At 45.2% G+C, this 122,257-nt stretch overlaps 2 protein-coding genes across 3 annotated transcripts; one reads left to right on the forward strand and one right to left on the reverse strand.

Annotated features, from left to right (window-relative positions):
* Positions 1-37,996: 37,996 nt before the first annotated feature.
* Positions 37,997-43,889, forward strand: LOC121570697 (UPF0764 protein C16orf89 homolog). The gene is made up of 7 exons (XM_041882170.2): positions 37,997-38,463; positions 39,040-39,192; positions 42,159-42,309; positions 42,635-42,752; positions 42,900-43,062; positions 43,217-43,357; positions 43,551-43,889. The coding sequence occupies exons 1-7, from the start codon at positions 38,289-38,291 to the stop codon at positions 43,658-43,660; spliced, it is 1,011 nt and encodes a 336-aa protein (XP_041738104.1). The 5' UTR covers positions 37,997-38,288; the 3' UTR covers positions 43,661-43,889.
* Positions 43,890-55,363: 11,474 nt separating this feature from the next.
* On the reverse strand, positions 55,364-110,121 carry LOC121570698 (tetratricopeptide repeat protein 30A). 2 transcript variants are annotated; one of them, XM_041882172.2, is made up of 19 exons: positions 109,902-110,121; positions 107,310-107,375; positions 106,304-106,513; positions 100,722-100,778; positions 100,330-100,465; positions 100,095-100,199; positions 99,684-99,812; positions 98,640-98,689; positions 98,103-98,255; positions 88,334-88,399; positions 88,043-88,096; positions 72,404-72,469; positions 65,958-66,028; positions 62,189-62,399; positions 61,411-61,482; positions 61,228-61,331; positions 58,477-58,555; positions 56,255-56,384; positions 55,364-56,001 (listed from the first exon to the last, which is right to left on the reverse strand). In XM_041882172.2, the coding sequence occupies exons 1-19, from the start codon at positions 109,953-109,955 to the stop codon at positions 55,865-55,867; spliced, it is 1,950 nt and encodes a 649-aa protein (XP_041738106.1). In that variant the 5' UTR covers positions 109,956-110,121; the 3' UTR covers positions 55,364-55,864. The 2 variants fall into 2 exon arrangements, with proteins under 2 accessions (XP_041738106.1, XP_041738105.1); XM_041882171.2 differs by having other exon boundaries at positions 65,958-66,034; positions 109,902-110,120.
* Positions 110,122-122,257: the final 12,136 nt, after the last annotated feature.

A 122,257-nucleotide genomic window follows, 5' to 3' on the forward strand; every position in this document is an offset into this window, starting at 1 on the left:
CATGTCTGTAGGTATGTCTCCACATCCTGTCATGTCATGTAGATATGTCTCCACATCCTGTCATGCCATGTAGATATGTCTCCACATCCTGTCATGTCTGTAGGTATGTCTCCACATCCTGTCATGTCATGTAGGTATGTCTCCACATCCTGTCATGTCATGTAGGTATGTCTCCACATCCTGTCATGTCTGTAGGTATGTCTCCACATCATGTCATGTCTGTAGATGTCTCCACATCCTGTCATGTCTGTAGTATGTCTCCACATCCTGTCATGTCTGTAGATATGTATCCACATCCTGTCATGTCTGTAGGTATGTCTCCACATCCTGTCATGTCTGTAGGTATGTCTCCACATCCTGTCATGTCTGTAGGTATGTCTCCACATCCTGTCATGTCTGTAGGTATGTCTCCACATCCTGTCATGTCTGTAGGTATGTCTCCACATCCTGTCATGTCTGTAGGTATGTCTCCACATCCTGTCATGTCTGTAGGTATGTCTCCACATCCTGTCATGTCTGTAGGTATGTCTCCACATCCTGTCATGTCTGTAGGTATGTCTCCCACATCCTGTCATGTCTGTAGGTATGTCTCCACATCCTGTCATGTCTGTAGGTATGTCTCCACATCCTGTCATGTCTGTAGATATGTCTCCACATCCTGTCATGTCTGTAGGTATGTCTCCACATCCTGTCATGTCTGTAGATATGTCTCCATATCCTGTCATGTCTGTAGGTATGTCTCCACATCCTGTCATGTCTGTAGGTATATCTCCACATCCTGTCATGTCTGTAGGTATGTCTCCACATCCTGTCATGTCTGTAGGTATGTCTCACATCCCGTCATGTCTGTAGGTATGTCTCCACATCCCGTCATGTCTGTAGATATGTCTCCACATCCCGTCATGTCTGTAGATATGTCTCCACATCCCGTCATGTCTGTAGGTATGTCTCCACATCCTGTCATGTCTGTAGGTATGTCTCCACATCCTGTCATGTCTGTAGGTATGTCTCCACATCCTGTCATGTCTGTAGGTATGTCTCCACATCCTGTCATGTCTGTAGGTATGTCTCCACATCCTGTCATGTCTGTAGGTATGTCTCCACATCCTGTCATGTCTGTAGGTATGTCTCCACATCCTGTCATGTCTGTAGGTATGTATCCACATCCTGTCATGTCTGTAGGTATGTCTCCACATCCTGTCATGTCTGTAGATATGTCTCCACATCCTGTCATGTCTGTAGATATGTCTTCACATCCTGTCATGTCTGTAGGTATGTCTCCACATCCTGTCATGTCTGTAGGTATGTCTCCACATCCTGTCATGTCTGTAGATATGTCTCCAAATCCTGTCATGTCATGTAGATATGTCTCCACATCCTGTCATGTCTGTAGGTATGTTTCCACATCCTGTCATGTCATGTATATATGTCTCCACATCCTGTCATGTCTGTAGGTATGTCTCCACATCCTGTCATGTCATGTGGGTATGTCTCCACATCCTGTCATGTCTATAGGTATGTCTCCACATCCTGTCATGTCTGTAGATATGTCTCTACATCCTGTCATGTCTGTAGATATGTCTCCACATCCTGTCATGTCTGTAGGTATGTCTCCACATCCTGTCATGTCTGTAGGTATGTCTCCACATCCTGTCATGTCTGTAGATATGTCTCCACATCCTGTCATGTCTGTAGATATGTCTCCACATCCTGTCATGTCATGTAGATATGTCTCCACATCCTGTCATGTCATGTAGATATGTCTCCACATCCTGTCATGTCTGTAGATATGTCTCCACATCCTGTCATGTCATGTAGGTATGTCTCCACATCCTGTCATGTCTGTAGGTATGTCTCCACATCCTGTCATGTCTGTAGGTATGTCTCCACATCCTGTCATGTCTGTAGATGTGTCCACATCCTGTCATGTCTGTAGGTATGTCTCCACATCCTGTCATGTCTGTAGGTATGTCTCCACATCCTGTCATGTCTGTAGATATGTCTCCACATCCTGTCATGTCTGTAGGTATGTCTCCACATCCTGTCATGTCATGTAGATATGTCTCCACATCCTGTCATGTCTGTAGGTATGTCTCCACATCCTGTCATGTCTGTAGGTATGTCTCCACATCCTGTCATGTCTGTAGGTATGTCTCCACATCCTGTCATGTCTGTAGGTATGTCTCCACATCCTGTCATGTCTGTAGATATGTCTCCACATCCTGTCATGTCTGTAGGTATGTCTCCACATCCTGTCATGTCTGTAGGTATGTCTCCACATCCTGTCATGTCTGTAGATATGTCTCCACATCCTGTCATGTCATGTAGATATGTCTCCACATCCTGTCATGTCTGTAGGTATGTCTCCACATCCTGTCATGTCATGTAGATATGTCTCCACATCCTGTCATGTCTGTAGGTATGTCTCCACATCCTGTCATGTCATGTAGGTATGTCTCCACATCCTGTCATGTCTGTAGGTATGTCTCCACATCCTGTCATGTCTGTAGGTATGTCTCCACATCCTGTCATGTCTGTAGGTATGTCTCCACATCCTGTCATGTCTGTAGGTATGTCTCCACATCCTGTCATGTCTGTAGATATGTCTCCACATCCTGTCATGTCTGTAGATATGTCTCCACATCCTGTCATGTCTGTAGGTATGTCTCCACATCCTGTCATGTCATGTAGATATGTCTCCACATCCTGTCATGTCTGTAGGTATGTCTCCACATCCTGTCATGTCATGTAGGTATGTCTCCACATCCTGTCATGTCTGTAGGTATGTCTCCACATCCTGTCATGTCTGTAGGTATGTCTCCACATCCTGTCATGTCTGTAGGTATGTCTCCACATCCTGTCATGTCTGTAGATGTCTCCACATCCTGTCATGTCTGTAGATATGTCTCCACATCCTGTCATGTCTGTAGATATGTCTCCACATCCTGTCATGTCATGTAGGTATGTCTCCACATCCTGTCATGTCTGTAGGTATGTCTCCACATCCTGTCATGTCATGTAGATATGTCTCCACATCCTGTCATGTCTGTAGGTATGTCTCCACATCCTGTCATGTCATGTAGATATGTCTCCACATCCTGTCATGTCTGTAGGTATGTCTCCACATCCTGTCATGTCTGTAGATATGTCTCTACATCCTGTCATGTCTGTAGATATGTCTCCACATCCTGTCATGTCTGTAGGTATGTCTCCACATCCTGTCATGTCTGTAGGTATGTCTCCACATCCTGTCATGTCTGTAGGTATGTCTCCACATCCTGTCATGTCATGTAGATATGTCTCCGCATCCTGTCATGTCATGTAGATATGTCTCCACATCCTGTCATGTCATGTAGGTATGTCTCCACATCCTGTCATGTCTGTAGGTATGTCTCCACATCCTGTCATGTCTGTAGGTATGTCTCCACATCCTGTCATGTCTGTAGGTATGTCTCCACATCCTGTCATGTCTATAGGTATGTCTCCACATCCTGTCATGTCTGTAGATGTCTCCACATCATGTCATGTCTGTAGTATGTCTCCACATCCTGTCATGTCTGTAGATATGTCTCCACATCCTGTCATGTCTGTAGATATGTCTCCACATCCTGTCATGTCTGTAGGTATGTCTCCCACATCCTGTCATGTCTGTAGGTATGTCTCCACATCCTGTCATGTCATGTAGATATGTCTCCACATCCTGTCATGCCATGTAGATATGTCTCCACATCCTGTCATGTCATGTAGGTATGTCTCCACATCCTGTCATGTCATGTAGGTATGTCTCCACATCCTGTCATGTCATGTAGGTATGTCTCCACATCCTGTCATGTCTGTAGGTATGTCTCCACATCCTGTCATGTCTGTAGATGTCTCCACATCCTGTCATGTCTGTAGATGTCTCCACATCCTGTCATGTCTGTAGATATGTCTCCACATCCTGTCATGTCTGTAGGTATGTCTCCACATCCTGTCATGTCATGTAGATATGTCTCCACATCCTGTCATGTCATGTAGGTATGTCTCCACATCCTGTCATGTCTGTAGGTATGTCTCCACATCCTGTCATGTCTGTAGGTATGTCTCCACATCCTGTCATGTCTGTAGGTATGTCTCCACATCCTGTCATGTCTGTAGGTATGTCTCCACATCCTGTCATGTCTGTAGGTATGTCTCCACATCCTGTCATGTCTGTAGGTATGTCTCCACATCCTGTCATGTATGTAGGTATGTCTCCACATCCTGTCATGTCTGTAGGTATGTCTCCACATCCTGTCATGTCTGTAGGTATGTCTCCACATCCTGTCATGTCTGTAGGTATGTCTCCACATCCTGTCATGTCTGTAGATATGTCTCCACATCCTGTCATGTCTGTAGGTATGTCTCCACATCCTGTCATGTCTGTAGGTATGTCTCCACATCCTGTCATGTCTGTAGGTATGTCTCCACATCCTGTCATGTCTGTAGGTATGTCTCCACATCCTGTCATGTCTGTAGGTATGTCTCCACATCCCGTCATGTCTGTAGATATGTCTCCACATCCTGTCATGTCTGTAGATATGTCTCCACATCCCGTCATGTCTGTAGGTATGTCTCCACATCCTGTCATGTCTGTAGGTATGTCTCCACATCCTTTCATGTCTGTAGGTATGTCTCCACATCCTGTCATGTCTGTAGGTATGTCTCCACATCCTGTCATGTCTGTAGGTATGTCTCCACATCCTGTCATGTCTGTAGGTATGTCTCCACATCCTGTCATGTCTGTAGGTATGTCTCCACATCCTGTCATGTCTGTAGGTATGTATCCACATCCTGTCATGTCTGTAGGTATGTCTCCACATCCTGTCATGTCTGTAGATATGTCTCCACATCCTGTCATGTCTGTAGATATGTCTTCACATCCTGTCATGTCTGTAGGTATGTCTCCACATCCTGTCATGTCTGTAGGTATGTCTCCACATCCTGTCATGTCTGTAGGTATGTCTCCACATCCTGTCATGTCATGTAGATATGTCTCCACATCCTGTCATGTCTGTAGGTATGTCTCCACATCCTGTCATGTCATGTAGTATATGTCTCCACATCCTGTCATGTCTGTAGGTATGTCTCCACATCCTGTCATGTCATGTAGGTATGTCTCCACATCCTGTCATGTCTATAGGTATGTCTCCACATCCTGTCATGTCTGTAGGTATGTCTCTACATCCTGTCATGTCTGTAGATATGTCTCCACATCCTGTCATGTCTGTAGGTATGTCTCCACATCCTGTCATGTCTGTAGGTATGTCTCCACATCCTGTCATGTCTGTAGGTATGTCTCCACATCCTGTCATGTCATGTAGATATGTCTCCGCATCCTGTCATGTCATGTAGGTATGTCTCCACATCCTGTCATGTCATGTAGATATGTCTCCACATCCTGTCATGTCTGTAGGTATGTTTCCACATCCTGTCATGTCATGTAGGTATGTCTCCACATCCTGTCATGTCTGTAGGTATGTCTCCACATCCTGTCATGTCTGTAGGTATGTCTCCACATCCTGTCATGTCTGTAGATGTGTCCACATCCTGTCATGTCTGTAGATGTCTCCACATCCTGTCATGTCTGTAGTATGTCTCCACATTCTGTCATGTCTGTAGATATGTCTCCACATCCTGTCATGTCTGTAGGTATGTCTCCACATCCTGTCATGTCATGTAGATATGTCTCCACATCCCGTCATGTCTGTAGGAATGTCTCCACATCCTGTCATGTCTGTAGGTATGTCTCCACATCCTGTCATGTCTGTAGGTATGTCTCCACATCCTGTCATGTCTGTAGATATGTCTCTACATCCTGTCATGTCTGTAGATATGTCTCCACATCCTGTCATGTCTGTAGGTATGTCTCCACATCCTGTCATGTCTGTAGGTATGTCTCCACATCCTGTCATGTCTGTAGATATGTCTCCACATCCTGTCATGTCATGTAGATATGTCTCCACATCCTGTCATGTCTGTAGGTATGTCTCCACATCCTGTCATGTCATGTATATATGTCTCCACATCCTGTCATGTCTGTAGGTATGTCTCCACATCCTGTCATGTCATGTAGGTATGTCTCCACATCCTGTCATGTCTGTAGGATGTCTCCACATCCTGTCATGTCTGTAGATATGTCTCCACATCATGTCATGTCTGTAGGATGTCTCCACATCCTGTCATGTCTGTAGATATGTCTCCACATCCTGTCATGTCTGTAGGTATGTCTCCACATCCTGTCATGTCATGTAGATATGTCTCCACATCCTGTCATGTCTGTAGGTATGTCTCCACATCCTGTCATGTCATGTATATATGTCTCCACATCCTGTCATGTCTGTAGGTATGTCTCCACATCCTGTCATGTCATGTAGGTATGTCTCCACATCCTGTCATGTCTGTAGGATGTCTCCACATCCTGTCATGTCTGTAGGTATGTCTCCACATCCTGTCATGTCTGTAGTATGTCTCCACATCCTGTCATGTCTGTAGATGTCTCCACATCCTGTCATGTCTGTAGATATGTCTCCACATCCTGTCATGTCTGTAGATATGTCTCCACATCCTGTCATGTCATGTAGGTATGTCTCCACATCCTGTCATGTCTGTAGGTATGTCTCCACATCCTGTCATGTCATGTATATATGTCTCCACATCCTGTCATGTCGGTTGTAGGTATGTCTCCACATCCTGTCATGTCTATAGGATGTCTCCACATCCTGTCATGTCTGTAGATATGTCTCTACATCCTGTCATGTCTGTAGATATGTCTCCACATCCTGTCATGTCTGTAGGTATGTCTCCACATCCTGTCATGTCTGTAGGTATGTCTCCACATCCTGTCATGTCTGTAGATATGTCTCCACATCCTGTCATGTCATGTAGGTATGTCTCCACATCCTGTCATGTCTGTAGGTATGTCTCCACATCCTGTCATGTCATGTAGGTATGTCTCCACATCCTGTCATGTCTGTAGATATGTCTCCACATCCTGTCATGTCTGTAGGTATGTCTCCACATCCTGTCATGTCTGTAGGTATGTCTCCACATCCTGTCATGTCTGTAGGTATGTCTCCACATCCTGTCATGTCTGTAGGTATGTCTCCACATCCTGTCATGTCTGTAGGATGTCTCCACATCCTGTCATGTCTGTAGATATGTCTCCACATCCTGTCATGTCTGTAGGTATGTCTCCACATCCTGTCATGTCTGTAGGTATGTCTCCACATCCTGTCATGTCATGTAGGTATGTCTCCACATCCTGTCATGTCTGTAGGTATGTCTCCACATCCTGTCATGTCTGTAGGTATGTCTCCACATCCTGTCATGTCTGTAGGTATGTCTCCACATCCTGTCATGTCTGTAGATATGTCTCTACATCCTGTCATGTCTGTAGATATGTCTCCACATCCTGTCATGTCTGTAGGTATGTCTCCACATCCTGTCATGTCTGTAGGTATGTCTCCACATCCTGTCATGTCTGTAGGTATGTCTCCACATCCTGTCATGTCATGTAGATATGTCTCCACATCCTGTCATGTCTGTAGGTATGTCTCCACATCCTGTCATGTCATGTAGATATGTCTCCACATCCTGTCATGTCTGTAGGTATGTCTCCACATCCTGTCATGTCATGTAGGTATGTCTCCACATCCTGTCATGTCTGTAGGTATGTCTCCATATCCTGTCATGTCTGTAGGTATGTCTCCACATCATGTCATGTCTGTAGATGTCTCCACATCCTGTCATGTCTGTAGATATGTCTCCACATCCTGTCATGTCTGTAGGTATGTCTCCACATCCTGTCATGTCATGTAGATATGTCTCCACATCCTGTCATGTCTGTAGGTATGTCTCCACATCCTGTCATGTCATGTAGATATGTCTCCACATCCTGTCATGTCTGTAGGTATGTCTCCACATCCTGTCATGTCTGTAGGTATGTCTCCACATCCTGTCATGTCTGTAGGTATGTCTCCACATCCTGTCATGTCTGTAGGTATGTCTCCACATCCTGTCATGTCTGTAGGTATGTCTCCACATCCTGTCATGTCTGTAGATATGTCTCCACATCCTGTCATGTCTGTAGGTATGTCTCCACATCCTGTCATGTCATGTAGATATGTCTCCACATCCTGTCATGTCTGTAGGTATGTTTCCACATCCTGTCATGTCATGTAGATATGTCTCCACATCCTGTCATGTCTGTAGGTATGTCTCCACATCCTGTCATGTCATGTAGGTATGTCTCCACATCCTGTCATGTCTGTAGGTATGTCTCCACATCCTGTCATGTCTGTAGATATGTCTCTACATCCTGTCATGTCTGTAGGTATGTCTCCACATCCTGTCATGTCTGTAGGTATGTCTCCACATCCTGTCATGTCTGTAGGTATGTCTCCACATCCTGTCATGTCTGTAGATATGTCTCCACATCCTGTCATGTCATGTAGATATGTCTCCGCATCCTGTCATGTCATGTAGGTATGTCTCCACATCCTGTCATGTCATGTAGATATGTCTCCACATCCTGTCATGTCTGTAGATATGTTTCCACATCCTGTCATGTCATGTAGGTATGTCTCCACATCCTGTCATGTCTGTAGGTATGTCTCCACATCCTGTCATGTCATGTAGGTATGTCTCCACATCCTGTCATGTCTGTAGGTATGTCTCCACATCCTGTCATGTCTGTAGGATGTCTCCACATCCTGTCATGTCTGTAGGTATGTCTCCACATCCTGTCATGTCTGTAGGTATGTCTCCACATCCTGTCATGTCTGTAGGTATGTCTCCACATCCTGTCATGTCATGTAGGTATGTCTCCACATCCGTCATGTCTGTAGGTATGTCTCCACATCCTGTCATGTCTGTAGGTATGTCTCCACATCCTGTCATGTCTGTAGGTATGTCTCCACATCCTGTCATGTCTGTAGATATGTCTCCACATCCTGTCATGTCTGTAGGTATGTCTCCACATCCTGTCATGTCTGTAGGTATGTCTCCACATCCTGTCATGTCTGTAGGTATGTCTCCACATCCTGTCATGTCTGTAGGTATGTCTCCACATCCTGTCATGTCATGTAGGTATGTCTCCACATCCTGTCATGTCTGTAGGTATGTCTCCACATCCTGTCATGTCATGTAGATATGTCTCCACATCCTGTCATGTCTGTAGGTATGTCTCCACATCCTGTCATGTCATGTAGGTATGTCTCCACATCCTGTCATGTCTATAGTATGTCTCCACATCCTGTCATGTCTGTAGATATGTCTCCACATCATGTCATGTCTGTAGGTATGTCTCCACATCCTGTCATGTCTGTAGGTATGTCTCCACATCCTGTCATGTCTGTAGATATGTCTCCACATCCTGTCATGTCATGTAGATATGTCTCCACATCCTGTCATGTCTGTAGGTATGTCTCCACATCCTGTCATGTCATGTATATATGTCTCCACATCCTGTCATGTCTGTAGGTATGTCTCCACATCCTGTCATGTCATGTAGGTATGTCTCCACATCCTGTCATGTCTGTAGATGTCTCCACATCCTGTCATGTCATGTAGGTATGTCTCCACATCCTGTCATGTCTGTAGATGTCTCCACATCCTGTCATGTCTGTAGATGTCTCCACATCCTGTCATGTCTGTAGATATGTCTCCACATCCTGTCATGTCTGTAGGTATGTCTCCACATCCTGTCATGTCATGTAGATATGTCTCCACATCCTGTCATGTCATGTAGATATGTCTCCACATCCTGTCATGTCTGTAGGTATGTCTCCACATCCTGTCATGTCTGTAGGTATGTCTCCACATCCTGTCATGTCTGTAGGTATGTCTCCACATCCTGTCATGTCTGTAGGTATGTCTCCACATCCTGTCATGTCTGTAGGTATGTCTCCACATCCGTCATGTCTGTAGATATGTCTCCACATCCCGTCATGTCTGTAGATATGTCTCCACATCCCGTCATGTCTGTAGGTATGTCTCCACATCCTGTCATGTCTGTAGGTATGTCTCCACATCCTGTCATGTCTGTAGGTATGTCTCCACATCCTGTCATGTCTGTAGGTATGTCTCCACATCCTGTCATGTCTGTAGGTATGTCTCCACATCCTGTCATGTCTGTAGGTATGTCTCCACATCCTGTCATGTCTGTAGGTATGTCTCCACATCCTGTCATGTCTGTAGGTATGTCTCCACATCCTGTCATGTCTGTAGGTATGTCTCCACATCCTGTCATGTCTGTAGTATGTCTCCACATCCTGTCATGTATGTAGGTATGTCTCCACATCCTGTCATGTCTGTAGGTATGTCTCCACATCCTGTCATGTCTGTAGATATGTCTCCACATCCTGTCATGTCTGTAGATATGTCTCCACATCCTGTCATGTCATGTAGATATGTCTCCACATCCTGTCATGTCTGTAGGTATGTCTCCACATCCTGTCATGTCATGTATATATGTCTCCACATCCTGTCATGTCTGTAGGTATGTCTCCACATCCTGTCATGTCATGTAGGTATGTCTCCACATCCTGTCATGTCTGTAGATGTCTCCACATCCTGCCATGTCTGTAGATATGTCTCTACATCCTGTCATGTCTGTGGATATGTCTCCACATCCTGTCATGTCTGTAGGTATGTCTCCACATCCTGTCATGTCTGTAGGTATGTCTCCACATCCTGTCATGTCTGTAGATATGTCTCCACATCCTGTCATGTCATGTAGGTATGTCTCCGCATCCTGTCATGTCATGTAGATATGTCTCCACATCCTGTCATGTCATGTAGATATGTCTCCACATCCTGTCATGTATGTAGATATGTCTCCACATCCTGTCATGTCATGTAGGTATGTCTCCACATCCTGTCATGTCTGTAGGTATGTCTCCACATCCTGTCATGTCTGTAGGTATGTCTCCACATCCTGTCATGTCTGTAGATGTGTCCACATCCTGTCATGTCTGTAGATATGTCTCCACATCCCGTCATGTCTGTAGGTATGTCTCCACATCCTGTCATGTCTGTAGGTATGTCTCCACATCCTGTCATGTCTGTAGGTATGTCTCCACATCCTGTCATGTCATGTAGATATGTCTCCACATCCCTGTCATGTCTGTAGGAATGTCTCCACATCCTGTCATGTCTGTAGGTATGTCTCCACATCCTGTCATGTCTGTAGGTATGTCTCCACATCCTGTCATGTCTGTAGATATGTCTCTACATCCTGTCATGTCTGTAGATATGTCTCCACATCCTGTCATGTCTGTAGGTATGTCTCCACATCCTGTCATGTCTGTAGGTATGTCTCCACATCCTGTCATGTCTGTAGGTATGTCTCCACATCCTGTCATGTCATGTAGATATGTCTCCACATCCTGTCATGTCTGTAGGTATGTTTCCACATCCTGTCATGTCATGTATGTATGTCTCCACATCCTGTCATGTCTGTAGGTATGTCTCCACATCCTGTCATGTCATGTAGGTATGTCTCCACATCCTGTCATGTCTGTAGATGTCTCCACATCCTGTCATGTCTGTAGATGTCTCCACATCATGTCATGTCTGTGGATGTCTCCACATCCTGTCATGTCTGTAGATATGTCTCCACATCCTGTCATGTCTGTAGATATGTCTCCACATCCTGTCATGTCATGTAGATATGTCTCCACATCCTGTCATGTCTGTAGGTATGTCTCCACATCCTGTCATGTCATGTATATATGTCTCCACATCCTGTCATGTCTGTAGGTATGTCTCCACATCCTGTCATTTCATGTAGGTATGTCTCCACATCCTGTCATGTCTGTAGATGTCTCCACATCCTGTCATGTATGTAGGTATGTCTCCACATCCTGTCATGTCTGTAGATGTCTCCACATCCTGTCATGTCTGTAGATGTCTCCACATCCTGTCATGTCTGTAGATATGTCTCCACATCCTGTCATGTCTGTAGGTATGTCTCCACATCCTGTCATGTCATGTAGATATGTCTCCACATCCTGTCATGTCATGTAGATATGTCTCCACATCCTGTCATGTCTGTAGGTATGTCTCCACATCCTGTCATGTCTGTAGGTATGTCTCCACATCCTGTCATGTCTGTAGGTATGTCTCCACATCCTGTCATGTCTGTAGGTATGTCTCCACATCCCGTCATGTCTGTAGTTATGTCTCCACATCCCGTCATGTCTGTAGGTATGTCTCCACATCCCGTCATGTCTGTAGTTATGTCTCCACATCCCGTCATGTCTGTAGGTATGTCTCCACATCCTGTCATGTCTGTAGGTATGTCTCCACATCCTGTCATGTCTGTAGGTATGTCTCCACATCCTGTCATGTCTGTAGGTATGTCTCCACATCCTGTCATGTCTGTAGGTATGTCTCCACATCCTGTCATGTCTGTAGGTATGTCTCCACATCCTGTCATGTCTGTAGGTATGTCTCCACATCCTGTCATGTCTGTAGGTATGTCTCCACATCCTGTCATGTCATGTAGGTATGTCTCCACACCCTGTCATGTCTGTAGATGTCTCCACATCCTGTCATGTCTGTAGATGTCTCCACATCCTGTCATGTCTGTAGATATGTCTCCACATCCTGTCATGTCTGTAGGTATGTCTCCACATCCTGTCATGTCTGTAGATATGTCTCCACATCCTGTCATGTCATGTAGATATGTCTCCACATCCTGTCATGTCTGTAGGTATGTCTCCACATCCTGTCATGTCATGTATATATGTCTCCACATCCTGTCATGTCTGTAGGTATGTCTCCACATCCTGTCATTTCATGTAGGTATGTCTCCACATCCTGTCATGTCTGTAGATGTCTCCACATCCTGTCATGTCTGTAGGTATGTCTCCACATCCTGTCATGTCTGTAGATGTCTCCACATCCTGTCATGTCTGTAGTATGTCTCCACATCCTGTCATGTCTGTAGATATGTCTCCACATCCTGTCATGTCTGTAGGTATGTCTCCACATCCTGTCATGTCATGTAGATATGTCTCCACATCCTGTCATGTCATGTAGATATGTCTCCACATCCTGTCATGTCTGTAGGTATGTCTCCACATCCTGTCATGTCTGTAGGTATGTCTCCACATCCTGTCATGTCTGTAGGTATGTCTCCACATCCTGTCATGTCTGTAGGTATGTCTCCACATCCTGTCATGTCTGTAGGTATGTCTCCACATCCGTCATGTCTGTAGGTATGTCTCCACATCCCGTCATGTCTGTAGGTATGTCTCCACATCCGTCATGTCTGTAGGTATGTCTCCACATCCTGTCATGTCTGTAGGTATGTCTCCACATCCTGTCATGTCTGTAGGTATGTCTCCACATCCTGTCATGTCTGTAGGTATGTCTCCACATCCTGTCATGTCTGTAGGTATGTCTCCACATCCTGTCATGTCTGTAGGTATGTCTCCACATCCTGTCATGTCTGTAGGTATGTCTCCACATCCTGTCATGTCTGTAGGTATGTCTCCACATCCTGTCATGTCTGTAGGTATGTCTCCACATCCTGTCATGTCTGTAGATATGTCTCCACATCCTCTCATGTCTGTAGGTATGTCTCCACATCCTGTCATGTCTGTAGATATGTCTTCACATCCTGTCATGTCATGTAGATATGTCTCCACATCCTGTCATGCCTGTAGGTATGTCTCCACATCCTGTCATGTCATGTAGATATGTCTCCGCATCCTGTCATGTCATGTAGATATGTCTCCACATCCTGTCATGTCATGTAGATATGTCTCCACATCCTGTCATGTCTGTAGATATGTTTCCACATCCTGTCATGTCATGTAGGTATGTCTCCACATCCTGTCATGTCTGTAGGTATGTCTCCACATCCTGTCATGTCTGTAGGTATGTCTCCACATCCTGTCATGTCTGTAGATGTCTCCACATCCTGTCATGTCTGTAGATGTCTCCACATCCTGTCATGTCTGTAGATGTCTCCACATCCTGTCATGTCTGTAGATATGTCTCCACATCCTGTCATGTCTGTAGGTATGTCTCCACATCCTGTCATGTCTGTAGGTATGTCTCCACATCCTGTCATGTCTGTAGGTATGTCTCCACATCCTGTCATGTCTGTAGGTATGTCTCCACATCCTGTCATGTCTGTAGGTATGTCTCCACATCCTGTCATGTCTGTAGTATGTCTCCACATCTTGTCATGTCTGTAGATATGTCTCCACATCCTGTCATGTCTGTAGATATGTCTCCACATCCTGTCATGTCTGTAGGTATGTCTCCACATCCTGTCATGTCTGTAGGTATGTCTCCACATCCTGTCATGTCATGTAGATATGTCTCCACATCCTGTCATGTCATGTAGATATGTCTCCACATCCTGTCATGTCATGTAGGTATGTCTCCACATCCTGTCATGTCTGTAGGTATGTCTCCACATCCTGTCATGTCTGTAGGATGTCTCCACATCCTGTCATGTCTGTAGGTATGTCTCCACATCCTGTCATGTCTGTAGATGTCTCCACATCCTGTCATGTCTGTAGGTATGTCTCCACATCCTGTCATGTCTGTAGGTATGTCTCCACATCCTGTCATGTCTGTAGGTATGTCTCCACATCCTGTCATGTCTGTAGGTATGTCTCCACATCCTGTCATGTCTGTAGGTATGTCTCCACATCCTGTCATGTCTGTAGGTATGTCTCCACATCCTGTCATGTCTGTAGATATGTCTCCACATCCTGTCATGTCATGTAGATATGTCTCCGCATCCTGTCATGTCATGTAGATATGTCTCCACATCCTGTCATGTCATGTAGATATGTCTCCACATCCTGTCATGTCTGTAGGTATGTCTCCACATCCTGTCATGTCATGTAGGTATGTCTCCACATCCTGTCATGTCTGTAGGTATGTCTCCACATCCTGTCATGTCTGTAGGTATGTCTCCACATCCTGTCATGTCTGTAGATGTGTCCACATCCTGTCATGTCTGTAGATATGTCTCCACATCCCGTCATGTCTGTAGGTATGTCTCCACATCCTGTCATGTCTGTAGGTATGTCTCCACATCCTGTCATGTCTGTAGGTATGTCTCCACATCCTGTCATGTCATGTAGATATGTCTCCACATCCCTGTCATGTCTGTAGGAATGTCTCCACATCCTGTCATGTCTGTAGGTATGTCTCCACATCCTGTCATGTCTGTAGGTATGTCTCCACATCCTGTCATGTCTGTAGATATGTCTCCACATCCTGTCATGTCTGTAGGTATGTCTCCACATCCTGTCATGTCTGTAGGTATGTCTCCACATCCTGTCATGTCTGTAGGTATGTCTCCACATCCTGTCATGTCTGTAGGTATGTCTCCACATCCTGTCATGTCATGTAGATATGTCTCCGCATCCTGTCATGTCATGTAGATATGTCTCCACATCCTGTCATGTCATGTAGATATGTCTCCACATCCTGTCATGTCTGTAGATATGTTTCCACATCCTGTCATGTCATGTAGGTATGTCTCCACATCCTGTCATGTCTGTAGGTATGTCTCCACATCCTGTCATGTCTGTAGGTATGTCTCCACATCCTGTCATGTCTGTAGATGTGTCCACATCCTGTCATGTCTGTAGATGTCTCCACATCCTGTCATGTCTGTAGATGTCTCCACATTCTGTCATGTCTGTAGATATGTCTCCACATCCTGTCATGTCTGTAGGTATGTCTCCACATCCTGTCATGTCATGTAGATATGTCTCCACATCCTGTCATGTCTGTAGGAATGTCTCCACATCCTGTCATGTCTGTAGGTATGTCTCCACATCCTGTCATGTCTGTAGGTATGTCTCCACATCCTGTCATGTCTGTAGATATGTCTCTACATCCTGTCATGTCTGTAGATATGTCTCCACATCCTGTCATGTCTGTAGGTATGTCTCCACATCCTGTCATGTCTGTAGGTATGTCTCCACATCCTGTCATGTCTGTAGATATGTCTCCACATCCTGTCATGTCATGTAGATATGTCTCCACATCCTGTCATGTCTGTAGGTATGTTTCCACATCCTGTCATGTCATGTATATATGTCTCCACATCCTGTCATGTCTGTAGGTATGTCTCCACATCCTGTCATGTCATGTAGGTATGTCTCCACATCCTGTCATGTCTGTAGATGTCTCCACATCCTGTCATGTCTGTAGTATGTCTCCACATCATGTCATGTCTGTGGATGTCTCCACATCCTGTCATGTCTGTAGATATGTCTCCACATCCTGTCATGTCTGTAGATATGTCTCCACATCCTGTCATGTCATGTAGATATGTCTCCACATCCTGTCATGTCTGTAGGTATGTCTCCACATCCTGTCATGTCATGTATATATGTCTCCACATCCTGTCATGTCTGTAGGTATGTCTCCACATCCTGTCATGTCATGTAGGTATGTCTCCACATCCTGTCATGTCTGTAGATGTCTCCACATCCTGTCATGTATGTAGGTATGTCTCCACATCCTGTCATGTCTGTAGATGTCTCCACATCCTGTCATGTCTGTAGATGTCTCCACATCCTGTCATGTCTGTAGATATGTCTCCACATCCTGTCATGTCTGTAGGTATGTCTCCACATCCTGTCATGTCATGTAGATATGTCTCCACATCCTGTCATGTCATGTAGATATGTCTCCACATCCTGTCATGTCTGTAGGTATGTCTCCACATCCTGTCATGTCTGTAGGTATATCTCCACATCCTGTCATGTCTGTAGGTATGTCTCCACATCCTGTCATGTCTGTAGGTATGTCTCCACATCCCGTCATGTCTGTAGGTATGTCTCCACATCCCGTCATGTCTGTAGATATGTCTCCACATCCCGTCATGTCTGTAGATATGTCTCCACATCCCGTCATGTCTGTAGGTATGTCTCCACATCCTGTCATGTCTGTAGGTATGTCTCCACATCCTTTCATGTCTGTAGGTATGTCTCCACATCCTGTCATGTCTGTAGGTATGTCTCCACATCCTGTCATGTCTGTAGGTATGTCTCCACATCCTGTCATGTCTGTAGGTATGTCTCCACATCCTGTCATGTCTGTAGGTATGTCTCCACATCCTGTCATGTCTGTAGGTATGTCTCCACATCCTGTCATGTCATGTAGGTATGTCTCCACATCCTGTCATGTCTATAGGTATGTCTCCACATCCTGTCATGTCTGTAGTATGTCTCCACATCATGTCATGTCTGTAGGATGTCTCCACATCCTGTCATGTCTGTAGATATGTCTCCACATCCTGTCATGTCATGTAGATATGTCTCCACATCCTGTCATGTCTGTAGGTATGTCTCCACATCCTGTCATGTCATGTATATATGTCTCCACATCCTGTCATGTCATGTATATATGTCTCCACATCCTGTCATGTCTGTAGGTATGTCTCCACATCCTGTCATTTCATGTAGGTATGTCTCCACATCCTGTCATGTCTGTAGATGTCTCCACATCCTGTCATGTATGTAGGTATGTCTCCACATCCTGTCATGTCTGTAGATGTCTCCCACATCCTGTCATGTCTGTAGATGTCTCCACATCCTGTCATGTCTGTAGATATGTCTCCACATCCTGTCATGTCTGTAGGTATGTCTCCACATCCTGTCATGTCATGTAGATATGTCTCCACATCCTGTCATGTCATGTAGATATGTCTCCACATCCTGTCATGTCTGTAGGTATGTCTCCACATCCTGTCATGTCTGTAGGTATGTCTCCACATCCTGTCATGTCTGTAGGTATGTCTCCACATCCTGTCATGTCTGTAGGTATGTCTCCACATCCCGTCATGTCTGTAGGTATGTCTCCACATCCCGTCATGTCTGTAGATATGTCTCCACATCCCGTCATGTCTGTAGGTATGTCTCCACATCCCGTCATGTCTGTAGGTATGTCTCCACATCCTGTCATGTCTGTAGGTATGTCTCCACATCCTGTCATGTCTGTAGGTATGTCTCCACATCCTGTCATGTCTGTAGGTATGTCTCCACATCCTGTCATGTCTGTAGGTATGTCTCCACATCCTGTCATGTCTGTAGGTATGTCTCCACATCCTGTCATGTCTGTAGGTATGTCTCCACATCCTGTCATGTCTGTAGGTATGTCTCCACATCCTGTCATGTCTGTAGGTATGTCTCCACATCCTGTCATGTCTGTAGATATGTCTCCACATCCTCTCATGTCTGTAGGTATGTCTCCACATCCTGTCATGTCTGTAGATATGTCTTCACATCCTGTCATGTCATGTAGATATGTCTCCACATCCTGTCATGCCTGTAGGTATGTCTCCACATCCTGTCATGTCATGTAGATATGTCTCCGCATCCTGTCATGTCATGTAGATATGTCTCCACATCCTGTCATGTCATGTAGATATGTCTCCACATCCTGTCATGTCTGTAGATATGTTTCCACATCCTGTCATGTCATGTAGGTATGTCTCCACATCCTGTCATGTCTGTAGGTATGTCTCCACATCCTGTCATGTCTGTAGGTATGTCTTCACATCCTGTCATGTCTGTAGATGTCTCCACATCCTGTCATGTCTGTAGATGTCTCCACATCCTGTCATGTCTGTAGATGTCTCCACATTCTGTCATGTCTGTAGATATGTCTCCACATCCTGTCATGTCTGTAGGTATGTCTCCACATCCTGTCATGTCTGTAGGTATGTCTCCACATCCTGTCATGTCTGTAGATATGTCTCTACATCCTGTCATGTCTGTAGATATGTCTCCACATCCTGTCATGTCTGTAGGTATGTCTCCACATCCTGTCATGTCTGTAGATGTCTCCACATCTTGTCATGTCTGTAGATATGTCTCCACATCCTGTCATGTCTGTAGATATGTCTCCACATCCTGTCATGTCATGTAGATATGTCTCCACATCCTGTCATGTCTGTAGGTATGTCTCCACATCCTGTCATGTCATGTAGATATGTCTCCACATCCTGTCATGCCATGTAGATATGTCTCCACATCCTGTCATGTCATGTAGGTATGTCTCCACATCCTGTCATGTCATGTAGGTATGTCTCCACATCCTGTCATGTCTGTAGGATGTCTCCACATCATGTCATGTCTGTAGATGTCTCCACATCCTGTCATGTCTGTAGATGTCTCCACATCCTGTCATGTCTGTAGATATGTCTCCACATCCTGTCATGTCTGTAGGTATGTCTCCACATCCTGTCATGTCTGTAGGTATGTCTCCACATCCTGTCCTGTCTGTAGGTATGTCTCCACATCCTGTCATGTCTGTAGGTATGTCTCCACATCCTGTCATGTCTGTAGGTATGTCTCCACATCCTGTCATGTCTGTAGATATGTCTCCACCTCCTGTCATGTCATGTAGATATGTCTCCGCATCCTGTCATGTCATGTAGATATGTCTCCGCATCCTGTCATGTCATGTAGATATGTCTCCACATCCTGTCATGTCTGTAGATATGTTTCCACATCCTGTCATGTCATGTAGGTATGTCTCCACATCCTGTCATGTCTGTAGGTATGTCTCCACATCCTGTCATGTCTGTAGGTATGTCTCCACATCCTGTCATGTCTGTAGATGTGTCCACATCCTGTCATGTCTGTAGATGTCTCCACATCCTGTCATGTCTGTAGATGTCTCCACATCCTGTCATGTCTGTAGGTATGTCTCCACATCCTGTCATGTCTGTAGGTATGTCTCCACATCCTGTCATGTCATGTAGATATGTCTCCACATCCCGTCATGTCTGTAGGAATGTCTCCACATCCTGTCATGTCTGTAGGTATGTCTCCACATCCTGTCATGTCTGTAGGTATGTCTCCACATCCTGTCATGTCTGTAGATATGTCTCTACATCCTGTCATGTCTGTAGATATGTCTCCACATCCTGTCATGTCTGTAGGTATGTCTCCACATCCTGTCATGTCTGTAGGTATGTCTCCACATCCTGTCATGTCTGTAGATATGTCTCCACATCCTGTCATGTCATGTAGATATGTCTCCACATCCTGTCATGTCTGTAGGTATGTTTCCACATCCTGTCATGTCATGTATATATGTCTCCACATCCTGTCATGTCTGTAGGTATGTCTCCACATCCTGTCATGTCATGTAGGTATGTCTCCACATCCTGTCATGTCTATAGATGTCTCCACATCCTGTCATGTCTGTAGATGTCTCCACATCATGTCATGTCTGTGGATGTCTCCACATCCTGTCATGTCTGTAGATATGTCTCCACATCCTGTCATGTCTGTAGATATGTCTCCACATCCTGTCATGTCATGTAGATATGTCTCCACATCCTGTCATGTCTGTAGGTATGTCTCCACATCCTGTCATGTCATGTATATATGTCTCCACATCCTGTCATGTCTGTAGGTATGTCTCCACATCCTGTCATGTCATGTAGGTATGTCTCCACATCCTGTCATGTCTGTAGATGTCTCCACATCCTGTCATGTCTGTAGGTATGTCTCCACATCCTGTCATGTCTGTAGGATGTCTCCACATCCTGTCATGTCTGTAGATGTCTCCACATCCTGTCATGTCTGTAGATATGTCTCCACATCCTGTCATGTCTGTAGGTATGTCTCCACATCCTGTCATGTCATGTAGATATGTCTCCACATCCTGTCATGTCATGTAGATATGTCTCCACATCCTGTCATGTCTGTAGGTATGTCTCCACATCCTGTCATGTCTGTAGGTATATCTCCACATCCTGTCATGTCTGTAGGTATGTCTCCACATCCTGTCATGTCTGTAGGTATGTCTCCACATCCTGTCATGTCTGTAGGTATGTCTCCACATCCTGTCATGTCTGTAGGTATGTCTCCACATCCTGTCACGTCATGTAGATATGTCTCCACATCCTGTCATGTCTGTAGGTATGTCTCCACATCCTGTCATGTCATGTATATATGTCTCCACATCCTGTCATGTCTGTAGGTATGTCTCCACATCCTGTCATGTCATGTAGGTATGTCTCCACATCCTGTCATGTCTATAGATGTCTCCACATCCTGTCATGTCTGTAGATGTCTCCACATCATGTCATGTCTGTGGATGTCTCCACTTCCTGTCATGTCATGTAGATATGTCTCCACATCCTGTCATGTCTGTAGATATGTCTCCACATCCTGTCATGTCATGTAGATATGTCTCCACATCCTGTCATGTCTGTAGGTATGTCTCCACATCCTGTCATGTCATGTATATATGTCTCCACATCCTGTCATGTCTGTAGGTATGTCTCCACATCCTGTCATTTCATGTAGGTATGTCTCCACATCCTGTCATGTCTGTAGATGTCTCCACATCCTGTCATGTATGTAGGTATGTCTCCACATCCTGTCATGTCTGTAGATGTCTCCACATCCTGTCATGTCTGTAGATGTTCTCCACATCCTGTCATGTCTGTAGATATGTCTCCCACATCCTGTCATGTCTGTAGATATGTCTCCACATCCTGTCATGTCATGTAGATATGTCTCCACATCCTGTCATGTCTGTAGGTATGTTTCCACATCCTGTCATGTCATGTATATATGTCTCCACATCCTGTCATGTCTGTAGGTATGTCTCCACATCCTGTCATGTCATGTAGGTATGTCTCCACATCCTGTCATGTCTATAGATGTCTCCACATCCTGTCATGTCTGTAGATATGTCTCTACATCCTGTCATGTCTGTAGATATGTCTCCACATCCTGTCATGTCTGTAGGTATGTCTCCACATCCTGTCATGTCTGTAGGTATGTCTCCACATCCTGTCATGTCTGTAGATATGTCTCCACATCCTGTCATGTCATGTAGATATGTCTCCGCATCCTGTCATGTCATGTAGATATGTCTCCACATCCTGTCATGTCATGTAGATATGTCTCCACATCCTGTCATGTCTGTAGATATGTTTCCACATCCTGTCATGTCATGTAGGTATGTCTCCACATCCTGTCATGTCTGTAGGTATGTCTCCACATCCTGTCATGTCTGTAGGTATGTCTCCACATCCTGTCATGTCTGTAGATGTGTCCACATCCTGTCATGTCTGTAGATGTCTCCACATCCTGTCATGTCTGTAGGTATGTCTCCACATTCTGTCATGTCTGTAGATATGTCTCCACATCCTGTCATGTCTGTAGGTATGTCTCCACATCCTGTCATGTCATGTAGATATGTCTCCACATCCCGTCATGTCTGTAGGAATGTCTCCACATCCTGTCATGTCTGTAGGTATGTCTCCACATCCTGTCATGTCTGTAGGTATGTCTCCACATCCTGTCATGTCTGTAGATATGTCTCTACATCCTGTCATGTCTGTAGATATGTCTCCACATCCTGTCATGTCTGTAGGTATGTCTCCACATCCTGTCATGTCTGTAGGTATGTCTCCACATCCTGTCATGTCTGTAGATATGTCTCCACATCCTGTCATGTCATGTAGATATGTCTCCACATCCTGTCATGTCTGTAGGTATGTTTCCACATCCTGTCATGTCATGTATATATGTCTCCACATCCTGTCATGTCTGTAGGTATGTCTCCACATCCTGTCATGTCATGTAGGTATGTCTCCACATCCTGTCATGTCTATAGATGTCTCCACATCCTGTCATGTCTGTAGATGTCTCCACATCATGTCATGTCTGTGGATGTCTCCACATCCTGTCATGTCTGTAGATATGTCTCCACATCCTGTCATGTCTGTAGGTATGTCTCCACATCCTGTCATGTCATGTAGATATGTCTCCACATCCTGTCATGTCTGTAGGTATGTCTCCACATCCTGTCATGTCATGTATATATGTCTCCACATCCTGTCATGTCTGTAGGTATGTCTCCACATCCTGTCATTTCATGTAGGTATGTCTCCACATCCTGTCATGTCTGTAGATGTCTCCACATCCTGTCATGTATGTAGGTATGTCTCCACATCCTGTCATGTCTGTAGATGTCTCCACATCCTGTCATGTCTGTAGATGTCTCCACATCCTGTCATGTCTGTAGATATGTCTCCACATCCTGTCATGTCTGTAGGTATGTCTCCACATCCTGTCATGTCATGTAGATATGTCTCCACATCCTGTCATGTCATGTAGATATGTCTCCACATCCTGTCATGTCTGTAGGTATGTCTCCACATCCTGTCATGTCTGTAGGTATATCTCCACATCCTGTCATGTCTGTAGGTATGTCTCCACATCCTGTCATGTCTGTAGGTATGTCTCCACATCCCGTCATGTCTGTAGGTATGTCTCCACATCCCGTCATGTCTGTAGATATGTCTCCACATCCCGTCATGTCTGTAGATATGTCTCCACATCCCGTCATGTCTGTAGGTATGTCTCCACATCCTGTCATGTCTGTAGGTATGTCTCCACATCCTTTCATGTCTGTAGGTATGTCTCCACATCCTGTCATGTCTGTAGGTATGTCTCCCACATCCTGTCATGTCTGTAGGTATGTCTCCACATCCTGTCATGTCTGTAGGTATGTCTCCACATCCTGTCATGTCTGTAGGTATGTCTCCACATCCTGTCATGTCTGTAGGTATGTATCCACATCCTGTCATGTCTGTAGGTATGTCTCCACATCCTGTCATGTCTGTAGGTATGTCTCCACATCCTGTCATGTCTGTAGATATGTCTCCACATCCTCTCATGTCTGTAGGTATGTCTCCACATCCTGTCATGTCTGTAGATATGTCTTCACATCCTGTCATGTCATGTAGATATGTCTCCACATCCTGTCATGCCTGTAGGTATGTCTCCACATCCTGTCATGTCATGTAGATATGTCTCCGCATCCTGTCATGTCATGTAGATATGTCTCCACATCCTGTCATGTCATGTAGATATGTCTCCACATCCTGTCATGTCTGTAGGTATGTCTCCACATCCTGTCATGTCATGTAGGTATGTCTCCACATCCTGTCATGTCTGTAGATATGTCTCCACATCCTCTCATGTCTGTAGGTATGTCTCCACATCCTGTCATGTCTGTAGATATGTCTTCACATCCTGTCATGTCATGTAGATATGTCTCCACATCCTGTCATGTCTGTAGGTATGTCTCCACATCCTGTCATGTCTGTAGATATGTCTCCACATCCTGTCATGTCATGTAGATATGTCTCCACATCCTGTCATGTCTGTAGGTATGTTTCCACATCCTGTCATGTCATGTATATATGTCTCCACATCCTGTCATGTCTGTAGGTATGTCTCCACATCCTGTCATGTCATGTAGGTATGTCTCCACATCCTGTCATGTCTATAGATGTCTCCACATCCTGTCATGTCTGTAGATGTCTCCACATCCTGTCATGTCTGTAGATGTCTCCACATCTTGTCATGTCTGTAGATATGTCTCCACATCCTGTCATGTCTGTAGATATGTCTCCACATCCTGTCATGTCATGTAGATATGTCTCCACATCCTGTCATGTCTGTAGGTATGTCTCCACATCCTGTCATGTCATGTAGATATGTCTCCACATCCTGTCATGCCATGTAGATATGTCTCCACATCCTGTCATGTCATGTAGGTATGTCTCCACATCCTGTCATGTCATGTAGGTATGTCTCCACATCCTGTCATGTCTGTAGATGTCTCCACATCATGTCATGTCTGTAGATGTCTCCACATCCTGTCATGTCTGTAGATGTCTCCACATCCTGTCATGTCTGTAGATATGTCTCCACATCCTGTCATGTCTGTAGGTATGTCTCCACATCCTGTCATGTCTGTAGGTATGTCTCCACATCCTGTCATGTCTGTAGGTATGTCTCCACATCCTGTCATGTCTGTAGGTATGTCTCCACATCCTGTCATGTCTGTAGGTATGTCTCCACATCCTGTCATGTCTGTAGGTATGTCTCCACATCCTGTCATGTCTGTAGGTATGTCTCCACATCCTGTCATGTCTGTAGGTATGTCTCCACATCCTGTCATGTCTGTAGGTATGTCTCCACATCCTGTCATGTCTGTAGATATGTCTCCACATCCTGTCATGTCTGTAGATTTGTCTCCACATCCTGTCATGTCTGTAGTTATGTCTCCACATCTTGTCATGTCTGTAGATATGGCTACTTCCAGTCCCAAGTCCATCGCCCACCCTCCCCTTGGTCCTAACCCAGATATGTAAAGTGGAAGCAATACGGCGGAAGGTTTGACACTACACTGCTGATACCTGTCCAGACCCTTAAGACATGTTAACATCAAGGGTTTAGTTATGGCTAACTAGGTATATAGCCAAGGGGAACCGATGAGGATGACAGGGATAGATTCAGACTCCCCACTTTGCATCTATCTGTCCGTCCATCCGTCTGTCCGTCTGTACCTGTTTGTCCGTCCGTCCGTCTGTCTGTACGTCTATCTATCTATCTATCTATCCATCTATCTACGGATGGATGGATGGATGGATGGATGGATTGACAGACTGATGTTGAATGTAAAACAGTCCTTACTTGATGTTCCAGTTGTTCTGAAGGTCTTCCTTCATAGCGTTGGTGACACAAAGGTTATGGATAGAGAATCGCCCAAACAACTGCTCATACCTGCCAGAGACAAGGCAAGGGACAAGAACATGGTTCGTAGACGGGACAGGGGACAAGAACATGGGTCGTAGACGGGGCAGGGGACAATAACATGGGTCGTAGACGGGGCAGGGGACAAGAACATGGGTCGTAGACTGGACAGGGGACAAGAACATGGGTCGTAGACGGGCAGGGGACAGGAACAAGCGTTTCTTGATGGACAGTATTGTAGACATTTTTGCAAATGTATAAAATAAAATAAAACTGAAATATGACATTTACATTAGTGTATAGACCCTTTACTCAGTACTTTGTTGAAGCACCTTTGGCAGCGATTACAGCCTCTGATCTTTTTGGGTATGACGCTACAAGCTTGGCACACCTGTATTTGGGGAGTTTCTCACATTCTTCTCTGCAGATCCTCTCAAACTCTGTCAGGTTGGATGGGGAGCGTTGCTGCACAGCTATTTTCAGGTCTCTCCAGAGATCTTCGATCGGGTTCAAGTCCGGGCTCTGGCTGGGCCACTCAAGGACATTCAGAGACTTGTCCCAAAGCCACTCCTGCATTGTCTTGGCTGTGTACTTAGGATCGTTGTCCTGTTGGAAGGTGACCCTTCGCCCCAGTCTGAGGTCCTAAGCGCTCTGGAGCAGGTTTTCATCAAGGATCTCTTTGTACTTTGCTCCATTCATCTTTCCCTCGATCCTGACTAGTCTCCCAGTCCCTGCCGCTGAAAAACATCCCCACAGCATGATGCTGCCACCACCATTCTTCACCGTAGGGCTGGTGCCAGGTTTCCTCCAGACGTGACGCTTGGCATTCAGGCCAAAGAGTTTAATCTTGGTTTCATCAGACAGGAAATGTTGTTTCTCATGGTCTGAGAGTCTTTAGGTTCCTTTTGGCAAACTCCAAGCAGGCTGTCATGTGCCTTTTACTGAGGAGTGGCTTCCGTCTGGCCTGATTGGTGGAGTGCTGCAGAGATGTTCGTCCTTCTGGAAGGTTCTCGCATCTCCACAGAGGAACTCTGGAGCTCAGAGTGACCATCGGGTTCTTGGTCACCTCCCTGACCAACGCCCTTCTCCCCCGATTGCTCAGTTTGGCCTGGTGGCCAGCTCTAGGAAGGGTCTTGGTGGTTCCAAACTTCTTCCGTTTAAGAATGATGGAGGCCACTGTGTTCTTGGGGATCTTCAATGCTGCAGACATTTTTTGGTACCCTTCCCCAGATCTGTGCTTTGACACAATCCTGTCTCGGAGCTCTACGGACAATTCCTTCAACCTCATGGCTTGGTTTTTGCTCTGACATGCACTGTCAACTGTGGGACCTTATATAGACAGGTGTGTGCCTTTCCAAATCATGTCCAATCAATTTAATTTAGCACAGGTGGACTCCAATCAAGTTGTAGAAACATCTCAAGGATGAATAATGGAAACAGGATGCACCTGAGCTCAATTTCTCATAGCAAAATTGTCTGAATACTTATGTAAATAAGGTATCTGTTTTTATGTTTTATACATTTGAAAAAATTTCAAGAAAACTGTTTTCGCTTTGTCATTATGGGGTATTGTGTGTAGATTGATGAAGAAAATGTTTTATTTCATCCATTTTAGAATAAGGCTGTAATGTAACAACATTTGGAAAAAGGGATGGGGACTGAATACATTCCGAATGCACTGTATATAGGGGACAGGGATCCATTTGGGACTCAGCCATGGTGACGTTACTGACCACTGTGCCAGCCTGACGATGGGGTGGTCCGGGCCGTGTGAGAGGGCCATGATGGTGTAGCCGTAGTTGTGCCAGTCAATGATGAACCTGGTTCCTCTCAGACCACACACCAGCCATGTCACCACTATACCGGGCAGTCCTGGAGGGTTCTGGGGGAGGAGGTCAATAACACACCAGCCATGTCAACACTATACTGGGCAGTCCTGGAGGGTTCTGGGGGAGGAGGTCAATAACACACCAGCCATGTCAACAATATACTGGGCAGTCCTGGAGGGTTCTGGGGGAGGAGGTCAATAACACCAGCCATGTCACCACTATACTGGGCAGTCCTGGAGGGTTCTGGGGGAGGAGGTCAATAACACCAGCAATGTCACCACTATACTGGGCAGTCCTGGAGGGTTCTGGGGGAGGAGGTCAATAACACACCAGCCATGTCAACAATATACTGGGCAGTCCTGGAGGGTTCTGGGGGAGGAGGTCAATAACACCAGCAATGTCACCACTATACTGGGCAGTCCTGGAGGGTTCTGGGGGAGGAGGCAAGTACAACTGAACAGAATAGAATAAGAATAGCAGTATAATACACTGCTCAAAAAAATAAAGGGAACACTTAAACAACACAATGTAACTCCAAGTCAATCACACTTCTGTGAAATCAAACTGTCCACTTAGGAAGCAACACTGATTGACAATACATTTCACATGCTGTTGTGCAAATGGAATAGACAACAGGTGGAAATTATTAGCAAGACACCCCCAATAAAGAAGTGGTTCTGCAGGTGGTGACCACAGACCACTTCTCAGTTCCTATGCTTCCTGGCTGATGTTTTGGTCACTTTTGAATGCTGGCGGTGCTTTCACTCTAGTGGTAGCATGAGACGGAGTCTACAACCCACACAAGTGGCTCAGGTAGTGCAGCTCATCCAGAATGGCACAATAATGCGAGCTGTGGCAAGAAGGTTTGCTGTGTCTGTCAGCGTAGTGTCCAGAGCATGGAGGCGCTACCAGGAGACAGGCCAGTATATCAGGAGACGTGGAGGAGGCCGTAGGAGGGCAACAACCCAGCAGCAGGACCGCTACCTCCGCCTTTGTGCAAGGAGGTGCACTGCCAGAGCCCTGCAAAATGACCTCCAGCAGGCCACAAATGTGCCTGTGTCTACTCAAACGGTCAGAAACAGACTCCATGAGGGTGGTATGAGGGCCCGACGCCCACAGGTGGGGGTTGTGCTTACAGCCCAACACCGTGCAGGACGATTGGCATTTGCCAGAGAACACCAAGATTGGAAAATTCGCCACTGGCGCCCTGTGCTCTTCACAGATGAAAGCAGGTTCACACTGAGCACATGTGACAGACGTGACCGAGTCTGGAGACGCCGTGGAGAACGTTCTGCTGCCTGCAACATCCTCCAGCATGACCGGTTTGGCGGTGGGTCAGTCATGGTGTGGGGTAGCATTTCTTTGGGGGGCCGCACAGCCCTCCATGTGCTCGCCAGAGGTAGCCTGACTGCCATTAGGTACCAAGATGAGATCCTCAGACCCCTTGTGAGACCATATGCTGGTGCGGTTGGCCCTGGGTTCCTCCTAATGCAAGACAATGCTAGACCTCATGTGGCTGGAGTGTGTCAGCAGTTCCTGCAAGAGGAAGGCATTGATGCTATGGACTGGCCCGCCCGTTCTCCAGACCTGAATCCAATTGAGCACATCTGGGACATCATGTCTCGCTCCATCCACCAACGCCACGTTGCACCACAGACTGTCCAGGAGTTGGCGGATGCTTTAGTCCAGGTCTGGGAGGAGATCCCTCAGGAGACCATCCGCCACCTCATCAGGAGCATGCCCAGGCGTTGTAGGGAGGTCATACAGGCACGTGGATGCCACACACACTACTGAGCCTCATTTTGACTTGTTTTAAGGACATTACATCAAAGTTGGATCAGCCTGTGGTGTGGTTTTCCACTTTAATTTTGAGGGTGACTCCAAATCCAGACCTCCATGGGTTGATAAATTTGATTTCCATTGATAATTTTTGTGTGGGATAGAACAGAATAGAACAGAATTTATAGAATAGAATGTCAGGTCAGGTCCTTAATAAACACAATTAAAACCAACATTAAATTCAACCTTTACTAAAGCAAGACACATAAACAGCATCCTACCAGTTGTTTTTTGGGGGGAAATCACAGCAGTATCTGTAGATGTCTCATGTCACATAAACAGCATCCTACCAGTTGTTTTTTGGGGGGAAATCACAGCAGTATCTGTAGATGTCTCATGACACATAAACAGCATCCTACCAGTTGTTTTCGGGGGGAATAACAGCAGTATCTGTAGATGTCTCATGACACATAAACAGCATCCTACCAGTTGTTTTGGGGGGGGAAATCACAGCAGTATCTGTAGATGTCTCATGACACATGACATAACAGGTTATAGAACCGAATAGAACCGAATAAAACAGAATAGAATAAATGAAAGTTCACAGGTTGTTCTGCAAGTTATTCCAGTCAATAAGTAGGAACGTTTACAGCATGTTTATTGTATTGTAGTAGAAATACCTGCATGAGAATATGGGAGTGGACGTCAGTCTTCAACAACACCAGGAGAAGCTGCAGGGACTGGAGAATCACCTTGGTAACATAGCTCACCATCCTAGGACCCACTGGAAACAGACAGACAGATGGATTTTTAGTATGTCTCAGTGCTCTGGTAGTGGCCCTCAGAACCAGACCTGGGCTATATTATGGGATAGACTCAAGACCTAACTACTGTTATACAACGGGTGATTAGTAATTCTCATTGTTAGAGTCTATCCTGCCCATAATATACAGTACCAGTCAAAAGTTTTAGAACACCTACTCATTCCAGCGTTTCTCTTTATTTTTACTATTTTCTACATTGTAGAATAATAGTGAAGACATCAAAACTATGAAATAACACATATGGAATCATGTAGTAACCAAAAAAGTGATAAACAAATCTAAATATATTTGAGATTTGAGATTCTTCAAATAGCCACCCTTTGCCTTGATGACAGCTTTGCACACTCTTGGCATTCTCTCAACCAATTTCATGAGGTAGTCACCTGGAATGCATTTCAATTAACATGTGTGCCTTCTTAAAAAGTTAATTTGTGGAATTTCTTTCTTTCTTAATGCGTTTGAGCCAATCAGTTGTGTTGTGACAAGGTAGGGTGGTATACAGAAGATAACCGGCAGGTAGCTTAGTGGGTAAGAGCGTTGTGCCAGTAACCGAAGGTCGCTGGTTCTAATCCCCGAGCCGACTAGGTGAAATATCTGTCGATGTGCCCTTGAGCAAGGCACTTAACCCTAATTGCTCCTGTAAGTCGCTCTGGATAAGAGCGTCTGCTAAATGACCAAAAAAAAAAAAAAAAAAACCTATTTGGTAAAAGACCAAGTCCATATTATGGCAAGAACAGCTCAAATAAGCAAAGAGAAACGACAGTCCATCATTACTTTAAGACATGAAGGTCAGTCAATACGGAACATTTCAATAACTTTTAAAGTTTCTTCAAGTGCAGTCGCAAAAACCATCAAGTGCTATGAGGAAACTGGCTCTCATGAGGACCGACACAGGAATGGAATACCAATAGTTACCTCTGCTGCAGAGGATAAGGTCATTAGAGTTACCAGCCTCAGAAATTGCAACCCAAATAAATGCTTCACAGAGTTCAAGTAACAGACACATCTCAACATCAACTGTTCAGAGGAGACTGCGTGAATCAGGCCTTCATGGTCAAATTGCTGCAAAGAAACCACTACTAAAGGACATCAATAAGAAGAAGAGACTTGCTTGTGCCAAGAAACACGAGCAATGGACATTAGACTGGTGGAAATGTGTCCTTTGGTCTGGAGTCAAAATTTGAGATTTTTGGTTCCAATCGCCGTGTCTTTGTGAGACGTGTGGGTGAACGGATGATCTCTGCATGTGTGGTTCCCACCGTAAAGCATGGAGGAGGAGGTGTGATGGTGTGGGGGTGCTTTGCTGGTGACACTGTCTGTGATTTATTTAGAATTCAAGGCACACTTAACCAGCATGGCTACCACAGCATTCTGCAGCGATACGCCATCCCATCTGGTTTGGGCTTAGTGGGACTATCATTTGTTTTTCAACAGGACAATGACCCAACACACCTCCAGGCTGTGTAAGGGCTATTTTACCAAGAAGGAGAGTGATGGAGTGCTGCATCAGATGACCTGGCATCCACAATCCCCCGACCTCAACCAAATTGAGATGGTTTGGGATGAGTCGGACCGCAGGGTGAAGGAAAAGCAGCCAACAAGTGCTCGGCATATGTGGGAACTCCTTCAAGACTGTTGGAAAAGCATTCCAGGTGAAGCTGGTTGAGAGAATGCCAAGAGTGTGCAAAGCTGTCATCAAGGCAAATGGTGGCTATTTTAAGAATCTCAAATATAAAATATATTTTAATTTATTTAACACTTTTTTGGTTACTACATGATTCCAAATGTGTTATTTCAAAGTTTTTATGTCTTCACTATTATTCTACAATGTAGAAAATAGTAAAAATAAAGAAAAACCCTTGAATGAGTAGGTGTTCTAAAACTTTTGAACGGTAATGTATATGATAATATTGCATAAATAAACATTTGGTAATATGGCATAAATATATGGTAATATGGCATAAATTAATATACGGTAATGGTAAATGCTGTAAACATAGTCCCAGATCAGTTCCAGTACCTTGGAGTCCTTTAACTTCCGCGATTGGGATGATTGTGATCCTCTCATCTCCAATCACATCCTGATGAGGCTTGGTACCTGACAATAATCACAACATGTTGTCACAGTTGAGAAGAATAGTCAGAAGAGCTAGAGTTGGCAAGAGCACAAACAGATCTGGGACCAGGCCAGCAGGGAATTCAAGGGAATTCGGGACATGGGTGACTAGCTAACGTTAGCTTGGCTCTCTGTGTGTTCGTGCCGTGGGAGGAGGGGTTAGTCGTTGGCAGAGAGCAATGGCTAGCTAGTATGCTAACTATTCTAGCTAACTAACTGGCTGAATAAGTTGACGACGTACTCACTCAAACTGTCAAAACCACCCCAAAACGTTACACAACGTTAGACATGGACACGAATGATCTGCTTGGCGTGTTAACACACTGGTGGTTTGTTGTAACCGAGTATTGGTGCTAAACCGTGTTATTGGAGGCTGGCATGCTAGTTGGCTTTGGCGTCATATGATTCGGTGTACCAAGTTAGCTAGCTGAATAAACTAAGTTAGAGTCTATTCCTAGAAACATTGAACCGCTGTAGTTTACAACAATTATAATTTCTAAAGTGGAAGTTGGGAGAGTTTTATTTGAGTGTTTCAGTGAAACGTAAGTGAGGGAGGCCCCACTCTCTCGCTTTCCCAGATGTTTAGTTCATTTCATTCCGATCTCCTTTGCATTATTGTAGCCTTTCTCTGTAGCCTGTCAACTATGTGTCTGTCTATCCCTGTTCTCTCCTCTCTGCACAGGCCATACAAACACTTCACACCACGTGGCTGTTGCCACTCTAATCTGGTGTTCCCTGCGCGCACGACCCACGTGGAGTTCCAGGTCTCTGGCAGCCTCTGGAACTGCCGTTCTGCAGCCAACAAGGCAGAGTTCATCTCAGCCTATGCTACCCTCCAGTCCCTCGACTTCTTGGCGCTGACGGAAACATGGATTACCACAGAAACCACTGCTCTTTCCTCGTCTAACCATGTGTTCTCGCATACCCGAGAGCATCTGGTCAGCGCAGCGGTGGCACAGGAATCCTCATCTCTCCAAAGTGGACATTCTCTCTTTTTCCCCTGACCCATCTGTCTATCTCCTCATTTGAATTCCATGCTGTCACAGTCATTAGCCCATTCAAGCTTAACATCCTTGTCATTTATTGCCCTCCAGGTTCCCTTGGAGAGTTCATCAATGAGCTTGACGCCTTGATTAGTTCCTTTCCTGAGGATGGCTCACCCCTCACAGTTCTGGGTGACTTTAACCTCCCTATGTCTGCCTTTGACTCATTTCTCTCTGCCTCCTTCTTTCCACTCCTTTCCTCTTTTGACCTCACCCTCCCCCCCCCCCCACTCACTCACAAGGCAGGCAATACGCTTGACCTCATCTTTACTAGATGCTGTTCTTCTACTAATCTCACTGCAACTCCCCTCCAAGTCTCCGACCACTACTTTGTGTCCTTTTCTCTCTCGCTCTCCTCCAACACTACTCACTCTGCCCCTACTCAGATGGTAATGTGCCGTCGCAACCTTCGCTCTCTCTCTCCCGCTACTCTCTCCTCTTCCATCCTATCATCTCTTCCCTCTGCTAAATCCTTCTCCCTCCGATCTCCTAATTCTGCCTCCTCAACCCTCCTCTCCTCCCTTTCTGCATCTTTTGACTCTATGTCCCCTATCCTCCCGGCCGGCTCGGTCCTCCCCTCCTGCTCCGTTGCTTGACGACTCATTGCGAGCTCACAGAAGAGGGCTCCGGGCAGCCGAGCGGAAATGGAGGAAAACTAGACTCCCTGCAGACCTGTCAAATTTTCACTCCCTCCTCTCTACATTCTATTCCTCTGTTTCCGCTGCTAAAGCCACTTTCTACCACTAAATTTCAAGCCTCTGCCTCTAACCCTAGGAAGCTCTTTGCCACCTTCTCCTCCCTGCTGAATCCTCCTCCTCCTCCCTCCTCCCTCTCTGTGGATGACTTCGTCAACCATTTTGAAAAGAAGGTTGACGACATCCGATCCTCATTTATTAAGTCAAATGACACCGCTGGTCCTGCTCACACTGCCCTACCCTATGCTTTGACTTCTTTCTCCCCTCTCTCGCCAGATGAAATCTTGCGACTTGTGACGGCCGGCCGCCCAACAACCTGCCCGCTTGACCCTATCCCCTCCTCTCTTCTCCAGACCATTTCCGGAGACCTTCTCCCTTACCTCACCTCGCTCATCAACTCATCCTTGACTGCTGGCCATGTCCCTTCCGTCTTCAAGAGAGCGAGAGTTGCACCCCTCCTCAAAAAACCTACACTCGATCCCTCCGATGTCAACAACTACAGACCAGTATCCCTTCTTTCTTTTCTCTCCAAAACTCTTGAGCGTGCCGTCTCTAGCCAATTCTCCTGCTATCTCTCTCAGAATGACCTTCTTGATCCAAACCAGTCAGGTTTCAAGACTGGTCATTCAACTGAGACTGCTCTTCTCTGTGTCACGGAGGCTCTCCGCACTGCTAAAGCTAACTCTCTCTCCTCTGCTCTTATCCTTCTAGACCTATCCACTGCCTTTGATACTGTGAACCATCAGATCCTCCTCTCCACCCTCTTCGAGTTGGGCATCTCCGGCGCTGCTCACTCTTGGATTGCGTCCTACCTAACAGGTCGCTCCTACCAGGTGGCGTGGCGAGAATCTGTCTCCGCACCATGTGCTCTCACCACTGGTGTCCCCCAGGGCTCAGTTCTAGGCCCTCTCCTATTCTCTCTATACACCAAGTCACTTGGCTCTGTCATATCCTCACATGGTCTCTCCTATCATTGCTACGCAGACGACACACAATTAATTTTCTCCTTTCCCCCTTCTGATAACCAGGTGGTGAATCGCATCTCTGCATGTCTGGCAGACATATCAGTGTGGATGTCGGATCACCACCTCAAGCTGAACCTCGGCAAGACGGAGCTGCTCTTCCTCCCTGGGAAGGACTGCCCGCTCCATGATCACGCCATCACGGTTGACAACTCCATTGTGTCCTCCTCCCAGAGTGCAAAGAGCCTTGGCGTGACCCTGGCCAACACCCTGTCGTTCTCTGCTAACATCAAAGCGGTGACCCGATCCTGCAGGTTCATGCTCTACAACATTCGCAGAGTACGACCCTACCTTACACAGAAAGCAGCACAGGTCCTAATCCAGGCACTTGTCATCTCCTGTCTGGATTACTGCAACTCGCTGTTGGCTGGGCTCCCTGCCTGTGCCATTAAACCCCTACAACTTATCCAGAACGCCGCAGCCCGTCTGGTGTTCGACCTTCCCAAGTTCTCTCATGTCACCCCGCTCCTCCGCACACTCCACTGGCTTCCAGTTGAGGCTCGCATCTACTACAAGACCATGGTGCTTGCCTACGGAGCTGTGAGGGGAACGGCACCTCCTTACCTTCAGGCTCTGATCAGACTCTACACCCAAACGAGGGCACTACGTTCATCCACCTCTGGCCTGCTAGCTTCCCTACCTCTACAGAAGCACAGTTCCCGCTCAGCCCAGTCAAAGCTATTTGCTGCTCTGGCACCCCAATGGTGGAACAAGCTCCCCCACGACACCAGGACAGCGGAGTCACCTGACCACCTTCCGGAGACACTTGAAACCCTACCTCTTTAAGGAATACCTGGAATAGTATAAAGTAACCCTTCTACCCCCCCTCCCCCACCCCCCCATAAAAAAGAAGAAGAAAAAAGTGGTTGTCCCACTTGCTATCATAAGTTGAATGCACCAATTTGTAAGTCGCTCTGGATAAGAGCGTCTGCTAAATGATGTAAATGTAAATGTAATGAAAGTATAGAGCCATGTTTATTTGTACTTATAAACTGGGTGGTTCTAGCCCTGAATGCTGATTGGCTGACAGCCGTGGGACATCACACCGTATACCACGGGTATGACAAAACGTTTATGTTTACTGCTCTAGGGGGTTTGTGGTATATGGCCAATATACAACAGCTAAGAGCTGTGTCCAGGCACTCTGCGATGCCTCGTGCATGAGAACAGCCCTTAGCCGTGGTATAATGGCCATATACCACACCTCCTCGTGTCTTATTGCTTAAATATAACACAATCGACTGGGATTTAAAGGGCACGTGCACCTTGGGTGTACTCATTAGTCCCAAAGAAAATTCACCTAAAACGAGTCTCTATTGGATCAATTCAGCTACGTCGCTCCCCGTTTTGTTCCGTTTGCTTCCATTTAATAAATGTTTTTCCATAGAATTTTATTTTACATTCTGCGACTAGTGCTGCCTTCAAAACAACTGGGAACTCGAAACTGGGAATCTCCGATTTCCGACTTCAGTGTGTTCAAGACAACTTGGAACTTGTAAAAAAACGACCTCTGACTGGTACAATTCTATTGTTAAATGCAAAGAGGAACAATGTGTACATATTGAAGAAGCTATTACTTAAATACTGGAAATCAAATGATATTCCAACTTTAAGTGAATGGAAGAATCAAATGCTTTATTATTTAAATATTGAAAAAATCTGGCTACAGATAGAAACAACATAACACAATCTGAAGCCATATTGGACAGAGGCTTGCAAGCATTGGAAACAACCAATGGATGAAACCAATGGCTATTGATTATGAGAATAAATAAGAAACAATATAATAAATAAATAAAATATTGAACAAATATGGATAAGTAGTGATAGGGTGGCAACATGTGGGTGTAATTAATGTTTGTCCAGTTTTATGTTTTTTTTTCCTTTACTAATCTTTTTCTGTTTTGACTGTTGTGCAATAAGTCCTTGCCTAGTCATGTCGAGTCTTCTGGATCTATGTATGTCTAAATGTTTAATTTAATTGTAGGAAAATGAAATAAAATCATTAACAAAAAAACAAAACCGTTTTGCAATAGAATCGGCTTAACGAATACGCTCCTGTTTGTTAGAGTGGCTGGACCTGACCACTGGACACAGATTGATACAACAATGTTACAATGTACACGCTTAGCATTAAATGTGCTGTATAGAACCAAAAAGGCTGCTTCAGCTGTCCCCACAGGAGAACCCTTTGAAGAACTGTTTTTTTCCCCAGGTAGAACCCTATTGGGTTCCATGTAGAACCCAAAAGAGTTCTACCTGGAACCAAAAAGAGTTCTACCTGGAACCAAAAAGGGTTCTACCTGGAACCAAATAGGGTTCTCCTATTGGGGACAGTCGAAGAACCTGTTTGAATACCTTTGTTCTAAGAGTGTAGCCTACCTGTGATGATTAATTGTTGTAACTACAGAGATTCTATTAAACTACCGGTACTATGTCATTATATGACTGTACCTACAGAGATTCTATTAAACTACCGGTACTATATGATTATATGACTGTAACCACAGAGATTCTATTAAACTACCGGTACTATGTCATTATATGACTGTAACCACAGATATTCTATTAAACTACGGGTACTATGTAATTATATGACTGTAACTACAGAGATTCTATTAAACTACCGGTACTATGTCATTATATGACTGTAACCACAGAGATTCTATTAAACTACCGGTACTATATAATTATATGACTGTAACCATAGAGATTCTATTAAACTACCGGTACTATGTCATTATATGACTGTAACCACATAGATTCTATTAAACTACGGGTACTATGTAATTATATGACTGTAACTACCGGTACTATGTCATTATATGACCTTAACTACAGAGATTCTATTAAACTACTGGTACTATATAATTATATGACTGTAACTATATGTAGATCTAACCCATAGACATTATCTATCCATTCCCCCTATCTGGTTTCTTGGTGCAGGCAAGGCTATAAATTGGCCAAAATAACTGTCTTGGCTTATATTATGAATGCATGCACCCCTCTACTCTGTCATCAAAATTATGAGATTTATAAAAACATTAATTTGATCCAACACGTCTGATGAGTGTCTACCAAAAGACTCTTGTCCTTGACTCTCTCTCTCTCTCTCTCTCTTTTCTCTTCTTCAAATTCCTTGAAGAAACCATTTCCATATCGACGAAATGCAACTACCACACATTTTATTAGCCTAATTAAATAAAATGTAATTCTCAGCTTCTCAAGCGATCGATCCACGTGATAGCCAGTTTTCGCCAAACAACCGCTCACTCACGCACTTTCCGATTCCCATACCAGTTTGAGGGAAAAGTGCGTCCACTTCCTTCAGATATATGCGCTGCGTCAACCGTTTGGGGTTTAGACTTGTAGTAGCCTATATCAGAACATGGCTAGGTTTGTAGTGGTCCTGTTCTTTGTCCTGGTTTTCTCCGCCACAACTGCGGCGCATGAGGAGGTCATTGATGTGATTCTAGCCAGCCTCGCCAAAAGCGCATCGTTCCTGGAGCAGGAGCACCGCAACATCAACCTAGACGGAGTGGTCGGGTACATCATCCTGCAGGGTGAGTAGTATATTAGCGTCATTAATATCACTGCCAGTAGGATCATTCTATATGGAAAGAAAATAACAGAAAGGCCTGCACACTGTAGCATGCACTGTTTAGCATATATCCTCCCAATTACCGTGACAACGTTTCGATCCACAAGGATCTTCTTCAGGTCCAACGGAATAGACAACCCAAATATCTGAGTAAATACATGTCGAGGAAAAATGTATTATTTTGATGCATGTCTGGACATTAAATTGTAGTCTATCTATGTGGCTGTTGTGTTAGGCTAGTGCTGGCTCAGGAAGTCAGAATGCACCAATTGCCTCCCGTTCCGCTATTGCGGTGTCCCGCATAACAAGGCACAGTTTTTCCAGGCTGTCTGATTGAAATAAAACAGTAGAATATGTGATTTGTCGATATGGAATACAAACCTTTATGGTTTATCAAGGTTTGTTATTGTTCTTGTGTGTGTGTCAACATTGCAGATAGGAGAGGCAAATATGACTTAATAATTTTTAAGAAGCCATTTAGGATTACAAATGTATTTTGAAAACATCTCTTTCCATGTCCTTGTTGTCCGGGCCCCAGCGGAGTTGAAGGAAGCAGTAAGAACTTGGCCTCACACTGACCCTCTGAGCTGGTCTCAGCGCACCGCTACCGTTACCCTGGTCAAGAGGTTGGACCAGAGCCTGGCCAAGGCTGTCACTGAGCTGGAGAAGACTGACCCCAAATACTACAGAGGTAAATAGTACTACACCTCTCTTTCTCTAAATTCAATTCAATTCAATTCATTTCAATTCAAGGGGCTTTATTGGCCTGGGAAACAAATGTTAACATTGCCAAAGCAAGTGAAATGGATAATACACAAAAGTGAACTAAACAATAAAACATTTACAGGAAACATTACACTCACAAAAGTTCCAAAAGAATAAAGACATTTCAAGTGGCATATTATGTCTAAATACAGTGTTGTAACGATGTGCAAATAGTTAAAGTACAAAAGGGAAAATACATAAACATAAATATGGGTTGAATTTACAATGGTGTTTGTTCTTCACTGGTTGCCCTTTTCTTGTGGCAACAGGTCACAAATGTTGCTGCTGTGATGGCACACTGTGGTATTTCACCCAATAGATATGGGAGTTTATCAAAGTTGGATTTGTTTTCAAATTCTTTGTGGATCTCTGTAATCTGAGGGAAGTATGTGTCTCTAATATGGTCATACATTTGGCAGGAGGTTAGGAAGTGCAGCTCAGTTTCCACCTCATTTTGTGGGCAGTGTGCACATAGCCTGTCTTCTCTTGAGAGCCAGGTCTGCCTACGGCGGCCTTTCTCAATAGCAAGGCTATGCTCAATGAGTCTGTACATAGTCAAAGCTTTCCTTCATTTTGCATCAGTCACAGTGGTCAGATATTCTGCCACTGTGTACTCTCTGTTAAGGGCCAAATAGCATTCTAGTTTGCGCTGTTTTTTTGTTAATTATTTCCAATGTGTCAAGTAATTATATTTTTGTTTTCTCATGATTTGGTTGGGTCTATTATTTGTGTTGCTGTCCTGGGGCTCTGTGAGGTCTGTTTGTGTTTGTGAACAGAGCCCCAGGACCAGCTTGCTTAGGGGAGGGACTCTTCTCCAGGTTCATCTCTCTGTAGGTGATGGCTTTGTTATGGAAGGTTTGGGAATCGCTTCCTTTTAAGTGGTTATAGAATTTAACGGCTCTTTTCTGGATTTAGATCATTAGCGGGTATCGGTCTAATTCTGCTCTGCATGCATTATTTGATGTTTTACGTTGCACACTGAGGATATTTTTGCAGAATTCTGCATGCAGTCTCAATTTGGTGTTTGTCCCATTTTGTGAATTCTTGGTTGGTGAGCGGACCCCAGACCTCACAACCATAAAGGGCAATGGATTCTATAACTGATTCAAGTATTTTTTGCCAGATCCTAAATTGGTACAGTGCCTTGGGAAAGTATTCAGACCCTTTGACCTTTTCCACATTTTGTTACGATACAGCCTTATTCTGAAATTGATTAAATATATATTTTTCCTCATCAGTCTACACACAATACCCCATGATGACAAAGCAAAAACAGGTTTTTAGAAATGTTTGCTAATTTATTAAAAATAAAAAACAGAAATATCACATTTACATAAGTATTCAGACCCTTTACTCAGTACTTTGTTGAAGCACCTTTGACAGTGATTACAGCCTCAAGTCTTCTTGGGTATGACGCTACAAGCTTGGCACACCTGTATTTGGGGAGTTTCTCCCATTCTTCTCTGCAGATCCTCTCAAGGTCTGTCAGGTTGGATGGGGAGTGTTGCTGCGCAGCTATTTTCAGGTCTCTCCAGAGATGTTCGATTGGGTTCAAGTCCGGGCTCTGGCTGGGCCACTCAAGGACATTCCGAAGCCACTCCTGCGTTGTCTTGGCTGTGTGCTTAGGGTCGTTGTCCTGTTGGAAAGTGAACCGTCGCCCCAGTCTGAGGTAGTGAGCACTCTGGAGCAGGTTTTCATCAAGGACCTCGCTGTACTTTGCTCAGTTCATCTTTGCCTCGATCCTGACTAGTCTCCCAGTCCCTGCCGCTGAAAAACATCCCCACAGCATGATGCTGCCACCACCATGCTTCACCGTAGGGATGGTGCCAGGTTTCCTCCAGACGTGATGCTTGGAATTCATGCCAAAAAGTTTCATCAGACCAGAGAATGTTGTTTCTCATGGTCAGAGTCTTTAGGTGCCTTTTGGCAAACTCCAAGGGGGCTGTCATGTGCCTTTTACTGAGGAGTAGCTTCCGTCTGGCCACTCTACCATAAAGGCCTGATTGGTGGAGTGCTGCAGAGATGGTTGTCCTTCTGGAAGGTTCTCCCATCTCCACAGAGGAAGTCTAGAGCTCTGTCAGAGTCACCATCGGGTTCATGGTCACCTCCCTGACCAAGGCCCTTCTCCCCCGATTGCTCAGTTTGGCTGGGCAGCCACCTCTAGGAAGAGTCTTGGTGATTCCAAACTTCATCCATTTAAGAATGATGGAGGCCACTGTGTTCTTGGGGATCTTCAATGCTGCAGACATTTTTTGGTACCCTTCCCCAGATCTGTGCTTCGACACAATCCTGTCTCTGAGCTCTACGGACAATTCCTTCAAGGCTTGGTTTGTGCTGTGACATGCACTGTCAACTGTGGGACCTTATATAGACAGGTGTGTGCCTTTCCAAATCATGTCCAATCAATTGAATTTACCACAGGTGGACTCCAATCAAGTTGTAGAAACATCTCAAGGATAATCAATGGAAACAGGATGCACCTGAGATACATTTTTAGTCTTTTAGTCTCAAGGCACTGTATGTCGAATTTTATATTCCTTTTGATGGCATAGAAGGCCCTTCTTGCCTTGTCTCTCAGATCATTCACAGCTTTGTGGAAGTTACCTGTGGCGCTGATATTTAGGCCGAGGTACGTATAGTGTTTTGTGTGCTCTAGGGCAACGGTGTCTAGGTGGAATTTGTATTCATGGTCCTGGCAACTGGACCTTTTTTGGAACACCATTATTTTTGTTTTACTGAGATTTACTGTCAGGGCCCAGGTCTGACAGAATCTGTGCAGAAGATCTAGGTGCTGCTGTAGGCCCTCCTTGGTTGGTGACAGAAGCACCAGATCATCAGCAAACAGTAGACATTTGACTTCAGATTCTAGTAGGGTCTCTCTCTCTCCCGTAGAGTTTGAGCCTCTGTTGACCTGGACCTTCTGGTCGGTACCTCATGAGTGGAGCTCCACAGATCCCTCTCTGGTCTATTCCTCTGTCCGCACCATGGAGTGTTACGATGAGACACAGAGCGACAAGTGTATGACCTTGCTACTGGGAACATGGTAAGCACACACACCACGCTTTTGAGCGGTAATGCCTCACTAAATCTCATGTATTTCAATGTGGTAGTAGGAGTGTCATATAACCCAGAAGGCCTACAGCTTCCGTTGGCCAGTTTGCTAATACATTATTTATATATGTGTGTACGTGCCTGTGTATGTGTGTACGTGCCTGTGTGTGTGTGTGTGTACGTGCCTGTGTGTGTGTGTACGTGCCTGTGTGTGTGTGTACGTGCCTGTGTGTGTGGACGTGCCTGTGTGTGTGTACGTGCCTGATCGTGTGTGCGCGTGCATGCATGTTATATGTGTGTGTGTGATGGTTAGTCAGGAAGAACAACGGGACTCCTTGCATCGTGACCAAGTCGTGTCGTGACACCATGACGAGGTTTGGATGTCCTCACTACTCCCTCTCTCACCAGCTGCTTTACTTCATGGTGGGAGCCAATGTGAGACCACACCCACAACCACACAACTTTCTATGCTCCACTCCTGTCTTCTCCAATTTCCCTCCCTCCCTAATCCCCTCCTCCCTCCCTCCCTCTCTCTCTCTTCCTCCTTCCCTGCCACCCTCTCTCCCTGCCACCCTCCTCCAGAGAGGTTGTTCTGCCATGTTGAAGGGGGACATGCGTACGTCGCGTGCTAACCTAACAGAGAGGCAGTACCAGAGGATATTCTGCTCCAACATGCTGAAGGGAAACATGGACATCATACAGAAGGACTTCACCGGGGAGACCCAGGACCTCTTCAACGAAAACAGTCAGTCTCAAATGACACCCGATTCTGCTTTTAGAAAACAATTCAATCTATAGATGCGCTTTTTAAAAAACCATAACATGTAAAGCCTTTATAAGCTGTAGTGTTTCAAATGAGACCATGGTTTAACTTTCTGTAACTTCCTCCCTGTCCAAAGTAATGCTGTGTGGATTGGCTGGTTTCTCTGACTTCCTCAAAGTTGATTGGCTGCAGCACATTCTGAGGCTGCAGGACCAGGAAGTGGGATGTTTTACACAGCCCCACAGAAGAGTGAAGAGGAGAGAGAGAATGTTGAAGGGTGTGTGTCAAGAATATCCCTGGCATTATGCATGCCCATACGCACGCATACACACAGAGAGAAACATCACATACAGAGAGAGAAACAGCACACACACACACACACACACACACAGACACAGACACAGACAAACAGAAACCAGCTTCAATAAGCTTTTACTGTTCTATCTTCTCCTCCTCCCTCCTCCCTCCAGATGGTTGTGCCAGTCACATAACAGGCGTGTCGGTGAGCGCTCTGGGAGGATACCTCAACTACTACCTGACAGAGCAGGACATCACCAAGAGACCACTCACCTGGATGTGAACCCCTCAAACCCGTAGGGCTCTGGTCAAAAGTAGTGCAGCATGTAGGGCAGTGTTTCTCCAACCTCTCCTGGGGACCACCAGCCGTTCCATGGATTTGATCTATTCCACAGCAGCACCAGTGGTGTAAACTACTTAAGTATTACTTTAAAGTAATACTTTTGGGGGGAATCTATACTTTACTATTTATATTTTTGACAACTTTTACTTTACTACATTCCTAAAGAAAATAATGTACTTTATACTCCATACATTTTCCCTAACACCCAAATGTACTCATTACATTTTGAATGTTTAGCAGGACAGGAAAATGGCCCAATTCACACACTTATCAAGAGAACATCCCTGGTCATCCCTACTGCCTCTGATCTGGCGGACTCACTAAACACAAATGCTTCATTTGTAAATTATGTCTGAGTGTTGGAGTGTGCCCTTGGCTATCCGTAAAAAAAAAAAAAAAACACATTGTGCCGTCTGGTTTTCTTAATATTACTTTTGATACCTAAGTATATTTAAAACCAAATAATGTAAGACTTTTACTCAAGTAGTATTTTACTCAAGTAGTATTTTACTGGGTGATTTTCACTTGAGTGATTTTCTATTAAAGGTATCTTTACTTTTACTGAAGTATAATAATTGGGTACTTTTTCTACCACTGGCTAGCACACCTGATTCAACTTGTCAACTAATCATCAAGCCCTTGACTACTTGAATCAGGTGAGTTAGTTCAGGGCTACAGCAACATTATGTCAGGTCTGGGGGTCCCTGAGAAGTGGTTTAAGAAGCCCTGACGTAGGGAATAGGACCCTTTGGGACGAATCCCAGGGCCACACAGAGCATCAGGGTCTCATTTAGAAAACGTTTGTAGTTCACACTGATTTCTTCATATATTGTGTGTATGATGAAATCCACAGATTCACAATGCAATTTATAAATCTTAAACTTGAAATGAAAATATGCAATTTACATAGATTTTGTATGCCATTTGTTTTGTGATTTATAAATGAAATGTGCTTATTTATTTGTGACCAACACAGCTTTATTAATTTGTGGAGACATTGTATTTAAACAGAATTTCCTCCTATTTTAAGAAATGATAGTATGCAGAAATGAAGTATAACAACTAAGAACATTTGAAAAGTGAGGCCCCTAGGCCTATGTTCATCTGACTGTTGTTGTGACGTGACTTACTTTAATGTATGACTGTTATTTATCGATTCACCTATCTATGTTTAATTGTCACTTGATTAAATTAATCATGTAACAATTAACTCATTAGGAATTTGGGGCAGCACGGAATAAGTTGTTTAACGAGTTACCATCTCCCGAATTAAACTCTTAGAAGATATATGTTATATATCGATAAGTCACTTATTAAATAATTACCTCTTATCAGTCTCATTCTGAACGTCGCATAATCCTTGAACCTGCAAGAACCCTAACCTTATTGATGAATCAGCAATACACAAATTGGCTTAATTATTTATTTACTAACTAACTAAATAATAACACAATACAAACAAACACACACACACAGGTTATTGATTACTAACGTAATACAATGAAAACAGGTCCCTAGTGGACTGGACTAACAATAGCATGAATGCTTGGGTAGTGGAGGAGTCAGAATGGAAGGGAGAGACAGAGATTCAAACTATTGTGGTTACTTTGGAAACTACATTCACAGAAATACAAATGCTTAAAACCCCACCCAACATGTATTTACGTGTAGCTGTCCTCGATAGTTGAGTTGATGATGTAGAACTCTGGGTTGCCCACCAGAGATCCCAATGTCCTTGGCAGAGTTTCTGGTCGTAATGCTGGTTAGAATGGATACTTCAGGATGTACCAGCTTTTGTCGGAGAGGGATTGTCCTTCCCACTTCGTGTCTTTAGTGAAAGTTCTCTAGACGACTATACATGCCAGCTGCAGACTGAGATGATAAGGTCTAGTGCATTGTCTTCTTCTTCACCTCATGTAGAGGTTGAGAGTTTCAGAGTTTCTCCATTTCAAACGTGTGGACTAATGTCTCACGTTTTCTGGTCTTTCTAGTCTAACCATTTTGTAACGTGTAGCTTCAGCTTCACGCTTCTTGGTCTTGTAGAGTGTCAACCATTGTGGGGCTTACTGGTCTGGTAGAAATTCAACCATTTGCAATGTTTGGCTCATGCTTCACGTCTGCTGGTCTGTAGCGTTTCAACCATTTTAAGCCATGGGGCTTGCTGGTCTGATAGAAATTCAACAATTTTCAACGTTTGGCTCACGCTTCACGTCTGCTGGTCTGAGGTGAATTTCGTCACAAGGCACTCGGGGTAAAAGGGGCGTTCCATCATGTTTGTGCTCATCTGGGCGTGGCCACTGACTGAGAACAAATGAATATGGAAAACAATCATCTCATCTAGAATGCTAAAATCACATTGTTATCTTCACAAAAGTATTATTATACTTAATCATTCGTTTTATACAACAATTAGATACAAACCTCATAACTGGGAAGTGTACCCCCCCCCAGAGATACAGTTATGTTGTTCCACTGTCTTTAATGACATCACAACATAGTAACGAATTTGACATGATTGTTCTTTAAGTCCCCACCAACCATTTCCTACATTATTTTAAGTAGGAATATTGTTTCATTATCCACGTTTGGATGTTGGAGTCTTGGCGGGAAGATTTCCTTTGTTATCAAGGAAATTCCCTCTCCCAATACTGCATGGCACGGAAAATAACGTTTCTGCAAGGAATTTACGACCGGTCATAAAACTGGCCCCTAGGAAAGGGGGTGTTCAATCCTTTGCCTAGCAGGAATCTTTGATCCTCAGCCCATGAGGGCAAGTCATGACACTGTTGACTAGCTAGGGGATAGATAGGACCCTTTCTATTGTAGCAGACTGTTGACTAGCTAGGGGATATATAGGTCCCTTTCTATTGCAGCAGACTGTTGACTAGCTAGGGGATATATAGGTCCCTTTCTTTTGCAGCAGACTGTTGACTAGCTAGGGGATAGATAGGTCCCTTTCTATTGTAGCAAACTGTTGACTAGCTAGGGGATAGATAGGTCCCTTTCTATTGCATCAGACTGTTGACTAGCTAGGGGATAGATAGGTCCCTTTCTATTGCAGGATAAATGTAAAACAGGAGTAAACGGTTGCAAAACGTTTTTCTACAGTCGGTGACTAATGAGTTCACCTCTGGAGACTCTCAACCAGGGAGAGGGATGCAGAACATGTGACGATCAAGGCAGTGTCGTTGTGTTAAATAGGTTCAGGAAAAATCAGACATCCCTGACTGAACACACACCTGATGAGTCAAATACTTTAATAGTATTTCAGGTGCCCTTGATTTAGCTTGGAATAGTAGCTCATTCCATTGGTTGCATTGTACCGGGCAAACTAATCAAGCTGTATGTGAAAATATTTGATGAATGTATTTGTCTGTTACCCAGAGATACTTCACATTCTGGTTGCGTCCCAAATGTCACCCTGTTCCCTACTTTTTTTTTTACAAGAGCCCTATGGGCACTTTATAGGTAAAAGGGGATGCAGCCTCTGAGCTAACAATACCTGCATGACCAGTATGCTAATGTTGAATTGTTTCATGGCCCCGTCCATCGTCCCTTTGATGCGGTGAAGTTGTCCTGTCCCCTTAGCAGAAAAACACCCCCAAAGCATAATGTTTCCACCTCCATGTTTGACGGTGAGGATGGTGTTCTTGGGGTCATAGGCAGCATTCCTCCTCCTCCAAAAGCGGCGAGTTGAGTTGATGCCAAAGAGCTCCATTTTGGTCTCATCTGACCACATCACTTTCACCCAGTTCTCCTCTGAATCATTCAGATGTTCATTGGAAAACTTCAGACGGGCATGTATATGTGCTTTTCTGAGCAGGGGGACCTTGCGGGCACTGCAGGATTTCAGTCCTTCACGGCATAGTGTGTTACCAATTGTTTTCTTGGTGACTATGGTCCCAGCTGCCTTGAGATCATTGACAAGATCCTCCCGTGTAGTTCTGGGCTGATTCCTCACCGTTCTCATGATCATTGCAACTCCACGAGGTGAGATCTTGCATGGAGCCCCAGGCCGAGGGAGATTGACAGTTATTTTGCGTTTCTTCCATTTGCGAATAATCGCACCAACTGTTCTCACCTTCTCACCAAGCTGCTTGGCGATGATCTTGTAGCCCATTCTAGCCTTGTGTAGGTCTACAATCTTGTCCCTGACATCCTTGGAGAGCTCTTTGGTCTTGGCCATGGTGGAGAGTTTGGAATCTTGATTGATTGATTGCTTCTGTGGACAGGTGTCTTTTATACAGGTAACAAGCTGAGATTAGGAGCACTCCCTTTAAGAGTGTGCTCCTAATCTCAGCTCGTTACCTGTATAAAAGACACCTGGGAGCCAGAAATCTTTCTGATTGAGAGGGGGTCAAATACTTATTTCCCTCATTAAAATGCAAATCAATTTATAACATTTTTGACATGCGTTTTTCTGGATTTTGTTGTTGTTATTCTGTCTCTCACTGTTCAAATAAACCTACCATTACAATTATAGACTGATCATTTCTTTGTCAGTGGGCAAACGTACAAAATCAGCAGGGGATCAAATACTTTTTTCCCTCACTGTATGTGCTTTCTTGAGCAGGGGGACCTTAAGTGCGCTGCAGGATTTCAGTCCTTCACGGCGTAGTGTGTTACCAATAGTTTTCTTGGTGACTATGGTCCCAGCTGCTTTGAGATCATTGACAAGATCCTCCCGTGTAGTTCTGGGCTGATTCCTCACCGTTCTCATGATCATTGCAACTCCACGAGGTGAGATCTTGCATGGAGTCCCATGCCGAGGGAGATTGACAGGTCTTTTGTGTTTCTTCCATTTGCGAATAATCGCACCAACTGTTGTCGCCTTCTCACCAAGCTGCTTGCCGATGGTCTTGTAGCCCATTCCAGCCTCGTGTAGGTCTACAATCTTGTCCCTGACATCCTTGGAGAGCTCTTTGGTCTTGGCCATGGTGGAGAGTTTGGAATCTGATTGATTGATTGCTTCTGTAGACGGGTGTCTTCAAGAGTGTGCTCCTAATCTCAGCTCGTTACCTGTATAAAAGACACCTGGGAGCCAGAAATCTTTCTGATTTAGAGGGGGTAAAATACTTATTGCCCTCATTAAAATGCAAATCAATTTATAACATTTTTGACATGCGTTTTTCTGGATTTTTTTGTTGTTATTCTGTCTCTCACTGTTCAAATAAACCTACCATTCAAATTATAGACTGATCATTTCTTTGTTAGTGGGCAAACATACAAAATCAGCAAGGGATCAAATACTTTTTCCCCCTCACTGTATATCCTTTACTGTGCACTACTTTTGACCGGAGCCCAGGACAAGGCCTTTCTCCTCGGGACATGGCCTTTCTCCTCGGGACATGGCCTTTCTCCTCGGGACATGGCCTTTCTCCTCGGGACATGGCCTTTCTCCTCGGGACATGGCCTTTCTCCTCGGGACATGGCCTTTCTCCTCTCGACATGGCCTTTCTTCTCGGGACAAGGCCTTTCTCCTCGGGACAAGGCCTTTCTCCTCGGGACAAGGCCTTTCTCCTCGGGACAAGGCCTTTCTCCTCAGGAGGTTACAGCGTGTACAGAGACAGGGAGCAGGCAGACCTAGACCAGGTTAGGACTATCACCCCGTAGGACTCTGGTCTAAAGTAGTGCACTATAAAGGGAATAGGGTGTCATGTTGATTTTAGTCATTTAGCAGAAGCTCTTATCCAGAGCGACTTACAGTTAGTGAGTGCATACATTTTTCATACTGGCCCCCCGTGGGAATCGAACACACAACCCTGGCGTTGCAAGCGCCATGCTCTACCAACTGAGCTACAGGAGGCGTCATGTGAGATGCAGAAAAGTGTTTGGGGTTGTAGTATAAGCATATGGCCATACTCACCCCTGAAGAGACAACAAGCACAAATATATATACAGTGGGGAAAAAAAGTATTTAGTCAGCCACCAATTGTGCAAGTTCTCCCACTTAAAAAGATGATAGAGGCCTGTAATTTTCATCATAGGTACACGTCAACTATGACAGACAAATTGAGGAAAAAAAAATCAAGAAAATCACATTGTAGGATTTTTAATGAATTTATTTGCAAATTATGGTGGAAAATAAGTATTTGGTCACCTACAAACAAGCAAGATTTCTGGCTCTCACAGACCTGTAACTTCTTCTTTAAGAGGCTCCTCTGTCCTCCACTCGTTACCTGTATTAATGGCACCTGTTTGAACTTGTTATCAGTATAAAAGACACCTGTCCACAACCTCAAACAGTCACACTCCAAACTCCACTATGGCCAAGACCAAAGAGCTGTCAAAGGACACCAGAAACAAAATTGTAGACCTGCACCAGGCTGGGAAGACTGAATCTGCAATCGGAAAGCAGCTTGGTTTGAAGAAATCAACTGTGGGAGCAATTATTAGGAAATGGAAGACATACAAGACCACTGATAATCTCCCTCGATCTGGGGCTCCACGCAAGATCTCACCCCGTGGGGTCAAAATGATCACAAGAACGGTGAGCAAAAATCCCAGTACCACACGGGGGGACCTAGTGAATGACCTGCAGAGAGCTGGGACCAAAGTAACAAAGCCTACCATCAGTAACACACTACGCCGCCAGGGACTCAAATCCTGCAGTGCCAGACGTGTCCCCCTGCTTAAGCCAGTACATGTCCAGGCCCATCTGAAGTTTGCTAGAGTGCATTTGGATGATCCAGAAGAGGATTGGGAGAATGTCATATGGTCAGATGAAACCAAAATAGAACTTTTGGTAAAAACTCAACTCGTCGTGTTTGGAGGACAAAGAATGCTGAGTTGCATCCAAAGAACACCATACCTACTGTGAAGCATGGGGGTGGAAACATCATGCTTTGGGGCTGTTTTTCTGCAAAGGGACCAAGACGACTGATCCGTGTAAAGGAAAGAATGAATGGGGCCATGTATCGTGAGATTTTGAGTGAAAACCTCCTTCCATCAGCAAGGGCATTGAAGATGAAACGTGGCTGGGTCTTTCAGCATGACAATGATCCCAAACACAGCGCCCGGGCAACGAAGGAGTGGCTTCGTAAGAAGCATTTCAAGGTCCTGGAGTGGCCTAGCCAGTCTCCAGATCTCAACCCCATAGAAAATCTTTGGAGGGGAGTTGAAAGTCCGTGTTGCCCAGCGACAGCCCCAAAACATCACTGCTCTAGAGGAGATCTGCATGGAGGAATGGGCCAAAATACCAGCAACAGTGTGTGAAAACCTTGTGAAGACTTACAGAAAACGTTTGACATGTGTCATTGCCAACAAAGGGTATATAACAAAGTATTGAGAAACTTTTGTTATTGACCAAATACTTATTTTCTACCATAATTTGCAAATAAATTCATAAAAAATCCTACAATGTGATTTTCTGGATTTTTTTTCTCATTTTGTCTGTCATAGCTGACGTGTACCTATGATGAAAATTACAGGCCTCTCTCATCTTTTTAAGTGGGAGAACTTGCACAATTGGTGGCTGACTAAATACTTTTTTCCCCCACTGTGTGTGTGTATATATATATACACTGAACAAAAATATAAACGCAACATTTAAAATGTTGGTACCATGTTTCATGAGCTGAAATAAAATATCCCCGGAATTTTCCATATGCACAAAAAGCTTCTTTCTCTCAAATTTTGTGCACAATTTTTTTTTACATCCCTGTTAGTGAGCATTTCTCCTTTGCCAAGATAATCCATCCACCTGACAGGTGTGGCATATCAAGAAGCTGATTAAACAGCATGATCATTACACAGGTGCACCTTGTGCTGGGGACAATAAAAGGTCACTCTAAAATGTGCAGTTTTGTCACACAACACAATGCCACAAATGTCTCATGTTTTGAGGGAGCGTGCAATTGGCATGCTGACTGCAGGAATGTACACCAGAGCTGTTGCCAGAGATTTGAATGTTGCTTTCTCTACCATAAGCCGCCTCCAATGTTGTTTTAGAGAATTTGGCAGCACGTCCAACCGGCCTCAAAACCACAGACCACGTGTAACCACGCCAGCCCAGGACCTCCACATCCGACTTCTTCACCTGCGGAATCGTCTGAGACCAGCCACCTGATGAAACTGTAGGTTTGCACAACCAAATCATTTCTGCACAAACAGTCAGAAACCGTCTCAGGGAAGTTCATCTGCGTGCTCGTCGTCCTCACCAGGGTCTTGACCTGACTGCAGTTTGGCGTCGTAACTGACTTCAGTGGGCAAATGCTCACCTTCGATGGCCACTGGCACGCTGGAGAAGTGTGCTCTTCACGGATTAATCCAGATTTCAACTATACCGGGCAGATGGCAGACGGTGTAGTGTGGGCGAGCGGTTTGCTGATGTCAATGTTGTGAACAGAGTGCCCCATGGTGGCGGTGGGGTTATGGTATGGGCAGGCATAAGCTACGGACAAAGAACATACCGTAATTTTCAGACTATAAGCCGCGCCTTTTTTCCCAATTTTTCGACCCTGCGGCTTATATAACGGTGCGGCTAATCTATGGATTTTTACAGCTAACGGCCACTAGAAGACCTCCTAAATCTATGTATTTTACAGGTTACAGTCCACCAACTTTAACTCTATGGGCTCTATGACCGGTCCGCGCCCCCCACCTTTAAGCGGCGGGCTCCAGCAGGAAAAGCTGGAGGCCGGAAAAGAGTGAGACAGGTAGCGCGCAAAAGTAAAAGTGGAACCGAGAGTGGTACGAGAGACAGAACGAGAGCAAGACAGACAGACATTACGAGATCGAGACAGTTTGTCTCTTTCCCGACAATCCCCTCTGTGCACGAACCCTTACATATGGTAATTAAACATTAAAACACCTGCGGCTTATAGTCCAGTGCGGCTTATATATGTACACATCATTCAATATCATTCAATTTAGCTGCTGCGGCTTATACTCCGGTGCGCCTTATAGTGCGGAAAATACGGTAATTGCATTTTATCAATGGCAATTTGAATGCACAGAGATACCGTGACGTGATCCTGAGGCCCATTGTCGTGCCATTCATCCGCCGCCATCACCTCATGTTTCAGCATGATAATGCAAGGCCTCATATCACAACATTCCACAGGCCACAATCAACAGCCTGATCAACTCTATGTGATGGAGATGTGTCGCGCAGATACTGACTGATCCACGCGCCTACCTAAAAAAAAAAAAAAGGTATCTGTGACCAACAGATGCATATCTGTATTCCCAGTCATGTGAAATCCATAGATCAGGGCCTAATGAATTTATTTCAATTGACTGATTTCCTTATATGAACTGTAACTCAGTAAAATCTTTTACAGTTTTTTACGATTGCTTACACACTAAAATTTTACTTTTCCCACAATTAGCAAAACCTTACACTCAAGGAGCAAAACACAAGGCTAGATTTGCACAACTGTAAGCACATTGTCAGCGTCACACTATTTGCAAAACATTACACACAGTGATTTGCAAAACACTAGTATACATCAGACACAGAAATATATCATGTCACTTCCTTGCAATTCTAAAGCACTGACTGTCAAATTACCACACCTATGAGCCAATCTGTTAAACACAGCCATCAGGTGCACAAACACATGATTGCTAAATTGTAGACACACCAATCAGGTTTAAGCACTATAAAAATGTAGCAGGTAGGTTCAACTGCCTTCAACCAAAATGGAAGGAGTCAGAAGAAGAGTGAGGGTGAGAGGAGGAGTACACAGAGGAGGAGAAGGAGGTAGAGGAAGAGGCAGAGCCAGAGGTCGAGGAAGAACTGAAGCAGGAGGAGAACGTGCACAAAGAAGAAGAGGACCAAACTTATTAAATGACATTCGTGCAACACTAGTGGACCATTTTGTGAACCACGGATTGACGCTGAGGGAGGCTGGACTGAGAGTTCAGCCAAATCTTAGCAGATATACAGTGGCATCTGTCATAAGGACTTTTCGACAGGAAAACGGGTAAAAGAAGATCTGTCTACAGTTACAGTAATCAGCCGCTTATTGTACGCACCATATCAGCACTTGTGATACCCCTTCCTGTGACATTGTACAGTAAGTTACATGTATTATTCTCTACATAGGATTGAGGGTCGGGAACGACAAGGAGGAAGGGGGCCCATATTCACGCAAGAACAAGAGAGAGAGATAATAAACATGGTTTTGGCCAATAATGCTATCAGGCTCAGAGAACTACAAGCCAACATTATCGGTGACCATGCATTTTCAATAATGTCCATCAGGTCTCTCAGTCAACACTGGCACGCATCCTGAAAAGACATCAGGTTCAAATGAAACAACTTTATCGAGTGCCTTTTGAGCAGAATTCAGAGAGGGTCAAACGGCTGCGGCATGAGTATGTGGAGGTTTGTATTGTTCACTTTAGCACTGTGATGTTGCATACTGCACACATTACTTTTTTACATTGACTGTATACTAGACTTATCCTGAACTACACAATCTTGTCTTTCACTGTATTTCAGAGAGTTTTGCAGATGGATGCTGAGGAAATCCTGCATGAATTCATATATATTGATGAGGCAGGGTTCAACCTCACAAAAGCAAGAAGGAGAGGCAGAAATATCATTGGCCACAGGGCTATAATCAATGTCCCAGGGCAACGTGGGGGTAACATCACCCTTTGTGCTGCCATTTCACAGCATGGGGTTCTCCTCCGTCATGCCAAAATGGGCCCTTACAACACACCTCATATTCTCGCATTTTTGGACCGATTGCACCACATCGTCACAGCAGGTTATGAAATGCACCAGATGCAATACACTGTCATCTGGGACAATGTGTCATTCCACCGCTCTGCTTTGGTCCAGAACTGGTTTCAACACCATCCACAGTTGACAGTACTATACCTTCCACCATACTCTCAGTTTCTAAACCCTATCGAAGAGTTTTTCTCTGCATGGCGGTGGAAGGTTTACGATCTCCAGCCCCAGGCTCAGGTACCCCTCATTCAGCCCATGGAGGACGCCTGTGACCAAGTCGACGCCGCAGCTGTGCAAGGATGGATTCGACATTCAAGATGGTTCTTCCCGCGTTGTCTTGCTAATGAGGATATTGCTTGTGATGTTGATGAAATTCTCTGGCCAGATCCAGCTAGGCGAAGAGATAATGTATAGTATGTTTGTTGTTGTTGTTATTTACTGTAATTGTAACCTGTACTGGATACAGTATTTTACGTTTGTCTGTTGTTTGCTGAGCTAACAGTGTTATGCACACTACTGTAGTAGCATGAAAACTGGGACATGTTTTGTTGTGATTCTCCATGTTGACATGTTGACTGATTTGGGTATATGGAGAGAAATAAATGATATTTTCCTCAGTCTGCAGCATTGGTCTTGTGTAGTGTTTGTATAGTTGCACTTTCTCTGTGTACTTCATTTACAGCACTCTAATCACTGAGAATTAGACTTGCTAAAAGTGTTTTAGGTTAGCAACAGCAGTGTGTAACTGGTTCAAAAAGATTGAAGTCATATGAAATGTGTGTATTTCGTATGGTAACAAAATATTGTTTTTATGAAGTCGTGTATAGTTTTGACAAAAGTGTTCCATTTTGCAAATGATCTGAAGTGTTGTGCTACTTTGGTGTAGGGTTGTGCTAATTGTGTGTAGTGTTTTGACAAACCGGGCCCTGTTTTCAAAATTATGCTTAAACAATTGAAAAAAACTGTAAATAGTTGCATCTTGCGTTTATATTTTTGTTTAGTGTAATAATAATAATAATATATGTAGAAAGGTGTTTTTCTCAGTCTGTCAACAGTTCTCTGGGCCCAACTAAACTAAAGATGGTCAAATTGATGAGGCCCCATGGGTTCTCCCACTATGTGAGTGTGTGTGTGTGGCTGTGAGTGTGTGTGTGTGTGAGAGACGAGGAGTGAGTCTAGAATATGCTCAACAGCATCAGAACAACAGCTTGTAACTTTCATCTGATGCAGTGGGCAGTACTATAATAACTAATGTGATGTGGTCCATGTTGATAGATTTGAACTGATGGGGCAGTACTATAATAACTAATGTGATGTGGTCCATGTTGATAGATTTGAACTGGTGGGGGAGTAAAAAAGGTTTTAAAAGTCTTTAGTGTACACTACTGGTTACGTCCGATGACATCACTGGGTTCCGTGCGATGACATCACAGGCTCTGTTCTGTTCTAGTATGACATCACTGGTTCCATCCGATGACCTCGTAGAAGAGTGCTTTGAGCAGGCGAGACTCGTAGGTGACGGTGTTCTTTCCTATGTGCATCCTGTCCTCCTCCAGTGGCTGTTCTATCATGGCTGGCTCTGTCTTACCATACACTACAGGGAGAGAGGGAGGGGGGGAGAGAGAGGGAGGGGGGAGAGAGGGGAGGAGAGGGAGGAAGGGGAGAGAGAGGGGGGAGAGAGGAGGGAGAGGGAGAGGGGAGAGAGGAAAGAGGGGAGGAGAGGGAGAGAGGGGAGAGGGAGGGAGAGACGAACGGTGGGTAAGAACGTGGGAGGGTAATTGGTGTGTTTAAACTTGTGTGTGTGTGTGTGTGTGTGTGTGTGTGTGTGTGTGTGTGTGTGTCCTTACCTTCGCAGTGCTCCAGGAACTGAATACACTCCTGAACAACTGAGTCCCTGATCATGATCATGTGTTTGGCCATGTTTTCCAGCAGAGACAGGAAACAGCGCTTAGCATAGAACCAGGTGTCTGTTCCCAGCTACACACACAGGAGGAGAACCATGAGAGGAGGATAGGGTAGGGGTGCCAAACTCCCATAAGCAAACCAAAAATGCACAGGTTTTCCTGAAATCCTGGTTAGACGATTTGGGATTTCCTTCTTAAAATCACTCCTGATTCTGGGAATCATCCAACCAGGATTTCTGGAAATGTTGGGAAAGTTACCGGAATTTTTTATTTTTTATTTCACCTTTATTTAACCAGGTAAGCCAGTTGAGAACAAGTTCTCATTTACAACTGCGACCTGGCCAAGATAAAGCAAAGCAGTGCGATAAAAACAACACAGAGTTACATATGGGGTAAAAAACATAAAGTCAAAAATACAACAGAAAATATATATACAGTGTGTGCAAATGTAGCAAGTTATGGAGGTAAGGCAATAAATAGGATATAGTGAAAAATAATTACAATAGTATTAACACTGGAATGCTAGATGTGCAAGAGATTATGTGCAAATAGAGATACTGGGGTGCAAAAGAGCAAAATAAATAACAATATAGGGATGAGGTAGTTGGGTGGGCTAATTTCAGATGGGCTGTGTACAGGTGCAGTGATTGGTAAGGTGCTCTGACAACTGATGCTTAAAGTTAGTGAGGGAGATAAGAGTCTCCAGCTTCAGAGATTTTTGCAATTCGTTCCAGTCATTGGCAGCAGAGAACTGGAAGGAATGGCGGCCAAAGGAGGTGTTGGCTTTGGGAATGACCAGTGAGATATACCTGCTGGAGCGCATACTACGGGTGGGTGCTGCTATGGTGACCAATGAGCTAAGATAAGGCGGGATTTGCCTAGCAGTGATTTATAGATGGCCTGGAGCCAGTGGGTTTGACGACGAACATGTAGTAAGGACCAGCCAACAAGAGCGTACAGGTCACAGTGGTGGGTAGTGTATGGGGCTTTGGAGACAAAACGGATGGCACTGTGATAGACTACATCCAATTTGCTGAGTAGAGTGTTGGAGGCTATTTTGTAAATGACATCGCCGAAGTCAAGGATCGGTAGGATAGTCAGTTTTACGAGGGCATGTTTGGCAGCATGAGTGAAGGAGGCTTTGTTGCGAAATAGGAAGCCGATTCTAGATTTAACTTTGGATTGGAGATTCTTTATGCGAGTCTGGAAGGAGAGTTTACAGTCTAACCAGACACCTAGGTATTTGTAGTTGTCCACATACTCTAGGTCAGACCCGTCGAGAGTGGTGATTCTAGGCGGGTGCCAGCAGCGTTCGATTGAAAAGCATGCATTTAGTTTTACTAGTGTTTAAGAGCAGTTGGAGGCTACTGAAGGAGTGTTGTATGGCATTGAAGCTCGTTTGGAGGTTTGTTAACACAGTGTCCAATAAAGGGCCAGATGTATACAAAATGGTGTCGTCTGCGTAGAGGTGGATCTGAGAGTCACCAGCAGCAAGAGCGACATCATTGATATACACGGAGAAAAGTGTCGGCCCAAGAATTGAACCCTGTGGCACCCCCATAGAGACTGCCATAGGTCCAGACAACAGGCCCTCCGATTTGACACACTGAACTCTATCTGAGAAGTAGTTGGTGAACCAGGCGAGGCAGTCATTTGAGAAACCAAGGCTATTTAGTCTGCCAATAAGAATGCGGTGGTTGACAGAGTCGAAAGCCTTGGCCAGGTCGATGAAGACGGCTGCACAGTACTGTGTATTATCAATCGCGGTTATAATATCGTTTAGGACCTTGAGCGTGGCTGAAGTGCAGTGGCTGAAGTTTAGCTCGGTGTGTGGTTCATAGAGTTCTAGGAATGACAACAACACTCCTACAGAGACACTCTGTGTGTGTTCAGCCGGGCTGAGTGAGCGGACACTGGTGCTGAACTCTGGGTTATGTTTCGGTTGGCCGATATCTAAACATAGATCAAACACTCTGGACGTGTGTCCCAAATGGCACCCTGTTCCCTATATAGTGCACTACTTTTAAACAGAGTAGTGCACTATATAGGGGATAGGGTGTCATTTGGGACGCGGCCCCAACATGTATGTCAGGGGTGAGTTGTTGGAAGTGGTAGAAACATTCAAAAACGATCCAGAACAGCCAGATAGAAAAAAGATGTCCGACCTTCTTGTTGTACGGTTCCAGACTCTTGATGACACGGGTGATACCGAAGTCGTAGTTCCCCTTAGCACAGTACAGGGTCCTGGAAGAGAGATATAAACACTATTAACACAGTATAGGGTCCTGGAAGAGAGATATAAACACTATTAACACAGTGCAGGGTCCTGGAAGACATATATAAACACTATTAACACAGTATAGTCCTGGAAGAGAGATATAAACACTATTAACACAGTACAGGGTCCTGGAAGAGAGATATAAACACTATTAACACAGTACAGGGTCCTGGAAGCGACATATAAACACTATTAACACAGTCCAGGGTCCTGGAAGAGACATAGACATAAACACTATTAACACAGTACAGGATCCTGGAAGAGATAAACACTATTAACACAGTACAGGGTCCTGGAAGCGACATATAAACACTATTAACACAGTCCAGGGTCCTGGAAGAGAGATAAACACTAACACAGTACAGGGTCCTGGAAGAGAGATATAAACACTATTAACACAGTACAGGGTCCTGGAAGAGACAAACACTATTAACACAGTACAGGGTCCTGGAAGAGACATATAAACACTATTAACACAGTACATGGTCCTGGAAGAGACATATAAACACTATTAACACCGTACAGGGTCCTGGAAGAGACATAAACACGATTAACACAGTACAGGGTCCTGGAAGAGAGATAAACACTATTAACACAGTACAGGGTCCTGGAAGAGAGATAAACACTAACACAGTACAGGGTCCTGGAAGAGAGATATAAACACTATTAACACAGTACAGGGTCCTGGAAGAGAGATAAACACTAACACAGTACAGGGTCCTGGAAGAGACAAACACTATTAACACAGTACAGGGTCCTGGAAGAGACAAACACTATTAACACAGTGCAGGGTCCTGGAAGAGATATAAAAACACTATTAACACAGTATAAGGTCCTGGAAGAGAGATATAAACACCATTAACACAGTGCAGGGTCCTGGAAGAGATATATAAACACTATTAACACAGTATAGGGTCCTGGAAGAGAGATAAACACTAACACAGTACAGGGTCCTGGAAGAGACAAACACTATTAACACAGTACAGGGTCCTGGAAGAGACAAACACTATTAACACAGTACAGGGTCCTGGAAGAGACATATAAACACTATTAACACAGTACAGGGTCCTGGAAGAGAGATATAAACACCATTAACACAGTGCAGGGTCCTGGAAGAGATATGTAAACACTATTAACACAGTATAGGGTCCTGGAAATAGAGATATAAACACTATTAACACAGTACAGGGTCCTGGAAGAGACAAACACTATTAACACAGTACAGGGTCCTGGAAGAAACATATAAACACTATTAACACAGTACAGGGTCCTGGAAGAGAGATAAACACTAACACAGTACAGGGTCCTGGAAGAGAGATATAAACACTATTAACACAGTGCAGGGTCCTGGAAGAGATATATAAACACTATTAACACAGTATAGGGTCCTGGAAGAGAGATATAAACACTATTAACACAGTACAGGGTCCTGGAAGAGACAAACACTATTAACACAGTACAGGGTCCTGGAAGAAACATATAAACACTATTAACACAGTACAGGGTCCTGGAAGAGAGATAAACACTAACACAGTACAGGGTCCTGGAAGAGAGATAAACACTAACACAGTACAGGGTCCAGGAAGAGGGATATAAACACTATTAACACAGTACAGGGTCCTGGAAGAGACATATAAACACTATTAACACAGTACATAGTCCTGGAAGAGAGATATAAACACTATTAACACAGTGCAGGGTCCTGGAAGAGATATATAAACACAATTAACACAGTATAGGGTCCTGGAAGAGAGATATAAACACTATTAACACAGTACAGGGTCTTGGAAGAGACAAACACTATTAACACAGTACAGGGTCCTGGAAGAAACATATAAACACTATTAACACAGTACAGGGTCCTGGAAGAGGGATAAACACTAGCACAGTACAGGGTCCTGGAAGAGAGATATAAACACTATTAACACATTACAGGGTCCTGGAAGAGACAAACACTATTAACACAGTACAGGGTCCTGGAAGAGAGATATAAACACTATTAACACAGTGCAGGGTCCTGGAAGAGATATATAAACACTATTAACACAGTATAGGGTCATGGAGGAGAGATATAAACACTATTAACACAGTACAGGGTCCTGGAAGAGACAAACACTATTAACACAGTACAGGGTCCTGGAAGAGATATATAAACACTATTAACACCGTACAGGGTCCTGGAAGAGACATTAACACTATTAACACAGTCCAGGGTCCTGGAAGAGAGATATAAACACTATTAACACAGTACAGGGTCCTGGAAGAGAGATAAACACTAACACAGTACAGGGTCCTGGAAGAGAGAGATATAAACACTATTAACACAGTACAGGGTCCTGGAAGATATATATAAACACTATTAACACCGTACAGGGTCCTGGAAGAGAGATAGAAACACTATTCATTAACACACTGTAGTAACACTGTACCTGTGATGTAGTGTTAAAACAATAGGTGGGTAAACTCTGATCACTCTACACAGTGAGTGAAGTAAAGCTCTCTACACTTTCAATGCATTTTGCCCCAAAGCTCCCTACACTTTCAATGCATTTTGCCCCAAAAGGTGGGTAAACAGCGTTTCCGTAAGTTCACCCTCCACTACAACGCTGAACGCCTTTACCATGTAAATACAACTCACCCTATAACCAGGTTGACTATACAGAGGTGGAAGACTTTCTTATCGGGGTCGTCGTAGGAGAGCTCCTCTTCCTCTTTTTCTATCTTCCTCATCAGTTCTTCAGCCTGAGGAGAACAGCGTTACAAGAACACTGGTGGGCTCAGATGTTACACTGTGCTTTATACTTCACACACTCACTCCTACCTCTTCGTTCTGGCTGGTCATGATATAGGACACACACAGGTTAGCCAGTACAGCGGCACTGACATTCAGGATCTAGACACAGAGAGAGAGAGAGAGAGAGAGAGAGAGAGAGAGAGAGAGAGAGAGAGAGAGAGAGAGAGAGAGAGAGAGAGAGAGAGAGAGAGAGAGAGAGAGAGAGAGAGACAGATCAGTCAGAGATCAGTCAGAGATCAGTCAGAAGAACACTTTGGGAGAAGGGCAGACCTGCGTTGGTAAAACTGTGGATATTCAACACTTCATCACTCCAGAAACACTAAAGTATCATGCAGAGATGAGACACAGCAATCAGAGAGTCCCCAATGGCACCCTATTCCCTACATAGTGCACTACCTTTGACCAGAGTGCTATGGGCAATGGGCAAAAGTAGTGCACTTTGTAGGGAATATGGTGCCATTTGGGACTTAGCCCAGGTGTGAGACTGACCACTGCATTCAGAGTCACTGCCCTCTGCCACCAGTGGTGAGACTGGGGTACAGGGGCGTGGGTGTGTGTGTGTGTGTTACCGAGGGTTTACGTTGGCAGGGACACTCCTGTATGTTACACTGTTCCAGCTATGTAGCCAGCAGGGGGAATGGAAACAGAGACATGTTTCATTTCAACACCTCCTATTCTCCTGTAGTCTATACGGCTATGGTCAACAGTAGTCCACTACAGGGGATTTCTGAACAGAACCATCTAAGGCGGGCCGTGCACATTCAAATGGTATTGTATGTGATCCCTCCCTCTCTAGTTAACTCACGTTGTCGTAGTGTTTCTTAACGATGGGTTCGTAGAAGCCAATGGCCTCCTTGTACTTGTTCTCCTGCATGAAGAGCACGTGAGCCACGTTGAGCTTCCAGGTGTCGTGTTCGTTACAGAACTCCACCGACTTACGGAAGATCTTCTCAACCATCTGGTAGTTCTCCCTGTTCCAGTAGATCTTAGCCTGGGCCATCAGCACTGGGATGTACCTACAGGACGGGACAACAGTTATATACCAGTTATATACCAGTAGATCTTAGCCTGGGCCATCAGCACTGGGATGTACCTACAAGACGGGACAACAGTTATATACCAGTTATATACCAGTAGATCTTAGCCTGGGTCATCAGCACTAGGATGTACCTACAGGATAGGACAACAGTTATATACCAGTAGATCTTAGCCTGGGTCATCAGCACTGGGATGTACAGTACCAGTCAAAGGTTTGGCCACACCTAATCATTCAAGGGTTTTTCTTTATTTGTACTATTTTCTACAATGTAGAATAATAGTGAAGACATCAAAACTATGAAATAACCCATATGGAATCATGTAGTAACCCAAAAAGTGTTAAACAAATCAAAATATATTTTACATTTTAGATTCTTCAAAGTAGCCACCCTTTGCCTTGATGACAGCTTTGCACACTCTTGGCATTCACTCAACCAGCTTCATTACATAATTTACATTTACGTCATTTAGCAGACGCTCTTATCCAGAGCGACTTACAAATTGTTGCATTCACCTTATAGCCAGTGGGATAACCACTTTACAATATTTTTTTTTATTTTTATTTTTTTGGGGGGGGGGCGGGGTGGGGTAAGGGGGGGTAGAAGGATTACTTTATCCTATCCCAGGTATTCCTTAAAGAGGTGGGGTTTCAAGTGTCTCCGGAAGGTGGTGAGTGACTCCGCTGTCCTGCCGTCGTGAGGGAGCTTGTTCCACCATTGGGGTGCCAGAGCAGCAAACAGTTTTGACTGGGCTGAGCGGGAACTGTGCTTCCGCAGAGGTAGGGGGGCCAGCAGGCACTCTGGGAGGAGGATACAACGGAGTTGTCAACCGTGATGGCGAGATCATGGAACGGGCAGTCCTTCCCCGGGAGGAAGAGCAGCTCCGTCTTGCCGAGGTTCAGCTTGAGGTGGTGATCCGTCATCCACACTGATATGTCTGCCAGACATGCAGAGATGCGATTCGCCACCTGGTTATCAGAAGGGGGAAAGGAGAAGATTAATTGTGTGTCGTCTGCGCAGCAATGATAGGAGGCCATGTGAGGATATGATAGAGCCAAGTGACTTGGTGTATAGCGAGAATAGGAGAGGGCCTAGAACTGAGACCTGGGGGACACCAGTGGTGAGAGCACGTGGTGCGGAGACAGATTCTCGCCACGCCACTTGGTAGGAGCGACCGGTCAGGTAGGACGCAATCCAAGAGTGAGCCGCGCCGGCGATGCCCAACTCGGAGAGGGTGGAGAGGAGGATCTGATGGTTCACAGTATCAAAGGCAGCAGACAGGTCTAGAAGGACAAGAGCAGAGGAGAGAGAGTTAGCTTTAGCAGTGCGGAGAGCCTCCGTGACACAGAGAAGAGCAGTCTCAGTTGAATGACCAGTCTTGAAACCTGACTGGTTTGGATCAAGAAGGTCATTCTGAGAGAGATAGCAAGAGTGTTGGCTAAAGACGGCACGCTCAAGAGTTTTGGAGAGAAAAGAAAGAAGGGATACTGGTCTATAGTTGTTGACATCAGAGGGATCGAGTGTTGGTTTTTTGAGAAGGGGTGCAACTCTCGCTCTTTTGAAGACGGAAGGGACATAGCCAGCGGTCAAGGATGAGTTGATGAGCGAGGTGAGGTAAGGGAGAAGGTCACCGGAGATGGTCTGGAGAAGAGAGGATGGGATAGGGTCAAGCGGGCAGGTTGTTGGGCGGCCGGCCGTCACAAGTCGCAAGATTTCATCTGGAGAGAGAGGGGAGAAAGAAGTCAAAGCATAGGGTAGGGCAGTGTGAGCAGGACCAGCAGTGTAATTTGACTTAACAAACGAGGATCGGATGTCGACAACCTTCTTTTCAAAATGGTTGACGAAGTCATCCACAGAGAGGGAGGAGGGGGGAGGGGGAGGAGGATTCAGCAGGGAAGAGAAGGTGGCAAAGAGCATCCTAGGGTTAGAGGCAGATGCTTGGAATTTAGAGTGGTAGAATGCTTCACTTCACTTGGAATGCTTTTCCAACAGTCTTGAAGGAGTTCCCACATATGCTGAGCACTTGTTGGCTGCTTTTCCTTCACTCTGCGGTCCAACTCATCCCAAACCATCTCAATTGGGTTGAGGTCGGGTGATTGTGGAGGCCAGGTCATCTGAAGCAGCACTCCATCACTCTCCTTCTTGGTCTCAAATAGCCCTTACACAGCCTGGAGGTGTGTTTTGGGTCATTGTCCTGTTGAAAAACAAATGATAGTCCCACTAAGCGCAAACCAGATGGGATGGCGTATCGCTGCAGAATGCTGTGGTAGCCATGCTGGTTAAGTGTGCCTTGAATTCTAAATAAATCACAGACAGTGTCACCAGCAAAGCACCCCCACACCATCACACCTCCTCCTCCATGCTTCACGGTGGGAACCACAAAGACACGGCGGTTGGAACCAAAAATCTCAAATTTGGACTCATCAGACCAAAGGACAGATTTCCACCAGTCTAATGTCCATTGCTCGTGTTTCTTGGCCCAATCAAGACTCTTCTTCTTATTGGTGTCTTTTAGTAGTGGTTTCTTTGCAGAAATTCGACCGTGAAGGCCTGATTCACGCAGTCTCCTCTAAACAGTTGATGTTGAGATGTGTCTGTTACTTGAACTCTGTGAAGCATTTATTTGGGCTGCAATCTGAGGTGCAGTTAACTCTAATGAACTTATCCTCTGCAGCAGAGGTAACTCTGGATCTTCCTTTCCTGTGGCGGTCCTCATGAGACCCAGTTTCATCATAGCACTTGATGGGTTTTACGACTGCACTGACTGAAATTTTGTCACAACACAACGGATTGGCTCAAACGCATTAAGAAGGAAAGAAATTCCACAAATTAACTTTTAACAAGGCACACCTGTTAATTGAAATGCATTCCAGGTGACTACCTCATGAAGCTGGTTGAGAGAATGCCAAGAGTGTGCAAAGCTGTCATCAAGGCAAAGTGTGGCTATTTGAAGAATCTCAAATATACAATATATTTTCATTTGTTTAACACTTTTTTGGTTACTACATGACTCCATATGTGTTATTTCATAGTTTTGATGTCTTCACTATTATTCTACAATGTAAAAAAATAGTAAAAATTAAGAAAAACCCTGGAATGAGTAGGTGTGTCCAAACGTTTGACTGGTACTGTACCTACAGGATAGGACAACAGTTATATACCAGTAGATCTTAGCCTGGGCCATCAGCACTGGGATGTACCTACAGGATAGGACAACAGTTATATACCAGTAGATCTTAGCCTGGGTCATCAGCACTGGGATGTACCTACAAGATAGGACAACAGTTATATACCAGTTATATACCAGTAGATCTTAGCCTGGGTGAGGTCAAGGCACCAATATGGAAGTAGAGGTAATGTACCATTCAGACAATCAGAAAGGGAGAAGGGCCAGACCAGCCACTGATCAGGAAGAATAATGGACCAAACTGACCAACCAGCAGAGTAGGTGAGGTAAGCCACCAATCAGGGAAGAGAAAGGTGAGGTACGCCACCAATCAGACAGGAGAATACTCAGTAGGGGCAGGGTCTACTCACTTCTCCACCATCTCATCGTAGTCCTGGAGGGTCTTCTTCAAGGCTTCGTTATCACGGGCTAGCCTGGCTTCCTGCACCTTAGAGACAAAGATTACACACAGGTTACGGGCTAGCCTGGCTTCCTGTTGTTGACTGTGGACAAACAGGGTTTGGAATGGATGCTTTATTATTGCAATTTAATGCATGTTGTTCTCTCCAATAATAACACAGTGGCGCCCCGCCATTCAGGGCAGGTGGGGCAGAGAGCTCGAAAAAATTCAAGCCCCTTGTCACGAATGTCGGTGGAATACGGTAGGCCAGAGTCAAGCGCAGGACACAGAATGAGATGAAGAACCACTTTACTGAGTAGTAAAGAAATACAAGGAAAAACCCTCCAAACAACAAAGGAGGAGCAAAACCCGCTCACAAAATGACACTCGTACCATACAATAAACATGCACACCAAACAGTGGACGTGAACAGGTTAAATAGGCAGACACACTAACATAATGGGGAACAGGTGTGCAACAACAGACAACAATCAAGTGAACATAGAAACATATAACATAGAGCGGCAGCAGCTAGCACTCCGGTGACGACGAACGCCGAAGCCTGCCCGAGCCAGAAGGAAGAGCAGTCTCGGCTAAATCCGTGACAGTAACGCGCGGCTCCAGTCGTGCATCGACCCCGGCCTCGGGGACGGCCAGGAGGACGCGGCGCTAGTGGGATGGTTCTGATGGAATTCTCTCAACAAGGAGGGATCGAGGATATCCCTCCTAGGAACCCAGCACCGCTCCTCCGGACCGTATCCCTCCCACTCCACGAGATACTGCAGGCCCCCCACCCGACACCTCGAATCCAGGATGGAACGGACCAAGTACGCCGGTGCCCCCTCGATGTCCAGTGGGGGCGGAGGAACCTCCCGTATCTCAGATTCCTGGAGTGGACCAGCTACCACCGGCCTGAGGAGAGACACATGGAACGAGGGGTTAATACGATAATTAACAGGAAGTTGTAACCTATAACATACCTCGTTCAATCTCCTCAGGACTTTAAATGGGCCCACAAACCGCCTACCCAACTTCCGGCAGGGCAGGCGAAAGGGCAGGTTTCGGGTCGAGAGCCAGACCCGGTACCCCGGTGCATACACCGGAGCTTCACTGCGGTAGCGGTCGGCGCTCGCCTTCTGACGCCTGCTGGGCCGCTGCAGGCGTTCATGTGTAGCGTCCCAGGTCTCCTGCGAGCGCCGAACCCACTGGTCCACCGCAGGTACCTCGATCTGGCTCTGATGCCATGGTGCCAGGGCCGGCTGATAACCTAACACACACTGGAATGGTATGAGGTCAGTTGAGGAGTGGCGGTTGGAGTTTATAGCCATCTCTGCCCAGGGTAGGAAAACCGACCACTCCCCTCGCCGGTCCTGGCAATACGACCTCAGAAACCTACCCACCTCCTGGTTAATTCTCTCCACCTGCCCGTTACTCTCGGGGTGAAAACCTGAGGTAAGGCTAACCGAGATCCCCAACTGTTCCATGAACGCCCTCCACACCCTTGAGGTGAAATGGGGACCCCGATCAGACACTATATCCTCAGGCACCCCGTAGTGCCGGAAGACGTGTGTAAGCAGGGCCTCGGCAGAGGAAGGAGGCGACAGGACTTAGAAAACCAGGATGGTTGTGTTCCCCCTTGAGGGAGGAAGATCAGTCATAAAATCCACCGATAGGTGGGACCACGGTCGTTGTGGAACGGGTAGGGGTTGTAATTTCCCTCTAGGCAGGTGTCTAGGAGCCTTACACTGGGCGCACACCGAGCAGGAGGAAACATAAAACCTCACGTCCTTGGCTAAGGTGGGCCACCAGTACATCCAACTAGGACAGGTCACTGTCCGACTGATGCCAGGATGACCAGAGGAGGGTGACGTGTGAGCCCAATAAATCAAACGATCGCGGACCTCTAGCGGTACGTACTTACGACCCTTTGGACACTGGGGAGGAGAGGGTTCGCTACGTAACGCCCGCTCGATGTCCGTGTCAACCTCCCACACCACCGGTGCCACCAGACACGACGCCGGAAGTATGGGAGTGGGCTCCACGGAACTCTTCTCCGTGTCATGCAGTCGGGACAGAGCATCTGCCTTAGCATTCTGGGAGCCCGGTCTGTAAGAAAGGGTGAAAACAAAACGGGTTAGAAACATGGACCACCTTGCCTGGCGAGGGTTTAACCTCTTCGCCACTCGGATGTACTCCAGATTGCGGTGGTCAGTCAAAATGAGAAAAGGGTGTTTAGCCCCCTCAAGCCAATGTCTCCACGCCTTCAGGGCTTTGACCACCGCCAACAACTCCCGGTCCCCCACATCATAGTTGCGCTCCGCCGGGCTGAGCTTCTTCGAAAAGAAAGCACAGGGGCGGAGCTTGGGTGGCGTGCCCGAGCGCTGGGAAAGTACAGCGCCTATCCCAGCCTCGGATGCATCCACCTCAACCGTGAAGGCCAAGGAGGGATCCGGATGAGCCAGCACTGGAGCTAAGGTAAACAGCTCCTTCAGGCGACTAAAAGCCCTGTCCGCCTCAGCTGACCACCGCAGACACACCGGTCCCCCCTTCAGCAACGAGGTAATGGGAGCCGCTACCTGACCAAAGCCCCGGATAAGCCTCCGGTAGTAGTTGGCAAACCCCAAGAAACGCTGCACCTCCTTTACCGTGCTTGGAGTCGCCCAATTACGCACGGCCGAAACGCGGTCACTCTCCATCTTCACCCCAGACGCGGACATGTGGTACCCTAGGAAGGAGATGGACTCCTGAAAGAACAGGCATTTCTCTGCCTTAGCATACAGGTCATGCTCTCAGTCTTTCAAGCACTTTACGCACCAGGGACACATGCTCGGCCCTTGTAGTGGAGTATATAAGTATGTCATCAATATACACCACTACCCCTTGTCCGTGCAGGTCCCTGAAAATCTCATCCACAAATGATTGGAAGACTGATGGAGCATTCATTAACCCGTATGGCATGACAAGATACTCATAATGTCCAGAGGTGGTACTAAATGCCGTCTTCCACTCATCTCCCTCCCGGATACGCACTAGGTTGTACGCGCTCCTGAGATTCAATTTTGTGAAGAAGCGTGCCCCGTGCAATGATTCCGTCATACTAGCTATCAGGGGTAATGGATAGCTGTACTTGATGGTAATCTGATTTAAGCCACGGTAATCAATGCACGGGCGTAAACCACCATCCTTCTTCTTCACAAAAAAGAATCTCGAGGAGACAGGTGAAGTGGATGGCCGAATGTATCCCTGTCTTAGAGACTCGGTGACATATGTCTCCATAGCCGCCCTCTCCTCCTGAGACAAAGGATACACGTGACTCCGGGGAAGTGCAGCTCCTACCTGGAGATTTATCGCGCAATCCCCCGGACGATGAGGTGGTAATTTAGTCGCCCTCTTCTGACTGAAGGCGATAGCCAAATCGGCATACTCGGCAGGAATGTGCATAGTGGAAACCTGGTTTGGACTCTCCAACGTAGTTGCCCACAAGGAAACTCCTACACACCTCCCTGAACACTGACCAGACCATCCCTTAAGAGCCCTCTGTTGCCATGAAATCGTGGGGTCATGAATGGTTAACCAGGGAAGTCCCAACACCACAGGATACGCAGGAGAATCAATCAGATAGAGGCTAATCCTCTCCTCATGACCCCCCTGCGTCCTCATCAGAAGTGGGGTGGTGACCTCCCTGATTATGCCTGACCCTAACGGGCGACTATCTAAGGCGGGCACAGGGAAAGGTTTATCAACAGACACCGTAGGAATCCCTAAACTACGAGCATACTGGCGATCAATACAATTCCCAGCCGTGCCTGAATCTACTAGCGCCTTATGCTGGGAATGGGGGGAAACTTCTGGGAAAACAATATCTATACACAAATTAGCAACAGGAGGCTCTGGGGGAGTCGGGTGCCTACTCACCTGAGACGGTCGACCAGTGCCCTGCCTGCTGCCTCGACCTCCTGAGGACCCTCCCCAGCACCGACCAGCAGTGTGTCCTCTGCGGCCACAGTTGGTGCAGGGGACGGTCCCTCTCCCAGTCTCCCTAACTGCAGCACCTCCGAGCTCCATGGGTGTAGACTCGGAGGTGCTGGGGGATGGAATGGACGGCCGCCGATCAGAACGTCCGCGGGCTGCCAACAGGTTATCCAACCTGATGGACATGTCCACCAGTTGGTCCAGGGTGAGATCGGTGTCCCTGCAGGCCAGCTCCCGACGGACGTCCTCCCTTAAGCTGCAGCGATAATGGTCGATCAGGGCCCTCTCATTCCATCCCGCGCTGGCTGCTAAAGTTCTGAACTCCAGCGTGAACTCCTGCGCGCTCCTCATCTCCTGTCGTAGGTGGAACAGATGTTCACCCGCCTCCCTCCCCTCTGGTGGATGATCGAATACCGCCCGGAAGCGGCGGGTGAAATCCTCGTAGTGGACAGTACTTGCGTCTATTCCTCCCCACTCAGCGTTGGCCCATTCCAGCGCCTTCCCCGATAGACAGGAGATGAGGGCGTACACGCTCGTATCCCGAGGGCGCCGGGTGAATGGTGGCCAGGTACAGCTCGACCTGGAGGAGAAATCCCTGGCACCCGGCAGGTGTTCTGTCATATGCCCTCGGGAGCGAGAGCCGAATCCCACTGGACCCAGATGGCGAAGCGGTGAACAGTGTTGTAGGTGGTTGAGTGGTTGGAGATGGTGACGGAATACCACCTCTCTCCCATCGTTCCATTGTCTGGAATACTCGTTCTATGGTGACCCCGAGAGTCTGAATCATTATTTTCTGACGTTGGACTCGTTCCTCCATCGTCTCGGTTACTCCGGCTGCTCCTGCTGACTCCATAGTGGTGCGTGTTTCTGTCACGAATGTCAGTGGAATGCGGTAGGCCAGAGTCAAGCGCAGGACACAGAATGAGATGAAGAACCACTTTACTGAGTAGTAAAGAAATACAAGGAAAACCCCTCCAAACAACAAAGGAGGAGCAAAACCCGCTCACAAAATGACACTCGTACCATACAATAAACACGCACACCAAACAGTGGATGTGAACATGTTAAATAGGCAGACAAACTAACATAATGGAGAACAGGTGTGCAACAACAGACAACAATCAAGTGAACATAGAAACCTATAACATAGAGCGGCAGCAGCTAGTACTCCGGTGACGACGAACGCCGAAGCCTGCCAGAGCCAGAAGGAAGAGCAGTCTCGGCAGAATCCGTGACACCCCTTGGATGCTGCCATAGAGTTATGCTAGAAGTGCCCATCCAAGAAGGCTCAAGGTCATTGGCCACAGATAAAATGATGTCAAATCACGTTCTATCTACTGTAGCTTTGATTGGACTGATCATGTCAACATCATACTTTCAAAATCTTAAGCTAGCAGTCATCATCATGAATCAAGTCGACAATCTACTGCCAAATCCTTTTCAATCTTGTCATATGAAGAGAAATAATGAAGAGAAATTATAGATCAAACGTATCGGTGCTCATCAGCCATCGGCCATTGGACATAAACATTACACAACAAGTTGGAAATCGCAAATTCTACAATGAGTGGTTTGGAAGGAATCAGTGGCTAACTGCAATCATTGCAAAGCAATCACTAGCCTGCTATTTAGTGGAGTGGGTGTGTGGTCCAAGTCTGGTTTTAAGGATAAACAGACAACATGAACGGGATAAACTGACAACATGAACAGGATAAACAGACATGAACAGGATAACAGGATAAACAGACAACATGAACAGGATAACAGGATAAACAGACAACATGAACAGGATAACAGGATAAACAGACAACATCAACAGGATAACAGGATAAACAGACAACATGAACAGGATAAACAGACAACATGAACAGGATAAACAGACAACATGAACAGGATAAACAGACAACATGAACAGGATAAACAGACAACATGAACAGGATAAACAGACAACATGAACAGGATAAACAGACAACATGAACAGGATAACCAGACAACATCAACAAGATAACAGGATAAACAGACAACATCAACAGGATAACAGGATAAACAGACAACATGAACAGGATAAAGAGACAACATGAACAGGATAACATGATAAACAGACAACATGAACAGGATAAACAGACAACATGAACAGGATAAACAGACAACATGAACAGGATAAACAGACAACATCAACAGGATAACAGGATAGGATAAGAGCGTCTGCTAAATGACGTAAATGTGCCCTTGAGCAAGGCACTTAACCCTAATTGCTCCTGTAAGTCGCTCTGGATAAGAGCGTCTGCTAAATGACTAAAATGTAAATGTAAAAACATCAACAGGATAACAGGAAACACAGACAACATCAACAGGATAACAGGATAAACAGACAGCATCAACAGGATAACAGGATAAACAGACAACATAGGATGACAGAAAAAGAGGAGACTGGAAGAACGTAACCTGTTTAGCCAGCTTGCGTAGTTGATCTGTCAACTTGGCGTTCATCTCATCAAACTTCCTGAAGGCCTACGTTGGTCAAACACAACAGAGACATGATCAGAGACAGGAATATATACCACAGAATGAACAAACAGCAGTAACAATGACACAGGACTTTAAAGTCTCTGTATTATAGAGGACTGGTTCATCTGCTAAATGGCATATTATATTATATTATATTGTGGAACATTCAGGTCATTGGCTAAAACATGAAACACAAATATATGTGTGTAGTAGTGGTGTGTTTAACGCTACTGAAGGTTGATGATAGTATAGGGTGATTAGTACTAGTAGGTAGTAGGTAGTATAGGGTGATTAGTACTAGGGAGTAGGTAGTATAGGGTGATTAGTACTAGTAGGGAGTACAGGGTGATTAGTACTAGTAGGGAGTAGGTAGTACAGGGTGATTAGTACTAGTAGGGAGTAGATAGTATAGGGTGATTAGTACTAGGGAGGAGGTAGTATAAGGTGATTAGTACTAGTAGGGAGGAGGTAGTATAGGGTGATTAGTACTAGTAGGCAGTATGTAGTATAGGGTTATTAGTACTAGTGGGGAGTAGGTAGTATAGGGTGATTAGTACTAGTAGGGAGTAGGTAGTAAAGGGTGATTAGTACTAGTAGGGAGTATAGGGTGATAAGTACTATTAGGGAGTAGGTAGTATAGGGTGATTAGTACTAGTAGGGAGTAGGTAGTATAGGGTGATTAGTACTAGGCAGTAGGTAGTATAGGGTGATTAGTACTAGTAGGGAGTAGGTAGTATAGGGTGATTAGTACTAGTAGGGAGTAGGTAGTATAGGGTGATTAGTAATAGTAGGGAGTATAGGGTGATTAGTACTAGTAGGCAGTAGGTAGTATAGGGTGATTAGTAAGAGTAGGGAGCAGGTAGTATAGTGTGATTAGTACTAGTAGGCAGTAGGTAGTATAGGGTGATTAGTACTAGTAGGGAGTAGGTAGTATAGGGTGATTAGTACTAGTAGGGAGTAGGTAGTATAGGGTGATTAGTACTAGGCACTAGGTAGTACAGGGTGATTAGTACTACGCAGTAGGTAGTATAATATGATTAGTAAGAGTAGGGAGTAGGTAGTATAAGATGATTAGTACTAGTAGGGAGTAGGTAATATAGGGTGATTAGTAATAGTAGGGAGTAGGTAGTATAGGGTGATTAGTACTAGTAGGGAGTAGGTAGTACAGGGTGATTAGTACTAGTAGGGAGTAGGTAGTATAGGGTGATTAGTACTAGTAGGGAGTAGGTAGTATAGGGTGATTAGTACTAGGGAGTAGGTAGTATAGGGTGATTAGTACTAGTAGACAGTAGGTAGTATAGGGTGATTAGTACTAGTAGGGAGTAGGGAGTATAGGTTGATTAGTACAAGTAGGGAGTAGGTAGTACAGGGTGATTAGTACGAGTAGGTAGTATAGGGTGATTAGTACTAGTAGGGAGTAGGTAGTATAGGGTGATTAGTACTAGGGAGTATAAGGTGATTAGTACTAGTAGACAGTAGGTAGTATAGGGTGATTAGTACTAGTAGGGAGTAGGGAGTATAGGTTGATTAGTACAAGTAGGGAGTAGGTAGTACAGGGTGATTAGTACTAGTAGGGAGTAGGTAGTATAGGGTGATTAGTACTAGGGAGTAGGTAGTATAAGGTGATTAGTACTAGTAGGGAGTAGGTAGTACAGGATGATTAGTACTAGGGAGTAGGTAATATAGGGTGATTAGTACTAGTAGGGAGTAGGTAGTATAGGGTGATTAGTACTAGTAGGGAGTAGGGAGTATAGGTTGATTAGTACAAGTAGGGAGTAGGTAGTACAGGGTGATTAGTACTAGTAGGGAGTAGGTAGTATAGGGTGATTAGTACTAGGGAGTAGGTAGTATAAGGTGATTAGTACTAGTAGGGAGTAGGTAGTACAGGATGATTAGTACTAGGGAGTAGGTAATATAGGGTGATTAGTACTAGTAGGGAGTAGGTAGTATAGGGTGATTAGTACTAGTAGGGAGTAGGTAGTATAGGGTGATTAGTACTAGGGAGTAGGTAATATAGGGTGATTAGTACTAGTAGGGAGTAGGTAGTATAGGGTGATTAGTACTAGTAGGGAGTAGGTAGTATAGGGTGAATATTACTAGTAGGGAATAGGTAGTATAAGGTGATTAGTACTAGTAGGCAGTAGGTAATATAGGGTGATTAGTACTAGTAGGGAGGAGGTAGTATAGGGTGATTAGTACTAGTAGGGAGTAGGTAGTATAGGGTGATTAGTACTAGTAGGGAGTAGGTAGTATAGGGTGATTATTACTAGTAGGGAGTAGGTAGTATAGGGTGATTAGTACTAGTAGGCAGTAGGTAATATAGGGTGATTAGTACTAGTAGGGAGGAGGTAGTATAGGGTGATTAGTACTAGTAGGCAGTAGGTAGTATAGGGTGATTAGTACTAGTAGGGAGTAGGAAGTATAGGGTGATTAGTACTAGGGAGTAGGTAGTATAGGGTGATTAGTACTAGGGAGTAGGTAGTATAAGGTGATTGGTACTAGTAGTGAGTAGGTAGTATAGGGTGATTAGTAATAGTAGGGAGTAGGTAGTATAAGGTGATTAGTACTAGTAGGGAGTAGGTAGTACAGGATGATTAGTACTAGGGAGTAGGTAACATAGGGTGATTAGTACTAGCAGGGAGTAGGTAGTATAGGGTGATTAGTACTAGTAGGGAGTAGGTAGTATATGGTGATTAGTACTAGTAGGGAGTAGGTAGTATAGGGTGATTAGTACTAGGGAGTAGGTAGTATAGGGTGATTAGTACTAGGGAGTAGGTAGTACAGGGTGATTAGTACTAGTAGGGAGTAGGTAGTACAGGGTGATTAGTACTAGTAGGGAGTAGGTAGTACAGGGTGATTAGTACTAGTAGGGAGTAGATAGTATAGGGTGATTAGTACTAGGGAGGAGGTAGTATAAGGTGATTAGTACTAATAGGGAGATTAGTACTAGTAGGGAGTAGGTAGTATAGGGTGATTAGCACTAGTAGGGAGTAGGTAGTATAGGGTGATTAGTAATAGTAGGGAGTAGGTAGTACAGGATGATTAGTACTTGGCAGTAGGTAGTATAGGGTGATTAGTAATAGTAGGGAGTAGGTAGTATAGGGTGATTAGTACTAGTAGGCAGTAGGTAGTATATGGTGATTAGTACTAGGGAGTAGGTAGTATAAGGTGATTAGTACTAGTAGGGAGTAGGTAGTACAGGATTATTAGTACTAGGGAGTAGGTAATATAGGGTGATTAGTACTAGTAGGGAGTAGGTAGTATAGGGTGATTAGTACTAGTAGGGAGTAGGTAGTATAGGGTGAATATTACTAGTAGGGAATAGGTAGTATAAGGTGATTAGTACTAGTAGGCAGTAGGTAATATAGGGTGATTAGTACTAGTAGGGAGGAGGTAGTATAGGGTGATTAGTACTAGTAGGGAGTAGGTAGTATAGGGTGATTAGTACTAGTAGGGAGTAGGTAGTATAGGGTGATTATTACTAGTAGGGAGTAGGTAGTATAGGGTGATTAGTACTAGTAGGCGTAGGTAATATAGGGTGATTAGTACTAGTAGGGAGGAGGTAGTATAGGGTGATTAGTACTAGTAGGCAGTAGGTAGTATAGGGTGATTAGTACTAGTAGGGAGTAGGAAGTATAGGGTGATTAGTACTAGGGAGTAGGTAGTATAGGGTGATTAGTACTAGGGAGTAGGTAGTATAAGGTGATTGGTACTAGTAGGGAGTAGGTAGTATAGGGTGATTAGTAATAGTAGGGAGTAGGTAGTATATAGGTGATTAGTACTAGTAGGGAGTAGGTAGTACAGGGATGATTAGTACTAGGGAGTAGGTAGCATAGGGTGATTAGTACTAGCAGGGAGTAGGTAGTATAGGGTGATTAGTACTAGTAGGGAGTAGGTAGTATATGGTGATTAGTACTAGTAGGGAGTAGGTAGTACAGGGTGATTAGTACTAGTAGGGAGTAGGTAGTACAGGGTGATTAGTACTAGTAGGGAGTAGATAGTATAGGGTGATTAGTACTAGGGAGGAGGTAGTATAAGGTGATTAGTACTAATAGGAGATTAGTACTAGTAGGGGAGTAGGTAGTATAGGGTGATTAGCACTAGTAGGGAGTAGGTAGTATAGGGTGATTAGTAATAGTAGGGAGTAGGTAGTACAGGATGATTAGTACTTAGCAGTAGGTAGTATAGGGTGATTAGTAATAGTAGGGAGTAGGTAGTATAGGGTGATTAGTACTAGTAGGCAGTAGGTAGTATATGGTGATTAGTACTAGGGGAGTAGGTAGTATAAGGTGATTAGTACTAGTAGGGAGTAGGTAGTACAGGATTATTAGTACTAGGGAGTAGGTAATATAGGGTGATTAGTACTAGTAGGGAGTAGGTAGTATAGGGTGATTCGTAATAGTAGGGAGTAGGTAGTACAGGATGATTAGTACTTGGCAGTAGGTAGTATAGGGTGATTAGTACTAGTAGGGAGTAGGTAGTATAGGGTGATTAGTACTAGTAGGGAGTAGGTAGTATAGGGTGATTAGTACTAGTAGGGAGTAGGTAGTATAGGGTGATTATTACTAGTAGGGAGTAGGTAGTATAGGGTGATTAGTACTAGTAGGCAGTAGGTAATATAGGGTGATTAGTACTAGTAGGGAGGAGGTAGTATAGGGTGATTAGTACTAGTAGGCAGTAGGTAGTATAGGGTGATTAGTACTAGGGAGCAGGTAGTATAGGGTGATTAGTACTAGGGAGTAGGTAGTATAAGGTGATTGGTACTAGTAGTGAGTAGGTAGTATAGGGTGATTAGTACTAGGGAGTAAGTAGTATAGGGTGATTAATACTAGGCAGTAGGTGGTATAGGGTGATTAGTACTAGGGAGTTGGTAGTATAGGGTGATTAGTACTAGTATGGAGTAGGTAGTATAGGGTGATTAGTACTAGTAGGCAGTAGGTAGTATAGGGTGATTAGTACTAGTACGCAGCAGGTAATATAGGGTGATTAGTACTAGTAGGGAGTAGGTAATATAGGGTGATTTGTATTATTAGGGAGTAGGTAGTATAGGGTGATTAGTACTAGTAGGCAGTAGGTAGTATAGGGTGATTAGTACTAGGCAGTAGGTAGTACAGGGTGATTAGTACTACGCAGTAGGTAGTATAATATGATTAGTAAGAGTAGGGAGTAGGTAGTATAAGATGATTAGTACTAGTAGGGAGTAGGTAATATAGGGTGATTAGTAATAGTAGGGAGTAGGTAGTATAGGGTGATTAGTACTAGTAGGGAGTAGGTAGTACAGGGTGATTAGTACTAGTAGGGAGTAGGTAGTATAGGGTGATTAGTACTAGTAGGGAGTAGGTAGTATAGGGTGATTAGTACTAGGGAGTAGGTAGTATAGGGTGATTAGTACTAGTAGACAGTAGGTAGTATAGGGTGATTAGTACTAGTAGGGAGTAGGGAGTATAGGTTGATTAGTACAAGTAGGGGAGTAGGTAGTACAGGGTGATTAGTACGCAGTAGGTAGTATAGGGTGATTAGTACTAGTAGGGAGTAGGTAGTATAGGGTGATTAGTACTAGGGAGTATAAGGTGATTAGTACTAGTAGACAGTAGGTAGTATAGGGTGATTAGTACTAGTAGGGAGTAGGGAGTATAGGTTGATTAGTACAAGTAGGGAGTAGGTAGTACAGGGTGATTAGTACTAGTAGGGAGTAGGTAGTATAGGGTGATTAGTACTAGGGAGTAGGTAGTATAAGGTGATTAGTACTAGTAGGAGTAGGTAGTACAGGATGATTAGTACTAGGGAGTAGGTAATATAGGGTGATTAGTACTAGTAGGGAGTAGGTAGTATAGGGTGATTAGTACTAGTAGGGAGTAGGTAGTATAGGGTGATTAGTACTAGGGAGTAGGTAATATAGGGTGATTAGTACTAGTAGGGAGTAGGTAGTATAGGGGTGATTAGTACTAGTAGGGAGTAGGTAGTATAGGGTGAATATTACTAGTAGGGAATAGGTAGTATAAGGTGATTAGTACTAGTAGGCAGTAGGTAATATAGGGTGATTAGTACTAGTAGGGAGGAGGTAGTATAGGGTGATTAGTACTAGTAGGGAGTAGGTAGTATAGGGTGATTAGTACTAGTAGGAGTAGGTAGTATAGGGGTGATTATTACTAGTAGGGAGTAGGTAGTATAGGGGTGATTAGTACTAGTAGGCAGTAGGTAATATAGGGTGATTAGTACTAGTAGGGAGGAGGTAGTATAGGGTGATTAGTACTAGTAGGCAGTAGGGAGTATAGGTTGATTAGTAGTAGGGAGTAGGTAGTATAAGGTGATTGGTACTAGTAGTGAGTAGGTAGTATAGGGTGATTAGTAATAGTAGGGAGTAGGTAGTATAAGGTGATTAGTACTAGTAGGGAGTAGGTAGTACAGGATGATTAGTACTAGGGAGTAGGTAACATAGGGTGATTAGTACTAGCAGGGAGTAGGTAGTATAGGGTGATTAGTACTAGTAGGGAGTAGGTAGTATATGGTGATTAGTACTAGTAGGGAGTAGGTAGTATAGGGTGATTAGTACTAGGGAGTAGGTAGTATAGGGTGATTAGTACTAGGGAGTAGGTAGTACAGGGTGATTAGTACTAGTAGGGAGTAGGTAGTACAGGGTGATTAGTACTAGTAGGGAGTAGGTAGTACAGGGTGATTAGTACTAGCAGGGAGTAGGTAGTATAGGGTGATTAGTACTAGTAGGGAGTAGGTAGTATATGGTGATTAGTACTAGTAGGGAGTAGGTAGTATAGGGTGATTAGTACTAGGGAGTAGGTAGTATAGGGTGATTAGTACTAGGGAGTAGGTAGTACAGGGTGATTAGCACTAGTAGGGAGTAGGTAGTATAGGGTGATTAGTAATAGTAGGGAGTAGGTAGTACAGGATGATTAGTACTTGGCAGTAGGTAGTATAGGGTGATTAGTAATAGTAGGGAGTAGGTAGTATAGGGTGATTAGTACTAGTAGGCAGTATGTAGTATATGGTGATTAGTACTAGGGAGTAGGTAGTATAAGGTGATTAGTACTAGTAGGGAGTAGGTAGTACAGGATTATTAGTACTAGGGAGTAGGTAATATAGGGTGATTAGTACTAGTAGGGAGTAGGTAGTATAGGGTGATTCGTAATAGTAGGGAGTAGGTAGTACAGGATGATTAGTACTTGGCAGTAGGTAGTATAGGGTGATTAGTACTAGTAGGGAGTAGGTAGTATAGGGTGATTAGTACTAGTAGGGAGTAGGTAGTATAGGGTGATTAGTACTAGTAGGGAGTAGGTAGTATAGGGTGATTATTACTAGTAGGGAGTAGGTAGTATAGGGTGATTAGTACTAGTAGGCAGTAGGTAATATAGGGTGATTAGTACTAGTAGGGAGGAGGTAGTATAGGGTGATTAGTACTAGTAGGCAGTAGGTAGTATAGGGTGATTAGTACTAGGGAGTAGGTAGTATAGGGTGATTAGTACTAGGGAGTAGGTAGTATAAGGTGATTGGTACTAGTAGTGAGTAGGTAGTATAGGGTGATTAGTACTAGGGAGTAAGTAGTATAGGGTGATTAATACTAGGCAGTAGGTGGTATAGGGTGATTAGTACTAGGGAGTTGGTAGTATAGGGTGATTAGTACTAGTATGGAGTAGGTAGTATAGGGTGATTAGTACTAGTAGGCAGTAGGTAGTATAGGGTGATTAGTACTAGTACGCAGCAGGTAATATAGGGTGATTAGTACTAGTAGGGAGTAGGTAATATAGGGTGATTTGTATTATTAGGGAGTAGGTAGTATAGGGTGATTAGTACTAGTAGGCAGTAGGTAGTATAGGGTGATTAGTACTAGTAGGCAGTAGGTAGTATAGGGTGATTAGTACTAGTAGGGAGTAGGTAGTATAGGGTGATTAGTACTAGGGAGTAGGTAGTATAAGGTGATTAGTACTAGTAGGGAGTAGGTAGTATAGGGTGATTAGTACTAGGGAGTAAGTAGTATAGGGTGATTAGTTCTAGGCAGTAGGTAGTATAGGGTGATTAGTACTAGTAGGGAGTAGGTAGTATAGGTTGATTAGTAGTAGGCAGTATTTCTTTACATTTTTTATATTTTTAGTCATTTAGCAGACACTCTTATCCAGAGCGACTTCCAGTTAGTGAGTGCATACATGGTTTTTGTATTTTTCATACTGGCCCCCTGTGGGAATCAAACCCACAACCATGGTGTTGCAAACACCATGCTCTACATCCCTGCCGGCCATTCCCTCCCTTACCCTGGACGACACTTGGCCAATTGTGAACCGCCTCATGGGTCTCCGGGTCGCGGCCGGCTACGACAGAGACTGGATTCGAACCAGGATATCTAGTGGCACAGTTAGCACTGCGATGCAATGCCTTAGACCACTGCGCCACTCGGGAGGTGATTAGTTCTAGTAGGGAGTAGGTAGTATAGGGTGATTAGTACTAGTAGGGAGTAGGTAGTATAGGGTGATTAGTACTAGTAGGGAGTAGGTAGTATAGGGTGAATAGTACTAGTAGGGAGTAGGTAGTATAGGGTGAATAGTACTAGTAGGGATTAGGTAGTATAGGGTAATTAGTTCTAGGGAGTAGGTAGTATAGGGTGATTAATACTAGGCAGTAGGTGGTATAGGGTGATGAGTACTAGGGAGTAGGTAGTATAGGGTGATTAGTACTAGTAGGGAGTAGGTAGTATAGGGTCATTAGTACTAGTAGGCAGTAGGTAGTATAGGGTGATTAGTACTAGTAGGCAGAAAGTAGTATAGGGTGATTAGTAGTAGTAGGGAGTAGGTAGTACAGGGTGATTAGTACTAGGGAGTAGGTAGTATAGGTTGAATAGTACTAGTAGGGAGTAGGTAGTATAGGGTGAATAGTACTAGTAGGGAGTAGGTAGTATAGGGTGAATAGTACTAGTAGGGAGTAGGTAGTACAGGGTGATTAGTAATAGTAGAAGGAAGGTAGTATAGGGTGATTAGTACTAGTAGGCAGTAGGTAGTATAGGGTGATTAGTACTAGTAGGGAGTAGGTTGTAGAGGGTGATTAGTACTAGTAGGGAGTTGGTAGTATAGGGTGATTTGTACTAGGCAGTAGGTAATATAGGGTGATTAGTAGTAGTAGGGAGTAGGTAATATAGGGTGATTTGTGCTATTAGGGAGTAGGTAGTATAGGGTGATTAGTACTAGTAGGGAGTATAGGGTGATAAGTACTATTAGGGAGTAGGTAGTATAGGGTGATTAGTACTAGTAGGAGTAGGTAGTATAGGGAGATTAGTACTAGTAGGGAGTAGGTAGTATAGGGTGATTAGCACCAGTAGGGAGTAGGTAGTAAAGGGTTATTAGTAATAGTAGGGAGTAGGTAGTACAGGATGATTAGTACTAGGCAGTAGGTAGTATAGGGTGATTAGTAATAGTAGGGAGTAGGTAGTATAGGGTGATTAGTACTAGTAGGCAGTAGGTAGTATAGGGTGATTAGTACTAGGGAGTAGGTAGTATAAGGTGATTAGTACTAGTAGGGAGTAGGTAGTACAGGATGATTAGTACTAGGGAGTAGGTAATATAGGGTGATTAGTACTAGTAGGGAGTAGGTAGTATAGGGTGATTAGTACTAGTAGGGAGTAGGTAGTATAGGGTGATTATTACTAGTAGGGAGTAGGTAGTATAGGGTGATTAGTACTAGTAGGCAGTAGGTAATATAGGGTGATTAGTACTAGTAGGGAGGATGTAGTATAGGGTGATTAGTACTAGTAGGGAGTAGGTAGTATAGGGTGATTATTACTAGTAGGGAGTAGGTAGTATAGGGTGATTAGTACTAGTAGGCAGTAGGTAATATAGGGTGATTAGTACTAGTAGGGAGGAGGTAGTATAGGGTGATTAGTACTAGTAGGGAGTAGGTAGTATAGGGTGATTAATACTAGGCAGTAGGTGGTAAAGGGGGATTAGTACTAGGGAGTTGGTAGTATAGGGTGATTAGTACTAGTAGGGAGTAGGTAGTATAGGGTGATTAGTACTAGTAGGCAGTAGGTAGTATAGGGTGATTAGTACTAGTAAGGAGTAGGTAGTATAGGGTGATTGGTACTAGTAGGCAGTAGGTAATATAGGGTGATTAGTAGTAGTAGGGAGTAGGTAATATAGGGTGATTTGTACTATTAGGGAGTAGGTAGTATAGGGTGATTAGTACTAGTAGGTAGTAGGTAGTATAGGGTGATTAGTACTAGGGAGTAGGTAGTATAGGGTGATTAGTACTAGGCAGTAGGTAGTATGGGGTGATTAGTACTAGGGAGTAGGTAATATAGGGTGATTAGTACTAGTAGGGAGTAGGTAGTATAGGGTGATTAGTACTAGTAGGCAGTATAGGGTGATTAGTACTAGTAGGGAGTAGGTAGTATAGGGTGATTAGTACTAGTAGGCAGTAGGTAGTATAGGGTGATTAGTACTAGTAGGCAGTAGGTAGTATAGGGTGATTAGTACTAGTAGGGAGTAGGTTGTAGAGGGTGATTAGTACTAGTAGGGAGTTGGTAGTATAGGGTGATTTGTACTAGGCAGTAGGTAATATAGGGTGATTAGTAGTAGTAGGGAGTAGGTAATATAGGGTGATTTGTGCTATTAGGGAGTAGGTAGTATAGGGTGATTAGTACTAGTAGGGAGTATAGGGTGATAAGTACTATTAGGGAGTAGGTAGTATAGGGTGATTAGTACTAGTAGGGAGTAGGTAGTATAGGGAGATTAGTACTAGTAGGGAGTAGGTAGTATAGGGTGATTAGCACTAGTAGGGAGTAGGTAGTAACGGGTTATTAGTAATAGTAGGGAGTAGGTAGTACAGGATGATTAGTACTAGGCAGTAGGTAGTATAGGGTGATTAGTAATAGTAGGGAGTAGGTAGTATAGGGTGATTAGTACTAGTAGGCAGTAGGTAGTATAGGGTGATTAGTACTAGGGAGTAGGTAGTATAAGGTGATTAGTACTAGTAGGGAGTAGGTAGTACAGGATGATTAGTACTAGGGAGTAGGTAATATAGGGTGATTAGTACTAGTAGGGAGTAGGTAGTATAGGGTGATTAGTACTAGTAGGGAGTAGGTACTATAGGGTGATTATTACTAGTAGGGAGTAGGTAGTATAGGGTGATTAGTACTAGTAGGCAGTAGGTAATATAGGGTGATTAGTACTAGTAGGGAGGAGGTAGTATAGGGTGATTAGTACTAGTAGGGAGTAGGTAGTATAGGGTGATTATTACTACTAGGGAGTAGGTAGTATAGGGTGATTAGTACTAGTAGGCAGTAGGTAATATAGGGTGATTAGTACTAGGGAGGAGGTAGTATAGGGTGATTAGTACTAGTAGGGAGTAGGTAGTATAGGGTGATTAGTACTAGTAGGCAGTAGGTAGTATAGGGTGATTAGTACTAGTAAGGAGTAGGTAGTATAGGGTGATTGGTACTAGTAGGCAGTAGGTAATATAGGGTGATTAGTAGTAGTAGGGAGTAGGTAATATAGGGTGATTTGTACTATTAGGGAGTAGGTAGTATAGGGTGATTAGTACTAGTAGGTAGTAGGTAGTATAGGGTGATTAGTACTAGGGAGTAGGTAGTATAGGGTGATTAGTACTAGGCAGTAGGTAGTATGGGGTGATTAGTACTAGGGAGTAGGTAATATAGGGTGATTAGTACTAGTAGGGAGTAGGTAGTATAGGGTGATTAGTACTAGTAGGCAGTATAGGGTGATTAGTACTAGTAGGGAGAGGTAGTATGGTGATTAGTAGCAGTAGGCGTAGGTAGGGTGATTAGTACTAGTAGGTAGGTAGTATAGGGTGATTAGTACTAGTAGGCAGTAGGTAGTATAGGGTGATTAGTACTAGTAGGGAGCAGGTAGTATAGGGTGATTAGTACTAGTAGGCGAGTAGGTAGTATAGGGTGATTAGTACTAGTAGGCAGTATAGGGTGATTAGTACTAGTAGGGAGTAGGTAGTATAGGGTGATTAGTACTAGTAGGCAGTAGGTAGTATAGGGTGATTAGTACTAGTAGGCAGTAGGTAGTATAGGGTGATTAGTACTAGTAGGGAGCAGGTAGTATAGGGTGATTAGTACTAGTACGCAGCAGGTAATATAGGGTGATTAGTACTAGTAGGGAGTAGGTAATATAGGGTGATTTGTACTATTAGGGAGTAGGTAGTATAGGGTGATTAGTACTAGTAGGCGGTAGGTAGTATAGGGTGATTAGTACTAGTAGGCAGTATAGGGTGATTAGTACTAGTAGGGAGTAGGTAGTATAGGGTGATTAGTACTAGTACGCAGCAGGTAATATAGGGTGATTAGTACTAGTAGGGAGTAGGTAATATAGGGTGATTTGTACTATTAGGGAGTAGGTAGTATAGGGTGATTAGTACTAGTAGGCAGTAGGTAGTATAGGGTGATTAGTACTAGTAGGCATTAGGTAGTATAGGGTGATTAGTACTAGGGAGTAGGTAGTATAGGGTGATTAGTACTAGGGAGTAGGTAGTATACGGTGATTAGTACTAGTAGGGAGTAGGTAGTATAGGGTGATTAGTACTAGGGAGTAAGTAGTATAGGGTGATTAGTTCTAGGCAGTAGGTAGTATAGGGTGATTAGTACTAGGGAGTAGGTAGTATAGGGTGATTAGTACTAGGCAGTAGGTAGTATGGGGTGATTAGTACTAGGGAGTAGGTAATATAGGGTGATTAGTACTAGTAGGTAGTAGGTAGTATAGGGTGATTAGTACTAGTAGGGAGTAGGTAGTATAGGGTGATTAGTACTAGTAGGCAGTAGGTAGTATAGGGGTGATTAGTACTAGTAGGCACTATAGGGTGATTAGTACTAGTAGGGAGTAGGTAGTATAGGGTGATTAGTACTAGTACGCAGCAGGTAATATAGGGTGATTAGTACTAGTAGGGAGTAGGTAATATAGGGTGATTTGTACTATTAGGGAGTAGGTAGTATAGGGTGATTAGTACTAGTAGGCGGTAGGTAGTATAGGGTGATTAGTACTAGTAGGCATTATAGGGTGATTAGTACTAGTAGGCATTAGGTAGTATAGGGTGATTAGTACTAGGGAGTAGGTAGTATAGGGTGATTAGTACTAGGGAGTAGGTAGTATACGGTGATTAGTACTAGTAGGGAGTAGGTAGTATAGGGTGATTAGTACTAGGGAGTAAGTAGTATAGGGTGATTAGTTCTAGGCAGTAGGTAGTATAGGGTGATTAGTACTAGTAGGGAGTAGGTAGTATAGGTTGATTAGTACTAGGCAGTATTTCTTTACATTTTTTACATTTTTAGTCATTTAGCAGACGCTCTTATCCAGAGCGACTTACAGTTAGTGAGTGCATACATGATTTTTTAATTTTTCATACTGGCCCCCCGTGGGAATCAAACCCACAACCCTGGTGTTGCAAACACCATGCTCTACATCCCTGCCGGCCATTCCCTCCCTTACCCTGGACGACACTTGGCCAATTGTGCACCGCCCCATGGGTCTCCCGGTCGCGGCCGGCTACGACAGAGCCTGGATTCGAACCAGGATCTCTAGTGGCACAGTTAGCACTGCGATGCAATGCCTTAGACCACTGCGCCACTCGGGAGGTGATTAGTTCTAGTAGGGAGTAGGTAGTATAGGGTTATTAGTACTAGGGAGTAGGTAGTATAGGGTGATTAGTACTAGTAGGCAGTATAGGGTGATTAGTACTAGTAGGCAGTAGGTAGTATAGGGTGATTAGTACTAGTAGGCAGTAGGTAGTATAGGGTGATTAGTACTAGTAGGGAGTAGGTAGTATAGGGTGATTAGTACTAGTAGGGAGTAGGTAGTATATGGTGATTAGTACTAGGGAGTAGGTAGTATAAGGTGATTAGTACTAGTAGGGAGTAGGTAGTATAGGGTGATTAGTACTAGGGAGTAGGTAGTATAAGGTGATTAGTACTAGTAGGGAGTAGGTAGTATAGGGTGATTAGTACTAGGCAGTAGGTAGTATAGGGTGATTAGTACTAGTAGGCAGTAGGTAGTATAGGGTGATTAGTACTAGTAGGGAGCAGGTAGTATAGGGTGATTAGTACTAGTACGCAGCAGGTAATATAGGGTGATTAGTACTAGTAGGGAGTAGGTAATATAGGGTGATTTGTACTATTAGGGAGTAGGTAGTATAGGGTGATTAGTACTAGTAGGCGGTAGGTAGTATAGGGTGATTAGTACTAGTAGGCAGTATAGGGTGATTAGTACTAGTAGGGAGTAGGTAGTATAGGGTGATTAGTACTAGTACGCAGCAGGTAATATAGGGTGATTAGTACTAGTAGGGAGTAGGTAATATAGGGTGATTTGTACTATTAGGGGAGTAGGTAGTATAGGGTGATTAGTACTAGTAGGCGGTAGGTAGTATAGGGTGATTAGTACTAGTAGGCATTATAGGGTGATTAGTACTAGTAGGCATTAGGTAGTATAGGGTGATTAGTACTAGGGAGTAGGTAGTATAGGGTGATTAGTACTAGGGAGTAGGTAGTATACGGTGATTAGTACTAGTAGGGAGTAGGTAGTATAAGGTGATTAGTACTAGGGAGTAAGTAGTATAGGGTGATTAGTTCTAGGCAGTAGGTAGTATAGGGTGATTAGTACTAGTAGGGAGTAGGTAGTATAGGTTGATTAGTACTAGGCAGTATTTCTTTACATTTTTTACATTTTTAGTCATTTAGCAGACGCTCTTATCCAGAGCGACTTACAGTTAGTGAGTGCATACATGATTTTTTAATTTTTCATACTGGCCCCCCGTGGGAATCAAACCCACAACCCTGGTGTTGCAAACACCATGCTCTACATCCCTGCCGGCCATTCCCTCCCTTACCCTGGACGACACTTGGCCAATTGTGCACCGCCCCATGGGTCTCCCGGTCGCGGCCGGCTACGACAGAGCCTGGATTCGAACCAGGATCTCTAGTGGCACAGTTAGCACTGCGATGCAATGCCTTAGACCACTGCGCCACTCGGGAGGTGATTAGTTCTAGTAGGGAGTAGGTAGTATAGGGTTATTAGTACTAGGGAGTAGGTAGTATAGGGTGATTAGTACTATTAGGCAGTATAGGGTGATTAGTACTAGTAGGCAGTAGGTAGTATAGGGTGATTAGTACTAGTAGGGAGTAGGTAGTATAGGGTGATTAGTACTAGTAGGGAGTAGGTAGTATATGGTGATTAGTACTAGGGAGTAGGTAGTATAAGGTGATTAGTACTAGTAGGGAGTAGGTAGTATAGGGTGATTAGTACTAGGGAGTAGGTAGTATAAGGTGATTAGTACTAGTAGGGAGTAGGTAGTACAGGGTGATTAGTACTAGTAGGGAGTAGGTAGTATAGGGTGATTAGTACTAGTAGGGAGTAGGTAGTATAGGGTGATTAGTACTAGTAGGCAGTATAGGGTGATTAGTACTAGTAGGGAGTAGGTAGTGTAGGGTGATTAGTACTAGTAGGGAGTAGGTAGTATAGGGTTATTAGTACTAGTAGGCAGTAGGGAGTACAGGGTGATTAGTACTAGTAGGCAGTAGGGAGTACAGGGTGTAAATGGTGTGTATTAGTAGTGTTTTGTTGTTACCTCCTCTGGAGCTGTCTGGCAGGTCAACATGGCGTCCAGAAACTCATACAGATACTGGAACACAGAGAGGACATAGGTAAAGTGTTTCATAACATAGCAGGAGAAACTGGACCAGAAAATGAAATTGGGGATGTGTGACAGGAACAGGACAGGAGAAATATACAGGCCTTACAATCCCTCATGGACTTGACTTCAGGGTCAGAGTAATATCTAACTATCCCTAGTTACTGACTGTAGGGATGTAGCATGAAAAGAAAGGACAATGAAAGGCAAGGGACCTGTGTTACTTACCGGGGTGAGGAACTTGTAGGTGAGGTGTGCATTCTCTGCCATCACATCAGCAGCCAGGTCAAAATACTGAGAGAGAGAGAGTCCAGCAGAGACATTAACACCATTTTAATGAGTCTGTCTGCGTCCCAAATGGCACCATATTCCCTTTAAAGTGCACTACTTTTTACCAGGGCCTATAGGAAATATCATCCCTATATAGGGGCTCTCGTCTAAATCAGTGCACTATAAAGGGAACAGGGTGCCATTTGGGACGCAAAACAAGTCTTTGGTCTCCAGAACAGCAGGACAGCAGCACGGTCGGTCTTCATTAAAACACAGACCACATGCTGGCAAGGTTGATCTTCTAAATGCTTACTAAATGTAGCACACAGCATGGAACACCTCTGACAAGATTTCTTTACAACAGGGCTGCATTTTTTATGGAAACAATGGTTTATATTTCACGTGTGTGTGGAGGTGGTGTGAAAACCTACCTCGTATTTGAGGTTTATATCAGCAGCAGTAGAGTATACTAAGGTACAGTAGAGTATAGTATATATGCAGTAGTATAGTATAGTATATATACAGTAGTATAGTATACTAAGGCACAGTAGAGTATAGTAGACATACAGTAGTATAGCATAGTAGTGTATAGTAAATATACATTAGAGTATAGTAGATATACAGTACTAGAGTATAGTATATATAAAGTCGTATAGTATAGTAGATTATAGTAAATATACAGTAGTAGAGCATAGTAGTGTATAGTAAATATACACTAGTAGAGTATAGTAGATATACAGTAGTAGAGCATAGTAGTGTATAGTAAATATACATTAGAGTATAGTAGATATACAGTATTAGAGTATAGTATATATAAAGTCGTATAGTATAGTATACTTGTAAGGGATCGGGGGTTGGCTGGGTCTAGACAGAGTCTGACACTTCCCCGATCTACAGAGAGGTGGAGTCATCAGACTCGATCTGGTTCACCTGAGTTCTGAGCACACCTGTCCGTAATTAGGGTAGGATATAAGGTGTGCTCAGAGGTTCAGTCGGTGCGAGGTATTGTTCCTTTGTGACTTGCTAAGCGTTTTGTTCCGAGAGAGAGAGAGAGAGTTTGTTGTTTTGATTAACTCCCTACGTCTAACGCCCTTTCAGTGTGTTCTAGGGTATCAACCACCCCTGTTCCCGTGGGATACCGCACCCGGGATGGTACCGGCGGTGGACGAGTGGTTCCGTCGGAGTGCGCAGGTCTGGGAGACGGCCCATCAACATCTCAGTCAAGCCTCACAGCAGCAAAAGACCTACGCCGACCGACGCCGGAGACCTACTCCCACTTATCAAACCGGGCAACGAGTGTGGCTGTCTACCCGAGACCTGCGATTCCGACGGAGCTGCAAGAAGCTCCAACCCAGGTACATTGGTCCCTTCAAAGTACAGAGACGTATTAACCCTGTCACCTACCGTCTGTTACTCCCTCGACAATACAGGATAAACCCAACGTTCCACGTCTCCCTGTTGAAACCTGTCCATTATAGCCCGATGTATCCACCCATCGCTCAACAACCTACTACACCACCTTTGGAGGATGAACAGGACACCACCTATACAGTCCACGAGATACTGGAGTCAAGACGGAGACGAGGGGGCATCGAATATCTCGTGGACTGGGAGGGATATGGACCGGAGGAACGGTCCTGGGTTCCTGCTAAGGACATACTAGACCCCGCTCTCAAGGCCACTTTCCACGCTGAACACCCAGATCATCCCGGACCCCGACCCAGAGGAAGACCACCCGGTAGAGGTAGAAGGCCGTCAGGAGCCGGCCCTGGGGAGGGGGATACTGTAAGGGATCGGGGGTTGGCTGGGTCTAGACAGAGTCTGACACTTCCCCGATCTACAGAGAGGGGGAGTCATCAGACTTCGATCTGGTTCACCTGAGTTCTGAGCACACCTGTCCGTAATTAGGGTAGGATATAAGGTGTGCTCAGAGGTTCAGTCGGTGCGAGGTATTGTTCCTTTGTGACTTGCTAAGCGTTTTGTTCCGAGAGAGAGAGAGAGTTTGTTGTTTTGATTAACCGTGTATCCGACCTGTGCCTTGTTTGACTTCCCGAATTGCTTAATCCTCTGCTTGTCTACCCCAGTGATTACCGTGCTCTGATCCTGTGCCTGTGCCCTCGACTACGACTAAGCCCGCTCCTTTGGTACCTCTGCCTGTCTATGCCTTGCCCGGTTTTGACCACAGCCCGCCCGACCACGATTAAGCTATACCCTTGTCTGTACTCTAATAAAGCATCGCTATTCTGCGATTGGATCTTACCACTCTGTCCGAGTATTCATTACAGAATACCTCGCCATTACCATGGATCCAGCGGAATTACAGAGGCGATGGGAGATACAGGAGAAACGGATGGATGAACTCCTACAGCTACTCCACGCTGGTGCGGCTGAAGGCACCACACCGAGCACGGTCAGTCCTCGTCATGCACCTCCGATTTCTCTACCTACAAGGTACGACGGGGAACCTGGCAAATGTCAGGGGTTTCTACTCCAGATGTCCCTGTATCTGTCATATAATCGTACTGTTTTCCGATGACCGTAGCAGGGTGGATTTCATGATTTCTCTGCTAACGGGAAGAGCACTGGATTGGGCTACTGCGCTTTGGGCAGCTGAGGTCCCCGAGCTGAATGCGGAAGTTCAGTTCAAGAGACTGTTTCAAGAGGTGTTCGACCACCCAGTATCTGGGCGTAGTGTGGGAGACCAACTGTGCGAACTTCAGCAGGGCCGTCGCACAGTAGCCGACTACGCTTTAGAGTTCCGTACTATAGCAGCCGGTAGCGGATGGAGCGAGACTGCTTTGCTCACAGTTTTCCGAAGAGGGCTGCGCAAAGACGTACAGACTGAGTTGGCTTGTCGAGGAGATATCACTGCGCTACATGAGTTTATCAAAATAGCCATCGCTATTGATAATCTTATAGTGCAACACAAGGCATCCACAGTCCGGGAGCCCTCGATCACTGGTCCTATGCAATCGACAGAGCGGAGGAGAGGGCTACCGTGTTACCACCGCATCGGGCCTGGGATTGTGCAATTGATCTGCTATCCGGGGCTACACCTCCTCGCGGACGAATCTACCCTTTGTCACAGCCGGAACGGGAATCAATGAGCAAGTATATTGACGAGGCACTTCAGCAAGGGGCCATTCGCCCATCTACGTCTCCAGCGGCATCCAGTTTTTTCTTTGTTAAGAAAAAGGATGGCGGACTGCGTCCTTGTATAGACTATCGAGGTTTGAACGATATCACCATTAAAAATCGTTACCCCCTTCCTTTGATTCCAGCAGCCCTCGAGCAGGTGGGGCAGGCCTCCATCTACAGTAAACTGGACCTCAGGAGTGCGTACAATCTGGTGCGCATTAGAGAGGGGGGATGAATGGAAGACCGCCTTCATCACCCATCGAGGACATTATGAATATTGTGTCATGCCCTATGGACTTACTAACGCGCCCTCGGTGTTCCAGGCGTTCATGAATGACATTTTTAGGGACTTGATTGATCGTTTCGTCATAGTGTACATTGATGACATCCTAATTTACTCTAACTCTCTGAGTGAACATGTGTCCCATGTACGACAGGTTCTGGACCGACTCCGCCAACACTCTCTGTTCGTGAAGGCCGAGAAGAGTGAGTTCCATGTCACGACGATTTCCTTCCTTGGGGCCATACTCACTCCCGACGGGGTAAGACTGGATGAATCCAAGGTACAAGCTGTACGAGACTGGCCTCAACCCCAGACGGTGAAAGAGCTTCAGAGATTCTTGGGGTTTGCCAATTACTATAGACGGTTCGTGCGTAATTTCAGCACCACCGCTGCTCCCCTGTCGGCGATGACCAGCCACAAGGGGCGTGGTCTAAAATGGACGGAGGGGGCAGTGCGGGCTTTTGAGACATTGAAACAACGATTCACCACTGTCCCCATTTTATGTCAGCCGGATCCTACCTTGCCGTTCATCGTGGAGGTGGACGCCTCGGAGGTTGGAGTTGGAGCCGTGCTATCCCAGCGTCAAGGTGAGCCTCCCAAATCACGACCCTGTGCTTTTTTTTCGAAGAAGCTGAATCCGGCCGAGCAGAACTACGACGTGGGAAATCGTGAATTACTGGCGGTGAAGTTAGCGCTGGAGGAGTGGAGACATTGGCTGGAGGGAGCAGCTCATCCGTTCCAAGTGCTTACGGACCACCGCAATCTGGAGTATCTTCACAGTGCTAAACGACTGAACTCCCGACAGGCAAGGTGGTCTTTGTTCTTCAACCGTTTTCAATTCACTGTCTCTTATATTCCCGGGTCCAAGAATTGTAAGGCGGACGCGCTTTCCCGACGGTTCGAGCGCGGACAGACCGGTTGAACCAGAACCTATCCTCCCCATGAGTTGCCGTGCTGGTCCTGTGAGGTGGGCTATCGATGACACGATTCAGGAGAGCCTACAAGCGGAACCAGCCCCTCCAGAAACCCCGGTGTCGAAGGTGTTTGTACCAGCTCCGCTTCGACCTCAACTGATGGAATGGTGCCACACGTCGCTAGGATCTGGTCATCCCGGAATCACTCGAACTATCCGACTCATCAGTCGAAAATACTGGTGGGATTCCCTCACAGATGACGTCCGAGACTACGTATTATCCTGCCCAGTATGTGCTCAGTCCAAGGCGCCTCGAGCACTACCGGAGGGTAAGCTGATGCCATTGCCAACTCCTCAACGACCCTGGTCGCACATTGCGATGGACTTTGTTACCGACCTACCAGAATCAGAGGGCCATACTGTAATTCTCGTGGTCATCGATCGATTCTCAAAGATGTGTCGGTTAGTACCCATGACCCGTTTACCTAACGCCTCTCAGATGGCGGAGACTATATTTAACCAGGTGTTCCGGCAGTTTGGTGTTCCAGAGGATATTGTTTCCGACCGGGGACCCCAGTTCGTATCCCGGGTTTGGAAGGCCTTCTGCGAATGCTTGGGCATCTCGGTGAGCCTCACCTCCGGATATCATCCCCAGGCCAATGGGCAGACAGAACGGCTCAACCAGGAAATTGGGAAGTATCTACGGCAACAATGTTCACGGCAGCCGCAAGAGTGGAGCCGATTCCTGCCTTGGGTAGAGTATGCTCAGAACTCACTCATTCACACCTCCCTACGTCTAACGCCCTTTCAGTGTGTTCTAGGGTATCAACCACCCCTGTTCCCGTGGGATACCGCACCCGGGATGGTACCGGCGGTGGACGAGTGGTTCCGTCGGAATGCGCAGGTCTGGGAGACGGCCCATCAACATCTCAGTCAAGCCTCACAGCAGCAAAAGACCTATGCCGACCGACGCCGGAGACCTACTCCCACTTATCAAACCGGGCAACGAGTGTGGCTGTCTACCCGAGACCTGCGATTCCGACGGAGCTGCAAGAAGCTCCAACCCAGGTACATTGGTCCCTTCAAAGTACAGAGACGTATTAACCCTGTCACCTACCGTCTGTTACTCCCTCGACAATACAGGATAAACCCAACGTTCCACGTCTCCCTGTTGAAACCTGTCCATTATAGCCCGATGTATCCACCCATCGCTCAACAACCTACTACACCACCTTTGGAGGATGAACAGGACACCACCTATACAGTCCACACGAGATACTGGAGTCAAGACGGAGACGAGGGGGCATCGAATATCTCGTGGACTGGGAGGGATATGGACCGGAGGAACGGTCCTGGGTTCCTGCTAAGGACATACTAGACCCCGCTCTCAAGGCCACTTTCCACGCTGAACACCCAGATCATCCCGGACCCCGACCCAGAGGAAGACCACCCGGTAGAGGTAGAAGGCCGTCAGGAGCCGGCCCTGGGGAGGGGGATACTGTAAGGGATCGGGGGTTGGCTGGGTCTAGACAGAGTCTGACACTTCCCCGATCTACAGAGAGGGGGGAGTCATCAGACTCGATCTGGTTCACCTGAGTTCTGAGCACACCTGTCCGTAATTAGGGTAGGATATAAGGTGTGCTCAGAGGTTCAGTCGGTGCGAGGTATTGTTCCTTTGTGACTTGCTAAGCGTTTTGTTCCGAGAGAGAGAGAGAGTTTGTTGTTTTGATTAACCGTGTATCCGACCTGTGCCTTGTTTGACTTCCCGAATTGCTTAATCCTCTGCTTGTCTACCCCAGTGATTACCGTGCTCTGATCCTGTGCCTGTGCCCTCGACTACGACTAAGCCCGCTCCTTTGGTACCTCTGCCTGTCTATGCCTTGCCCGGTTTTGACCACAGCCCGCCCGACCACGATTAAGCTATACCCTTGTCTGTACTCTAATAAAGCATCGCTATTCTGCGATTGGATCTTACCACTCTGTCCGAGTATTCATTACAATACTATAGTAAATATACAGTAGTAGAGTATATTAAGGTACAGTAGAGTATAGTATATATACAGTAGTAGAGCATAGTGTATAGTAAATATACAGTAGTAGAGTATAGTAGATATACAGTAGTAGTGCATAGTAGTGTATAGTAAATATACATTAGAGTATAGTAGATATACAGTAGTAGAGTATAGTAGATATAAAGTAGAGTATAGTAGATTATAGTAAATATACAGTAGTAGAGTATATATATCCAGTAGTATTGTATCGTAGAGTATAGTAGATATACAGTAGTAGAGTATAGTAGATATACAGTATAGTATATATAGTAGAGTGTCCTAACTAGTATTTGCAGTAGAGCAGGAGCAGTAGAGTACATTATAATAGTAGAGTATAGTAGAGTGCCCTACCTTGTATTTGCAGTAGAGTACATTATAATAGTAGAGTATAGTACAGTAGAGTGCCCTACCTTGTATTTGCAGTAGAGTACATTATAATAGTAGAGTATAGTACAGTAGAGTGCCCTACCTTGTATTTGCAGTAGAGTATAGTATAATAGTAGAGTATAGTACAGTAGAGTGCCCTACCTTGTATTTGCAGTAGAGTATAGTATAATAGTAGAGTACAGTACAGTAGAGTAGAGTGCCCTACCTTGTATTTGCAGTAGAGTATAGTATAATAAATACAGTAGTAGAGTACATTATATCCTTTACAAGCATAGAACGGCGCTACAGTAATGTGTCGATTGATAACCTTTCAGACAATTAAACAAAGTGGTGCATCAGAAGTGTCTGTAGCTTTTAGATGTGCTGCTGTGTTATTTGTGCTGTGTTCTATGGTAGGGGTTTACTTTCTACTAAATGTCTTGGTAAATCACGGTATTTAACAAACTTTAACATACTTTTTCAAGAGAGAGTGGTCTGCGCTCAGGCAGCAGGCAGGCAGGCTGGCTGCGCGCAGGCAGCTCAAGATTATATGATTGACAGTTCAGTTCACCTAGTCATGGACATTACATGCTGACCAGACCATCGCGCGCATGTTGATTTTTTTGCTCCCACACCAGACACGATCAGGACACGCAGGTTGAAATATCGAAACAAACTCTGAACCAACTATATTAATTTGGGGACAGGTCGAAAAGCATTAAACATTTATGGCAATTTAGCTAGCTAGCTTGCAGTTGCTAGCTAATTTGTCTTGGGATATAAACATTGGGTTGTTATTATACCTGAAAGTTCCTCTACTCCGACAATTAATCCACAGATAAAACGGTAAATCAAGTTCAGGCTTCTTCTTTTTCTGACTTTATATGTCAGTCGGCAACCAACTTTAAGGTGCATTACCACCACCAACTGGACTGGAGTGTGGACCTCAGTTCATCTTTCAATCACCCACATGGGTATATGCTCCTAAAAACCAATGAGGAGATGGGATAGCCAGGAATTGTAGCGCGTCGAGCATCACAAATAGAACCAAGTTCTATTTTAGAGCCTGGCCACGCAGACGCTCTCTAACGCATGCGAGCAGTGTGGGTGCAATGATTGAATAACATGTATGTGTACATTTATTTTGCGAAGCGTCCGGTCTGGTCAGCATGTTAGTCCCGCTTCAGAAGCGGAATTCCTTTACAGACAAACACAATGCCCGTACAGTGGCACTCCAAACTCCAGATAAGGTTGTGTCGGCATTTAAAAAGCCGTAGTGTATTACAGACAAATAAAAATGCTGAGTGTAGAGTATAACAGTAGAGTACAGTATAATAGTAGAGTACAGTAGAATAGTAGAGTACAGTACAGTAGAATAGTAGAGAACAGTAGAGTACAGTAGAATAGTAGAGTACAGTATAATAGTAGAATAGTAGAGAACAGTAGAGTGCAGTATAATAGTAGAGTACAGTATAATCATATAGTACAGTATAATAGTAGAGTACAGTATAATAGTAGAGTACAGTAGAGTACAGTATAACAGTAGAGTACAATATAACAGTAGAGAACAGTATAATAGTAGAGTACAGTAGAGTACAGTATAATACAGTAGAGTCCAGTATAACAGTAGAGTGCAGTATAATAGTAGAGTACAGTATAACAGTAGAGTACAGTAAAGTACAGTATAATACAGTAGAGTGCAGTATACTAGTAGAGTACAGTAGAGTACAGTATAATACAGTAGAGTGCAGTATAATAGTAGAGTACAGTAGAGTGCAGTATAATAGTAGAGTACAGTATAATAGTAGAGTACAGTATAATAGTACAGTACAGTACAGTAGAGTACATTATAATAGTAGAGTACAGTATAATAGTACAGTACAATAGTAGAGTACAGTACAGTATAATAGTAGAGTACAGTATAATAGTAGAGTACAGTATAATCATATAGTACAGTATAATAGTAGAGTACAGTATAATCATATAGTACAGTATAATAGTAGAGTACAGTATAATAGTAGAGTACAGTAGAGTGCAGTATAATAGTAGAGAACAGTAGAGTGCAGTATAATAGTAGAGAACAGTAGAGTGCAGTATAATAGTAGAGAACAGTAGAGTACAGTATAATAGTAGAGTACAGTAGAATAGTAGAGAACAGTAGAGTACAGTAGAATAGTAGAGAACAGTAGAGTACAGTATAATAGTAGAGTACAGTAGAGTACAGTATAATAGTAGAGTACAGTAGAGTGCAGTATAATAGTAGAGAACAGTAGAGTGCAGTATAATAGTAGAGAACAGTAGAGTACAGTATAATAGTAGAGTACAGTAGAATAGTAGAGAACAGTAGAGTACAGTAGAATAGTAGAGAACAGTAGAGTACAGTATAATAGTAGAGTACAGTAGAGTACAGTATAATAGTAGAGTACAGTATAATATTAGAGTACAGTAGAGTGCAGTATAATAGTAGAGTACAGTTTAATAGTAGAGTGCAGTATAATAGTAGAGTACAGTAGAGTACAGTATAATAGTAGAACAGTAGAGTACAGTATAATAGTAGAGTACAGTAGTGTACAGTATAATCATATAGTACAATATAACAATAGAGTACAGTATAATAGTAGAGTACAGTATAATAGTAGAGAACAGTAGAGTACAGTATAATAGTAGAGTACAGTAGTGTACAGTATAATCATATAGTACAGTATAACAGTAGAGTACAGTATAATAGTAGAGAACAGTAGTGTACAGTATAATCATATAGTACAGTATAACAGTAGAGTACAGTATAATAGTAGAGAACAGTAGTGATCTACCCATCTCATATTTACAGTATAGTAGCAGCAGAATAGTATAATAGTATAGTACAGTATATTAGTATAATATAGTAGAGTATAGTATAATATTGTATAGTATAATATAGTAGAGTACAGTATAATAGTATAGTATAATATAGTAGAGTACAGCAGAATGCCCTACCTCATATTTGCAGTATAGTAACAACAGGTTTCCGAAGGTGACTGGGGGGAAGGGGATCTGCTGCAGGAGGAAGGCTAGTTTCTCAAAACCCTCCGATGGCTTCTTATCCATGTTCATCAGGGCCTGGTTGTGAAGCGTCACTGGGTCCAGCTCCTAGAATACAATAGATACTTGATTGTCCATTGGTTAGAAGGAGAATGTTTCTTGTTCCTTTCCCAACGCCCCCAGACACACACACACGTTGACAGGCCCAGCGTCGTCCTCAGGGCAGCGCCCATGGATGGACATGCACAGTTTTTGAGCTAGTACTTGCTCAAGGACACACACACGTTACAACAGCTTTCTGTCTGACAGAGTGCTCCCGTTCCCCTGATCCCCATCAGTGTGTGTGTGTTGATGTCGATGGTCACTAGAGGGCAGCACCCTCTGAGCCACAGATAGAGATATACGTTACAGCAGCACTGTCTCCAACCTACATGTGTGGTAGGGCTGACATACATAGACACACACAAGTACACACACACACACAGACAGTACCTCCTCTGATCTGGGCGGCATGTCAGTCAAGGCCTCCTGAGCTGCATCACCTGGAGACAGACAGACAGACAGAGAGGTGAGACCTAGAGTTGCAACTTGCAAAACTATGGTACCTTTCTGGTAAAATAATGGTACTCGATGGCAGCCTTGTAAACTATGTGGAATGATAGCACAAACAGTTCTGGTACCTAGGCTAGTGCCAGCCTGGTATACTATGAGTACTGACAGTTTTCCAGCTGGTACTCTATTACAGCCTGGTATATTATGAGTACTGACAGTTTTTCAGCTGGTACTCTATGCCAGCCTGGTATACTATAAGAATTTACAGTTTTTCAGCTGGTACTCTATTACAGCCTGGTATACTATGAGTACTGACCGTTTTTCAGCTGGTACTCTATGCCAACCTGGTATACTATGAGTAAGTAGCTTTGGCTTGTGTGAGCCAGAGCGGCCCATAGGGCAGGAGCCTATCTCCTTCATGTATTAGTACACCCCCTGGACAGGACACTAGTCTATCTCCTGTTTCTGTAGTGAGACAGCTTGATGTACAGTATACCCCCTGGACAGGACACTAGTCTATCTCCTGTTTCTGTAGTGAGGCAGCTTGATGTATAGTACACCCCCTGGACAGGACACTAGTCTATCTCCTGTTTCTGGAGTGAGACAGCTTGATGTACAGTATACCCCCTGGACAGGACACTAGTCTATCTCCTGTTTCTGTAGTGAGGCAGCTTGATGTATAGTACACCCCCTGGACAGGAACTAGTCTATCTCCTGTTTCTGGAGTGAGACAGCTTGATGTACAGTATACCCCCTGGACAGGACACTAGTCTATCTCCTGTTTATGTAGTGAGACAGCTTGATGTACAGTACACCTCCTGGACAGGACACTAGTCTATCGCAGGGCCTTAGACACCAATCTATCTCCTTAATGCTGAGAGCCAAGCAGAGACGCATCAGGTCCCATTTTAACAGTCTATGTTATGACTCGGCCGGGGATTGAACTCTCAACCTTCTAACCACAAGGCTACTGAGTGTACTCACAGTTTTTGAGCTGGTATTCTATAGCAGCCTTGAGGTTGAAGCCTTCTATGAGAGCAGTCTCATGTAGGATCAGGGTGTTGCCCACACTTCTCACGTCGATGCCCTCTGTCGTCATGCCAACGCTCAGCTCTGGACGAGAGAACACACACGACACACACGAGACACACGAGACACACGAGACACACACCGGATGGTCAGGGGGAAACATGGATGAGAAGAAGGAGGGACACTAAGTGAAAATCACAACACAGTGATCAGGTATCTAACTAAACAGGTGTGCTAACCTTTTGAGATGTGATCAGGTATCTAACTAGACAGGTGTGCTGACCTTTTGAGATGTGCTGTGATCAGGTATCTAACTAAACAGGTGTGCTGACAAATGAACTTCTTCATTTTAAAGGCCAGTTTTACCTGGATGCTCCCTGATCCCTCTCTCTATGATCTCGCCGATGAATTTGAGGGCCTGAGCATACTGTTTCATGCTATAGTAGCACAGACCTATATTGTAGGACAGGTCTGAGACAGAAAGGAAGAGAGAGAGGGAGGGAGAGAGGGAGAGGGAGAGGGGAGAGAGAGATTCAGCAACTTGCAAGATACGTTTAGGATAGCCAAAAGGTCAAAAGGTTTCCTTTGTGTGTGCAGTTACCTGGTTGGTAGCCCAGAACCTGCATGGCAGACATGAACTTCTTGCAGGCCTCCTCGTACTCCCCCTCCTTGTAGAGTAGACAGCCCATGTCCACCTCATAGTCTGGGTCGTCCTGGGGAAGCTGCTCTACCAATGTCTGACAGGGAGAGGGTCCATGAAGGGGTTATAAGAGGTCATAAAGGGTTATAGGGAGTCATAAGGGCATATTCATGGAGAAAAGGAGATCGGGTTTATAAGGGGTTATATTAATTTCTCCTGACCGCATACAGTAACCACCAGGTACATGTTTTTGGTCTTTAGTTATGGTTCTAGTTCTGGTTCTACTCATGGTTCTAGTTCTGGTTCTAGTCATGGCCAAGTCCAGTATATGTCCAATACTAGTAGCTACTAACCTTCACTCCAGAGTACTCCTCTTCTCCGTATTTGATGGCTGCCTGCAGTTTGATCATCTGTGGGAGAGATGGACAGAACATGGGTCAGAAGAGAGAAAAGAACCAAGATAATATAATTATATCTCAGTGTGGATAACTCTACCTGGTGGGGCTGGTAGTAAACATTATAACTCTACCTGGTGGGGCTGGTAGTAAACATTATAACTCTACCTGGTGGGGCTGGTAGTAAACATTATAACTACCTGGTGGGGCTGGTAGTAAACATTATAACTCTACCTGGTGGGGCTGGTAGTAAACATTATAACTCTACCTGGTGTGTCTGGTAGTAAACATTATAACTCTACCTGGTGTGTCTGGTAGTAAACATTATAACTCTACCTGGTGGGGCTGGTAGTAAACATTATAACTCTACCTGGTGGGGCTGGTAGTAAACATTATAACTACCTGGTGGGGCTGGTAGTAAACGTTATAACTCTACCTGGTGGGGCTGGTAGTAAACATTATAACTCTACCTGGTGGGGCTGGTAGTAAACATTATAACTTTACCTGGTGGGGCTGGTAGTAAACATTATAACTCTACCTGGTGTGTCTGGTAGTAAACATTATAACTCTACCTGGTGTGTCTGGTAGTAAACATTATAACTCTACCTGGTGTGTCTGGTAGTAAACATTATAACTCTACCTGGTGGGGCTGGTAGTAAACATTATAACTCTACCTGGTGAGGCTGGTAGAAAACATTATAACTTTACCTGGTGGGGCTGGTAGTAAACATTATAACTCTACCTGGTGGGGCTGGTAGTAAACATTATAACTCTACCTGGTGGGGCTGGTAGTAAACATTATAACTCTACCTGGTGGGGCTGGTAGTAAACATTATAACTCTACCTGGTGGGGCTGGTAGTAAACATTATAACTCTACCTGGTGGGGCTGGTAGTAAACATTATAACTCTACCTGGTGGGGCGGGTAGTAAACATTATAACTCTACCTGGTGGGGCTGGTAGTAAACATTATAACTCTACCTGGTGGGGCTGGTAGTAAACATTATAACTCTACCTGGTGGGGCTGGTAGTAAACATTATAACTCTACCTGGTGGGGCTGGTAGTAAACATTATAACTCTAACTGGTGGGATTGTTAGTAGTAGTGAATAGACCCGTTTAATTTTGTCTGGCTTGCCATTCCAAATAAAAGTGAATATTTTTTGCTCATATAATTTAAAAAACAAGTCGCTAGGTGTAGGCAAGGCCATAAGCAAATAGGTAAACTGGGATATGACTAAAGAGTGATTTTTCCACAAATAGACAGGTATTTTCCTTTCCACGATAACAAGATCGTATCTATTTTTGCTAACTTTCTATTAAAATGTTTTGTAGTGAGATCATTTCTTTCTTTCGGGATATGAATACTGAGTATGCCCACTTCACCATCAGACCATTTGATTGGTAAACTACACGGTAATGTAAAAGTTGTATTTTTTTGTGATCCAACACATAATATAGTACACATCATAATTTGGTTGTAATCCAGAGAGGTTTGAAAAAGTATCTAGATCCTCTATGAGGCTGTGGAGGGATCCAAATTGTGGATTTAAAAGAAAACATGAATCATCAGCGTACAATGACACCTTTGTTTTTAAGCCCTGGATTTCTAGGCCCTTGATATTATTGTTGGATCTGATTTTAACAGCTAACATTTCGATGGCTATAATAAATAGATATGCTGATAGTGGACAACCTTGTTTTACTCCTCTTGACAGTTTAATACTTTGAGAAATAGCCATTATTTACTATTTTACACCTAGTGTTACTATAAATAACTTTAAACCATTGTAAAAGAGATTATCCAAAATTGAAATATTCCAGGCATTTATATATATAAATTCTAGTCGTACTTTATCGAAAGCCTTTTCTAAGTCAGCTATGAATACCAGGCCTGGTTTCCCAGAATTTTCATAGTGTTATATTGTTTCCAGTACTTGTCTTATATTATCTCCAATGTATCGTCTATGTAAAAAACCTGTAAGCATTGTTGTTCACTAGTTTACTCCAATTAGGGAGGGGATGGTGGGGTTGGAAAGTAATAAAGGGAAATATATATATTTTTAAAGGATATGTATGTATGTATGTATGTATGTATGTATGTATGTATGTATATACAGTGGGGAGAACACGTATTTGATACATTGCCGATTTTGCAGGTTTTCCTACTTACAAAGCATGTAGAGGTCTATAATTGTTATCATAGGTACACTTCAACTGTGAGAGATGGAATCTAAAACAAAAATCCAGAAAATCACATTGTATGATTTTTAAGTAATTAGGTCTTCTACCAGCCCCACCAGGTAGAGTTATATAGAAAACTAAACATAGAAACTACACACCCTGGCTCAACATTTAAGAGTCCCCAGAGCCAGGGCGTGACAGTACCCCCCCCAAAGGTGCGGACTCCGACCGCGCCCCATAAACATAACAGGGTAGGGGCCGGGTGGGCATTCCGCCTCGGAGGCGGATCCGGCTCCGGGCGTAACCACCACCTTCTCTCCACCTCCCTGTTGCGCCCCTGGTCTGGTCTGGTCTGGCACCGCTGACTGGAGCTGGACCCGACGACGGTGGAACGAACTGTACAGGCTCCGGACTGGAGCCGCTGGCCGGAGCTGGACTGGGCACCGGTGGAGCGGATTGCTCTGGCTCCGGAGTGGATCCGCTGACTGGAGTTGGACCGGACCCCGGTGGAGCGGATTGCTCTGGCTCCGGAGTGGAGCAGCTGACCGGTGCCTGGTGGAACAGGCACGGGCCGTGCCGGACTGGACACACGCACCACTGGCTTGGTGCGGGGAGCAGGAACGGGCCGGACAGGGCTGACGACGCGCACCACTGGCTTGGTGCGGGGAGCAGGAACGGGCCGGACCGGGCTGACGACGCGCACCACTGGCTTGGTGCGGGGAGCAGGAACGGGCCGGACTGGGCTGACGACGCGCACCACTGGCTTGGTGCGGGGAGCAGGAACGGGCCGGACCGGGCTGACGACGCGCACCACTGGCTTGGTGCGGGGAGCAGGAACGGGCAGGACCGGGCTGGCGACGCGCACCACTGGCTTGGTGCGAGGGGCAGGAACAGGCCGGACCGGCGACGCGCACCACTGGCTTGGTGCGAGGGGCAGGAAAGGCCGGACCGGGCTGGCGACGCGCACCACTGGCTTGGTGCGAGGGGCAGGAACAGGCCGTACCAGGCTGGCGACGCGCACCACTGGCTTGGTGCGAGGGACAGGAACAGGCCGGACCGGGCTGGCGACGCGCACCACTGGCTTGGCGCGAGGGACAGGAACAGGCCGGACCGGGCTGACGACGCGCACCACTGGCTTGGCGCGAGGGACAGGAACAGGCCGGACCGGGCTGGCGATGCGCACCACTGGCTTGGTGCGAGGGACAGGAACAGGCCGGGCTGGACTGGGAACACGCACCACTGGCTTGGTGCAGGGAGCAGGAACGGGCCGGGCCGGACTGGGAACACGCACCATTGGCTTGGTGCGGGGAGCAGGAACGGGCCGTACCGGACTGTGGACACACACCACTGGCTTAGTGCGAGGAGCAGGAACGGGTCGGGCCGTACTGGGAACACGCACCACTAGCTTAGTGCGGGGAGCAGGAACGGGCCGGACCATACTGGGAACACACACCACTGGCCTTGTGCGGGAAGCAGGAATGGGTCGGGCCGTACTGGGAACACGCACCACTGGCTTAGTGCGGGGATCAGGAACGGACCGGACTGGCGACACACACCACTTGCTTGGTGCGAGGAGCGGGACTGGGTTCCCTTATAAACCTCCGCTCCTTCTGCTGCCTAACCAACTCCTCTCGCCGTGCCTCTACACTCTCCTTCTCCCTTATCGCCTCCTGTAGCTCCTCCCTCTGACCCAATAACTCCTGCTCCCTCTGGACCAATAGCCCCCGTAACCTGGTGGCCTCCTCTCCTAATCTGCAGATTCGCCCTGTCGCTGCCTCCTGCTGCCTTGTCGTCCACGGCGTGTGCCCCCCCAAATTTTTTTCTTGGGGTTGCCTCTCGGGTGTCCGTCGTCGGCACGGTTGGCACCGTTTCTCCTCTCCTGCCTGGGCATTTACCTTCGCCCATGGCCCTTTCCCCGCGAATATCTCCTCCCATGACCACCATTTGCCCACCTGAGACATCGCTATTCTCTCTTCCTGGGCACGCTGCTTGGTCCTCATTTGGTGGGATCTTCTGTCACGATCGTTTACGGATGAGACGGACCAAGGCGCAGCGTGATAAACTTACATATTTATTAACGTACTGAACACGAACAAAACAACAAACAAACTATACGTGAAGTCCAAGGTAGACTAATAACATACCTATACGGAACAAGATCCCACACAGACTGGTGCCAAACGGCTGCCTAAGTATGGTCCCCAATCAGAGACAACGAACTACAGCTGCCTCTGATTGGGAACCACCCTGGCCAACATAGATCTACACGATCTAGAAACTCAAACATAGAAAACTAAACATAGAAACTACACACCCTGGCTCAACATTTAAGAGTCCCCAGAGCCAGGGCGTGACACACACACTCAATCAAACAGACTCCAACCTCTCCACAATGGCCAAGACCAGAGAGCTGTGTAAAATTGTAGACCTGCACAAGGCTAGGATGGGCTACAGGACAATAGGCAAGCAGCTTGGTGAGAAGGCAACAACTGTTGGCGCAATTATTAGAAAATGGAAGTTCAAGATGACGGTCAATCACCCTCGGCCTGGGGCTCCATGCAAGATCTCACCTCGTGGGGCATCAATGATCATGAGGAAGGTGAGGGATCAGCCCAGAACTACACGGTAGGACCTGCTCAATGACCTGAAGAGAGCTGGGACCACAGTCTCAAAGAAAACCATTAGTAACACACTACGCCGTCATGGATTAAAATCCTGCAGCGCACGCAAGGTCCCCCTGCTCAAGCCAGCGCATGTCCAGGCCCGTCTGAAGTTTGCCAATGACCATCTGGATGATCCAGAGGAGGAATGGGAGAAGGTCATGTGGTCTGATGAGACAAAAATAGAGCTTTTTGGTCTAAACTCCACTCGCCGTGTTTGGAGGAAGAAGAAGGATGAGTTCAACCACAAGATCACCATCCCAACCGAGTGGCGCAGTGGTCTAAGGCACTGCATCGCTAGCTGTGCCACTAGAGATCCTGGTTCGAATCCAGGCTCTGCCGGCCGCGACCGGGAGACCCATGGGGCGGCGCATAATTGGCCCTGCGTCGTCCAGGGTAGGGGAGGGAATGGCCGGCAGGGATGTAGCTCAGTTGGTAGTTTGCAACGCCAGGGTTGTGGGTTCAATTCCCATGTGGGGCCAGTATGAAAAAAATTAAATAAAAAAAGAATAATGTATGCACTCACTAACTGTAAGTCGCTCTGGATAAGAGCGTCTGCTAAATGACTAAAATGTAAATGTGAAGCATGGAGGTGGAAACATCATTCTTTGGGGATGCTTTTCTGCAAAGACGTTAGGGTTAATGAAACACTGATTATAACTCTACCTTGGTATTCTAACTGAATGTAGGAACTGTACCTTGGTGTGGCTGGTAGGGTTGTCCAGTAGAAAGGTAGCCTTCATGGCCTCGGGGTAGGCACAGGCCCCGTACAGAGACTGGGCGTAATACAGCTTGTACTCCTCCACCTCGGGGTGTAGCTGGGTCAGCTGCTCATAGCACTCTGCTGCGTTGGTAAAGTCCTGCATGTGGTAGTAGCAGTACCCCAGCAGAGATAGGGCTGCCCGCGACTGGGAGGAGGAGGATAACAAGTTCAGCACTATAGGGCGATTGACAATTAAAGGCAATGTTCCATGAGACTGCATTCACGGTAAACGCTGCATCTATCGGCTCAATCAGAAATTACCTTTACATTTTCAAGAATGCTATAGCGCTGAACTTCGCCAATACGGATTGAATCGAGCCCTACATGTTTTGTCACATGAAATAGCCTGAGGGACAGTCTGTTTGTGCTATTATGACAACCCCTTGTCACTCATTGGCATGCTAAACATTGGCTTGGTGATGACAGCAATGGAGTTGGCAAGAGCACAAATAGATCTGGGACCAGGCTATAGGAGGAGACAACAGATCTGGGACTAGGCTATAGGAGGAGACAACAGATCTGGGACCAGGCTATAGGAGGAGACAACAGATCTGGAACCAGGCTACAAGTGATGTACACGAATGTCCAATGGATGTGTCTTCTGCTTTATCCCAACCCCTCCGAGCAAGCAGACATGGGTGGTTATCAGACATGGTGGTGTGTTGTGGATCTTAGGGATCCTCTCTAAACATAGCAAGATCTGTAGTATCACAATAATATTCTGTGTGCCAGTCGGGTGGACTTTGCTAGATTTGACCATGAACTACTCACAAATGCAGCATAGCAAATATGCACGTGGATCAGAACTGACTAGGAACGATCTGCCTAGAAACTACAACGTATTGAATGAACAGTTCAATACAACTATCAAGTGAAGGTGTGTGTGCAGTGCACTGATGCCAATGAGTCAACTTTACAGGAACAACACACACACACACTACCTTCATCTGTTTCTGCAGTTCATGGCTGAGGATGTGGATGGCCTCTCCATACCGTCCATCTTTGATCTATAGGAGAACAGAGTTAGCAGCTAGTTATAAAATAATACATTAGCTATCTAGCTAGCTATGTGGTCACACACTTAGTTCGTTAGCTAGCGTTAGGCTAACAAGCATTTTGCTACGGCTGGCCATGCTTTCCATCTGGCTACCACTACCCCGGCCACCAACTCTGCACCCTCCGCTAGAACTTGCCCATGCCCCCCCCCACTTCTCCTTCACACAAATTCAGACAGCTGATGTTCTGAAAGAGCTGCAAAATCTGGACCCCTACAAATCAGCTGGGCTAGACAATCTGTGGTCCTCTGTAGCTCAGCTGGTAGAGCACGGCGCTTGTAACGCCAGGGTAGTGGGTTCGATCCCCGGGACCACCCATACACAAAAATGTATGCACACATGACTGTAAGTCGCTTTGGATAAAAGCGTCTGCTAAATGGCATATTATTATATTATTATTATATTATCTGGACCCTTTCTTTCTAAAACTAGCCGCCGAAATTGTCGCAACCCCTATTACTAGTCTGTTCAACCTCTCTTTCATAACGTCTGAGATCCCCAGAGATTGGAAAGCTGCCGCGGTCATCCCCCTCTTCAAAGGGGGTGACACTCTAGATCCAAACTGCTACAGACCTATATCCATCCTGCCCTGCCTTTCGAAAGTATTTGAAAGCCAAGTTAACAAACAGATCACCGACCATTTCGAATACCACCGTACCTTCTCCGCTATGCAATCCGGTTTCCGAGCTGGTCATGGGTGCACTTCAGCCACGCTCAAGGTCCTAAACGATATTATAACCGCGATTGATAATAGACAGTACTGTGCAGCTGTCTTCATCGACCTGGCCAAGGCTTTCGACTCTGTCAACCACCGCATTCTTATTGGCAGACTAAATAGCCTTGGTTTCTCAAATGACTGCCTCGCCTGGTTCACCAACTACTTCTCAGATAGAGTTCAGTGTGTCAAATCGGAGGGCCTGTTGTCTGGACCTATGGCAGTCTCTATGGGGGTGCCACAGGGTTCAATTCTTGGGCCGACACTTTTCTCAGTGTATATCAATGATGTCGCTCTTGCTGCTGGTGACTCTCAGATCCACCTCTACGCAGACGACACCATTTTGTATACATCTGGCCCTTCATTGGACACTGTGTTAACAAACCTCCAAACGAGCTTCAATGCCATACAACACTCCTTCAGTAGCCTCCAACTGCTCTTAAACACTACTAAAACTAAATGCATGCTTTTCAATCGAACGCTGCTGGCACCCGCCCACCCGACTAGAATCACCACTCTCGACGGGTCTGACCTAGAGTATGTGGACAACTACAAATACCTAGGTGTCTGGTTAGACTGTAAACTCTCCTTCCAGACTCACATAAAGAATCTCCAATCCAAAGTTAAATCTAGAATCGGCTTCCTATTTCGCAACAAAGCCTCCTTCACTCATGCTGCCAAACATGCCCTCGTAAAACTGACTATCCTACCGATCCTTGACTTCGGCGATGTCATTTACAAAATAGCCTCCAACACTCTACTCAGCAAATTGGATGTAGTCTATCACAGTGCCATCCGTTTTGTCTCCAAAGCCCCATACACTACCCACCACTGTGACCTTTGTACGCTCTTGTTGGCTGGTCCTCACTACATGTTCGTCGTCAAACCCACTGGCTCCAGGCCATCTATAAATCACTGCTAGGCAAATCCCCGCCTTATCTTAGCTCATTGGTCACCATAGCAGCACCCACCCGTAGTCTGCGCTCCAGCAGGTATATCTCACTGGTCATTCCCAAAGCCAACACCTCCTTTGGCCGCCATTCCTTCCAGTTCTCTGCTGCCAATGACTGGAACGAATTGCAAAAATCTCTGAAGCTGGAGACTCTTATCTCCCTCACTAACTTTAAGCATCAGTTGTCGGAGCACCTTACCAATCACTGCACCTGTACACAGCCCATCTGAAATTAGCCCACCCAACTACCTCATCCCTATATTGTTATTTATTTTGCTCTTTTGCACCCCAGTATCTCTATTTGCACATAATCTCTTGCACATCTAGCATTCCAGTGTTAATACTATTGTAATTATTTTGCACTATAGCCTATTTATTGCCTTACCTCCATAACTTGCTACATTTGCACACACTGTATATATATTTTCTGTTGTATTTTTGACTTTATGTTTTTTTACCCCATATGTAACTCTGTGTTGTTTTTATCGCACTGCTTTGCTTTATCTTGGCCAGGTTGCAGTTGTAAATGATAACTTGTTCTCAACTAGCTTACCTGGTTAAATAAAGGTGAAATAAATAAAATAAAAATAGCCTATAGCCTGAGCCTTGAAATATAAGGGTCTGTCGGGCTAGCTTAATCAAAGTTAGCTAGCTTGTTAAAGCCCCAATTTGTTAATTCGTATTGTAACGTTAGCTAGCTATACGAATACCACAAGTTCAAATAACCAGTTTCATTAGCTTGCTAGCTATCATGGCTAGCGTTAGTATCCATGGCATGTAACGTTAGCTATACAAGCGAGCAACTTCTCACCATTTTGTAGACAGTGGCAGTGTATTCGCCGTCTTTAATCGTTGTCAGGGTCATGATTTTGCCGATAAATCAACAGTTCTCAAAGGTAAGACTATTTTCACGCGGGAAATTCTTGCCGGTTCACCAATAATCCCAATTAATGCACCATGTTTTCGGCGTATTTTTCTTTTCTACACGTTCAACGCACAGGAAGTGTTACTTAGCAACTGTACCGGAAACGGAAACCTCGACGTTGAACAACTTTAAAACAGCCAATGAGGAGCGTCTGTTGCGAGGTAGGACCATAGAGATTGATAGCGGCCTTTAGTGGCCAAAAGGCTGTTTTAGCATGGGCAGCACCATTGAGGGCTTCCGCCATGCTTCCGCCATTTTAAAGTAGTCAAAGTAGTCAACAGGGTGGGGATTTCTATGGGTTGTAGCACAGACTATCCATTATATTGACCAGAATCTCAAGTGGCCACTCTAACAATGAAAATAAATGTGTTAAAAAATGGAAGGCAGTCAGGAGGAGGCAAGATCAGGTGGGACCATTCTAGCCAATGAGAGGGCAGATACGCGTGTGAACAACAGGCACAACTCAGAGCAAAGTTGCCAGGATAGGGTGTAGAGTCTGAAAGGTTCTCCCATCTCCCCTGGATATGATGTAGAGTCTGAAAGGTTCTCCCATCTCCCCTGGATAGGGTGTAGAGTCTGAAAGGTTCTCCCATCTCCCCTGGATAGGGTGTAGAGTCTGGAAGGTTCTCCCATCTCCCCTGGATAGGGTGTAGAGTCTGGAAGGTTCTCCCATCTCCCCTGGATAAGGTGTATGAGAACAACAGGTGTAAATACATGTTATTCCATTCAGTAAGATATTACAGTAAATACATGTTATTCCATTCAGTATTTCAGTAAATACATGTTATTCCATTCAGTAAGGTATTTCAGTAAATACATGTTATTCCATTCGGTAATGCCACAAGTGTAGAGAGGAGTAGGCAGGAGGCAGTCGCCGGTTTAGAACTACTGAATTTATTAAAGCACCGTAGCTTAAAGCGGGACGAAACCCACCGTGTAAAATATAAAGTACTCAGGAAATAGTAGGAGAGATTCCTCTCAGGAAACAACCAACATATACAATGACCGACAAAGACAAAATTACAGAGGGAGTATATATACAGTAATAGTGGGGATTGGAAGCAGGTGTGTGTAATGATGACGAGACAAGTCAGGGGTTGATGACAGAAGGGCGTTTGCCAGCAGCAGGTTCGGCAGCAGCTAGAAAGGCCGGCGATACCAAACGCCTGAGCTGGACAGAAGGGGGAAACAAAGCGAAGGCTGGTGTGACAGTACCCCCCCACCCCCCGCACCACCACGAGGCGCTGCTCCAGCAGTGGGGTGCCGCCGACCTTGGGGACGACCCAAGAGACGCGGTGCAGGTCGGTCGGGACGACGCCTGTGGAAATTCCGAATGAGAGAACGGTCCAGGATGTCCCGCGTCGGAACCCAGAACCACTCTTCGGGACCGTACCCCTCCCAGTCGACCAGGTACTGGAGAGACCCCTCACGACGCCTTGAGTCCAACAGGCTGCGGACGGAGTATGCCGGGGCTCTCTCAACGTCCAAGGTCCAGCACTAGCCAAGGGACCAGCTGCAACCGGCCTGAGGAGAGATACATGAAATGAGAGTGAGATACGGTAATTGACGGAGAGCTGTAATCTGTACGTCACCTCATTGATTCTCCTCAGAACTTTGAACGTACCCCACAAACCGCAGGCTCAGCTTCCGGCAGGGCAGGCGGAGGGGCAGGTCCTTCGTAGAAAGCCAGACCCTGTCACCGGGATGAAAGACCGGGGCCACACTGGGGTGATGATCGGCCTGCGCCTTCTGCCGGAGGACGACGCGCTGGAGACGGGTATGCGCTGTGTTCCATACCTCCTGGGCGCACCGGAACCAATCGTCCACCGCAGGAGCCTCGATCTGACTCCGGTGCCAGGGCCGGCTGATAGCCTAGAACACACTGAAAGGGTGTGAGGTTAGTGGAGGAGTGACGGAGGGAGTTTTATGCGTATTCTGCCAAAGGCAGAAACGCAGCACACTCCCCTGTTCAGTCCGCGTCCACAATGCGGGACAGGGGAATAATGGGTGTCACTTCCTCCCTCCGATCCTCTGTGTCATGCACCCTGGACAACGCATCGGCCTTAACGTTCTTAGATCCCGGCCGGTAGGAGAGGGTAAAGTCAAACCTGGTGAAGAATAGGGCCCACCTGGCCTGACGCGGGTTCAGCCTCTTTGCTGCTCGAATGTACTCTAGGTTCCGGTGGTCCGTCCAGACAAGGAATGGGTGTTGACCACCCTCCAGCCAGTGCCGCCATGCCTTCAGCGCCTTCTTGACGGCCAACAACTCACAATCCCCTACGCCGTAATTACGCTCCGCGGGAGACAGCTTCCGTGAGTAGAAGGCGCATGGATGGAGTTTAGGCGGCAATCCAGTACGTTGGGAGAGAACAGCTCCTACTCCAACCTCGGAGGTGTCCACCTCCACAATGAAGGGCAGAGACGGGTCAGGGTAAGCCAGAACCAGTGCGTTCGTAAACCGTTCCTTGAGCGCATGAAAGGCTTCGTTGGCCTCCCCAGTCCAGCGCAGCTGTCGAAGACCTCCCTTCAGGAGGGAGGTGAGAGGGGCAAACCACTGTGCTGAAACCCCTAATGAAGCGCCTGAAATAGTTGGCAAAACCTAGGAAGCGCTGCACCGCTTTGATGTTGGAGGGAACAGGCCACGACCGTACTCTGTTCTTCCATCTCCACTCCCGCGGTGGATATCCGATAGCCGAGGAAAGAGACTGCCTGCTGGAAGAAAAGGCACTACTCTGCCTTGGTGTACAGGTGATGCCCTATCAGCCTCTCCAAAATGGACCTGACATGAGAGACATGTTGCTCGCGTGTAGTGGATTACACCAAGATGTCGTCTATGTACACCACTACAGAGCGACCCAACATGTCTCTAAACACTCCGTTAATGAAGGATTGGAACACAGAGGGTGCATTTGTCAGGTCGTAGGACATTACCCTGAATTCGTAGTGCCCGGTGCTGGTGCTGAAGGAGGTATTCCATTCATCCCCCTCTCTGATGCGCACTGCGTAAATCCAATTTGGTAAAGTACTTTGCACCGTGCATCTGTTCGATCACAGTGGCTATGAGAGGCAGGGGATAACTGAATTTACCCATAGCCTTATACAGTGCCCGGTAATCAATACAGGGGCAGAGACCTCCGTCCTTCTTCTTCACGAAAAATAAGCTGGAAGAAGCCGGAGAGGTGGACGGGGGGGGGGCAGCACGTCCTGAATGTAGACCTCCATGGCTTCGGTCTCTGCATGCGAGAGAGGGTAGATGTGCCCCCGCGGGAGGGTAGAACCAGGAAGTAGGTTGATAGTGCAGTCCCATGGGCGATGAGGTGGCAGGCACGTGGCACGAGACTTCGAAAAAGCCACCTGTAGGTCCCAGTATTCCTCCGGGATAGGGACGTGGGTGGCCTGGTCCGGACTTTCCACGGAGGTGGCACAGATAGACACCGAGAGACACCTCCCCTGACACTTCTGCGACCAACCCAACAACCTCCTCTCTGTACATGATATACTGGGCTTATGCAACTGTAACCAGGGGAGACCTAAAACTACGGGGTGTGCAGGAGAGTCTAAGGTGAGGAACATGATGCGTTCATGGTGGTTGTGATCAACTGTGAGGGAAATGGGAATCATGGTCTTGCTCACCAGTCCTGTTCCTAGGGGACGGTTGTCTAGGGCATGGACTGGGATAGGGGGTTGTAAAGGGACTAGAGGAATGAGTAATGATAAGGCCACTGACCGGTCTAGGGAATTGCCTGCAGCACCTGAGTCCACTAGGGCAGGACTCAGTGGGGGACCAGGATAGTCAGGGAAGGTGACAGGGAGGAGGACGGGCTGGGTGGACAGAGAGGAGCAAGGCACGTCCATGCCTACCTGGGAAGGTGCAGGAGCGCTCCCCGGCCTGTCGCTTCCTCGCCTGGTTGTCCTTCTGGGACAGGTGTTCCAGGGATGGTCCGACTCTCCGCAGTAGGAGCAGAGACCCTGTTGACGGCGGCGTTGACGTTCCTCTGAGGGAAGGTGCGTCGTGCCCACCTCCATGGGCTCAGTCTCGCTGGAGGTTCCTGGGAGAGACCCGAACCCCTGGGATGGGCAACGACGGGCACGCAGGAGATTATCCAGGCGGATGGCCATGGCGATGAGCTGGTCCAGCGTGAGTTCCTCATCGCGACAGGCCAGTTCGGTCTGGACGTCCGCCTGTAGCCCGCTGCGGAAAACCGTCAACAGGGCCTGGTCGTTCCAGCCTGTGATCGCAGCCCCCGTCCGGAAATCCAGAGCGTACTCAGACGCTGTTCTGGACCCCTGGCGCAGACGGAGGAGACGCTCACCTCACTCTCGGCCCTCTGTTGGGTGGTCGTAAATGGCACGGAAGAGTTGGGTGAAGCGCTCATAGGACTGTACTTCTGGACCGTCCCTCTCCCAGACAGCGTGCGTCCACTCCAGAGCCCGGCCTGTCAGCACTGAAATCACCAAGGCCACCTTGTCACTCTCGGAGGCCGTCCCGGCATGACGTGCAAGGTGGAGGTCACACTGCAGGAGAAACCCACTACAGTGAGCTGGGGTGCCGTCAAACCTCTCCGGGAGGGGCAGGTGGACCGGTGATGTAGATGGTGGTGGGGTGGCTGGAACGACCATGAGGAGCTGGGAAGGTGGAGGTGTAGTCTGCAGTTGGCGTATGATCACCTCGTCCATGGCAGTCCTGAGGTGCTCCAGGCACAAGTCTTCACCCCTACAGCGGAGAGGTCAGGATGTCCTGCTGCCTCCTGTTATCTTGGGTCGGTCATTCTGTCACAAGTGTAGAGGGGAGTAGGCAGGAGGCAGTCGCAGGTTTAGAACTACTGAATTTATTAAAGCGCCATAGCTTAAAGCGGGACGAAACCCACAGTGCAAAATATAAAGCACTCAGGAAATAGTAGGAGAGATTCCTCTCAGGAAAACAAGCAACATATACAATGACGACAAAGACAAATGACAGAGGGAGTATATATACAGTGATAGAGTGGGGATTGGAACCAGGTGTGTGTAATAATGACGAGACAAGTCCCGATGAGTGAAGGGCGTTTGCCAGCAGCAGGTTCGGCAGCAGCTAGAAGGCCGGCGATGCCGAATGCCTGAGCTGGACAGGAGGGGGAGCCAAAGCCAAGGCTGGTGTGACAGGTAAGACATTTAAGTACATACATGTTATTCCCTTCAGTAAGATATTTCAGTAAATACATGTTATTCCATTCAGTAAGATATTTCAGTAAATACATGTTATTCCATTCAGTAAGGTATTTCAGTAAATACATGTTATTCCCTTCAGTAAGGTATTTCAGTAAATACATGTTATTCCACTCAGTAAGGTATTTCAGTAAATACATGTTATTCCATTCAGTAAGATATTTCAGTAAATACATGTTATTCATTCAGTAAGGTATGCATAAATGACTGTTTTAATATGCATTTCTGGACAGGTATTTCCGACAACTGAAAAACACTGTGCTGACTAAAACCCAGAAATTCATGTATGATGTATGTGCAATTTTGTTTTCGTGTTGAACAACCACATTTTCATTGTGAATAAGCTTGGACTCTCCTAAATAACGATTAAAAAAAATAAAGTCTGGTGTCTTCAACCAACAACCCAAGTACGAAAAATTTCATCTGAGAAAAACTGTGTGGGAAAAACACAGTCAGGACAGAAATGTGTGTGAAAGAGAGAAAGATGAACACAGTTGGAACAGAATATCCCACATTCAGAACACAGTGGACCTCATGGCAGGGGTAACCAAACCACACACGACACCGCCAAGGAGTCACTCTCTCTCTCTCTCTCTCTCTCTCTCTCTCTCTCTCTCTCTCTCTCTCTCTCTCTCTCTCTCTCTCTCTCTCTCTCTCTCTCTCTCTCTCTCTCTCTCTCTCTCTCTCTCTCTCTCTCTCTCTCTCTCTCTCTCTCTCTCTCTCTCTCTCTCTCTCTCTCTCTCTCTCTCTCTCTCTCTCTCTCTCTCTCTCTCTCTCTCGGGTGTGTGCTCTCTGTTTATATAGTGTATCCCACAGCAGTCAGAGAGCTATCCTATGTGCTGCTGTGGTGGCAGACTTAGTAGGAGTTGAGACTGAGGCCCAGTGAAGAATCAGTAGGAGTTGAGATACAAGGAAAACACTATCTTCATTAACCAGGTACGTACACCAGGTGACTAGTTATTTGCTTGCTGTTTGAGGTCTTGGCTGTAACTGTAAAACACATGCTGGGCTTTATAAAACACGTAAGAGACCGGAGACAATGATGAACACCACGGGCTGGTTTCCCAGACACAGATTAGTCCTGGTCACTTTCAATGAAGTATCTCCACTGAGCATTTGTCCAGGACTAGGCTTCATCTGTGTCTGGGAAACTGGCCCTAAAAATGTTCACAGTAACTGCTTAACAGACTGTATGCATGCACGTTTAAATGTTGAGACACAAAGTGGGGAGTACGTAATGTTGCCCTGCTGAAAGGTTAGACTGCAGCCTGTGTCCCAAACAGTGTTACTTTTGACCACTATAGGGAGTAGGGTAACATTTGGAACACGTTCATATTTAACCTCAGTAAAATGTATCTCAGAACTAAAATGTCACGTCAAACCAAACGCAAATATATGATTGTGTTAATGAAGACAGGGAGTCTTTGATGAATATCTTCATGGAGGGAATCTGCAAGGACATGCACAGAGTGAGGGATAGGAATTACAAGAAAGAGAAGAACTGAAGCATAGAGGCACAGAGAGAGAGAGAGAGAGAGAGAGAGAGAGAGAGAGAGAGAGAGAGAGAGAGAGAGAGAGAGAGAGAGAGAGAGAGAGAGAGAGAGAGAGAGAGAGAGAGAGAGAGAGAGAGAGAGGGGAAGAGAGATAGGGGAAGAGAGAGGGAGAGAGAGAGGGAGAGCGAGAGAGACTACTACTTCACTTCCTTTGGCAATGTTAACACACGTTTCCCATGCCAATAAAGCCCTTAAATTGAAATTGAAATTAAATTGAATTGAATTGAATTGAGAGAGAGAGAGAGAGAGAGAGAGGGGGGAAGAGAAAGAGAGAAGCTGAGGCATGCACATACAGAGAGAGAAAGGAAGGAAAGAGGGAGAGAGAGAGAAAAACAGCAGAACAAACCGGAGCTACACTTTGAAACTCTGAAACAGTATAAACATACACTGAAATGCAAGAAATTGAATTATACCAATACAGTGATGGAAAAAAGTATTTGATCCCCTGCTGATTTTGTACGTTTGCCCACTGACAAAGAAATGATCAGTCTATAATTTTAATGGTAGGTTTATTTGAACAGTGAGAGACAGAATAACAACAAAAAAATCCAGAAAAACGTGTGTCAAAAATGTTATAAATTGATTTGCATTTTAATGAGGGAAATAAGTATTTGACCCCCTCTCAATCAGAAAGATTTCTGGCACCCAGGTGTCTTTTATACAGGTAACGAGCTGAGATTAGGAGCACACTCTTAAAGGGAGTGCTCCTAATCTCAGCTTGTTTCTGTATAAAAGACACCTGTCCACAGAAGCAATCAATCAATCAGATTCCAAACTCTCCACCATGGCCAAGACCAAAGAGCTCTCCAAGGATGTCAGGGACAAGATTGTAGACCTACACAAGGCTGGAATGGGCTACAAGACCATCGCCAAGCAGCTTGGTGAGAAGGTGACAACAGTTGGTGCGATTATTCACAAATAGAAGAAACACAAAATAACTGTCAATCTCCCTCAGCCTGGGGCTCCATGCAAGATCTCACCTCGTGGAGTTGCAATGATCATGAGAACGGTGAGGAATCAACCCAGAACTACACGGGAGGATCTTGTCAATGATCTCAAGGCAGCTGGGACCATAGTCACCAAGAAAACAATTGGTAACACACTACGCCGTGAAGGACTGAAATCCTGCAGCGCCCGCAAGGTCCCCCTGCTCAAGAAAGCACATATACAGGCCCGTCTGAAGTTTGCCAATGAACATCTGAATGATTCAGAGGAGAACTGGGTGAAAGTGTTGTGGTCAGATGAGACCAAAATCGAGCTCTTTGGCATCAACTCAAATCGCCGTGTTTGGAGGAGGAGGAATGCTGCCTATGACCCCAAGAACACCATCCCCACCGTCAAACATGGAGGTGGAAACATTATGCTTTGGGGGTGTTTTTCTGCTAAGGGGACAGGACAACTTCACCGCATCAAAGGGGACGATGGACGGGGCCATGTACCGTCAAATCTTGGGTGAGAACCTCCTTCCCTCAGCCAGGGCATTGAAAATGGGTCGTGGATGGGTATTCCAGCATGACAATGACCCAAAACAAACGGCCAAGGCAACAAAGGAGTGGCTCAAGAAGAAGCACATTAAGGTCCTGGAGTGGCCTAGCCAGTCTCCAGACCTTAATCCCATAGAAAATCTGTGGAGGGAGCTGAAGGTTTGAGTTGCCAAACGTCAGCCTCTAAACCTTAATGACTTGGAGAAGATCTGCAAAGAGGAGTGGGACAAAATCCCTCCAGAGATGTGTGCAAACCTGGTGGCCAACTAAAAGAAACGTCTGACCTCTGTGATTGCCAACAAGGGTTTTGCCACCAAGTACTAAGTCATGTTTTGCAGAGGGGTCAAATACTTATTTCCCTCATTAAAATGCAAATCAATTTATAACATTTTTGACATGTGTATTTTTGTTTAGTTTTTTTGTTATTCTGTCTCTCACTGTTCAAATAAACCTACCATTAAAATAATAAACTGATCATGTCTTTCTCAGTGGGCAAACGTACAAAATCAGCAGGGGATCAAATACTTTTTTCCCTCACTGTAAGACACTTGATGAAATTGAAAACGCAATTGACCTAAATCAGTTCTGGGACATGTGGAACAATTTAAGCACGACAAATCACAAGAATTAGCTGTACAAGATGAAGGTTTTTGGAAAACTTATTTTGATAATCTATACAAAAACATCCCACAAAAAGACTTGAATCCGTCATTAAAAACAACCAAAATCCATTAGATTACCCAATAACCCAACAATAACTAAATGAAAAGCTAAAATCTATAAAAACCAAAGAAGACTTGGGGTCTAGATAACATCAGAAATGAAATGCTAAAAAACAGCACACCTGAGTTGCAAAATGCTGTCCTTAAATTGTTCAACATGGTACTAACTTCTGTTTGCTTTCCTTATGTCTGGAACCAGGGGCGCATCTCCCCTATCCACCAAAGTGGAGACAAATCAGACCCCAATAATTACAGGGGAATATGTGTAAACAGCAACTTGGGAAAGGTTTTCTGTAGCATTTTGAATTCATGAATTCAAACCTTTCTTCGAGAAAAATTGTAATAAGTAAATGTCAAATTGGCTTTCTCCCCAACCATCGCACTACTGACCATATAAACACCGTACACACACTAATTAATAAACACGTCCACCCAACAAAAAAAGAGGGCAAAATCTTTGATTCTACTTGACACGAAGGTCTACTCTTAAAAATTATCCAAAGAGGGCTTGGTGGTAAGGTGTATGAATTAATACAATGTATGTACACAGAAAACAAGTGTGCAATAAAAATGAAAAACCAAAAAACATAATTATTTTCACAACGTCGAGGTGTGAGACAAGGCTGCAGTTTGAGTCAAAACCTTTTCAACATTTATATAAATTAATTAGCAGACCATTCTGCAGCCCTAGGACTCACACTATTTGACACAGAGGTAAAATACCTGCTATATGCTGATGATTTGGTTTTTCTATCTCCAACCAAAAAAGGTATTCAACAGAACCTCAATATTCTAGAGCAATATTACCATAATTGGGCCCTGGCAGTAAATTTCAAAAAACTAAAATCATGATTTACCTGAAAAACCCCAGATGTCAGAAACACAAATATAAATTCACCTTGAACAACGTCATAATTGAACACACTAAAAATTACTCATACCTTGGTCTGACCATATCTGCATCGGGAAACTTTAATATGGCAGTGAATGCACTCAAAGAAAAAGCCTGCAGAGCATTGTATGCAATAAAAATGAAATGAAACCCTTTATGGTTGTGAGGTCTGGGGGTCCGCTCACCAACCAAGAATTCACAAAATGGGACAAACGCCAAATTGAGACTCTGGATGCAGAATTCTTCAAAAATATCCTCAGTGTACTATGAAAAACACAAAATAATGCATGCAGAGCAGAATTAGGCCAATACCCGCTAATTATCAAAATCCAGAAAAGAGCCGTTAAATTCTATAACCACTTAAAAGGAAGCAATTCCCAAACCTTCCATAACAAAGCCATCACCTACAGAGATATGAACTTGGAGAAGAGTCCCCTAAGCAAGCTGGTCCTGGGGCGCTGTTCACAAACACAAACAGACCTCACAGAGCCCCAGGACAGCATCACAATTAGACCCAACCAAATCATTAAGAAAACAAAAAGATAATTACTTGACACATTGGAAAGAATTAACAAAAAAAAGAGCAAACTAGAATGCTATTTGACCCTAAACAGAGAGTACACAGTGGCAGAATACCTGACCACTGTGACTGACCCAAACTTAAGGAAAGCTTTGACTATGTACAGACTCAGTGAGCATAGCCTTGCTATTGAGAAAGGCCGCCGTAGGCAGACCTGGCTCTCAAGAGAAGACAGGCTATGTGCACACTGCCCACAAAATGAGGTGGAAACTGAGCTGCACTTCATAACTTCCTGCCAAATGTATGACCATAAAGACACATATTTCCCTCAGATTACACAGATCCACAAAGAATTCGAAAACAAACCCACTTTTGATAAATTTCCTTATCTACTGGGTGAAAAACCACAGTGTGCCATCACAGCTGCAAGATTTGTGACCTGTTCCCACAAAAAAAAAGGCAACCAGTGAAGAACAAACACCATTGTAAATACAACCCATATTTATGTTGATTTATTTTCCCATTTGTACTTTAACTATTTGCACATTGTTACAACACTGTATATATACATAATATGACATTTGAAATGTCTTTATTCTTTTGGAACTTCTGAGTGTAATGTTTACTGTTCATATTTATTACTTATTTCACTTTTGTTTACTATATACTTCACTTGCTTTGGCAATGTTAACATATGTTTCCCATGCCAATAAAGCCCTTAAATTGAAATGAGAGAATGAGAGAGAGAGAGAGAGAGAGCGAGAGAGAGAGAGTGAGAGAGAGAGAGAGAGAGAGAGAGAGAGAGAGAGAGAGAGAGAGAGAGAGAGAGAGAGAGAGTGTGAGAGAGAGAGAGAGAGAAGCTGACGTGGTTATGGTGTTGTCTCTACATGTCAGATCTCCTTCCCCTCAGAGAGTCTGCATCTCTAATGGAACCCTATTCCCTATATACTGAAGTGCACTACTTTTGACCAGAGCCTATAGGTTGGCATTTGGGACGCAGACTGGGACAGGTACCTTATACACTGAACAAAAATATAAATGCAACAATTTCTAAGATTTTACTGAGTTACAGTTCATATAAGGAAATCAGTCAATTGAAATAAATAGATTAGGCCCTAATCTATGGATTTCACATGACTGGGAATACAGATATGCATCTGTTGGTCACAGATAACTTTTTTTTAAAGGTAGGACCGTGGATCAGAAAACCTGTCAATATCTGGTGTGACCACCATTTGCTTCACGCAGCGCAACACATCTCGTTCGCATAGTTGATCAGGCTGTTGATTGTGGCCTGTGGAATAATGTCCCACTCCTCTTCAATGGCTGTGCGAAGTTTCTGGATATTGGCAGGAGCTGGAACATGCTGTCGTACACGTCGATCCAGAGCATCCCAAACATGCTCAATAGGTGACATGTTTGGTGAGTATGCAGGCCATGGAAGAACTGGGGAACTTTCAGCTTCCAGGAATTGAGTACAGATCCTTGTGACATGGGGCCGTGCATTATCATGCTGAAACATGAGGTGATGGCAGCGGATGAATGACACGACAATGAGCCTTAGGATCTCGTCATAATATCTCGGTGACGGTTTCTGACAGTTTGTGCAGAAATACTTCAGTTGTGCAAACCCACAATTTTATCAGTTGTCCGGACGGCTGGTCTCAGACAATCCCTCAGGTGAAGGAGCCGGATGTGGAGGTCCAGGGCTGGCATGATTACACGTGGTCTGTGGTTGTGAGGCCGGTTGGATGTATTGTCAAATTCTCTAAAACGACGTTGGAGGCGGCTTATGGTAGAAAAATGAACATTGAATTCTCTGGCAACAGCTCTGGTGAACATTCCTGCAGTCAGATTGCCAATTGC

The sequence above is a fragment of the Coregonus clupeaformis genome, unplaced genomic scaffold (genome assembly GCF_020615455.1).
Source record: "Coregonus clupeaformis isolate EN_2021a unplaced genomic scaffold, ASM2061545v1 scaf0359, whole genome shotgun sequence".
Taxonomy (NCBI): domain Eukaryota; kingdom Metazoa; phylum Chordata; class Actinopteri; order Salmoniformes; family Salmonidae; genus Coregonus; species Coregonus clupeaformis.

What these genes read in the sequence shown, in the direction of transcription:
- LOC121570697 (XM_041882170.2), top strand. Translation starts at nt 38,289, where the DNA reads ATGGCTAGGTTTGTAGTGGTCCTGTTCTTTGTCCTGGTTTTCTCCGCC. An exon ending in ACTTCATGGTGGGAGCCAAT is followed by an intron (nt 42,753 to 42,899) that starts GTGAGACCACAC and finishes ACCCTCCTCCAG; the next exon opens with AGAGGTTGTTCTGCCATGTT. An exon ending in GAGAGAGAGAATGTTGAAGG is followed by an intron (nt 43,358 to 43,550) that starts GTGTGTGTCAAG and finishes TCCTCCCTCCAG; the next exon opens with ATGGTTGTGCCAGTCACATA.
- LOC121570698 (XM_041882171.2), bottom strand. Translation starts at nt 109,955, where the DNA reads ATGACCCTGACAACGATTAAAGACGGCGAATACACTGCCACTGTCTAC. An exon ending in TGCCGCCCAGATCAGAGGAG is followed by an intron (nt 98,256 to 98,639) that starts GTACTGTCTGTG and finishes ATTGTATTCTAG; the next exon opens with GAGCTGGACCCAGTGACGCT. An exon ending in TTAAGAAACACTACGACAAC is followed by an intron (nt 61,483 to 62,188) that starts GTGAGTTAACTA and finishes CTCTGTGTCTAG; the next exon opens with ATCCTGAATGTCAGTGCCGC.